At 39.1% G+C, this 144,179-nt stretch overlaps 2 protein-coding genes across 4 annotated transcripts; both read left to right on the forward strand.

The window, feature by feature from the left end:
- The first annotated feature begins 12,939 nt into the window (after positions 1-12,939).
- On the forward strand, positions 12,940-93,350 carry RAB28 (RAB28, member RAS oncogene family). 3 transcript variants are annotated; one of them, XM_081051059.1, is made up of 8 exons: positions 12,942-13,218; positions 17,713-17,809; positions 22,979-23,067; positions 34,694-34,823; positions 77,739-77,842; positions 83,023-83,100; positions 91,047-91,141; positions 92,400-93,350. In XM_081051059.1, exons 1-7 carry the CDS (start codon positions 13,144-13,146, stop codon positions 91,134-91,136), a joined length of 663 nt encoding a protein of 220 aa, XP_080907185.1. In that variant the 5' UTR covers positions 12,942-13,143; the 3' UTR covers positions 91,137-91,141; positions 92,400-93,350. The 3 variants fall into 3 exon arrangements, with proteins under 3 accessions (XP_080907186.1, XP_080907185.1, XP_080907184.1); XM_081051058.1 differs by lacking the exon at positions 91,047-91,141; XM_081051060.1 differs by lacking the exons at positions 17,713-17,809; positions 91,047-91,141 and having other exon boundaries at positions 12,940-13,218.
- On the forward strand, positions 68,175-70,126 carry LOC308496142 (keratin, type I cytoskeletal 18-like). The gene has a single exon (XM_081044889.1). The coding sequence runs from the start codon at positions 68,785-68,787 to the stop codon at positions 70,072-70,074; it is 1,290 nt and encodes a 429-aa protein (XP_080901015.1). The 5' UTR covers positions 68,175-68,784; the 3' UTR covers positions 70,075-70,126.
- Positions 93,351-144,179: the final 50,829 nt, after the last annotated feature.

A 144,179-nucleotide genomic window follows, 5' to 3' on the forward strand; every position in this document is an offset into this window, starting at 1 on the left:
GTTACCTCCACATGAGACTTCTTTCAGTGTGTCTCTGTGTCTTCACACGGCATTTCCCTCTCTGTGTGTCTCCTTAGAAGAGCACCAGTTATTAGATTGAAGTCCCACCCCAATGACCTCATCTTAACTCATTTACATCTGCAAAAACCCCGTTTACAAATAAGATCACGTTCACAGGTGCTGGGGGTTAGAACTTTAACATACTTTTTAAGGGGGTTCAATTCAACCCAAATCAGCTTGCGTGTAAATACATGTTTCTTTATTTAGTCAACAAATGATTTTCAAGCTGTGGATGTGATAGATCCTATCTTCCCAAAAGGGCAGCAACACAGTCTCCCATCCCAGGTTCTCTTTTGCAGTGTGTTCTTGTCCCTTTTCCTCTGATAGATGGAGTATGGTTCCCCTCCCCTGGAATCCAGTGCAGCCTTAGTGACTTGCTGTAGCCAATAGAATGCAGCAGAAGTGACACCACGTGACTTCTGAGGCCCCATTCAGAAGAAGCTCTGCAGCTCTGCCTAGGTCTGGTCACATCTTCTCAGTATGCTCCCTCAGGGAACACCGCCACTATACTGTGAGAAGCCCAAGACATGTTGGGAGGCTACCTATAGATACTCCTGTGGACAGCCACAGCTGAGCCAAGTCTTCAAGTCGTCCTAGCACAGGAGTCAGACACTGAGTGACGATTACTCCAGACTCAGGGCACTTGTGTCATTTCGTCATTTGAGTCTCTCCAGCTGTAGCCCAGACATTGCAAAACAGAGACAAGCCACCCCTGCTGTGCTCTGCCTAACTTCCTGACCTACAGAATCCCTGAACATAATAAAATGGTTGTTGTTTTATGCCACCAGTTTGTAGTGATTTGTGATGCACTAGCAGTAATTGGAATAGTGGGTCACAACTCAATGGGTTGTAAAATGAATTTAGTGGGGCACTAAAAATTAAACTGAGCATTAAAGATTTTGAGATTTTGCATAAAAGTATAAATACGATAAAATTTGCTGTTAAAAGTGAACACACTCTGTCACTGCAGTTTGGAAGGGTTTGTTCAAAAGATATAATTATTCTAATGAAACAGCCAGTAGGAAAGATGTGCAGGGAAGTCCACAAACTCAAAAACAAATGTGTGAAAGAACTTTTGACAACAGAAAAAAGAGAAAGGAAAATAAGTGTTTGTTATGGGAACAGACTCCGGTTTGCATGGCTAGCTTGAGGATATAAGAGGAATGCTTTCTCGATAGACTATAAATCTGAACACCAGCAAAAGAAGACACTCTAGCATAGTGGTTAAGGACTCTGAAGGTAGATTGGGCTTGGTTTGAATCTCTGCTCCATTCTTTATATCTGTGTAACCCTAGAAAAATTGTGTCATGAATCTATAATTCAATATTTTCATCTGTAACTTGGGGATAATAATAGTACTTCATAGTGTTGTTAAGAAACTAAATAAGCTAATGTGCATTGGCTAATAAATGGTGGTCTAGTCCAATATGAACTCAAGTAAAGAAAAACAAAAAGGTGAAAAGTCAATACGTAGCTCATTTCTAAACAATTGCGTAAAATTAGTTGGTGTGGTAGGCAGAATTCACAGATGACCCCCCAGATCTCTACCCCCGGTGTATGCACCCTTTATGTGACGCTGATGGGATGGTCACTGCCATGACTTGGTGACATTATGTGGCACAACTGACTTTAAAAAAAAAAGAATAGGAGATTATCCTGGGTAGGCCTGACCTAGTCACGTGAACCCTTAAAATGGACTGGACTCTTCCTAATGACAAAGGTTCAAAGTACAAGAGGGATTCAATGTAAAGGCGATGATTGGTTCTTGGCTTTGAAGATGGAGGGAGGCACATGATATAAAATGCAGATAGTCTCCAGAAGTTAATTTGTCAATGGTTCTTTTGGATTTTTCAATTGATGCAATTATATCACTGTCAGATAATGACAGTTTTGTTTCATTTCTGATCATTATAATTACTTCATTTTCTTAAGTTATGGTGTTAGCTAGAATTGCCAGTGCATTGTTGATGAATTCTCTTCCCAACCACGAACGAGAAGCTTCCATCATTTTAACACGATGCATAATATTTGCTGTAGGCTTTTTGTAAATGCCTTTATCAGATTAGGGGAGCTCCCTTCTATTTTTAATTTGCTGAAAGGATTTCTTTTAAATCAGGAAAACAATGTTGAAGCCTGTTGAATTATAATCTTTTCGTCCATCGATTGAGATGGTCATAATATTTTTTTTTTAATTAAATTTATTGGGGTGACAATTGTTAGTAAATTTACATAGATTTCAGGTGTACAATTCTGTATTACATCATCTATAAATCCCATTGTGTGTTCACCACCCAGAGTCAGTTCTCCTTCCATCACCATATATTTGATCCCCCTTACCCTCATCCCCCATCCCCCACCCCCTTACCCTCTGGTAACCACTAAACTATTGTCTGTGTCTATGAGTTTTTGTTTCTCATTTGTTTGTCTTGCTCTTTTGTTCTTTTTGGTTTATATACCACATATCAGTGAAATCATAGGGTTCTCTGCTTTTTCTGTCTGACTTATTTCACTTAGCATTATTCTCTCGAGATCCATCCATGTTGTCACAAATGCTCCTATATCTTCTTTCCTTAACGCCGAATAGTATTCCATTGTGTATATGTACCACAACTTCTTTATCCATTCATCTATCGAAGGACATTTAGGTTGTCTCCATGTCTTGGCCACCGTAAACAAAGCTGCAATGAACATTGGAGCACATATATCTTTATGGATAAATGTTTTCAGAGTTTTGGGGTAGATACCCAGGAGAGCGATTGCTGGGTCGTATGGTAATTCTATTCGTAATTTCTTGAGGAACCTCCACACTGCCTTCCATAGCGGCTGCAGAGATGGTCATAATTTTTATTCTTTAATCTTTAAATTTAGTCTACTACATTATTTAGTTTTGTAGTGTCATCCACTTTACAGTCCTGGGAAAAGCACTACTTCTTCATGATTTTAAACTACTTTACTCCATGTCTACTTTCCTTTCCCTGACTTATATGTTTTCATTGTCATCTATTTTAATTTTACCCTTTTAAACACCACAGGATGTCATTATTACTGTTATTGTCATCATCGCCATCTTATGTATTCGATGTTCCTTTGTTTATCTACATATTTATCACTTTCTTTGCTCGTCTTGCATGTCAATACATATGGGATCATTTTTCCTGCCTCAATTGTGTTCTTCAAAATTGCCTTTGAGTGGGTCTAATGGTGCTAAGTCAGTTTGGTTACCCTGAAAATATGTTTTATTTTATCTCCTATCTTGTACAATATTTTCCCTGTACATAGAAATCTTTTTTCCTGAAATTCAGGTATAGATGGAGTCATAGTTGTCTCATGGAAAAGTATGTTTCTTATTAGAGGCGTTCATCACAGCGACGTTAACATTGTCTCTTGGCAAAAACACAAGTCAGCTTCATAGGTGATGGAGCAGTGTTGACAGTTCCAAATGACAAAGGACTGCTCTTTCACATGGGACATACAGACAAAGGTTTTGTTATCCTGGAAGAATCACAGAGGGAAATATATCTAAAAGAATTGTGGAAAAGTCACTGAAATCTACACATTCAGCATGTGCCCAGGTGAAAAATTCTGTGTGCATGTGTGTGTGTGTGTGTGTGTGTGTGTGTGTGTGTCTGTGTTAAAGTGCCATTGTTTATAGTAGTTAAGATGTAGCGTTTTCTAATTTCCTATGTATTATTTTTCTTAGTCTAAGATATAACTTCATATTTATAAATAGTTCTCTTCAGAATAGTTTTACTTGCAAAACCTGAAACAAACAAGATGGTACCACTAACTATTAATAGATGACTATTCAGTAGCTCAGAACTTAAAAGCATTATCTAAATCGAAAATTATTTTCAAGATTTCTAGCATGGCTATTACATTGCCGTTATGCTCTGAGAGCATGGATCTTCCCCTCCTTGGGTCACCACTAGAGACCCTCACATGCATTTACATCAGGAAGTATGTTTTTTCATTGACGAGCAAGAAAATTGATATTAAGGGGTGAGGGCTTTGGAGAGGAGAAGCAGGCGTCGTAACTTGGCACATCTGAGGAGCTCAGAGACGGGTGTTCTCCTCTCCAGTACTTCAGCTCTGACCTGCCCTACTGGAGTTCAGCTTCAACATAATTGCAGCTCAGCAAGGAGTCCCTTCTGGAAGCCAGCTGCTTGATCAAGGATTCATTTATCAGGAGGATTATGACTACAAACATTTTCCTAGACTGTTGTGGCCATTTAAAGAGGGAAAAAAAGAGAGGAGTCTGGGGAACTAATTAAGAAGGAGTGGCTCCCTCCGAGTCTTGACCTTAACCCCACTGAGAAAGTATGGGATTTACTTTACCTAAGTAAGTAAAGAACATAAATAGTTGGCAAAACGCTTTGTGGTAGGAGTTCCAGCAAGTAATGAATTGGCCTGATACAGAGAGAGAGAAAAAAACAAAATACAAGAAAACACTAAATGCTTTAAAAATAACAATTAAGTGTATCATTGTGATATGTTATTATTTTGCACTTTCCTAATTACAAGACAATAAATTAATTTGAGTCTGTGATTAGCATATACAGTACATAACATGGAAGTCGTATTTTTTGGTCTTTGGCAGGTTATGAAGTGTTATCACAATGATTCTAGGAGTTGTTTTCTATTAGTTTATTTAGGATATTGTGTTTCATTTATGTGCTTTTTAACATTTTCATTCGTTTTGGAAAATCCTCCAGCTTTACTTCGTCGAATATCACTTCTCATACATCTTCTCTCACCTCTTGTTCTCCAGCTCGAGTTACATGCTGTACCTTCAAATCTTATTCTCCATGTTTCTTCATCACTCTCATTAAAAAAAAAATCTGGTACATTTGTTACATTCTGGGGAATTTTATTATACCTATCTTGCAGTTACTGAGCTTTTTCAAATCTACTATTTAATCCATTCAGAGATTTTGATTTTGATGATTGTAATTTTCATCTGTAAAAGTTCCATTAAACAGAAAAGCCCAGCGTGTTTGTTTTTTAAAGTCTTTTGTTGGAAGGACTTTATAGAGTATAGTTTGCAAAAATGCTAGTAGCAGAAATTTAGCCTCTGGTGACGTCTATCTCTGCTGTAATAAGTAAACTTAGGACAAAAGAAAATATAATATCTAGGAAGCTCAAATTAATGAGTACTTGCACATCCTTGGATAGTTTACAGACTTCTTTAAAATAATGGTATTTAATTTGGTACTCTTCTGAGGTGCTTACTCTTATTTCCATTTTATAGATAACAGAACCAAGGCTAAGAGGCTTACCAAAGGCCTCCAAGCAACAAGTAGAGCTGAAATTAAACCCATGACATTATGACTCTTGTCATAATGTATGTATGGAAACGTTCCATACCTTTCCCAGTATATATATACTTAAATAATTTTCAGGTACATGGTATGGTGTAGTGGAAGGTTGAGCAATCAGGGAAAGATGTGCTTTATTTCACTATCTTAAAATTAAACTTTCTAAAAACAATAAATTAAACTTTATTTGGAAAAAGCTGATTCAGCTCAGCCCACGATAACTCAAAATGCTTCCTGAGTAAATGACACGAGATTTTCAGAGTACTTTCTTTTTTTCTATTTATGTATTTTTATTTCCACATTTTGTTACTTCCTGCTTCTTTAAAAACTATCTTTTTACCCCCTTTATAGGGTCTTATGTTTTGTAAAGCAATTTATAAATTGGAATTTATAATAATTTAAAATCTACTACTTTTTAATTTGTTGGGTCATTGCAAGGAGGAAATTAGATAATGTATGTCCTCACAAAATATCTGGGTCACTCAAAAAGAATAGGTACTCAAAAAAAGAATTGATAAATTTTTTTATTTGCAAAGGTAGTGTAAGTACTAATCCAGTGACGTCATGATTCATCTTTGTATCCTTCACAGCATATATCACTCAGGATTCTTCAGAGAAATGGAACCACTAGCTTGTGTGTGTGTGTGTGTGTGTGTGTGTGTGTGTGTGTGTGTGTAGAGTGAAAGAGAGAGACAGAGAGGGATTAATTTTATTGAATCGGCTCATGTGATTATGGGAGACTGGCAAGTGAAATTTGTAGGGTAGACCAGCAGGCTGGAAACTTAGGCACAATTTCTACATTGCAGTCTTGAGGTAGAATTTCTTCTTCTCCAGGAAAGCTCAGTTTTTAAAAATTAACTATCACACAGGATGTAGTATTAATCCAGGGCTTTGCATATACAGGGCCTATATGAAATGTTTTATTGAATTCAGTTATTTTTTTAGGAAAACGGTTCTCACGTATTACACCAAACTTTATTTTATCCATGTTTAGTCAGAAAGCTTAGTGTCTCTCCCTTCACTCACATTCCAAAAAAACAAACAAACAAATAAAAACCCCCAAAAACAAAGAAAAATATTATTAGTACTACTGGCTTAACTGTATAGCTTGCCATAGTGATTGCTTTATAGGCAAAATTCTTTTGAATGTGTATATTTTTATGTGCTGACTTGATATCAAAATGAGACACTTTGAAAATAGACAACATAGATTTGTCTTATGTTGTACTAAGCATTGTATCTATATTACTGATAAGATTCATAACAACTCTATGAAGTAAATACATTAGTATAATCTCTGTTTTGTAGATGAGGAAACTGAAACTCACAGAATTTAAATTACTTGTTTAAGGTCATAAACATGACTAAAATGAAGATCGCAACTAATTGAATCTTGGCCACTGCTCTAACCACTGTGCTTGAGCAGCAGCTCTTCATGTTCTTACAGTAAATAATTTATTTTGGTAATAATGACACAGCACTGAGAAAACTTTAAATACATTCTGAATCAAAATGCTTGTGTATTATAAGATTGAACTCTCCATACACGTAAGGAGAAATTGAGACCTTTTGAATATGAATCTTTCCATGATGAGGACTTAAGTATTGAAAATCAGCTACTTCACAACTTTTAACAATCCTTTTGCTCCTGAAATGTTTTAGTGTTAAAACAAGGTTTCTGAAATAATGTTTTAGGCAACATTTGCTCTATGTGGTATCAGTAAATATTACTTTGGTCAAATAAGTTTGGGAAATTTAGGGTTAAAAAAATCCAAAGAGATTGTTTACTGGAGTATTTCTCAGAGTGTGAAATGCTCAAGTGCATTGTCTCTTTCTGAAAGTGCGGTAGCTATAGCTGTTTCCAAACTTTATTTGACAGCAATTCATGGGACTAATGTCCCAAAGAACTCACTTCTGCGAAGTGGTGTCCCAAAGTTAATACTTTAATAATAGCACCTCCCTTATCCAAATGTCTTAAACCTAATTTTACCAACATAGGTAAACTGGAAACCCAGATGACACAGCCAAGGGCCATCACAGGTAAAACAGTTATGCTCTGGAGGAGAGTTGTATAAAGCAAGGTTTCAGAAGGGATCAAAATAAAAGTATATCTTAGAGAACATTTGCACCACTGTTGGGCCATGGAATCTGGAAATGCAGAGTTTCCTTAAAATCACAGTTCCCTATGCTGCTTCTTGATGGTCAGGGAAATTCACATCCCCAAAGCTCCCATAATCAAGTTTCAAAAAAATTTTGCATTTATACCATAACTTACATTTTTTTCAAAAACATTTCCACACATATTACCTTATTTAACCATGCCAGACTCACTGGTAAGTTGTGATAGGTCTGGTTTTCACAGCTGTAGAGGTGATTTGAGAACTCTCCTGCTTTACAAATTTTTGGTTTTGTCTGGAGCTATGCTTTAGGAATCAATGAAGCACATCCCCAGGCAATGAGGCAGAACTGTGGCAGCTGGGAAATTGCAGCTCACACACCACCCTGGGGTTCTGTTAAAAACAAGATTTTTTATTCTTTTCAGTCAAAGACACTTAGATCATTATGAAACTACCAGGTTTTCTATATTAGCGGAATCTACTTATCTAGCGACAAAGTTCTCATCTGCCCATTAGGACTGTAGGTAACTATTTAGGCTTTTCTTGTTAGTGATGTATTTTTAAATGTTTTTTCCTGATTACAATACACATTCATACTCACTGTAAACATTTTATACAATACAGAAATATATAACACAGAATGTGATAGTTTTCTAGAGTCTCTCTACTACTAATGGCTATTAATAACTTGGTTTACATTTTTCTAGATTTCATTTTGCTATATATTTACTATCAACCATGTATGTATATATTTATAATTTTAATTTAAGAATAACACACATATATTTACTATCAACCATGTATGTATATATATTGATAATTTTAATTTCAGAATAACATGATAGTAACATAATCTTAAGACTATACCTTAGTGAATTATAAGACAGTGAACACACCCATGTGATCACCACCCAAGTAAGATATAGAACAATACCAGTACTCTGAAAGCTTCCCTGTGCCCGACTCTTCATCAATACCCTCTTCGTCCTCCCTAGAGGTACTTCCTCCTCCTTAGAGGTACCATTACTTTGACTTCTAATACCAGAGTTTTTTTCTTTTTTACTTTATATAAATGGAATCATGGAGGATGTACTCATTTGTGTCTAGCTTCTTTCATTCCACATCACATTGGTGAGAGTCTTCCATATTGTAACATGTAGCAATCCATTCATTTTCATTGCTGTATAATATCCCAGTGCATGAATATATTGCAGTTCAAATGTTGATGGACATTTGGATTGGTCTCAGTTTGGCAGTGTTATGAATAATGCTGCTATAAACATTCTTGTGCATGTCTTTGGATGTATGTATAAAATTGTTGGACTATATGGTACATGTCCAGTTTCAGTAGACAATGCCAAACAGGTCACTGAGGTGATTACAGACATTTATACTTCTACCAGCAGTGCATGGAAAGTTTAATGGCTCCACATGTCCAACACTTGCCGATGCCAGTCTTTGAAAAATTTCATACAACCTTCCACCAAAGATACTTTCCCAAATAAGGTAACATTAACAGATTCCAGGGGTTGGGACCTAATATCTTTGGGGTGGTCATTATTTAGTCTACTACACTTCTCTACCAGATTGCAAGTTTTATGGGAGCAGAGCGCTTGTATGTTTTGCTCACTTGTATGTGTGATCCTCATTGCTTAGAAGAGTTGTAAACAAGAATGCTTGGCATACAGTAGGCATTCACTTAATATTTGCCAAATAAATCATTAATATAATGAATTAATTTGAAGACCTTCTTTTAGTATGGGGAAGTTGCGTTTTACTCCAGAAGACACACCCAATACCATTAGTTGGAATTTATAGTGGGAGACTTCAGCTCATCTCAGAAGAATGTTCTAGTAATCAGGCCATAGTCTAAGTTGCTTCATGAGGGAATAAACTTTAATCTGAATCTATTCCAACAAAGTTTGGATTATCATCTGTTAGGGAGGTCAGAAAAGATATTTTAAAATTAAGTGAGAAGGTGGTTTTACAGAGAGCAGTCAGGTTTATCCTGTGTAACTACTTTTACTTCTTCTTATCTAAAGAACCCTAATTTCTTGAAGTTTCTAGAATCTTCTCTAAGCATTTTGTTAATTTATTTGTTTTAAGATCAGTGGAGAAGATTCCCCTACTTTATAGCCCTGTCATGGGCATTTTACAGAGGCGCCACAGAGACATCTTTCTTTCCTGTGGTTCAGCTGTACTTCCCTTTTGCATGGTAAAGCATCATGCTGGAAGTTTTCAATGCTAGCTAGCCAGCATGGTCCTCCACACAAGAGGAATATTTATTTCTTTTTAAATTATAAATATGGCTCCAAGTCTTCAAATCTAATTTTCAACCTGGAATCGAGCCATAGGTGTGTAAAATATGGTCACTAAAATAATGCAGTTGGCTTTTTGTTTCATGTAGCAACCCATATCCAAAAAAATGATGTCTCTTTATCAAGGCAGTTGTTTAGGAAATTGGTGATTGGAAAGTGCAAAGTTTTCCTCTAGATTCCCTTTCATATGAAATCACACATGAAAATCAGTCCTATGATCTTAGCAAAATCTAGTTTTTTGGCCAAAGTAGTTGTGCCAGTGGGATGTTTTTGTCTGTAAGTAATGGAATACATCAGTAAAGTACCATAGTATTATTCTCCATAACAAGAAGCCTGGAAAGTGGGCTGCAGAAGACTGAGCAGTTCCAAATAGTATGTCTTCACACAAGTAATGACAACAAAGAAAGGGAAGGGAGATCTTTCCTTCTGTATTTCTCCTTGTTTTCTCCCCCCCACCTTTTTTTTTTTTTTTTTAATTGGAGAGGAAAATTTTTCCCAGATGTCTCCCAAAGGACATCTTCGTCTGCCTCATTGGTCAGAGCTGGGTCATATAACCATCTCCAATAAGGAAGAGTGGAAGAGCAAGTTTCTGCCACATTAACTCCTCTCATGGACAAAAAAGGGTTGAATCTGTCCCTATTAGAAAGAGATTCTGGAAACTAACATTTTCAAAGAACTTTGCAAAGCCCTTTCACATGACTTTTTCTTCTAATTCTCATTAACACACCCAGTGATGAAGGAAGTTGTTGTTGGAGGGGCTTAGGGAGAGACTGGAAACTAATACTAACTGGATAGCTACTATTGTGGACCAGCCCTATCTACAGATGAAGAAACTGAGGCTCTACATAAGAAATTTGTCTAAGGTAACATAGCTAGAAAGCATGGTGTTCCAACATGGAACAGATAGATGATGAAGGTGATAGTTAACACAGATTATTTTATTTTTTAAATCTCAAGAAGGCAGAATTCAAGGCCTGCTGTACAAGTAGGAGGCTGCCTAAAAGGCTCCTCTCAAATAAATATAGCACCTGCAACAGTGTTATTCCTTCTAGAAAAAGCATTGTTCCTTCAAATGTCTTCTTTTACAATGCAAATATCTCTGCATAGGAAACACATGAGTAGATTATTAACCATTAGACAGATCTGCAGTATCAATTGATTGAGCTTGAGTTAGAGGAGCGTCTTAGGGACAGGGTCAGATTCTAAGGTCAAAGAGTAATATTTAATGTCAAAATTACCATCAAATTGCCCATAAAATCTACTATGTATGGTTTGTGTGTATGTAATTAAGTAACATTTTTTCCTCGGCATTGGACTAGATCACTGTTTTAAGGTGAGTACCAGGTGAAATAGTTGGCTTGTGTTTAGTGTCCAGGTTATATGAAAAAATATTTATGTTTGTTCTTGAGGGTACACAGTCGAATTTACTCAACTTAAATGTGTGTTTGATGTCACTCACTACTTCACTGAGTGGAGCTTGCTGACTACATGTAGTCCCCTCATAGAATGGGGCACCAAACAGGTATGTTTTGAAAGGGAAACAAGACAGAGAGGTAGGTCTGCATCCTGGACTCCCGTGTAGAGAGGGTGGGTCAAGGAAGAGCATCAGTGATGAGACGCTCTGGGGAGCCAGAGGGCAGCAAGAGAACACTGGGAAAAAGGAGGGTGAACAAAAAGCAAGGTGTTTTTATTTTTTTTCCAGTTTTAACAGTATACTTTTTTTAACCCAATAGTCTAAAATAATAGTATCATGTGACCATGTAATCAATATAAAAGTCATTAGTGAGATAGTTCATATTTTATTTTTTATCTTTCAATTGCAGTTGACATCAAATCTTGTTTTCTATTAGTTTCAGGTGTACCGCATAGTGGTTAGACATTTACATATGTACGAAGTGATCCCCTCAGTAAGGGTAATACCCACTTGGTACATTGGTTAATACTGAATGCTCACTGTATGACCGGCATTGAGCTATGTTACTTTACATGGATTATTGCATTTAATTCTTCACCCTATGAATACCTCTATTTTATAGGTCAGGAAACTGGGTCAAGGTCACACATTTAGTAAGTGCAGGTTTGTGATGAGAACTCCAGGGCTGTCTCCAGGCGAGGCACTTCCCAATTGGAATTCCCACTTACGCTTCCTCATCTGTAAAACGGGGCACATCTACCGATTTTATAGGGTTCTCATGAGGAGTATACGTGATAGTCCATGTCAAGTAATTAACGAGACAAACATCGTAGATTGGCATTATTATTATGGATTTTATCTCACCATATTGAAGTTTTCAGCCACGTCTTTTACTTACAATACTGGATAGCAGTTCTCAAACTTTTTGGTCTCAGGGCCCCTTCACACTCTTTAAGAACTATTGTGAACCCCAAAGAGCTTTTGTGTATGTAAATTATAGCTACCATTACTGCATTGATATTAATACTCAGAAATGTTTGACACAGAGTTACAAGCACATGCTCCCTTAGCTGCCAGAGTGATGTCATGGACATCACGCATCCTTTGGAAACTTCTGTATACTTGTGAGAGAATGAACACGACACAGGCAAAAAAAGGTGTATTATGAAAATAGTTTTGACTTTGTCGCCCCACCCAGGGTTCCCCAGACCGCACTTTGAGAAGTGCTGCTCTAGTGTACGTGCTTGATGAATGAACCGTCGGATTCCGCCGTTGCAGCTCCAGGGCCCCGCCCCTCAGCTCCACCCCAAGCAACCGGCTACTAGGGCGCCCAGAGACAGGCCCCGCCCCACGGCCTCTCTTCCGACGCCTGGCTTCCATGGTAACCACAGCGCGCAGCCCTGGCGTCACTCCTCCCTCCGGTTAAACCATTAGCGACAGGGATCTTCTTAGGGGGAGATGGAAAGAAAAGAATTTGACAGAACGTCTGAGAGCTACTCGGCTTCCGTTTTCCTACCTAGTTTGATACACTTCCTTTTTTTCTTCTCGCCTACTGCCCTTGCGAGGATAAGTCTCGCGTCTCGCCCGCGAGGCTCGGAGGTCTCCCCCATCCCAGGCTCGTTAATGGGCCGGCTCGCCAGGGAGGCTCTCAGTCGGCGCGGGTTGGTGCAGAAGTGGGGGTGCGCGTCCGACGTAGCGCGCGGGGGCGGGGCCTCGCGCCGGGGGAGGGAAGGTGGGCAAAGATGGCGCCCAGCGACTGATTTCGTCCTGGATTTCGCCAGCAGTGGCTGAGGCACCAGGGCGGGGGGTTCTGCCCGGACGGCCGTCCTTCCTCCTCTCCCGCGCCCCGGAGACCCCGCCTTCCCTTCCTCCCTCTACCCCAGGGGGTGGGGGGAGGCGGGCCTGGGTCTCGGGACACCATGTCGGACAGTGAGGAGGAGAGCCAGGACCGCCAACTGAAAATCGTCGTGCTGGGGGACGGCGCCTCCGGGAAGGTCAGTCCTCGAGCGAGCTCGTCGTCCCGAGCCTGCAGGAACCCCGGCGCGGCCCCGGCGCCCCCCAGCCTCCTCCCCGCCGCCGGGCGTCGCCTCTACCCTGAGCTTCGGGGCGTCAGGGCCCGGGCCCGCCTGCTGGTGGCCTGGGGCTGGACCCGCGGCAGGCTCTTGGTGAAGGCTGATGACAACTGTCCAGCGCCCTTACATTAAAAAGAAAAGAAAAGAAAAAGTCACTTCCCGCTCCCTGGCTAGCTAGAACTCGTGCTCCTGGAAGACTCGGGCGGCATCTTCTCCCGGGAAAGGCTCCGCCGAGGGGTCGCCGGCCTTTTTACGCGAGTCCCGGCCACACGTGGCTGCCCCTCCCCCGCCGCCCGCCGCCCGCCCGCCGTTTCTGACGCCTCCACGTCACTGGGGGCTCCGCCGAGCTAATCAGTCTCCCTGCGTGCGAGTTGGGGCTCCATCACTTCGCGGTCGGGGCACAGAGCCAGCCCGTCGGTGCTGCCTCGGAAACGGGGTGTGGACAGGGGTCGCCTCAAAGGGCGACGTGTGCAAATACACACTCGGGTGAAACTCCACAGAACGCGTTCAGAACGTGGTGTGCACGCAGTGCACGGAGGTGGTCGCCCTTCGTAGCGTCACCATACCTGTTCGGCCCTGCTCCCGGCGCGGCACGTGTCCGCACGAGCGTCCCTTCCCCCAGCGGCTAGTGCGATTCTGCGGCGCGCTGGGTGCGGGGGGCGGCGGCTGGCTGGGCGGAGCGGCTGCGCGCCTGCGGGGCTGTGTAACCCCCCCCACCCCCCACCGTGACCTCTGGTTAAATGAATGAAAGTGCCCGCGTGAGAACATCCCCCAGCCAGCCCCCGAGCTCGTAGGCAGCGGTCTGTAACCCACGGCTGAGGGATAAGCATCGCCGGGTACCTGCTCTCTGGAGAGGCGTCGTAGGCTCCCCAAGGGGTCTGCCCCCCCTCCCCCCCCGAGTTAGAGGGAAGGGCCTCTGCCTGGTGCCCGCACACCTGTCGCTTCTGTCAAAGGCGCCAACACTGTTCCTGGGAACATTGCTGAAGTTTATCCCTTTCTTCTCCATCTCTCTTTTCCCAGCCAGAGTCTTCAGGTTATTACTGCCAGGTTCTCAGTTTTGGCCTCACGTTTCCGCGTGACGGATGTAGTTTTGGACCCTGGTTCTGCGGTGACGATTGCTCTGCATCTTCCCTGGCACTTGGCACTGCACAGCTGCGCCTGTCTTTGGCGCGGACCTTTGAGTTCATTGGGTCCTGGGGAAAGGTGTCACTCACATGCAGAATTTGGAGGGTTCTGTGAATTTCTTTCTTGCCTTCCCCTGTATTTTGTTGCTGATTTTTATTGCCGAGGAAAAACAATGTGCTCTGATTACTTTTAAACATTTTGCAGAAGAGAAGAATAGGGGATCACTTTTCTTTATAAAGTATTATATGAATTTTTGTACACTTAAAACAACTCTTGAATGAATGAATGGTTTTTAATCAGCATAGTTTCTAGCACCCTTATTCAATAAACATTTTGTTACATTTCTAGTTTTCTCATCATTCATATTTTGAATTTTTCGTTTCCTAAATTGTTTTATAATCAACTCATAACTGAATTTGTTTCCGGTTTAAAGTTATGACAATCTATGATACTAATACACTTGTAAAGAGAAACAAAAATTGCCCGTTATCTTACATTCTTTCGTAATTCTTTAAATTTTTGTTCATTTTTCTCCCAGTATTTATGTCATCATACGTGTGTTTTACTCAGCTGAGATTTGTTCATAATTTTGTATCTAGGTTTTTCATTTAGCCTGTTATACGTGTTTTCCTCTTGTTGCTAATTTAATGTGAATAATTATGTTTTTTTCATCTCTGTCTAAAATTCTCTCTAGGACAAAACATAATTTTTTCCCTTCTCTATTGTTGAAGGACTATTATTTCTGCTTGAAAGGATAACAGTGACATTCTTTATGGTGTTTTGATTTAGTCTTCATCATCTTGACTCATCTATTTTAAATATTTCTGCCAGAAATTTTCAGATACATGCATTAGAAACCTAACCTCTTTTCATTATTCATATATCAGACTTTTTTTTTCTCTGTACTCTATTCAGCTGTCAAATTATTGGCTGTTGCCAACATTCCCATTCTATGTACTGTCCTTTTCTTTCATGAATTCAGCCTCTCTTTCATTTTTATTTGTCCTGATTTAACTCCTGGCCATTTTTTATAGCATTAATTTTCCCTGCTAGTTCTGATTTAGGGCATTTTTATATATACTGAGAGAAGCAACAGATTATTGAGATGACCACTAATAGTTTCTCCAAGAGAAATTTAGCTCCTCCCTCTAGTAACACGTTTCTACTTTCCTGTTTTGATGTATACTTTTGATGTTATATATTTTTAAAGATTTTTTTTAAAGCAAAATGTTCTTTACGATGTCTTTTCAGTGTTTGTGAACATAGTATGGTTAAAAATTGTTAGCAAAAGTTCACCTAACAAAAAAAATATAAAGAATGAGATCAACGTGTTTCAGATATGGTAGATGGTTGTTCATAATTGTTTAAGAAGGGTATTTGTACATTGACTTGTAAGAAATTATTGGAATTGAAAAATGGCACAAAGACTCGATAATTGGAGAGCACGTGCCTCCCAGTGATTGGGTAAATCCTCTGTTTAATTTTTATAGTAAGGTGTCCGGAGGTGACATAATATTTATTTAATATTTTGTGTTCCCTGTGATCAATACTTTTGACAGATTATGCTCCATTTTATTTGAAAACCTAGCTTTATGGTTTGCCTCAAAATTGTGAAGCCATGGCTTTCAAAATCTAGAAGCTCTATTTCCAGGAAAAGAACCTTAGAATTTTTCTGATTATTCATTAATAATCAGAACTTTGATAAGCTCAAAAGAAAGTAGATTACCTTAAATGACATTATGCTGATGTTACGTATGCCCTGAGTTTCTCTTTGACTTACAGTCATCCATATATTAAACATTTTGAAATATCTATAATAGTTTATGTGATGATACTTATTTTTCTCTAGAACTCTGTGCGTCTTCACAGATGATTTTGTGCTCTAAGTTAAACAAGCTCAATGGCATAAATAAGGCTAAATGAGAAAAGGGTTTTAAAAAGGAGTGCTTACCTTTTAAACTTTTCTCAGTTTTTTTAGTATTGTATGCTTCAAGAAAGCCAAATAAATTTTCATTTTGGTGTAGTGACTTTATTTCTCGTTGTCTAGCAGAACACCTTTCTTGTAGTGCTCAATAAATGTTTGACCAAGTTTCTTAGAAATTTGTTATAGATGCTCAGTATTTAACTATTAAAAGATTGGAGTTAGGGTGTGCAAATTGCCATTTGTGTGAAAAATACAGTTCTTGTGTCAAAAGGAATTTCAAGTCTTTTTGTGTAAAGCAATTGAAATTTGGCCAAGTTTTCTTTTGCACTGCTGTACTTACATCATAATTAATTATAATAAGTGATCTAGGAAATTTTATCTTAATTTTAAGTATTTTAGGAGTTGACATCTAATTTTTAACTTAAAATAAAAACGTGTTATTTTTCCGTAACTTTGGGAGTCTGTCTTAACAAGAATAAAAGCTTCATGAAGCTGCCTTTTTCTTCTTTTGGGGGAAGTTTACAAATAAATAAATAGTACATTTAAAATGTTTAAGAAACTTGTGAGTTATTTCAGTTGTTACCAGAATGATTAATTATTCTTTGGCTTTCATAAAAAATGATACTCTTAATGAAAGCCCCAGAATTTTGAATACAACTTTGTTTTTTTTAAAATTTAGATTATGTATCTGTTCTGGTTATAATATTCTTGTGACCTTTAAGCTTTATGGTTTTTGCATGGAAAATATTTATTTTTGCTTGCTTAGTATTAATATTAAAAATATCAACTTTTTAATTTAAAAGATATATATTTTCAGTCATTCTATAGACTCATTTTCATTTAACAGCTTTAATATTGAAAAAAAAATTAGACCCTTAAAGATACTCTTCTTATGAGGCAGAGGGGAAAGAAAAGAAGTTCTGTAAATAGGCTTTCTCCTCCTTAATCAATACCTCTTGTCATTGGCTGAAGGCACAAAGTACTCAGAAATGAAACCTAGAGTTCGCTGAAATTTGTATTGAACTGATACATATATTAACATATAAAACTCAGATTGTTAATCATAATTTTTTAATTTTCTCTGTTGGTAAATCTCAAATTTTAATTTTCAGAAAGGACAAGGAGCTTGACAATTTGGATTTAAAGAGATCTATACTGATTAGTCTGTTGTCCCCACTGATAGCTGTTGGCAAGTGAAATTTACCTGGTAGAGTATTAAGTGGCTCCTCCCCTTGTAACTGATTAGAACTGCTTAACAGTTGTTTGTTGGATTAATGGGAGTATGAATAAGATTTAGTAGTGAGTTTATGTTTACATTTATAAAAAAAAGACATTAATTTTTATATTATGTGCATCAATTTTTTTAGACTTCCTTAGCTACGTGTTTTGCTCAAGAAACTTTTGGGAAACAGTACAAACAAACTATAGGACTGGATTTCTTTTTGAGAAGGATAACATTGCCAGGTAAGAGACTAAAAGTCTTGACATAGAAAATTGTGCAAATCTTACAATAAGAGACATAGGCAGAAATGTGTAAAATAAGTTTTGGGGCTCCTTCTACATGAAAATATATGTAATTAGTGAATTTATCTTCGGGAGGTTAACTTTCATCAACATCTAATATGAAGACATATTGTCCGTGGGAGTGAGAAAGAATATAGAACACACACACACACACACACACACACACACACACACACTCATATTCCTATATTCCTCTACTCTCTAGTTTTTGACCACTACGAATTTTTCAAGTATAAACAATAGTTGCTTATAAAATTCTGAAACGTTTTAAGAAAAATCAAACGCTATACAATTATCAACAGATATTGTATAAACTAAATGGAAAAGACTGGAAAGGATTATTTTTTTAAAATATTATTTTGATTAGCCTCTGCTTCAGTTTTTTGTTTGAGAGAAAGTTGGACCAGAAGTATAATGTAGCTATGGAACTTCTGTGCTCTAATATGTGAATGCTGTTTTATGCAAGGCAGCATGAAATTGCTGGCATTTAATAGACCACTAAAATTTAGGGTCCCTAGGCACTCATAAAAATACAGTTTGAGCATTCAAGATGTTTCAGTTCACCATGCAAAGAAACTATTTAGATGCCAGTTGCAGCACATTTTGTGGGAAATACAGGGAAATAATAACAAAAAAAAGAGTGGTTTCTGTTTTAAGTTAGTTTCTGAACAATTGGGGCTTTGAAATGCTCTGTCCATTCACTTGTGATGGTTAAATTATGTTTAAAGTATTTTATTAAAAGCAGTTTATCTTGATTGACCTTATAAACTAGTCCATCCCTCTCCTCTCTGAGGAAACCCATTTGAATAAAAACGGTTGCAAGTGTAGTGTCAGATTCATATACTAGAATGTGAGTGATATAGTGGAAAGGGGTTTAATAAATTCCAGTATTATTGAAATATTTTAATCTCTCAAATACCCCATCTCTCAGACAACTCTCCATGAAAGTTATAGAGCAGCTAATGAAAACTCTTGGTCATTGAAGGTATTCTGCCTATTTCACTAGTAATATACTCATATTTTGTGATGGTCTGTTTTTGGCTAACAGTGAAAAATAAATTAGAAGATATAACATGGGAAAAGAATTCTAATTTTCCATTACTGAGTTATTGTTCAGAAAGAGGTTTAAATAAGAAACGTGTGTATTTAGTTTAATTTGTATTTTAATGTATTCAAAACTGAAAATCTCATTTTTATTACTCTCTTATGGGTAGATTAATGCTACATTCATAATATTTACAGCAGCCACTCGCAGAATACATGCACAAGTCACATAACACACATGCTGAAAACTTGGTTTTTACAAGTTTTTTCTGAGATGCCAGTTGTACACATAAAACCTCAGTATGTATTTAGTTATTGACTAGTTTCTTTTGATGCTAATTAGCAAAAGCACCAGCTTTCTGCATAATTCATATTGTTTAATTTTTGACTTTCTTTTGCAGTTTAAAGGCTCACATAAAGGAGCAAGCGCCTACTCAAACATTAAAAACATTTTAAGACTCGTTTTGGACATTTTATATATTTGATATATGATGATTTCTGATCTGTTGCACAATACTACCAATTTTTGAATTTTGATTACTTTGTAAAAAATATTTGGTATTTTTGAAAATCAAGTTTACAGTAAATATTGTAGAGTTAGAAAGTATTTAGGTTAAAAAACAACATTAGGAAATGTATATTCAATGAATGTATATTTTAGCTTTCCTGATTAATTTTTTATTTTGATGGGCAGAGTTCCAGAAAAAAATTTCGTTTTTTGAAAAGGCAATTGGTTTTATGCTACTTAATGGACTCAAAATTATGGTAGAAATTTCAGTAGAAAAAAATTGTTTTAATGTATCTTGATTTTATATAATTAATAGGTACGTTAAGAAATAAGGTGAATAAATTACCAGGTTCATAGTATTTCCTTTATATACTTTAACCTTAATTTTAATTCATTGTAAATGTTAAATGTAGGTTGATTAATATTTGTATCATTTGCTAAAGCATTGCAAGTAGCATTATTGAATTTATAGTAAAGCAGCGTAGTAGTCGAGTCTGATAGTTAGTATTCTAGTAAATCTTATGTCCATTCAGATTGTTAGCTGAATAATACCTCCTGTCCATCTAGTCACTTCCTCTTCATGCAAGTTTTCAAGGTCATTACTTAGCAAATTCTCATCCGTTTTCGTGTATTTCATGAGCCGGTATGCTGGATAGTCTGGATACAACCTCTGCAGATTTTCCTGCTTAACATAGTGTATCTGTTAGTCAGAGATTCTGCTGATAGAGCTTCTTAAGAGCCTGAGTCAAAATACTTTCAGGAAGCTTGTGGGTACAGTCCAGTAAACAGCGTTCTACTGTGAAAAGGATTTCTAAGTCTTTAGTACAAGAAGTGGGCAGACTTGTGTTTTTAGTTCCATCTTGACTATGCAGCACTTTAAGTAAGGTTAACCAAGGCACCAAGTGTACTTTTACCAGGTCACTGTTGAATCCTCTTTGTGGCTTTGATTCATACCAAAAGCAACTTACCTGTATTTTGTCACCTCATTTATTTTATTTTTTTTCCCTAGTTACATGTCGTTTCTTACAGAGGAGCAGGAATTTTGTAGCATTTTGCATTTGGGATTAGATTGCTGACAATTTCCTTAACGTTCTTTATTAGTTAGAAATTTATATTCGATGGATTCTTGATTTTTAAAAGTTTTGCAATATTGATTATTTAGATACTCATATAGCTTTATAAGAATGTCGTTTTGAAAATATACTAGACTTCATATTTATACCTGCAAATCTAAAATGAATATTGATTTGAACTTCATCTTTATGTGATTTATTTTTTTTATTTTTATGTGTGAATAAGCCTCAAATTCAAATGTGAAAATTAAAAATAGATTTCTAAATATGTGAAATGACTGTAAAGTTAATCTTATGTGTTGAGGGAATAATAATAGTAAATTTTTTTTTGGCTAGCATTGTATATTAATGGGTTATCAATAATGCATAGCTATTTTTTGTTATGAGGTGCTAGAATATGAGAAAACAAGCCAGCAACAACTGTTTATTTAGAAAGGTATACATTTAAAAAATACCCTCGATACATAAACTTCTTAGAAGGGAGACAGTTGAATAAACGATTTAGAGTCTTAAAATGATTGTGGTTAGAATTTGAAAACATTAATGAAGATCATGTCCATGAGTTAATAGATGAGGTGTTCACAACACCTAATTCAGATAAGATCTGAATATCAGAACTTAAAGGAAAAAGCTTCATATTGGTTGATATGAAGTTTGTGATAGGGTTTATTGACCTTGAAGAAAATGGGATTAGGTGCCTTTTATTAAGTGTTGCCTAAAATTTTATTTTAAAAAGTTAGTATTGTTAAACAGTTTTTTTGGAAGTAAACAAGTGATTGTAAAGGGATTTGCAAGTAAAATGAATAGAGTTCTGCCTGTGTATCTAGGGAGCTTCTGAAAGTATTTGACAGAATTTTAGTGACGGCTAGCCCTATCTCACCTGCTTAATTTGAGACAGCATTACAGGAGAATGATTTCAGCTTTGAATCTTGAAAAATTTAGATTTTTAAGAAGTTAGGTTTAATCAAGCTAAGCTGTGGGACAGGTCTCAGACTGACATCGTGGTTTTCGTATTCATGGAGCTTTAAGAATGTTTCTGTCATTGCTCTGAGCGTTGGAAGTGTGTGTATGTAGGTATGAAGACGGGTGATGAAATTCAGTAGCTCTCATTAATGCTAATGGAAGTTCCTCATGTAAATCTTCTGCATGTTGGCAGATGGAACAGACCTACATCCAAATAATGGAAAAATTGTAATGCAAACCCAACAAAACTTAGAGTTAAGGGTAAAACTTGGCTGGTTAGTCCAGTGTTGTACATGCTTTTCAGTTGCAAAGTTGAATGTTGTGACTAATATTCTCTGATTTTAGAGTTTCACATTGTTATAAAAATTCATATGTTTATAATCCTTTTCTTTTGGTTTTTGAAATGAGACCTTTTTTTAGTGTCTAAGTTTTTATTTCGAATTTTTCTGATTTGTAAATCATTCAGAGAGATTCATTTTTAGTGGGGGGAGCTCATTTTGAAGGTACTAATTGAGACTGTCTACTTTTGGAGAAAATTGCATAATTTTATTAGGAGAAATAATTTGAAATGTCAAACTAAAAAGCATATTGGACATGCTCTTTTCTTAAGTCACTATCTGTACTGATGATTATAGAGAGTAGTTTAGCTCATAAATTTTTGTATCAACCAAATATTTTGCAAAATGGACAAAAGAATTGAAAGATTGATTTGTATTTTAGAATGCTTTTATAATGCTTGCAAAGATTTGTTATACTTTTATGAAGTCTTTGAAACACATTTTATAATTTGTTTCAATGGAAATGCTTTGAACAGGTATAAATGCATCATAATATTTAATGATGTATGGTGTATGTATCCTACCTCATTTCTGAAGAGGGCTATCAAATGCGTTCATATTTTATAGGTTAAACTTGAAAACATGTAATTTTAAAATTGTTTACTATTACATGTAATTTTTAAATGATGTTTACTATTACATGTAATAGCTGACATTCAAATTAAAAAAATTCATTTAAGTTGAAACTATGGGTCCATTTTTGTAGTCTATTATTATTCTGAGGGTTTTAGAACCTTTAGAGTATAGAACTTATAGCAAAATACATTATGTATAATAGGGTACGTGAGTATATACAATTCAGTTTTTGTTTTTAAAGTATATTTCTTACCCCATGTGCAAGTGCTTTATTTTTCTATTTTCTGTTTAAGGAAGAGTTTTTTTAAAGTTTAAGAAGTTTATGAATTATAGCTTTCTTCATTTTCTTTGTTTTGAAGGTGATTATAAATGTGGGTCCATGGAAATGGGATAAAAGTATAAACCTAAATTCCCCACTATGATTTCTTTTGACAACATTATTTTACAGTTCCAGATATCTAGCTAGATGAGCCTGCAGAATGAAAGGCAAATTAGGTTCAGAATTTATCATTGTGACTTGATGTTCTGTGAAACTGTATTCAATTGTTACATTGTTACTTGACATTTTTTGTATTCTTTTTTTTCATATTCTTTTCTTACATTGTAGGAAACCTGAATGTTACTCTTCAAGTTTGGGATATAGGAGGGCAGACAATAGGAGGCAAGATGTTGGATAAATATATCTATGGAGCACAGGTACGACATGAATTCTCTGATTATGCCAATACTGAAAATACAAATACACACAAGAGGGACACACGCATACTCTTTCTAACAGGATTTTCTTTTGATATGTAGAGGGAGTAAATTTATATTTGTGCTAATCCTTTGGCTTCATCCTCCTCAAAATACGTTTGGAATGATTTGGGTTAAGGAACCAGTGTGACTCTAACAGCTTTAATATGCTACGTACATTATTCGATATTATTGTAAGCAGTTGAATAAATGTATCGATAAATGATATCTGATATTATTAGCTGACCTACTGATAGTGACCACTTTCAGAATATATAAGCTGAATCAAAAACATAGAAAGGAAAAATTTATTCCATTTCCAGTTGTAAGGAAAAAAGCATATTTATATGTCTATATATTTTTGTGCTATTAATTAGTCTATTAAATCTTTATAGTTTTCCAGATTTAATAGATATATCATATTTTGTATTGGAAAACTTAGTATGACTAAGTATATGTGTGATGCACATACAATATTTTAACGTGATAGGCTGTCTTTTCAGAAGAAAATATATGTAGAATAAGAAAACCTCTTGAATATTCAATAAAAATCATTTGGCAACATGAGTTTATATACACATAATTTATAAGTTTTTAAATTAAACAAATAGGAAATATGTATGGTAGTAACATACTTTAAAAAGTTAATTATGGATGTTACTAATTTTTGCTTTTTCTTCCTCTTTTAATTAGTGTGTGCCTTTCACATCATCATGAGGCATTGGGGGGAGTTTGATGTTTTAAGTGGGAGAATCATAACTTGGTTATGTGGAACTCTGTTGCTTATAAGAAATGAATCTAGAAGACGAAGACAGAGAATGTTAAGTACGCTTCTTTACGAAGAAGTTTGATGCTTGTTAAATACCATTGCCTTAATTTTGGATGGAAAATAGATGCTAGATTATTTTCTAAAATAAATGAGACTCACATATAAAGTTCTGAGTCATATATAAAGTTCTGAGAGTTATATATAAAATCATATATAAGGTTCTGAGCCACATATAAAGACCTGAGAGTTTTGTTTTTTATATTATTGATATATAGATTGAGCTCTTAGAACTGTTTCTTCTTTGCCTTTTTCTTCTACATTGCTCTCCTGAATTCTTTCTGCTCATTTAACATTTTTCACTAGTGACCATATGACTTGATATTTTATGCAGGTTTATTTTTCTCTTAAAAGGTACGTCTCGGATTTTTTCTGGCTTTATTGTTGTTTAATTTTTTTGTTTTAAACTGATTATGTTTAAAATGGATATTAAACTAAAGACAAATTGCTGGACAGAGGTTTGTTGGAATCAACAGTCCTTGTTTCACTCATCTAGTTGATAAAATAGGATTTGAAAATAACGATCTCTTTTCTCTTTGCTCTGTTAAAATCAAACTTCAAAAACACATGTTGGATTTAAAAAAAAAACGAAAGTTAGATCAGTCAAGCTTCTAATGATATTTGATTATGAGTATCAAATAGAGTATCTTTTTATGGTTTATGGATATAGCTAGAGTTAGTGGAGAACAGGGAGATTTTATTTACTTCCAGGTAAATATTATAATAATATAAAATTCAATTAATAAATTCACTTAAAATTTAGGGGACTATAACACTCATGCATTGGATTTTTTAAATTTTATCATACTTCAGATCATTTAAAAAATTTATTATTTGATATATTTAAATTGATTTAAAGTTTATTATAAAATTATGGTATTATATATAATTAACATTGATGTAAAATTCACATAATATAAAATTAACCATTTTAAAGTATATAATCAGTGGCATTTAGTACATTCACAATGTTGTGTGACCATCCCTTCAAATAATTTTTTTACAGTGTATGTTTTATGCTGTTACATATCGGCTTAAAATCAGCAGGCATTAATAGGCAAATTTGTAGAAATTTCAGAAATTTCCATCTTTTTGAGAGTACTTGAGTATAGTCAAATGTTTCTGTTCTTTTTCAATGTATTTCATGCTTCATATTCTTTCTTAGAATTTGTCACATTAGATTTCTATTTTGAAGGTACATGTTGACTTTTTTCTCTTTGATGGTGACTTATATTATTTATACTCTACAATTTCTGTGAATGTTATATACCCTGTTTTATTAACCGACAAGATAGTACAGTACCTTTGAGAAGTTCATGAATATTTTCATGAAATTGCCCCAGGAAACTAGGAATTCTGAGGTAATAAAATGAATTGTCATAAATTAATGATAATTAAATTAATTTCCTTTGTTTTGCAGAGATTCTAAATTAAATGCTATGCAAAATATGTAAAGTACATTTACCAGTAGTTTCTTTTGTTAAAATATATGTAAATTTTTATCCAGGCCAGAGAAGCTCTGACTACAATTTGCTACTACCATAAATCGTGAGAAATGTTACTTTTCAAAAATAGTGCTTGTAAAAACATTCTAATAGCATTCTAATGTATGTAATAACTTTATATTACAGAATCATAATTTTTTTCAGAGTGAGCTATGCTGTTTCTAGAGTCGATATAGATGCTGTATGTTGCCTAGCTCATGAATACTTTGGATTTTGATGCGCATGGTACAGGATAGAACTCTTTCCCAAACAATGTTTGACAAGTTGTTTTGAGGACACCAGTTTAACGTATTATTTCTCTAACTTACGTATTGTGTATAGAAAGAATTGTCTTATACACATCTGGGCTGTTAAGCTAGTGAATCTATCCTTTTTTAAGCTTTTCTTAACTCCAGGAAGAAGCTTATTTGTAGTCTGGGAATTAACTTAGGTTCAAGTAAAACTGATTATTTTACCCTCTTCACTTTTTTCCCCCTAACCTTTAGCAATAGTCTGTTGAATAATGTTGGTTAAAACAAAATTGAGTTGACACACAAGAAAGAATTAGTGAGATATTTCGACAAGAAGTAGTTCTAAGAATTGTAGTATATCGCAGTTACAAATTCCCAGATTTTGAATTCCCTTAACATTTTCTAGGAGTCTTCAGAAAGATGTTATAGGCTATTTTTCCTAGTGGTTACGAGCAAACACACAGTACATAGTGTTTAGTGCCCTGTAACCTGTGGCTAACAGAGGCTAATAACAAACCTCAGAGAAGGACTGGATGTTTCATTTTTGTAGCTCTTTCCATCCTGGAATCTAAGTGGTTTGCAAACACTGCGCTACTGAGCATAAACTCAATGAAGTATAGTCATTTGTGAGGTGGAACATAACTGCTGTTGTGTGCCAGTGCCCCACACAGATGAACCAGCCTGTTAATCACCAGCATAAGGACTGGGTATCTGTATGACAACTGGGGAGAGAGCACATGTCAAAGCTGGACTCCTGAGACCCTCTGCTATCTTTTACTATGAATTTTTTAGTTGGATAGTTGCTAACTTATAACATATTTACAGACCTCTCTTGCATTACTTTTTCTTCTTACAGATTGTACTTATAGAGCAAAGTATATGTTGTTATGACTATTGTATTTGATTTAATTTATTTCTATATATAATTAAAAACTCAAGTAGATTATTTGTCATACAAATCAGGAAGAAAAATTACCTGTGTTTTTGGGAGTAGGGAACTTTCCATTTTTGGGAAAGTTAAATTGTGTGTGTACTGTGCTTATTAAATTTTAGAAGTAAATCTGTGAGATCTCTTTTAAGACTGTTGAGTATTGCTAACAGTGTTTGTTTCTTCAAGATTGTTACCAGTTATACCTTTGAAAGTGGTTTCCATTTGATTTACTGACTCATTATGTTTATTAGCTATGGTGATAAGTAAACTAGATAAAAGCACAGCATTATATAAAATAACTTTAGGTAATATTTACTAAAAGTCTTGAGGTTTACAAAGAGAAGGGTGTTGGAAGGGGTGTTAGTGTCTTCTGGGATTGGAAGGGAAGAAAGTCGTTAATGTATAGAAAATGGAAATTATTGTTGAGGAATTTGAAGATATAAAAGGATTTATTAAATTGAAATCTGATTTCCAAAAGTCATGGCAAAAAGATTTAGGAAGAAGAGGAGCACTTAGAGGGTAATTGGGAAGAGGAAACGCAGGGCAGTACCGGGATGAAGATATAGGAAAAGGAAGAATGGCAGATTGATGGGTGATAAAAGAGGGACATGCTGATGCGTTTATATATCCACAAGATTACCAAGAAAATTATTTCCAGCAGTCTCCAAGTAGATTCTTCTCAGACTTCAGTTGTTGCCAAGATGTGTTGGATTTCTGAGGGAGTTGTATTTTCTAGTGGCTGAGAAGATTCTGATAGATTTCTGGAAGGAATCAGAAGAGCTCTGGATTGATTGATGAGAGAGAGACTCAGGGCTTTGAGGGAGGGGAGTACTTTAGTGACTGGCTTTGCTGTGCTGAAGCTGGTGAGTACAGACCCTGGGAGGCGGTGGCTGCTTATGTGAGTTTTGGTAATTTGTGTCTTGCAAATAAGTGGTCTATTTCATTTAAGTTGTCAAATTTTAGCCATAGAGTTGTTTATACTATTTCTTTATTATCCTTTTAAAGGCTATAGGATCAGTGGTGATGAGCTCTTATTAATTTGTCTCTTCTCTCTCTTCTTCCCCTGCCCGTCTTTTGGTTAACCTGGCTAGAGATTTACCAGCTTTTGTTTTTGTTAATTTTATTTATTGTTTTCCTCTTTGCAATTTCATTGATCTCTACTCTAATTTTTATTTATTTTTTCCTTCCGTTCACATTAGGTTTAAACTCCTCAGTTTCCTAAAGTGGAAGTTTAGGTTATTGATACTTCTTCCTTTTCCCATACATACATTCAATGCTATACACTTCTCTCTAAGCACTGATTTTGCTGTGTCCCAAAATTTTTGATAGGTTGTATTTTTATTAGTTTAAGATATTTTTAAAGTTCTTAGGAGATTTCTTTTTTCAGCCATGTGTTATTTTGAAGTATGTTGTTGAATCTTCAGATATTTTGAGTTTTTCTAGGTATGTATTATTGATTTGTTTATTTTCATTGCAATCGACTAACATGCTTTGTATAGTTTCTATTCTTATAAACCTGTGAAGGTATGTTTTATGGCCCAGATTGTAGTCTATCTTGGTGAATGTCTCATGTGAGCATGGGAAGAGTGCAAAATCTAATGTTGGACGGGCTAGTCCATAATTGTCAATTGGATGCATCTGATTGTTAGTGCTGTTCAGGTCAGCTTACTGATTTTCTGCTTGATGTGTCAATCAATGAAAACGGGGTGTTGAAGTCTCCAATTATATTAGTGGATCTGTGGATTTGGAATTCCTTATACTTCTGTCAGTTGTTGCCTCACGTTTTTTGATACTCTGTTCTTAGTTATATGTACACAAAATATTGTTATGTCTTCTTGGAGAATTGACCCCTTTATTATTATGCCAATCTTTATACTTTAAATTTTCTTTATTTTGAAGTCTGCTTTGTCTGAAATTAATATAGTAACTCTAGCTTTCTTTTTATTAGTGTTAGCATAGCATTTCAGTATCCCCTTACTTTTAATCTGTGTCTTTATATTTAAAGTGAGTTTCCTATAGGCCACATATAGTTGAGTTTTAGTTTTCATGTGCTCTGACAATCTCTGTCTTTTAATTGGTATATTAGACCATTCACATTTAAAGTGATTATTAATATAGTTGGGTTAACATCTATTATGTTCTGTTTCTGTTCCTTGTGCTTGTTCTTTTTCTTTTTCGATCTTTTCTGGTTTTATTTGAGGACTTTATTGCCTCTCTTAGCTGATCAATTATACTTAAAACTTTTTTTTTTTTTAGCAATTTCTCTAGAGTTTGTAATATACAGTTTCAACTAATTTAAGTCTTGTTCATATAGCAATGAACTACATTGCTTCACATGTAGTTCAGATACTTCATGAAAGAATATTCTTTATTCATCCCTCCCATCTCTTATGGCATTGCTGTCATCATTTTGCTTGTCCATATGTTAAAAATCACTTCAATACATTATTACTATTATTAATTTAAACAATAAACTTGTTCCTTCTCTGATACTTTTTCTTTCTTTAGAAATCAGTAGAACTGAATTTCTGACCCATAATGTCATTTTCCTCTCCCTCTTTAACATTTCTTCCAGGGTAGGTCTGCTGGCTATGAATTTCTTCAGGTTTTTTGTTTTTTTTCCCCCTGAGAAAGTATTTCTCCCTCACTATGAAGGATAATTTTATGAATAGAAGGCTGGATTTTTTTTTCTTTCTTTCAACACTTTAAACATTTCACTCCATTGTTTTCTTACTTATGTGGTTTCTGATGAGAAATTCTCTGTAATTCTTATCCTTGTTTCTCTCTAAAATATTCCTCTACCCACCTTCTATCAAGATTTTTCTCCTCTTTGTGTTTTGTTTTATGCAGTGTGAATATATGATGTGCCTACGTGTAGATTTTTTTCTTTCCCCCTTTATTTATTTTATTTTTTTGTTTTTAACATTTTTTTTATTAGTCAGGTGCACAGAACAATGTAATAGTTAGACATTTATCATTTATATCCCTCACACAGTGATAACCCCGTCCCCCATCCACTATCCCTCTGACATCACACACAGCCATTACATTTCCACTGTCTCTATTCCTAATGCTGTACTCCGCTTCTTGTAACCATATATATACACACACATATGTATGTATGTATATGTATATGTATATATATGTATATATATGTATGTGTATATATATGTATATGTATACATATACATATACATACATACATACATATGTGTGTGTGTATGTATACATATATATATATATATATATATATATATATATATATATAAAAGTGTAGATTTTTTTTTGGCACTTATCTTGCTTGGTGTTTTCTGAGGTTCCTGAATCTGTGGTTTGGTGTCTTTAATTAATTTTGGCAATTTTTTGGCCATTATTACTTCAAATACTTCTTAAGCTTCATTCTCTCTTCTTTTTGATATTCCACTTACATGTAGGATGCACCATTCAGAATTGTCTCAGTTTTTTGATATTCTGTTTTCTTCTTTCTTTTTTCTCTTTGCATTGTAGTTTTAGAAGTTTCTGTGACCTTATCTTCAGGCTCACTGATTCTTTCCTAGGTTGTGTCCAATCTACTGATGAGCCCATCAGTGGCATTCTTTATTTCTGTTACAGTGTTTTTGATATCTAGCATTTTCCAGTGTCCTTTTTGTTATTTTTTAGAGTTTCCATCTCTTTGCTTGCATTACACATTTATTCTTGCATGGTGTCTAACTTTTCCATTAGAACCTTTAATATACTAGTCATAGTTATTTTAAATCCTTGGTGTGATAATTCCAAAATCTGTATCATATCTGAGTTTAATCCTAATGCTTGCCTTTTCTTTTCAAACTGCCTTTTAGCATTCTTATTTTTTTGTTGAAAGCTAGACATGATGTATTAAGTAATAAGAACTCAGGTAAATAGGTCTTTATTGTTACCTGGGCCAGGAGTTGGTCTGTGTTTAATGTTTGCTAAAGCTGTAGCTGCCAGAGATAACAAATTCCTCTATCTTCTTGTTTTTATTTCCCTCTCCTTTTTTGGGGCATCTCAAAAAATTCTTCCTTAGTTGAAGTTTGTGTCTTTTTTTAAAATTAAATTTATTTATTTACTTATTTATTTTTGAAGTTTGTGTCTTACAGCTCTTTCAGCTGTAACCCACTACTATTATACTGGGCCCTGTTAGTGTTGTGGTAAAGTATAGGGGAGGGGAAGCATTCTGTCCTCTTATGATGAAGTCAAGGCCTTTCAGTGGCCTGTGTCCCTGGGCTATAACCTTCACAGGTGTTTCTTAGCTCTTCCCACTTAAGTGAGACAGGAGAGCTAGAGGGGGCTGCAGTTGGGAACTGCCCTTCCTCCGTGTCATATAAGACTCTGATTAAGTTTTTTCTCCTGGAGAGTTTGCCTTTTTTATAGATAATGCTCTGGGCATAGTTTACGGTGGTTACTGTCGTCCTTCACATGCCAGAGCCATGAGGGTGCCTTTCTTGACTCTTCACCATGATGCTCTCGTGGGGTTCCTGGAGGTAAAGCCCACTACCTCTAAGACTGGTTGCCCAGGAATTTCTCCTTCTCAAGCCAGACCGCACTCAGCCTCCAGCAGTTCATCAAAATTATCATTTAAATGTTTGTATCATTTACTGGCTCAAATAGCTTTTGCACTAGGTAAGCAGGTTTTGTATCTGACTTTCTGAATTCACCTGTCTCTCCAGATTTCAGAGTGGTGATTTGCCTGGTAAACTCAGCTCTCTGTTATGTCCAGGAAAAGTCATTGATTTTGTTTGTTCAGCTTTTTTCTTATTGTAAGGACAGCCATGACAACTTCCAAGCTCTTTACGTGTTGGATTTGAAACCGAAAGCCCTAGATCTTTCTTGTTTTTTAAATTTTATTTTCAATTATAGTCTATATAAAATATTACATTAGTTTCAGGTGTACAACTTAGTGATGAGACATTTATATACCTTACAAAATCATCACCCTGGTAAGTCTAGTACCCATGTAGCCTAGAATTTTTTTTGTATGTTAGTGTTTTTGGTTTTCTTATTTTCCCTTCTCAAACTTTCACTGTAGCAGGGAAGGCCAAAACTAGTATACAATTGTCACGTTGGGAGCAAAGGTGGTTTTTATACTAACTGGTCCTGAGAATGGGGCATATGAACAGACAGATAGATGTTTGGGTTGGTGGATAGATAGATTAATAAAAAGGTGTTTATCCTTCTATCTTTCTTAGGAGTGCTGGAAGATTTATAGATTTATAGGTATCACTGACAGAAAATATATATCAGCACACATTGGTGTAGGTCAGGAATTGGCAAATTTTCCCTTAAAGAGCCAGATGGACAATATCTTAGGTTTTGCAGGCCATACTGTCTCTGCTGCAGTTACTCAACTCTGCAGGTGTGGTGCAAGAGGGGTTAGTGATAATACTGAGACTAATAGTATGACTATGTTTCAATAGAAGCTGATTTAAAACATGGGCTGTGAGCTGGATTTGACCTGTGGGCCATAGAACCCTGGTCTAGGTCAGTGGTATTTATTTTTATTCCATAGCTCTGTCTAGTACTGATTATTAAGAGATGGTGGCCATGTTTTATTTGTGTATTTTCTATCACATTCAGCGATTGACTCATACTGAAATGAAGATTTTCATATATTAATCATATATATTCCAAAAATCTTAAGGTTAAGAGACATGATCAGTCAAGGCTCATTTTATGAGTGTAAAAACTACCTTAACATTGCCTTGACAATGTGATTTTTATTCACTCAGAATAATAAAACAAAATTCCCAACGATTGTGTAGTGAGTTAGTTTTTAAGTAAGTCTGTTTTCATTACTTGATCACTTAGGCATGGCCAGTGCTGTAAAGGTAGAGGACAGCAGCATTGCCCAAGATCAGTAGGTGGTAGGGCCGGGGCCGCACTCCTACAGCCGTCTGACTGCCAGGGCAGAGCTCTTTCCACAAAGTATGTTGTATCACTTATGTCATGTCACCTGGAGGTGGAATGATTAGGTTGAAGATTAGCTTCCTTGAGAGTTCAGTCCTGGGACATCATTCTTAATAAGAAAAGTGGGATTTTGCTCATTATTTCAAATAATTCTGTGTTGGGCATTATTTCAATGCATTTGGGAAGACAGACAGAAATAGATGTCCGAGTTACCAAAATGAATCGGACAAGTGATTCTTGCATAAAAATTATAGGATATTGAAACTGGCAGGGATCTTAGAGACTCAATGATCTAATTTTAGAGGCAGACAATCTGAGACCCAGAGACTAAGTGACTTGGGGGCCAGTGTAGTTTAACAAAAGAGAATGGCAGGTGTTAGCAGTAGTATGCTAGAGCCTGCTTGCAGATCAGTGGGTAAGTTTTCAGGAGTTTTTTCTTTTTTTTTTTTTTTGGAGCCAGTTCTTGAATACGTTTATGATTAAAAATTATACATAGACTCATAAACTGTATTAAAGACAAAAATATGCTTAAAACGTATCACTTAAGTAATTATTTTTCGATATATTTCTGTTATCTATGCTCTTGAGGTTATTTACATTTAGTGTATCTGTATGGTGGAAATGCTATATAGTGGGGTCCAAGCCAACTTTGTGTTCAGTGAATGAATTGACTTTAATAGCTTGAAAATGCCGCAGAGCAGTATTTACACCATAGAAATTGGCAAACTCTACGAGTAACACATTCCCCACCCCCACCCCTGCCATGCCCTGAGCCAGTTGATTAATATTTACCAGTATATCACTGGCCATGACTTCTGTATTATGTACTTGTCTGTTTATGTGCTTGGCTTTGCTGCAGAGCCAACTGTGAGTTCCTTGAGGTTTAGAATTGATATCCCTAGCACCCAGCATAGTGCTTGGCATGTAGTTGGCAGACAAATGTTTGTTGAATGAATGAGTGAAATTTAAACTCATTCAATCCTTGGTTCAAATTGTAGCTCAGTTACTTAACTCACTGTGTGACCTTGGTTATTTTAACCTCTGTTTATTAGTAAAATGAGGATAGTAACACCAACTTTGCATGATTGCTGTGAGGATTAATGAAACGATCTAGATATCTGTCTGGTACATTGTAGGTACAAAAAGTAGTCAACATTTATACTTATAACCTAAGAAGAAGGAGATATAAATGCTATCAGGGTCCAGACTTATATTGTATGCAGAGCTTTGTATTAAGTGTTTGACCACAAACTGGATGAGAGTCAAGAATGTGGCACTGTTATTTTTGTGTGTGTACATACTTCTCCTTCCCACACAAAATAATGGGATATATTAAAAGGAATACGATATATAAGAGGCAGGAAGCAATCCTTCTATTATATTTGGCTTTGTTCGTGCTCTTATTACAGTATCATGTCTAGTTTTACATTGGTTATTTTAAATAGGATGTCAAAAAACTGTATGTAGAGTGTCCTGGGAAGAACCAACAAGTATGATTAAAGGGATAGAAAATAGGTCCTTTGAGGCAAGTTTAAGGAATTGAGTTTGTTTATTCTGGAAAGGAGACGGTAAAGGAGTTTCTTAAACTCTCTTCAAGTACGTAAAGGGTTATTATAAGGAGGATACTCTCACGTTTTTCTCCAAATGCACAGAGGACCAAAAGAGGAAATCGGCTTATTTCATTTAAAGAAAATTGTGTTAAACGCTGAAATTGACTATCAAGGGATGTCATGGAATCTCCATTTTTGAAAATATTTAAAAAGAGCAGCAGCAGATGGTTATTTATTGAAAGGTTTAAATGTTTGACCTCGTGAAAGTAAAAGACAGGATTATAGACTTTGCAGCTTTTTCCACCTCTGTGATATAATTTTCTTAGATTTACTGTAACTTACCAAGCATATCCCAGATATCTTATTGGGAAAACCACTTATAATTAGATAAAATTGTTATTTAGCTTGCATTGCATCTTAATTGCTAGATTTATCTTGAATGAAAACATTTGGTATTATTTGTCTGCTAGTAACTAACGAAGGCAGTTTGTGTGTAAAACAGTCCACATTTGCACGTGTAACACTACTAGGCATATCTGAAGCATTACTTAAGAGTATTCAGTAATAGTACACTTTTTGAAGTAGTGTGTTACAAATATCCTGTAACTCTTTTGTGACAGGGCATCCTCTTGGTATATGACATTACAAATTTTCAAAGCTTTGAGAATTTGGAAGACTGGTACACTGTGGTGAAGAAAGTGAGCGAGGAATCAGAAACTCAGCCACTGGTTGCCTTGGTGGGCAATAAAAGTAAGTTATCAATGCTTATTTATGTATGGTAAAGTTTGTTTGCCTATCCTATTGTTTTTATTCCTAAAACACATTGATATTTGGAAACATAAGTAGATACAGGTTTCCTGGAATGTGCAAGTTGCTTGAGAAGAAAATTCCCAAAGATGTGCACAGTCTTTTCAATAACAGTTTTAATGCTTGATCTACATTAATTGCTCTCCTGCTTTGGCTAATTACTAGTAAGGTGAGTTCTGTCCTGACAGTGTGTTTGGCTTCCTGAGTGTAAGGAGGAGCGTGCACTAGTAAGAAGAGCAATGCAGCTGCAGAGCATATGGGACGGCGCTGCAGCTTCAGCCATGCCCCAGAGACTCGGGGAGATACATTTCATTAAATGATCCCTGTTCTAGTGAGGGAAGCAGTGTCTGCGTGGAATTTTGTGTGTGCTGTTCCTTGCTCTCATGTCTCATCAAGTTCCTTTTCTGAATTTTTGAGGTTTGTTCTGAAATATAGATAATTTTTTTTGAGAAAGATTATATTATTATAGGGGAGAGTAGTGCTTGATAAACATGACAGATGGGTAATTTTTGACATCCTGTCTTTTGAGCTATGATATACAGCATATAAAAATTATAAGACCGAATGCTATCCAAAACCATTACTTGGTACATAATCCTGCAATGCAGTTACTTGGAAAAGGAGTCCTTAATAAGGGTTTTCAGATATAGAAAATATTATGATATGACTTAATGTTTTACAACTTATTTGCAGACAGAAAAAGAGAAAATGAATTCAAATTATACCATGGAGGATTTAGGTCAGGAACTGTTTCCTGACTACAAGCATTGTTAAATCAATACCCAAGTACACTATCAAGAGAATTGTCTCCTCCAAAGGTCTTTAAAAGTATAGTGCATTTTTTTTTGGTCTGTAATTGTTTAGGAAATAGTACTTCCTGAAGGACTAAACCAAGATTTCCTCATTATGTGGTTTTGCACACTTAGATGAACATTGAATAAATCCAAGCCATACTTTAAAATCATTACAAAACAAGTATGCATATCACTTCTCTAAAGAGTTAAAAATACAGACTTTATAATGCTTTTAGGAAACATTATTGCATATCACAAAATGGATGGCTTGGGTAGAAGATAAGTTTTTTTAAGCGTCAGTGAAATTTTGTTCATCTAGTTTGTAAATAATTCTAATTGAGTGAATCAGATGCTTTTCAATTCACTGAAACCCCCCTTTACGAATCATAAGTTTTGATGAGCTTGGGCTCTATTTCTAAGTGGAACTTTTCATTTTAGGAGATCATTTCTTGGTCGTTCTGTTACCAAAGCATTGGCTTATTTTATGGTTAAATTTGTGCTTAATTTGAGGTTTCCCATCACCTTTTGGCCAATTATAGAGTAGAGAAGGCATGGGGGTTGGGATTTGTTTTCATTTCTTTCAGGATATAATCTAACGACCATCTGGAGTAGTAGCGTAGAGGCGCATAATTCTATACATTATGTGTTTATGCTGTCCTGTGAGGCATCCAGCATTGTCACTGTCAAAGACAGGGCAGCAGACTAGACGGGCTGTTGGACTGTGCTGCTTGTGCCATTCCTAGGTTAAAAAACACATTTATGTAAGTTACATGAATTTATGCAAACAATTATTGCAGTGTTATTATGTTTGAGATTTAATAGCATAAGAGTCAAAAGAGTTTTTTCATTTTTGGCTTAGCTCTGACGCCTTTCTTTTATTTATAATACTCTCAAGAGTGAGATCATATAATAGAGCATGTAGTCACACAGAATGTTATATATGTAAAATGAAGAAGTTATACATGAACATTTTCCTGACTCTTTGTTGTATGATCTGTCACTGGCCCGATTGCACATGATCATGTAAAGAAAGATCTTACGATTTGTGTTTCCACGTTGATGTTATATTAGTATAGTTGTATGTATGTATTTTCTTTTCTGGGGATATAATTATATTAAAAAGGACAGACTTTACATACCGGTTAAAGACAAAGCAAAAGAAACATCATGGGTAGACGTCTGAAACTGGATTACTATGCTCGTTATCTCAACATACTCATCTTTTGCCTAAATGTGCTTTTAAAAATCCATCATTGTGTCCTATTCTTTGCCACTTGAATAGTAAGCGTATGTTAAAAAGAAATATGTGGAGGCTGTGAATATATTGGTAGCATTAGCCAGCTTTTAGCCAAAGTAAAACCTTACTTTGTACTAAAACAAGGCTAGAGAGAAAATTTCTATACAAAGTGTGTGTGTGTGTGTGTGTGTGTGTGTGTATGTGTGTGTTTGTGTGAATTTATTCTATAGTAAGAGCTTATCATTAGTAAGTTATAAAATTGTTTACTTTATATTAAAATATAGTAAACTGTTAGGAATTTGGGCCAAGGATCGAGGATAGTCGTAGGTAAGGGTGAATGATGGGTTTACTTTTGTAAAAAAATTGAGTATTTTTTTTTTTTTAAATAAGAGGAGTAACTACAGTAGGTTAATGAAGTAGCCAGAAGAGGAAAGGACTTGCTTTAATGACATAGACAAAATTGGTGATTAGTAAATCAGTTATTTCAGTATATGATACTTAAAACAAATGTATTAATTTATTTTATTCTATATTCTATTCGGAAGGTTTTAAGAGACTAGTTAGTATTCTTTATACTAATTACACTTTAAATGAAGCATTGAGTTGTGTGGTTAAGATCTTAGAACTTTGACTTTTGGCAGACTTTGCTTATAAAGCCAATTTTTTCACTTAACACCATTGTGATGTCAGACAAGCTCAGCTACGTTAAGCTTCAATTTCCTCATCTGGAAGTAAGGGTAATAGTTCCTGTCTGATAAAGTTGGTTTAAAGATTAAATGAGATATTACATGAAAAGCACTTAGCATGTAGTCTTATACAATGTAAGTGCTCAATAACTATTATTAATCATAGCTTTTTAAAAGCACTGACTATAGCTTCAATTAGAATAATCTCAAGTTATGAATTAGTAGAGCTGAAATAGATGTTTTATAAAAGTGGCCTGAAGGAATGGTTTTTAGTGAATTCCATTGTCACCATCTTATTCCTTGCTTTGTTCCAGATGGTTCTCATACCATGTGTTGGGTTGGGCAATTCGTTGAGTATTCTTGAGTGCCAGCCCTGTGTATTCAGTGGCCATTATTAATTTGTACAAAGGTAGAGCCAGAGATACTGCTTAAGGAGTGATGATTGGACCTGCTAACCTAGGTCTTAATTTTTATCTTTTCTCTACTCAAGTTCTCTAAAATTTGACCACCCTTTTTTTTTTTTTTTTTTGCTGTGTTTGGTTGTTGAGATTAATAAATATCATTATGTCCTAATCTTCATAGAAGGCCTTACTTTTCCCTAGTGAGGCAAAAATAAATCCTGCTAGGTAAGTTTCAAAATGAGAAAGAGCTTAAGTCATTTACTTATTCCATGTATTTTATGGGAAGTTCTGTTGAAGTTTGATGATGTTTACAGCCCTATGTAGAATAAGATGTCTGACAGGCTACAGTTTCAGCCACGTAAGCGCGAGGAAACACTTATATTACCATCTAGGGCAACTTCTGCAATTCAGGGAGCCACATCCAGCAGCCCTGATCCTTGGTTTCCTGGTCTTGCAGGTAAATTATTGGGACTTAGGCAGAGCCTCGGGATTTTCAATTTTCAATTTATGTCCACTTCTGAGATTAGTACATACAGGTGGACCTGGCCATGGCCTAACACACCACCATCACCTCCCATCTGAACTGTTGCAGTGGCCTCATTACTGTTGTTCCTGCTCCTACCTTTGCTCTTCTGCAATCCAGTTCCCGGATGGGAACTCTTAATATATGACTGTCCTGCTTAAGACCCTCTAATGCTTTCTCATCCTACTTAGAATGAAACCCAAACTCCTTACCCAGGTCTACCAAGTACTGTGTGATCTCACACGTCATCTTCTGTGTGCACCCTGGCCCACTATATGCATGACGCCCAGTTGTCTGTTTTCCGTTCCTAAAACATTCCACGTTAATTTGTATCTTAGGGTTTGCTCTGCTTGAAAGACTTTTGCTGCTGGTCTTTTCTTGGGTGGTTCGATTTTGTCATTTGGATGTCATCTTAAATATCATCTCCTCAGAGTTGCTTTGCTCCACCACTCCGTCTAAGAAGCCAACTAGTTCCTCTCTGCCAGGACATTCTGTTTCTGTTACCTGCATAGTCTCCGTGCCATCTGATACTGGTTCTTGTCTGTCTCCCCTTACTAAAATGTAAGCTCTGTGAAAGCTAAGGACCTCATCACTCAGAACAGTGCCTGAATGAATGAATACAAGCCTTTTCATGAAGACTGTTGAAATTAGAAGTGTTTATAGTCTGGGATATGTTATTCAGGGAAAATGGTTTTCTTAATAAGGAAAAATACATATGTAGATACAAGGAATCTGTTAGATGGCCTTCATGCCCAGTTGGCATACTGAATTCCATCCTGGTGGATAACATCAGAGAGAGTTTTTAGGAAATACATTGAAGTTATATTTTATTGGATCATGTTTGAGATAAAATATAGATTTGATGTCATGATTTTAGGGTAAGTAAATATGAAAAAATTAAGACTTTTGCTCCCCCCCCACCACAACCAGTGGCTTCTATGTAATGGTAGAACCCTATACTTTTGACATTTTATTTACACATTTAAAAAAAAACATTGTATTTAATTTGAAAACTCATAATCTGCATTGAAGTACAGTTTTAATTTTTTCCCCAGTGTTTCAGGGAAAGTTCAACTTGAACATTCAGGAATATTAGTTTTTTAAAGAGTAATTTAAAATTCAATCTATGTTTTATAATCTCATGGCATTTTAATTTGTCATTTTGTTATTTTCTATCTTTAAGCTGTTATGTTTTCCTACTATCCGACCCATCAGCCAGTTTCTCCCCTCACTGGCTAACATTCTCAGTTGGATAGATTGTAAACAGAAATTAACAGAGGTTGCATAGGAGCTGCCCTCTTCCTGATTTATAGGTTCTTAGCTAGTGGAGGGACGGCGGTTATCCGTAACTTGTATTGGGGGTAGGAATTACCGCGCTCCAGGATAGAGTGAATGGATGAATGATTTCTGCTCTTAACGATATTAACCAGATCCTTTCCCAAATAAAGACTAATAACTCAGATTTTTAAACAATCTTCATGACAGATGAGGGCATAGAGAAGAGTGCATCAACACTAATTAACCATGTTGAGTGTATATTCTTCTTAACAGTGATGGATTCTTCTTGGAGTACTATCTCGGCCCAGGAAGTGATGTTTTACACTGCCAGGTTCAAAGGTTACATTTTAATGTACCTTGTAAGTTGTGTTCTCTGAACTCAGTGGAAATGTATTAGTAAAACAAGTAAATTTCAAGTTGAAAATTTTACTGATGCTCTCAATAAAATTACACAAGGCTTTTAAAAGACTATTCTTTATTTTCCATAATAGAGTAGTATGAGAGATGGTTATACGTCCAGCTTGAAAAACTTCATGGGAATTTACATGAAATGTAAATTGCCTATACTATGACTGTTGAGACCTCAAAAATTCTTACTTTATTTGGAGAGTAGAAATGTGAAACTCAAGTAGGTAATATTTACTTGGATTCCTATTTTGAAGGATTCATATTAACTTCTATAAAATTTATCATCTACAATATTATAACAAAGTGAACGAGTGACTCATTATTATTAGTTTACATAAGAGAGTTTATAATTTATAAGGCATAAAAACTTTTGAGGATTTGAAAAGTTCGTTTTGTTTATATATTTAAATTAAAACATTCTGCCCCAGTGCCCATTTTATACTTCAGTTCTTTTTGTTCTGGGAATAGTAATCCAAAGTATCAGCTCCAAGTGTCTTTTTCAGATGGACCTAATACTTGTTTCGATTGCTTCATAGTTTTGCTTTTTCCTCTCTTTAACATGTAAATCTGTCAAATAGAGCTATGATTATTTACTTACTGGAAGATGCTGATAGCATCTCATTGCGATGCTGATAGCGTCAGTATTCTCTACACTAAATGAAGGAGTATTTTAATATATACACTTAACGCTGTTCTCTTGTGTGATCCTTCACATTCCTACTACACTTTCAGAACAGTTTAATAGTATTCTAAGTTTAATTGGTTAAGTACTTTCCTCAAATTAAATGCTTAAGCTTGCATTCAGACTGGTGTTGTGACTGATAATTATTGGGGAAGAAAATGTCAAATGAGTGCTTTTTCTTAATACTAATCAAAACTGATTTTTCTATTGACAGTTGCCACAGCGATGTTATTATGTAATTTCATAGTTACTTTTGTTAGATAGTTTACTTCAAACCATTTTAACAGTATTGCACTTCGCTTAGCCTGAGAAATATTAAGGTTTTTGTGTGTTTTTTTTTTTTGGGGGGGGGAATTGTGTGTTTTGGTCATTATAATCTCTTTATATGATTTCTATCCATCCTCTCATTGTCATGATAGAGAAAGTTTATTAAAGGTTAAAGAAAATGTAATCTACTTTTGTTTCTTTTATGATGAATCTGATTTTATAAGTACCGCATGCTAACCGATTGCGCCACTGGAGCTCCAATGAAGCTGATTTTAAATTGTAGAAGAAATTAATTTTTAAATATTAAATTAATATTAAATAAAATAGTAAAAGAACAGCTAGATTTGAAATTTTCATTAATGTAATTTAAGCCCCTTTAATAATTATATTTGCTGTGATTGTGGAACAAATCCAATATAGATTAAAGGAACACTAGAGTGGGGATCAGAAAACTTCAGCTTTTGTCCTGGTGCTGTCATTTTATCTATCTTTGTGACCTTGGGCAATTCACTTAATCACTTAGGATCATCCTCATGTATAAAATGAGGGGCTTGTCCTGGGTAGTCATAAGTACCTTCTATTCCTAAAATATGATGGCTCAGACTATGTTCAGTTGTAAGTCTGCTTCATCAGAGATATTTATTGCAATACAATTTAAAGAGAGTTTAATTTGAACTTTATGTGTAGTTTTATCCCTGTCTTATGTTTGCAGAGATGATTTCTTAGGCTCATTTTATCATTCAATTGTTACATTATTTAAAATCCATTTTCAATATACATGGATAGGTGCGTATACATAACAGCAGCAACAATAGTAAGCCTAGCTAAGATTTATTGAATTACTATTTGCCAGGCGCACCCTGGAAATACGGCTAACTTTGGAATGTTTTGGGGGGCTCTAAAAATAGCACTTTTTTAACTTAAAATTGTTTTTGTGCTTAGAGTTTAATTTTTATTTTCTGTGATATTTTCTAAAATTTCACATGATGAATGTCTACTTTTTGCAGTATAAACAAACTGATTCAGCAGGTATTTTCTTGATTTGCTATTGTATATTTTCATTCATTCATTCATTCATTCCACAAACAGTCCTTGAGTACACCCCTTGAGTCTAGATGTTAGGGACAGAAATGAATGGACAGACAAAAATCCCCGTTCTCATCTTGCTGTGTTTCAGTAGAGGAAGACAGACAATAAATAAGTAAACTATATAATTTTTAAAATGATGATAAGTGTTATGTAAATAGGTAAAGTAGGGAAGAGAGATGGAAAAGCCACAGTGGGACTCAATCAGAGTGAAGTGATTTAACTTGGAAGCATCACTATAGTTCTTGTTTTGAGAATATACTATGGTGGTAAGAGTGGATGCAAGGCAAGCAGATAAGAGGCATGGAGCAGGGTGATAGCAGTGGAAATAGGGAGAAGTGCTTGGCTTCTGGATATATTTTGAAAATAGTGGTGATGGATTTTCTCATAGAATGGTGGTACTAGAGGATTGAAGAGGCGAGATAATGCCAAGATGTTTTGCCTGAATTTCAATTTACTGACATGAGAAAGAATGCAAGAACAGACTTATGTGAGGATCAAAAGTTTGATTTTGGAGATGTTAAATTTGAGGTACTCATTGAGCATCTTTATAGAGATGTTTAGTAGGCAGTTGGATATTTGAGTCTAGAGTTCAGGGGCAAGATGAGGTCTAGAGATTAAAGTATGGGAGTCCACAGCATACTGATGAGAAATCCTTGAGAGTGGATGAACTTGACATAGCAGCGAGTATAAAAAGATCAGCGTTCCAAAGATTAATCCTTCGGTTACATGTTTTAAAATTTGGGGAAGTGAAGAGAGATCAGCAATGGAATTGAAATGTGGTCAGTGGAGGTAGGAGAAAAATCATTAGAGTTATTATGTCCTGGAAGCCAAATGTAAAGGTGTTTCAAGGGGAAGGGAGTGATCAACAGAGGAGTACTGAGAATAGTTATTAAAGAATTGGTGGTGACCTTGTCAAGCTGGTTCATGGAGTGATGGGGGTCCAAGATGAGGAGAGTGAGAGAAGGGAAGGAAATGAATTATAGACAGTGAAAAGAGGCAACATCTCTCTGTAATATGACTGGGCAAGAGAGTCAGCCAGTGGGGAAGCAGCCGGAGGGAATGTGGGTCAGAACGCTTCTGGTGGTGTTTGTAGGGATGGGCGGTTTTACAACATGTTTTATGTTCACGGGAAAAGGCAGACAGATGTGTGTCTGTGTGTGTGTGTGTGTGTGCATGCGCGCGCAAACACCTGGTGTTATAAAATGCATGTCTTTAAATTCTTTCAACTTGTTTTATTTTCGATGTAGTTTTGAATAGTCATCTCCATTCCTTACTCTTCATTCCTTACTCTGCATTGATTCTGATTAATTGAAAAGGTAGAATATGAGTAGTTTGTGAGGACTTTCCCAATTCCTAAACTCTTTAGAGAGGGTTGAGGGAAGTGAGCAAATAGAAGAGGACTAGGACAGAATACTAGATAGTGTCTCATTTGATTTTCATAGTTATTAGCTATTTTCTGTTTTTCTTTTCCCCTTCTCCCCCCCCTCGCCCCGCCCCCTTCAAACCGTTGTTTCTCAATCTAGTTGTGTAGGACACAGCTCTCTGGCCCATGCTGGTATTATGAGCCTTGCGCTCCTCCGGGCTGAGGTTGTCGGTCGCTGTTCGTTGGTGGTCCACTCACAGCAGCTCAGGGACAGCTGCCGGCCACCATGCTGGCCACCGTCGGGCTCATGGCAGCAAGCACATGGTAGCACACAGCAGCCCACGGCAGCCCGTCACGCCTGCTGCCAGCCACTCGCGGCAGCACATGGTAGCCATCGGCAGCCCTTGGCAGCCCAGCTCCAGGGAGAGCTGCTGTTCACAATCTTTGCTGTAGAGGGCGCAGCTCACTGGCCCATGTGGGAATCGAACTGGCCACCTTGGCATTAGGCGCATGGCGCTCCCAACCATCTGAGCCACCTGACCGGCCCTATTTTCTGTTTTTTTAAACTGTGTGATTCTTCTGAAAAAGTCACAATTTTTAGAGCAAATTTTTTTTTTTCCTTTTGGAATTATGCAAATATTCTGTAATGAAAGCTTCACGACGGTGGGGCCTGTCTGCCTTGTCCACAGCTCTCTCTCCACTGTCTACTTCTCTGGCACACAGACGGTGCTCAATAAATATTTGTTATCAATGACTAGACAATTGTCAGTTCTTTCCCTCAGTAAAAGATGGAACTACAGATCTTTTCAAATGATAAAGTGCAAACGATGCTGGTTTTTATTCCCCCTAGCTTTCATAAAACTCTGAGCCCCGGTTTCTTTTTTTACCTGGAAGAGGAGTTTAATAATTGCCTTACTTAGTACTTGTGAATTAGTACCATGTAAGATCACGTAAAAGCCTTTTACATTATGCCCGTAGTTCTTTTGAAAACTAAACTCTTAGCCGTAGTTAATCTCTTAATTTTCATAAAATTTTAATTTTAAAAAGATGACATGTTGAATTTTTCCTTATGGATATTTTATAGTATGTTCGTGCACTTTAATATCTTTAATATAGAGAGGCAGCAGCAACAGACTTCTAAGTAAGACTTCTAAGTTAGGTTCAGATATGGGCTCTCTTATTAATTGTGTGACCATGATAAGGTACGAGTACTTGCCCTCTTTTAACTCATCTATAAAGTGGGAATAATAATAGCATCTACCTTATAGGGAGGTTGTTGTAAGAATTAAATATGTATAAACTACTTTTGCCATGCCTTGTATGTTATAGGTGCTATATGTATTAGTGACTGTGTTTCCCATTCTCTCTTAAAATCCTGTCTTCTAGTTATGGGTAATGGGAAGAGGTATTGCTAAGTCTCTATATATTTTAAGGATTTAAAAATAAAAAAAATAAAATTTTGAAATGTCTTTGAAATACATAAATATTAAATAAAATTTTGGTTAAAATTAATGTTTGGAAGCCAACCTTAACTTATAGTTTAGAAGTATATTTTTTTGAAAAATTTTTAAATTCAGTTGATGGAGGTGATATGATTTTGATGTCCAATCTGAATGGTGAAAGCTGGTGTACAGTTGCCATGAATTTTTATCTCAAGTTTATTTTGCTCTGCAGACATGTGTCTAATAAAAAAAAAGAGATGCTGCATAAACCATCGTTTGAGTTTGAATGTGCTTCTGTTTTTGGTTGAGGTATAAATGTTATTTCTGGCTGTGTCCTTCATACTTAGCTCTTCTTACAACAAATGGAAAGGCCTTAATTGTACCTAAGGGAATAGTTAATCCACAGTGGACATATGGTGGACAAAAGCCGAGTCTAGTAAATGAAATAATATTATAAATGGTAAACGTGAATGCTTACAAAGTCTGGCAGCTATGAAAGATAGAGGATTGTTTGAGATTAGTAAATTTTGTGTGTAGCATAATAATAATAATTCTTTTCTTGGCATGTTTGTGTTGTATATGTATATATAAATTTGATTAAAAGACATACTCTCAGCTTATGTGTAAAGCGTGTTTTTTTTATTGTTCATTAAGCTTTGTGATGTGACTTTGATGTCAACAATAGAGGCTGATGATCTCACATTTCTGGAAAGTTACTGCTCTTTTGCTTGGGGGCAGTTAATTAGCATTAACCCAGAACAGCTCTTGGGCTTTATGGATTCGGTCGTTATATGTGGTTGCACTGCACCAGCAAAAGGTTAAGTATTAATGGAAAATGGTCACAGCCCTTTTACTTAAAGAAAACATGTTGCTTGTAAGTTTTCTTTTGATTTTACTTTTACAGTTACATTGAATGTCTTCATTCATTTAGCCATCCATAAAGCAAATATTGTTGCATATGCGGTGGATAATAAGTCTTTTTAGGACTACTTGTGTGGTATGTCACAGATCATTAACTGCAAGTAACCACCTGACTTGAGGGAAGCCTGGAAGCATCATTATAGTGAAATAAGCTTTTATTTAGGTATCACTGTGGCACATTGATTTATTGAAATGTCACCAATTGCTACTATGAAAATATATTCTCATTATCATTCAGGGAATGGGAGAGATTAACAACTGTATACTGCAAGAGGGATATTGCTGACAATGGTAAAAATAAAAATAAATGTTATTGTGGTCTGTATTTTATCTAACAAGCAGTTTTAAAGAATTAATTAAGTGATTAATTAGACTAAATTAGGTGATTCTTTAGGATGCTTTCAAATCAGTGTGTGATTCTATGTATGTGTTAAATTAAAGGCATGTTGTGAGTTCTCCCTAATTTGAAGTACCTTACAATTAAGCAGCATAGAAAGGCAACAGCAAACTTAATACAACTAGTTAACATAGTCAATCCATCCAGCAGTAAGTTCTTTCTGTGAGCGCATGGCTCCTTCCTTGGCACGTGTATCATGAATCCAGCCTTCAGGAAACTTCTTGTTGTGGAACTAAGAGTAACATAATGGACAAAAAGTACAAAAGTAAGACAACATATAATTTAGTACTATTGTATCCATGGGAGGGAAAAATTGTCAGGTAGGGAAGGATTAAGTGGAATGTGGAACTCAAGCTTAGTCTTTGAAAGTTAGTAAAGCTTGGATACATAAATGGAAGAAATGAATTTCAGGCAAAATGTAACATGTTAAGACAAAGTGTATTTAGAGAGAAGTTGACAAACTGTTGAATCCTTAAGTATTTGATTCATTAAATAGAGTCTATGCCAGGTATTTACTATTTTTTAAAACAATATAAACTATTGTGTTAATTTTGATTTTATTTGGGTTTTATTTAAATTATAGTAAAAATTAGATAATAGCACTTGGGCACATTGGTGCTACTTCCCCCTCCCCCCCTAAGTAGTGCCTAAGTAGATAGCTTGCTGTTCCTTTTGGGCCAATGCTGAGTTGTTTTAAATATGATGATTAAATGGTGGCCCCTTTTATAAAGCATCTCCTATGTGCCAGGCATCATGCTGTTATCTCCCTTGGCAAGACTGAGGAAACCGAGTCTCAGAGAGTGACTTGTCTATTGTGAAAGAGCTAGTAGGAGATGGAGCCAAGATTTGAACCCAGCTGTTTATTATAAGTAAGTCTCAAGCCAATTCAGGGATATGGAATTTAATGTCTCTTTTGCTATTAAAAAAACATACAATTGTGTATATACATATACCATAACATAGAAAGCTAGTAGGAAGTTAACTTTTGCTTTACGAATGTGGAATTGACCATTCCTAAAGTCCCACTGCACCCAAAATAATTCAGCTTATTGGACAGGAGGTCCAGAGCCCTTTTGCACATTTTTTTTTTTTATCTCATATGAACTCATCTTAGAGTTTCTTGAAATGTGAGTTCCACTTATGTATTTTGGTGTTTGTGTCTGTGCTGAGAGGATCTAAATACCTGAACGATATTGTAGCCTGTATTAGTTTGCCAGGGCTGCCATGACAGAGTACTTCAGACTGGGTGGTTTAAACAAGAAAGATTTATTTCCTCACGGTTCTGGGGGCTAACAGCTTGAGATCAAGGATTCTGCAGAGTTGGTTTGTAGTAGTAGATAGCTGTCTTCTCTCTGTGTCTTCACATGGTCTTTTCTTTGTGCGTGTCTGTGTCCTAATTTCCTCTTATAAAGACACCAATCATATTGGATTAAGATCTTGATTTTACCTTCGTTGCTTCTTTAAAGGCCCTATCTGCAAATACAGTCACATATTGAGGGACTGGGGGGTTAGAATTTCAACATACTTTTTTTGGAGGGGGCACAGGGATAATGCAATTCAGCACATAATAAAGCCATTATGATTTCATATGTTAGAAGTAAATCTCAATCATAGAAGTTGAAATGAGAAGAATCTAGGACTCTAATTTTGATATTTTATTTACTAATGAGGAAACCAAAATTAGAGCGCTTTTGAAAACATTATGAAAATCAGTGGGAATTAAATTTATAGACTACCTTTAAATATTTAGTATAGAAAAATGTGGAGTATTGTGTGTGATTAATCAGATTTTTGAATAACTTTCCTTTTTGGTATTAGGAGACTCAAATGCGCATACTATGCAAATTTAAGAAGAATGATTCTAAAAGTAAATGGTGCCCTTCCTTTTTTTTTTCTTCTGTTCCAGTACTTCTAAAATTATAATAGAAGCCAAAGGAAGGGTGAAAAGGAGTTGATTTACAGAATTAACATAGGCATTTTAGAAGCATATCTAGTATCAAGAGAACTCTTTTTTTCTTCTGAGTATGGTAGGTTTAATTCCAAAAGCTTGGTTATTTTTCTTCTTTTTGAACTAATTTTTTATTGCTTTTTCTTAAACTTAATAAATATGCATATGGAGCTATCTACTTTTAATCTTTTTAAGATGAGTTACAAATGAACTATCTGCGAATCCATTCAGAACATATAAAAAGTAACTGCTTTTAATGAGGAGCTCTACTTAGTATTGTTATAATCCATCAGTCTCTATATCATCAGAGATTTTTTTTATTAGTTTCCGGTGCACAAAACAATGTAATAGTTAGACATTTATCATTTATATCCCTCACCCTGTGTGAACCCTCCTCCCCCTGTTCAGCTTCAGATGTACAGTGCAGTGATCAGGCATCTACATCATCCCTGAGGTGGTCTCCCTAACGAGATAAGTGTCCATCGCATACCCTACAAAATCTTTACAACATTATTGATTACGTTCCCCAAATTAACCTTCGTGATCCTGTGGCAATCTTGTGTTTACTGACTGTTTTCTAATCCCCTCACCTTCCCCCTTATCCCTACTTCCCCTCCCATCTAGCAACCCTCAGTTTTTCCTGTCTCTGAAACTGTTTCTAATTAGTTCATTCATTTATTCTTTTAAATCCCACATATAAGAGGGATCATATGGTATTTGTCTTTCTCTGTCTGACTTATTTCACTTAACATAATGTTGTCTAGGTCCATCCATGTTGTTGCAAATGGTAAGATTTCTTTCTTCTTTATGCCTGCGTAATACTCCATTGTATAAATGTACCACAGTTTCTTAATCCAGTTGTCTACTGATGGGCATTGTTTCCATGTCTTGGCTATTGTGTATAGTACTGCAATAAACATAGGAGTGCATACACTTTTTTGAATTAGAGTTTTGGGTTTCTCTGGATGATTCCTAGGAGTGGAATTGCTGGATCATAACGTAGTTCCATTTTCAGATTTTTGAGATACCTCCATACTGTTTTCCATAGTGGCTGCACCAATCTGCAACCCCACCAACAGTGCACAAGGGTTCCCTTTTCTCCACATCTTCGCAAGCACTTGTTGTTTGCTGATTTATTGATGATAGCCATTTTGACTGGGGTGAGGTGGTATCTCATTGTGGTTTTTATTTGCATTTCTCTGATGGTTAGTGAGGTTGAGCATTTTTTCACAGACACATGCAAAAAAATGAAGCTGGACCACCTCCTTACACCATATACAAAAATAAATTCAAAATGGCTTAGACTTAAATGTAAGTCTAAGTTTTATGAAACCATAAAATTCCTAGAAAAAAATATAGGAAGAAGCTTTACAGACATTACCTGGAGTAAGATTTTTTTACTGATATATCTCCTCCGGCAAGGGAAGTAAGAGAAAAAATAAACATGTGGGATTACATCAAACTGAAAAGTTTTTTCACGGCAAAGGAAACCATCAATAAAACAAAAAGGAATCCTACTGAATGGGAAAAGATATTTGCCAATGATATATCCGATAAGGGGTTAATATCACAAATTTATAAAAAACTCACTCAACTCAACTCCAAAAAAACAAGCAACCCAATTAAAAAGTGGGCAGAGGACATGAAGAGACATTTTTCTAAAAAGGACATACAGATGGCAAACAGACATATCAGAGATTTTGATGTTGATTGTTCCCCTTTTTTTTTTCCCAAGTGGAATGTCACAGAGAAAACCTTTAGGTTCAACAAGGCAGTCATATCACACTTGATGTGATCAGTTGTGCTCTGTATTACAAATAATTTAATAATAATAAAGTAGATATTATGTGATATTATGTGTAAGTTGCCTTTTCATTTTCTTGTTAGTAATGTCATTTGATACACAAAGGTTTTTAACTTTGATGAAATCCAATTTGTCTGTTTTTTTCTTTGGTTACTCATGCTTTAGGTGTTTATATCTAAGAAATTGTTGCCTTATCCAGGGTCATAAAGATTTATACCTGTGTTTTAAGAATTTTATGGTTTTAGCTCTTATGTTTAGGTTTTCAATTCATTTTGAGTAAATTTTTTGTATGGCATAAAAGTCTAAATTCATTCTTTTGCATGTGGATATCCTATCCCCTCCCACCCCCAAACACACACACAATTTTTTTGAAAAGACTGTTCTTTTTCCATTGCATGGTCTTGGCATTCTTGTTAAAAATCAATTGACTTTAGATGTATGGGTTTATTTCTAGACTCTTACTTATATTTCATTGACTGTATGTCTGTCCTTATGCCAGTACCATACTTTCTTATTACGGTAGCGTTGTAGTAAGCTTTGAAATCAGGAGGTATGATTCCTGCTTAGTTCTTTTTCCAGATTGTTTTGAGTATACTGTATCCCTTGCATTTCCTTATGCATTTTAGGATCAGTTTGTCATTTTTAGAACGAAGTCAGCTGGGAATTTGATAAGTATTGTGTTGAATCTGTAAATCAATTTGGTGAGTTTTGCCATCTTAACAATATTATATTTTCTAATCCCTAAACATGGGGAGCCTTTCCATTTAATTAGTTTTACTTTAATTTCTTTTACCAATGTTTGTACCTTTCAGAGAATAAAATTTGTATTTCTTTTGTTAAATTTATTCCTAAGTATTTTATCCTTTTTGATATTGTTATAATATTATAAATGGAAATATTTACTTTTTGAAATTTTTATTAAATTTATTGGGGTGACATTGGTTAGTAAAATTACATAGGTTTCAAGTATACAATTCTATAATACATCATCTATATATAATTGTATGTGTGTTCACCACCCAGTCAATTATCCTTCTGTCACTGCATATTTGACGTGCTTTACCCTCTTCTACAAACCTCCCTCCCCGCTAACCCTCAGGTAACCACTAAACTGTTGTCTGTGTATATGAGTTTCTGTTTGTCTTGTTCATTTGTTGTTTTCAGTTTTATATGCCATACACACACACACACCCACACACACACACACACACACACACATATATATTTGAGTGAAGTCATATGGTTCTCTACTTTTTCTTTCTTATTTCACTTAGCATAATCTCAAGATCTATCCATGTTGTCGCAAATGGCAGTATTTCATCTTTTCTTATGGCCGAGTAATATTCCATTGTATATATGTACCATATCTTCTTTATTCAGTCATCTATTATAGGAGACATAGGTTGTTTCCATGTCTTGAATAATGTTGCAATGAACATAAGGGTACATATATCTTTATGGATAAATGTTGTCAGATTTTTATGGTTATATTCCCAGAAAATGGATTGCTGGATAGTATGTTAATTCTAATTCTTAAATTTTTGAGGAACCTCTATACTGTTTTCCATAGTGGTTGTACCAATTTAGATTCCTGCCAGCAGTGTATGAGGGTTCCTTTTTCTCTATAACCTCTCTAACATTTGTTATTACTAGTTTTATGGACAATAGCCATTCTAACAGGCATGAAGTGGTATCTCATTGTGGTTTTGATTTGCATTTCCCTAATAGCTCGTGAAGTTGAGCATTTTTTCATATATATGTTGGCTGTATGTACATCTTCTTGGGAGAAGCTTCTGTTCAGGTCCTCTGCCCATTTTGTAATTGGTTAATTTTTTTTATTGTTGAATTGTATGAGTTCTTTATATATTAGATTATACATCACGATCAAGTGGAGTTCATTTCAGGGATACAAGGATGGTTCAACATATGCAAATCAATCAATATGATACACCACATAAACAAAATAAAGATAAAAAAATCATATATTAATAGATGCAGAAAAAACATTTAACAGGATATAACATCTATTTATGATTAAAACATTCAATGAAATGGGTATAGAAGGGAAGTACGTCAAATAATAAAGCCCATATATGGCAAACCCTCAACTAATATCATACTTAATGGTGAAAAACTGAAAGCTTCTTTTCTAAGATCAGGAACATGACAAAGATGTCCCCTCTCATCATTGTTATTCAACATAGTGTTGGAAGCCCTGACCAAAGCAATCTGGCACGAGAGAAAAGGCATCCAAATCAGGAATGAATAAGTCATTCTTTACTCCTAAAGAAGTGATTCTTTATATTAAAAAACTCTAAAGACTCCACCAAAAAAAAAAAAAACTATTAAAAACGATAAATACAGTAAAGTTGCCAGATACAAAATCAATGTACAAAAATTCATTGCATTTCATTGCATTTCTACTAACTATGAAATTTCAGAAAAAGAAATGAAACAAAAATAGTTCCTTTTGTAATTGCAACAAAAAGAATAAAATACCTAGGAATAAACAAAGGATGCGAAGGGCCTATACATTGAGAACTATAAGACATTATTAAAATAAATTGAAGAAGACGCAAAGAAATGGAAAGATATTCCATGTTTTCAAGGCAATATACAGATTTAATGCAATCCCCATCAAAATCTCAAATGGCATTTTTAAGGAAATAGAACAAAAAATCATCAGATTTGTATTGCAATCATGAAAGACCCCAAATAGCCAAAGCAATGCTGAAGAGCGATAACAATGCTGGAGGTATCACACTCCCTGACTTCTATAATACAAAGCGACAATAATCAAAACAGTATGGCCCGGTGGCTCAGGCGTTTGGAGCTCCGTGCTCCTAACTCCGAAGGCTGCCGGTTCAATTCCCACATGGGCCAGTGGGCTCTCAACCACAAGGTTGCCGGTTCAACTCCTCGAGTCCCATAAGGGATGGTGGGCAGCGCCCTCTGCAACTAAGATTGAACACGGGCACCTTGAGCTGAGCTCCCTGATGGCTTAGCCGGATGGCTCAGTTGGTTGGAGCGCGTCCTCTCAATCACAAGGTTGCCGGTTTGACTCCCGCAAGGGATGGTGGGCTGCGCCCCCTGCAACTAGCAACGGCAACTGGACCTGGAGCTGAGCTAAGTCCACAACTAAGACTCAAAGGACAACAACTTGAAGTTGAACGGCATCCTCCACAACTAAGACTGAAAGGACAACAACTTGACTTGGAAAAAAGTCCTGGAAGTACACACTGTTCCCCAATAAAGTCCTGTTCCCCTTCCCCAATAAAATCTTTTAAAAAAACCCACAAAAGACAAACAAACAGACAAATAAAACAGTATGGTATTGGCAGAAAAACAGACACCAATTGGGATCCCAGAAATAAACCCACATATATATGAGCAGATAAGTTTTGACAAAGGAGCCAAAAACATACAATGGAGGAAGAAAGTCTCTTCAATAAATGGTGCTGGGACAATTGGAAAGCCACATGCAAAAGAATGAAGCTAGACTGCTATTTGTCGCCATGTACCAAAATTAACTGAAAATGGATCAAAGACCTAAATATAAGACCTGAAACAAGTTGCATAGAAGAAAGCATAGGAACAAAACGTATGGACCTTGGGTTTATGAATTTGACCTCAAATGCAAGGGAAGTAAGAGTAGAAATAAATGAATGAGACTATATCAAACTAATAAACTTCTGCACAGGAAAAGAAACCATCAGCAAAACTAAGAGGCATTCAACTGGATGGGAGAAGATATTTGTAAACAACACCTCCAATAAGGGACTAATGGAAATGTTTTCCTCATTTTTGGATTGTTCATTGCTAGTGTATAGAAATGCAAATGATTTTTGTATATTCTGCAACTTTGCTGAACTAGTTTATTAGCTCTAATAGTTTTTTGGTGGATAATTTAAGATTTTCAACATAAGATCATGTCATCTGGAGGTAGAGATAATTTTACTCTTCCTTTCCATACTGATGCCTTTTAATTCATTTTTTTGTATAATTGCCTCAGCCAGAACTTCCATTGAACAGAATTGATGAGAGCAGATATTCATGTCATATTTTTATCACGAAAAAGTGTTGGATTTTGTCAAATGTGTTTTCTATATCTGTTGAGTCAGTCATTTGGTTTTTTCCTCTATTCCAGTTGGATTGTGAATATTCCCAATTGACCTATCTTCAAGTCAACAAGCTGATTATGCTCTGCTTGTGTTCTTCCTCTCCTTTCTGTGGTCTAGAAAGTACCTCCAGGTAGAAAGTCAGAGTAATAATACCACTCATTTTATTTGGTTTTCTTTTCTCAGGGATCATCCTGCCTGATGTTCAATGTCTACTTTATATATTTTATCCAGTTTTCTAGTTGTTTATGGTGAGAGGAAAATCTTGTCCCAGTTATTCTGTAATAGCTAGAAGCAGTAGTATTTTATGAAGGCTTTTAAGTCTTTAAGTATTTTATATCATCAAATTTACATATCAGATTAAGTAAAGATTATACTTACCAATGTTTTGGGTTAGCTGTTTTTATGAAGAAATTTTTAAAAATTAGAAATAATTAGAAAAACTCAATAATAGATCAGGTCATTTCAGAGTATCAGATCTATGGACAATTCTGATCATTGGGATTGTGAGGCTGAGCCAGTTTCTTACACCACACATAACTTGATAATCATGGAAAGAAAGAAGGAGAAGGATGCTTTTATGAAGATTAAAAAGCACGCAAATTAAAAATTTTTTAGAAGAGTAGACTTGAAAATCCAAGTCTGTAAAGTACGTGTTGTATCCCCATACAGTGAAAATATTCTCAGTAGTCATAACCTTGAGAGTAAAAGTTACCTTGACTACAACTAATACTAAAATATTTTAAAGGTCAGCCAAATATGTTGACTAACATTATTGAGTAACATGAGTATAATCTCATTAGTGCAAACAAGGTAATATGTTTGTTTATCGAACATCTATTAAGGGCCTGTTTCGTCTATGAATCATGCTAAGTACTGGGAATACAAAAAGAATATGACATGGTCCCTACCCTTAAAGACCTGAGAAATTTCAAGATACAGTCATACAATTATGAGGAAAGTTTGATTTACAAGACAAAAAAGGACAGTAGCCAGTTTATGAACAGGGGAAGATGGGATATTAAATAGGGATCATGGTGAAGGATCAGTACTGTGTGAAGATGATGGAATAGAAGTCAAAGTTCCAGATGTGGATGAGGCATTGTTTGGGGTCTTATGAAAGGATTTAATTTCTTCCTCATGGTTTCTTATTATATCAGGGTCTCACTTCATGTTCCCCTCCTCAGAGATTCTTTTCCCAGGTTTCATCCTCATTTGTGCACAGATCTGATCAGATTCGATGAGACCAGGTGGTAACCTGAGGCGAAGAAGATGAGTTCTGCTCTGCCTTCTCTTCCCTAGTAAGGCTTTTGCACTGAATCTTTACGAAAGTCTCACAGGAATTTTTTCAAATGTTAGAGGTTCTCTGGGTTGAAACTAAACAATCAGGCAAATTTTGCCCTCTTCAAATGGAACATTATCTCATGTTTAAATCTCCAGAGGTAACAAATTTGAAAGGAATGAGATAGATAGTCATGAAACTCAAAGTTATCAGTGTGACATTTTAAATCAGATCTTGCCTTGAACCTAGGTTTTAATTTCTTTTTCTTTTCTATTTCACTGATGTAATATAAGCAGGTGTTGAGAGGAAATGGAAGGGAGAGTAGTGCCTCCAAGCGATACCCCTATGAGGATAATCACTCGTATATTGTTCCGAATTAATGCAGCTCCAAAGTGTGACTCCTGTGCTGTCAGATTTCCCTTGCAATAGAATTCTGGATACATGTGTTAAATTAAACAACAAAACCCAAAGCACTGCCAGGACCTATCAGCCTTTGTCAGAGGTGAAGTTTCTAGTCGTCCTCCTGTAATGCCAAATTCGTCAAGATATTGAAAAAATGTATGTGGACCAAAATTGGCTTTCTCTAAGAATTCCTCCTACTCAGTTGTATACAGACAGCACTTTAATGTAGGATCCTGAGTGCTTTTCATGAACTAGAGAGTGAATTTGCTAATGTTGGAGTTTCTGAAATAGAAAGATTTGCATTAAATTACTGTGAAGGATTTCAGGAAAACAGCATTTGTTGACATAGTTTATATGGCATTCGTTCCTTATTTTTAGTAATATCCAGGGAAGCTTAATTCCTGAATCAATTGCCTGCTTGCTGATATTCTTCTTTTTTTCCTTAAAGTATATTTTGGTTTAAAACTGAACACCAAAGATGGTGGTATGATTAGGTTTCCATCTTTATCCCAACTTTCCCCCCAAACTCTGCCCTTTGTATCCATAGAGTTATAATTTGATAGGCTAACATATTGAGATACGAATTGAATTCTTTGTCAGTGGAGATGAATGTTTTCTAGGTTTTCAATTAAGTTCCCTCTTTCTTTAGGATCTTTTCTGTTTTCAACATTACAGATTATTGATCACTATTCTATACTTTAATAAGAATTGGTGAAAGTTGATTAAATTTTACTTTTAGTCTTGGGTTCAGGAATGAAGTTTTCCTTTCTCAAAAGAAGTTTGCTGTTAGGAATTATCTGTACTTGTGCCTTTTCTTTAAGTAGATGCATTTTTTTTTAAGAAAGCATTTTTTGACAGTTGTCTTACTATTTATTCTTGGCTTATTGACATATAGGCTATCACCATCTTGTGAGTTTGTTACATTACAGTGTAATATTAAAGTTTAAGGAGGCATTTTATAATTAAGCAAATGTGTTCTGTTTCTATGAGAATTTTTTTATTTTTCTAAAATCAGTTTGGTTAAAATATATTTTGATGACCATAAAAACATGACCATGTGTTAATTTGACTTCGTTCTTATTATTACAAACATTTGCACACATTCCGTTTTCTCTTATATTGTAAAGTATTCATTCATTTATTCACGTATTCATTCATTTGTGCCTTGGATGTACTAAGCACGATGGTACGGAAGACAGTATGATGGTGCAGTGGTCTGATGCAGAGGGGAACTTCATAGCAAAAGTACGTACCTAAACAGGACCTTAAGGGACATGGAGACATGTGCCTTCCAGAGAAGGGCCAGAAAGAGCAGTTCAGGAAGAAGTAAGAGAATGAATTAAGCCATAGAAGCTAGGAAACAGTGTGAACCATGAAGGGAATTTACAGTGTTTTGTCACAGCTGGAGCATAGGGTGCAAGGCAGCAAGTGTTGAGAAACAGAGACAATGCTTTAAGGAGTCGGCTGTTTTCCACTAAGACCTATAGAAAAGCTGTTGTTAAGTAGAAGAGTGATTTGAGCAGTAGTACAGAGGAAGGGTCAGCAAACTATGGCTCATGGCCTCTTTTTGTATGGCCTGCTAAGAATTTTTACTTTATTTTTTTCAGTTTTTATTGGGGGATATGGAGGATCAGTTGTTTTTTCAGGGCCCATCAGCTCCAAGTCGTTGTCCTTCAATCTAGTTGTGGAGGGCGCAGCTCAGCTCCAAGTACAGTCGCCGTTTTCAATCTTTAGTTGCAGGGGGCGCAGCCCACCATCCCATGTGGGAATTGAACCAGCAACCTGTTGAGAGCTTGAGCTCTAACCAACTGAGCCGTCTGGCCACCCTAGTTTTTACATTTTTAAACGGTGGGAAGAAAATCAAAAGAAGGATAATAATTCATGATACCTGAAAATTATATGAAAATCAAATTTTAGTGTCTGTAAATAGTTTTATTGGAACCAGATCCACACACATCTGTTTACATCTTGTCTGTGGCTGCTTTTTCACTGCAGTGGCAGAGTTGAGTAGTTGCCATGAAGAACATATCACCCAGAAAGCCTAAACTATTTACTATCTGGCCTTTTACAGAAAAGGTTTGCCAACACCTGGTCTAAATATACCAATTAAAATACAGAGATAGAATTGATAGACAAGCAAGACCCAGCTCTGTGTTGTCTATATCGCTTTAAATATCAATATACAGACAGGTTAAAAGTAAAAAGGATGGAAAAATATATATTCTACAAATACTAGTAAAGAAAAGGTATATTCTGCAAATAATGATGAAAAAGTAAATTCACAAAAGAAGGTGTCACAATTCTAAATGTATGTAAACTCATCAACAGAACTTCAAAATACTTCAAGTAAAAACTGATAGAATAGAAAAGAGAAATAGACAAATGTACCATTGAAGCTGAGACTTCAACACTCCTCTCAATACTGTGAGGACACGTACATAGAGACAAAAACTCAGTAAGCATGTGGAACACATGAACAGTACCAACCGGCTGCACCTCATTGACACTTCTAGAACATTCCAAGTGACAACAGCAGAATACAGCTTGCTTTCAAGCGTATTCTTGAAAGGGAAGAATACGCAGGGAAGAAGACCATATTCTGACCTATAAAAATAACCCTAACAAATTTAAAAGAATCAAATATATCCTCTGACAACAGTGGAATTAAACTAGAAGTCAATAACAAAGATATTTGTAATACTTCCAAATATTTAAAAAGTAAACAACTCCTAAATAACCTATGGGTCACAGGAAGTCACAAAAAATTAAATATTTTGAATTGAACAAAAATGAAAAGAATGCATATCAGAATTCATGGGATGCAGCTAAAGCAGTGTTTAGAGAGAAATGTTTACCATTAGTTAATGCCTGTATTTGAAAAAAAATTCTCAAAATCAGTGATCTAAGCTTCTACCTTAAAAAAATAGACAATGAAGGACAAATTAAACCTAAAGGAAAAATCCTACAGGATTTACTACAAATCCTGCAGGTATTACAAGGAGAATAAGGGAATATAATGAAAAATTGTGTGAGTCATGTTTTGACAAGGTAGATTAAATGAAAAAATTCCTTTGACGACATATACTACCAGCGTTAACTCAAAAAGAAATAGATAACTCGAATACCGCTTTATTTATGAAAAATTATATCCATAATTTAAAATGTTTCCACAAAGGAAACTACAGACCCAGATGGTTTTACTGGCGAATTCTAGCAAGCATGTATGGAAGAAATAGTATATAAACCCTTGTATATAAACCCTTGTTGTATATAAACCCTTCCAGAAAACTGAAGAGGATACGATACTTCCCACCTCATTTTATAACAGCAGCATTGATTTGATACTAAAACCAGATAAAGACACTGTAAGAAAACTTTAAGCCAGTATCCTTCATGAACGTAGTCACAAAAAATATCCTTACAAATTGAATTCAACGGTATATAAAAAGGATACAGCATCATGACTAAGTGGAATTTATGCTAGAAATGCAAGGCTGTTGATATTCAAAATCAATTAATAGAATTTACTATTGATATATAGGCTAAAGAAGAAAAGCCATATAATGATCTCAATAGATGCAGAAAAAGCATTTGATATACTTCAACATCCATTCATGGTAAAAAAAAAAAAAAAAAAAAAAAAAAAAAAACCCACAAAAACCAAAACAAAATTCTCAGCAAACTAGGAATGTGAAGAAACTTTTTGTACCTGACAAATGGCATCTATGAGAGACCTATAGTTAATATATTTAATAGTGAGAGAGTGGCTACTACTAAGATCAGGTACAAGGCAAGGATGTCCACTCTCACCACTCATATTCAACGTCATTCTTGAGGTCCTAGCTATTGTAAAACAGTAAGAAAAAGATAAGACATACAGATGAAAAAGGAAGACATAAAAGTACCAAATTTTCAGATGATATGATTAGCTACATTGAAAATCCCTGTGTTGAGAGGATTACACAATTATCATATGAGGCCTAAATAGAAAACCCAAATAAAAGACAAATATACCATGCTCAAGGATACAAAGACTTAATATCATAAACATGTCAGTTCTTCTCAAATTGACTTACTGAGTCAGCATAATTTCAATAAAAAACCAGTGATTTTTGTATGTGTGTTTAAGCAAACTGAATCTAAAATGTGTACGGAAGGGTAAAGGGCCAAGAATATTCAATATGCTCCTGAATGACAAGGTGAGAAGCATTTGACATGCCAGTGATCAAGACGTTTGATGAATTGCTTGCAATAAAAAAAATGTGGAATTCACTCAAGAAAACAGAAGAGAGGTGCTGGAAACAAACCCTCACATAAATGGAACTTTGATGTTATAATAGAAGTGGTATTGCAGATCTTTGAGAAAGGAGAGAATGTTTAATAAATAATCATGGGGCAGTTTATTTTCATGGTGAAAAAGAAATTGGATCCCTGTTGTTATCCCCATACACAAAACTCAGTTTCAAATGGATTAAAGGCCACAATGTTAATCACACACTTTTTAGAAGAAAAATATAAAAGAATATCTTCCCTGCCTTGTGTGTGTGGAAGTATTTCTTAAACAAGATGCAATTGCTAAATGTAAATATTGAGTATATCAGCCACCTAAGATACACATGTTTGTTTCTATCAAGTGACACATTAAAGAATTCAAAAATAAAGCCACAAGCTGAGAGAAGGTATGTGTAACACAAATAACTGACAAAAGATTGGTATGCTTTTACAGATCTGTAAGAAAAAGACAATGCACTCAAAAAATGGATGTAAAACTTAAATAGGAATTTCACAGGAGGACAAAAATGCCCCAAAGACATGAAAGTAATGATATCTCATCACTAATAAAGGAAATGCAAAATAAGTCCACAAGTAAAAAGGTGCAAATCAAGAAGCCTGAGAATAATGAGGGCGAGACATAATGTGAATCTACAGGAATTGATAGTCACCACTGGATGGATCATAAATTGGGACAAATACTTGAAAAATAATTTGGTATTATTCTGTAAAGTTGAACATTCATAAACTATGATTCAGCAGCTTTACTCTGCTAACTATCTTACACAGACTGCCACCCACGTATGTATCAGGTGCTGTGTCCTAAGAATAGCCATGGTGCTTCATTGTTGTTGTTTTTTTCTTTGTTTAGATTTTTATTTCCTGTTTTTTATTTATTTATTTATTTATTTATTTATTTATTAGTTTCAGGTGTACAAGACAAGGTAATACTTAGACGTTCATCATTTATATCCCTCACACTGTGAACCCCCCTCCCCCCATCCACTATCCCTCCGACCTCACACTGAACCATCACATTATATATATAAAATTATAGTTGGCATTCATTAATGTTTAGCTTTCATTGTTGGTAATGGCTAACAGTTGGAAATAATTGGAGTGCCCATCAGTTGGAGAAAACATGTATAAATTGTGGTATGTTCACTCAAAGGTATGTTATATGTCAGTGAAAGTGAATGAACTATTCTACTTGCTTTGACATGGATGAGAAACAATGTCGTGTTAAGACAATCCCAGAAGACTACAAGTATGAAGAGAAAGCTGTGTGAAAGTTAAAAATGCAGACTCTGGAGCTAGATTGCTTGGGGTTGGAGTTCTGACTCCACTCTTTACTAGAGGTTTGTCCTTACATAAGTCTTTTATTTCTCTATTCCTCAGTTTTTTCATCAGTCACATGATAGTGGTTATAAGGATTAAGTGATTTAGTATATATTAATTACCTATAAAACAGTGTGGTGCTATATAAACGTTAGCTGTTCCTATCACTTTGAATTCTATTGCTATCGGACAGTTTTCACTTTTTGTTATTTTAGATCATGTTCTGTCATTCCCCCTCTCCCAATAGAGCTAATATATGGTCATTGTAGGCAGCTGGAAAATAGAGGAAAATGTAAAGAAGAATGAAATAACTATAATTGCTAATTAGGTGATTCTTACTATGGCTCCTGTTTTTTGGCAAAAACCCAGATATGCTTATGTCTAGGCAAGACAAATACACTTTCTTTTTTCATGCAAGTTGGTGTCTGAAAGTGAACTGTGACCTTGTTATATCCATCAAGCAGAACGCTGTGAACAAACCTATATGGTACCATGCCAGTATGCAATTCTCTAGTAAGAATTTCTATTGAGAGAGCCCAAAACATGAATTAAAGTAAGGAAAGGCAGTTTTTTAATTTTCCAGTTTCTTTGTGCTTTTGACATGTGGGAAATGCTAACCTTCATGATTTATGCACAAATGTTATAGAAAGCAATGAAAGTTGTAGACAGCCATAAATGTAGAGAGATTTACTTACTCTGTAGTCTTCATTTAAACTAATTATTTCATTTCAGCCTGTAGTTAGAGAAGTAGTTATCCATTATCCATGACCAGAGGGAATTTACATAATCTAATTAATGATATTAAACAAGTTGAGGAAATAATATGAATTATTCCATGTTATAATACTCCCTCCCTGTCCTCTTGATGCAGCTACTGTGGGTGGTGTTCTAGTGACTCTGCAGAGTTAACAATATCTATCACTGTTTCAGAATCCCGGTAGGTCAGTTTTGTATCTATATGTGACCATACAATAGAAATACAACGCAAAATGATGAGGCAAAGCTTGTAGCATTAAGGAGAATCTATGTATATGTTGGAAAATTGCTGAAAGCAGTCCTCATTAGCAAATGAGGATGTCAGAGTCAGATGATAAATAATTGAAGAGAAAATCTACAGGGTTCATGACACTTATAGGTGGTCAAAAGAGTATGATTTGGTAATTAAAGGATTAAGAGAGATCCTTGGGAAAAATTATGAAAACCATGAATATTTTTGCAACAGTGACTTATTTATGATCATATGAAAAAAAACATTAGGTTTGAAGAGAAGACTTTATTATAAGAAGAAATTATTATAAGAAGAAATTATTATAATAATTATTATAAGAAGAAATTATTATAATTTTAATAGGACTTTTTTAATATACTGAGCTATAAATACGGAGATTATGTAAAATAAAAAATATATATAAATAATAGCTGTTCGCGAATGAGAAAATAGAACACTGCCAAGTGCCCCCAAGGCTACCAGCTGCCTTTATCGGTTCTCTCTCTACCTTCAGAGGTAACTTATCTTTTGTCTTCATCTTTTCCTTGCTGTTCTTTTTAGTTTCATCATCTGCGTATATTTCACTAATACTTAATTTGTGATTTTAAAATTTATGTGTGTTTCTTTGTGTCTTGTGTCTTATGTTCCACACTTGTTTGTGATATTCTTATTGTGGTGTGAGACTCTGGTTCATTAATATTTAGTCCTGTATTGTTTTCCTATATAATGAAGGAATATATATTATTTCAGACACAATTTATATTTTTTATTTTTTCTAAGAGCCTAAAAAATTTTTTTCTTTATTCAGCAAATACTTTGTGAATGGCTTTTGCATTATATGCTTTTTTATCTGTTTTTGTTGTTAGCTACATGTGACAAAAGAACCAAATAAGCAAAGCTTAAACAATGAGCTTAGTATTGCAGTGCATTTGATATCATAAATCGTAATTTCTGTGTCTCTAAGCATCATGAAATAATTTAAAAGGAAAATTCTAACTTGAGGAGAATGTTGAGAACAAATAGGGCAAATATCCTTATCATAAAAAGCACTACACATTGATAAGATAAACACTTAAAACAGTAGAAAATGGGAAAAGGAAGGAAGAGACATTTCACAGAGAAATGTAAAAACCTGTATGCAGGAAAAATGTTAAACTGCATAGATATTTTAAAATTTGCACTAGAATTAAAGTAGTTTCTTTGATGATACCTTTTTTTCTTTATCTGTGGAACCCAGTGATTTTCAGCCAGTTATATTTTTTAAGATTGGTTTAAGAATCTACACAAAGTCAAGTCTGGTAATTTTTTATTTTCTTACATTAGCAATTCTTCTAATACAGTATGATTTACTATGTCATCATAGAAAGACAGCATTAGAGTGTACATGGCAGGGTAAAATTAAACACATGCTCACAATCAAATTAATGTATTTCATCTGTCTTCAACTAATAACAATCTGTCATGTTATCTATCTGAGTAGGGGCATAAACAGTTTATTTTGTGTTTGGAGTAACTTCCTGGAGGTAGTTAATGTGACAAGTAGTTTGTTTGAATTGAGTATAACCAGATCAACACTCTAGATGTTTCCTTGATAACCTAAAAATTACTGTGAAAATATGTACAAGTGCTATATTTGTATTTTGCTTTTACTTTAAGTTAGACAGTGACATATTTTACAGTCATTTCACTGAGCATATTGCATTCTGACATCACATATGGACTGAGCAAAAATAGTTTATACTTTAATTTTTTTTCCATTGACAGGGAATAGACAGTAATATAGTTAATTAGCATCATATAATACTTGCCCTTTTAAAAAATATGAATACATTCTGGTATAAATGAAAAAAGTCATACTCATTATAAAATATATTCTTATTGCATGTTGTAAAATGAATATTTAAAAAGATAGGAATATTGTAAAGTCTTAGGCCAATCTAAAAAATAATATAGATAAAATGTTTTTCAGAATTTTAAAATTTTATGTAAAATTTTACATCAGTCTCATCAGTAGCCCTGATTATTACACATTCTAGTTTTTAAGCTGTTTATTATAGTTGGTACTATATCTTTGAAGACTATACTGTTCATTCTATGACAGAGGCAGTGGAGATCCTGGATAAGGATGCCTGCATGTCAGTACACAAATACAAATAGCACTTAAAAAGAGAAGTTGTCATAGACTTGCCTTATTAGCATAGCATGAGTGTGTGTGTTTTAGAAGTCAAAATATATACATAATTTTAAGCACATGTAAATCAAATTTAATAAATTATTAAGGTTATTTTACTTGTCATGTTTGGGTTAATCATGATGGATCATTTTAAAATATGGAATTTCACAATTTGTATGTACAGCTGCAAGTACTTTGTTAAAGACTCTATAGAATCAAGTGCTAAGGCAAAGGGTGTCTTTTTTTATACTGCTGATGGGCTCAGTTTTATGATTTATTGTTATTAATGAATACTTTAAAAATATTAATAAGTAGTAACCAGGTGTATAATTCCCTTTTTTATAAATTCCCCATTTAAAATTTGTATGACTTTATTCTTTTCATTAAAATTCCTAGGTCTTTCATAGCTACCCTATAAAATTGTCATAATTGCTGTCCTGATTCATATCACTCTGTTACTATGTGCTCACCTTCTCCTTCCCATTTTCAGATTATGATAATTGTTACATTGCCTTGTTTATTTATGCATTTACTTGTCTGCCATTCTTTCTTCCTCGTTAATGTGAGAACAAGGATAGTGTCTATTTTCTGTAATTTATTACTTGTGTTTAGCGCAGTATTTGACACATAAGAGGTGCTTATATTAAGAAATGAATTTTAAGGTGTTATTTTTTTTACCTCATTTAAAGAAGTGATGAACTACCTTTTTTTGTAACCTATGATTTTTTTACAACTACAGTAGTCCCCACTTATCTGCAGTTTTCCTTTCTGCGGTCTGTTATCGTGGTCAACCATGGTCTGAAAATATTAAATGGAAAATTCCAGAATTAAACAGTTCATAAATTTTAAATTACGCACTGTTCTGAGGAGTATGATGAAATCTCGCGCCGCCCTGCCGTGGACATGTACCATCCCTTTGTACAGCGTCTCCGCGCTGTATATGCTCCCTGCCCCTTAGTCACTTAATAGCTGTCTGAGTTACCACATCAACTGTTGTGGTATCACAGTTCTTGTTTTCAAATAACCTTTATTTTTTTTAATAATGGCCCCAAAGTATAAGAGTGATGATGCTGGCAATTCGGATACGCCAAGAGAAGCCATTACGTGCTTCTTTGAAGTGAAAAGGTGAGTACAGTACAATAAGGCATATCATTTGAGAAAGAGAGAGCAGCACACATTCATGTAACTTTTTAAATAGTATATTGTTACAATTGTTATAAAATGGTTTTATTTTATTGTTAATCTCTTACTGTAACTAATTTATAAATTAAACTTTATTACAGGTGTGTATCTAGAGGAAAAAACATAGTATATATAGGGTTCTGTATTCTCTGCTGTTTCAAGTAGCTACAGGGGGTCTTGGAACATATCCCCCATGGATAAGGAACCTGCTGTGCACAGTTCATTTGAATCCTCTTTAAACTGACGAATGTGTAGGACTGTAATGACTTTTGGGATTAATAATTAGCTGCATGTGTATAAGTATAAAACTTGCCATCTTCTATTTTTAAAGTTGTGATATAGATAATGGTCACTATGTCTATAAGATGGCTGAACAGAAAACAATGTCATATTCATGAAATCTCTAGGAGTGATTTTTTTTTAATCACTTGTAATTTTCTTTTGAATATTCTGAATTTAGAAACAAAGAGTTGTCACTGTGTACTGAATGAAAGTGCTTTAAATCCAACAGGGGAAAGTTGAAAGTTTTCTAATATGTGTCCCCCCTGGGATTTCCTTTCTGTGCTTATATCTTTGCTTAGGTGGACTGTGTGAAGTAAGATGAGTGGAAGTGTAGCTGGGTATGTGTTTGCTGCGCGTGTATGAGCTCCTTAGCAGCCCATGCAAGACGTTCAAGCCCCAGCCCGGCTGATTTCACCAGCTCTTGGAAGCGTTTCTTTCAGATGCTTTTGCAGATATTCCTTTAGTAAGGAATGTGCATCCCCTCTACCTCTAAGGTGGTCTGCCTAATTTGTCCTTATCCATTAGGAGTTATCCTCACCTTGTCTGTGAGATCCTTCCTGTCTCCCTAAGTAGTTTTAGAAATTTCTTTTCTCTACATTCCTGTTGTACCTTGTCCTATGTAGAGCACTCTTTGTCTCTTGGTCTCAGAATTTCATTGTATAGTGTCTTTCTACATGTGTTTCTCTTAGCCTTCCCAGCACTTAGAAGATGCTGGATAAATAGTTCATGAGTGAATGAATAGGTAAACCACAATAACACTAGCTAAGAATTGAGTATGTGCTAGTCATTGCTCTATGATTTATATGTATTTACTTATTAATATTTTATCGAATATAATAACATTTAGAGGTAGGTGCTAGTATTGTCCCCATTTTATAGAGGAGGAAACCGGGGTAAGAGAATCACGTAATTTGCTTAAGGTCCCGCAAATAGTAACAGAACAGGGAATCAAAGCCGGGCACTTTGGCTCTTTACTGTTATGTCCTAATTCCTCTCTAACTGAATCAGTGAATAATTGAAGAACCATAGTTTCTTCTACCTTTGCCTTAATGCAAACAATTGAGTTCAGAAGAGTTATTTCTTATATGAGACTGGTTCTTGTATATAATCCATCACTCTAGATCAATAAAGTAGAAACAAAGATCACCTGTTAGGGGATGAAAAAATTTTGCTGTTTTAATACTTTCTTTATGATTATATTATGTGACATAATGTGATTTTTATTGGAATTGTTTGTTTATTAGACACCATGTACTTCCTGAAGTTATCAAAAGCTGTCTCTGTATCCCAATAGACAGGCCACTTTATCCTAGAAGTTATCTAAGTGGATAAATTTTGAATCATCACATAAATTTAGGGAGTTTGTGCTCCACTGGAATCAGTACAGCCAAATGAAGGATGAAAGTGACAGCTTTAGATTCAAAATTCTGATTTGTTGCTTCTAAATGAAAGCTGTGAGCCTTGATAAAATAAAACATTTTAAAAATACATGATACTAAATTATTGATGAATGACATCATATATAATGTGTTAAATTTGCTTTAAAATTGTGAGTGGGGATACGGATGAAACAAGATTGGTCATAACTTGATAATTGTTAACGCATCTTTCCTTGTATTTTCTAACAAAACGTATTGACAAGGGAAAATGCATTTTTGTTTTCATACCGTTTTCCATGTGTTCGTTGAGCCTTTTAATGGCAGGAAAAAGGACTTTTCTACAATGGTACATTAAAAACAATTTTTTCCTGGTAAGTAAAAATGCAAAGAGTCTTCTCAATTTATAATTAAGTTTAGTTGTAATTTTTGTGACTATTTGATTGAGTATAATATAACCCAAATCAGAGACAAGTATAATGCTTAGATTTTTATTATCCTGCTACTTGCAGCTTCAAGTTACCGTTAGTTAATAACTCAATACCCGGTATATACAAAGGAAGAGGTTCATTGTTAACAAGAGTGAATGTAGATCTGTAGTTTAAATAGTTTTCCCATTAGTTACCGTAATGCTAGATGCTAAACAGTCCTGAAAGTGTCAATATCTTAGCACAATAGAAATTTCTTTCTTGTTTACGTAAAGACCAAAACCAGATGATGCTTATCAGTAGTGGCTCATCTGCCTTTTAGGGACCCAAACTTTCTCCGTTTTCTGGAGCTGCCATTTTCAACAGATGACTTAACAGAATGACTTCCATGAAGAAGGAAAGAGCAAGGACTACTTCTATACATGGAAAGATTGTAAGGGCCAAGCCTAGTAGCCATGAACGTTAGTCCTTTCTTCATTGCATTGGTCAGAAGTTTGTCTCATGGGCACGCCTAACTGCAAGCCAGTCTGGGAAATATAGTGTAGACAGCCAGTCTGCCCATCTCACGCTCATCATTATGTGTCTATTTTAAGAACAGTGACCTTGCTTGAAAATAACAGGTTAGCCTGCTGCCACTGTGGGTGCTGGTAGAAGGTCTGATCCTCCTGGATCAGAGATAAAGGACTTTATTACTCATAGCAAGCAGGGTGTGTGCATTGGTTCTCCTTGTCCCCCAAGTTTCGCCAAGGCAGTGTAAGAGGACCTACATACTCTCTGCGTCCAGAACCTGAGTTTTGGCCTCTCGCTTTCTTCCCCGAACAACATGAGCTTCAGCACCCGCTCCAGCTTCTCCACCAGCTACCGGATCCCGGGCTCCGTGCACTCTCCCAGCCACCGGGTCCGGCCGGCCAGCAGTGCGGCCAGCGTGTATGCAGGTGCAGGGGGCTCAGGCTCCCGGATCTCCGTGTCCCACTCCACCAACGTCCGGAGTGGCTGGGGATCCGGGGGCCTGGCCGCGGGGATGGCCGGGGGTCTGGCGGGCCTGGGGGGCATCCAGACCGAGAAGGAGACTATGCAATGCCTGAATGATCGCCTGGCCACCTACCTGGAGAGAGTGAGGAGCCTAGAGGCTGATAATCGGGAACTGGAGAGCAAAATCCGGGAACACCTGGAGAAGAAGGGGCCCCAGGTCAGAGAGTGGGGGCATTACCACAAGACCATCGAGGACCTGAAGGCTCAGATCTTTGCAAGTTCTGTGGACAATGCCCGCATCGTTCTGCAGATTGACAATGCCCGTCTTGCTGCTGATGATTTCAGAGTCAAGTATGAGACGGAGCTGGCCATGCGTCAGTCTGTGGAGAGTGATATCATTGGGCTCCGAAAGGTCATTGATGACACCAATATCACTCGGCTGCAGCTGGAGACAGAAATTGAGGCTCTCAAGGAGGAGCTGCTCTTCATGAAGAAGAACCATGAAGAGGAAGTAAATGGTCTACAAAACCAGATTGCCAATTCTGGGTTGACCGTGGAGTTGGATGCTCCCAAATCTCAGGACCTCAGCAAGGTCATGGCTGACATCCGAGCCCAGTATGACGAGCTGGCTCGGAAGAACCAAGAGGAGCTAGACAACTTCTGGTCTCAGCAGATTGAGGAGAGCACCACAGTGGTCACCTCACAGAACGCTGAGAAAGGAGCTGCTGAGGCGACACTCACAGAGCTGAGACGTACAGTCCAGTCCTTGGAGATCGACCTGGACTCATTGAGAAATGTGAGGGCTAGCTTGGAGAACAGCCTGAGGGAGGTAGAGACACGCCATGCCATCAGGATGGAACAGCTCAATGGGATCCTGCTGCACCTGGAGTCAGAGCTGGCCCAGACCCGAACCGAGGGGCAACGCCAGACCCAGGAGTATGAGTCTCTGTTGAACATCAAGGTCAAGCTGGAGGCTGAAATCGCCACTTACCGCCGCCTGCTAGAAGAAGGGGAAGACTTTGATCTTGGCGATGCCCTGGACAGCAACTCCATGCATTCCATCCAGAAGACCACCACACGCAGGATTGTGGATGGCAAAGTGGTGTCTGAGGTCAATGACACCAAAGTTCTGAGGCGTTAAAGAAGCAGAAGCAGCACACCTCTTGGGGGGCAATAGGTCAATAAAAAGCTCAGAGGTCAAAAAAAAAAAAAAAAAAAAAAAAAAAAGAGGACCTACATAGATGATGTGCATGCAGTGATTTGTATCACAGCTGAGGAACCCTGAACTTAGGGAACCTAAGTCTTTTATAATGGGCTGCAAGTTAGCTGCTGACCTTGCTCTGGAGGGAGATATTATCTTTATTATACCAGACAATAAAGAAATTTACAGTTTGGTTCTGAGGGAGACACCAGCTCTATGTAGGCTGCTTGCTATACAAACATCTTTGAAAGGATTAGTTCAAGATAAAAGCTCTCATTTAAAAATTTTACTTTTCCCAATTTTAATTTTTGAAATTTATTTTAAAAATTCTAGTATATTTTTCCTGTCATTTATGCACATGTTTACAAAATAGGGATTTTACTGTATGCATAATTTTATACTCTACTTTTTAACATCCTGTACTATTGTGTATTTCACCTAATGGTCTTTTTTAGCTTTATTGAGATATAATTGACATATATCATTGTATAAGTTTAAGGTACACAATGTGATGATTCGATACACTTGTGTATTGCAAAATGATCACCCCACAGTGTAGGCTAACATCTGCATCCTGTCACAGAATTAGTATTTCTTTCTTGTGGTGAGAAAATTTAAGATTTACTCCCTTAGCAAGTTTTCAAGTATATAGTACAGTATTATTAACTATGATCTCTATGTTGTATGTTAGATCCCTAGAACTTATTTGTCTTATAGCTGGAAGTTTGTACCCCTTGAGCAACGTCTGCTTCCAACCCCCCACCCCCGTGACACTGTTTTAGTCTTTGTTTCTATCAGTTCAACTTTTTCAGATTTCACATATAGGTGAGATCACATAGTATTTGTCTTCTCTGATTTATTTAACTTAGCAGAATGCTCTCAAGTTCTACCCATGTCGTTGCAAACAGCAGGATGTCCTTTTTCATAACTGAATAGTATTCGTGTGTGTGTGTGTGTGTGTGTGTGTGTGTGTGTGTGTAATCTTTATCCATTCATCCATCCTGTTTTCATTTCCTTTGGATATATATTTCCATGGGATTGCTGGGTCATAAGGTAGTCCTGCTTTTAATTTTTTGAGGAACCTCCATACTGTTTTCCGTAGTGGCTGCACCAGTTTACATTCCCACCAGGAGTGTATGAGGGTTCCTTTTCTCCACACCTCCTCGCCAACAGTTGTTATTTCTTGTCTTTTTGATAATAGACATTCTAACAGGTGTGAGGTGATATCTTATTGTGGTTTTGATTTGCTTTTTCCTGATGATCAGTGATGTGAGAACATTTTCCGGTACCTGTTGGCTATTTGTATGTCTTCTTTGGAAGGATGTCTGTTCAGTTCCTCTGCCCATTTTAAAATCAGATTCTATGTTTTTTTTGCTATTTAGTTATATGAATTTTTTGTATATTTTGGAAGTTAATCTCTTATCAGATATGTGGTTTGCAAATATCTTTTTCCCATTCCATAGGTTGCCTTTTCATTTTGTTAATTTTTTCCTTTGCTGTGCAGAAGCTTTTTTGTTTGATATAATCCCACTTGTTTGTTTTTGTTTTTGTTGGCTTTGCTTTTAGTGTCAAATCCAAAAAAATCAGTGCCAAGACCTCACTTAATAGTCTTTACGTCCATGATTTTTAATGGCCTGAAAGTGTTGTATTATGTGGTTGCATCATAATTTAACTGTATCTGTATTTTGGGACATTTATGTTACTTCCAATATTGTTTTTGTTGTTATTATAAATACTCTGTGGTGAAGATCTTAATTTATAATTCTTATTATATATCGCTGATGTTTTCCTCAAGATAAACTCTTCCAAGTTGTGTTACTTGGTTATAGAATATAAATGTTTGTAAGGCTCAACACACATTTTCAGATTGTTTTTCCAAAAGCCAGTAGTACCAACTCTTATCAACACTGGGTGTTCTTATGTGTTTTTTTGTTTCTGCTTTTAGGTTTTTTGTGTTTCTTTTTTCATTTTTGCTAATTTGAAATGTAAACATCAGTACTTCACTTTTTTTTTAGTTGCGTTTCTTTGTATACTAGTGAGATTAAACAATGTTTTCACAGGATTATGTGAAACGTTTAAAAAGGCCTTTAAGGCGGCTTAACATTCTATAAAAAATAATGATTAGTTACATTTGTGAGAAAATGTCACTTACTGGATTTTTAGTATTCGTGGATTCCTGAAATGTGCTTTTGTTGGTGTGTCTTTCTTGTTGTAAACCTAAAGTATAAAATATGAAATAATGCAATTTTTATTATTAAAATTAAACTAAAAATTGTACATATTAATCCTTCAAACAGTTTTCTAAGTTGTATCAATATTATTCTTGTTAGCCAAATTTGGATTCTATTAAGACTTCTGTTTCAGGTAACATATGATTTTAAGAACACAGCAGATATACTTCGCATCTTGACTTTTTTTTTCTTTCATTTTAATGTCCAAGACAGATAACAGTATGAGTGAGCCACATGCTTTTTTTACACAGTTGGTTTTGACAGTTAAAAAAAAAAAAATTGGATTTTCTTTCTCTTTCTAATGCAGTCTTAGAATTGTTTTTATCTTCATGTTTTTCATCCCTGTTTATGTTAGCTACATAAGAAATCCCAGGACACCGATAATCATTGGTTTACCTCCTGCATTCTTATCCAATAGAGCTCTGTCCTCCCCTTTTCAGGCCCCAGTTTCTGTTACTTCTTAATTTCTGAGACCCTTCCACTGGGCCATCAGGAGCTTACAAATAAGACATTCTCAGAATTCCTATATTCTCAACATGTTCCTCGAACAAAAGTTTTTTAACTTCTTGTTCTGTCTCTTGGTTTTCCCATAAGGACAGTGCTGCCTTCTTCTGAAGCCCTTTGAAGTGTTGATTTTCCCTACTCTATATACCTTATCACTACGACTGGAGGTGGGATAGGTGACCTTCTTGTTCTGTATTGGTCTTTCCAGATCATTCTCCTTTATCTTTTTTAAAGACCCTTAGATTTGACTCTCAAGCCATATGATTATACCTCCCTGCCACGCCACTTAACATTTCTTGGAGTTATCAGCCAACACCTATATCATTGCCTTGAATTTCTTAAAGATTTTGCCTCCTTGGTCACAGTCACTCAATTACTGTGCTTTCATGATTCTTAGCAATTTCAGTATTCATACAGATTATCCTTCTAATACCTTGGTCTCTTAGTTTCTTGAATTCTTCACTCCAGTCACCTTTCCCCCGCCCACAACTACACTAACAGCTATTCTGAAGACCTAGCCAGTATCAGTTTCTGTACCCTATTCATAATATCAGTTTCATGCATCTCAAGCTCTGTGTATTACTTCCTGTCTTTTCAGCTCACTTTCTTTAGTAACCCAACATCAATAATTTTTAAACCCACACAAGACCTTAAAATAAGTTGATTTACCAATTTTGTATTTTCCTCAACCCTCTTCTTAACTTAGATTCCATGCTCCATAAATATAACCATTGCATTGTATTTACTCTCTTCAACTTACCTGCCCTTCTTTTCAGTTATTGGGCGTGGTTGGGAAAACCCAGGTCTACTTAAATGCAAATCTCTATTTATCCATGGAGTTAAATGAATGTGGCTGGAACAAAAGCTACAAATGCACTGTGTCTCATTTTACATCCAGATTAACTATCTTTAAGTGACTTTTCTGTATCTTTCACATCCCATGTGAAATTCATTACCATATCCTATTCACTTTTTAGTCCTAACATATATTGAGAATCTGTCCCACTTTTTACTGAATCTGTTGCTGCCTCTTTTGTTCAAACGACCATACTCTCTCTCCTAGATTAGAGCTCCCTCAATGGCTTCTCTGCTTTACATTTGACCCTATGCAGTTTATTCTCAATAAAGCAGCCCAAGTGAACCTTTTAAAATGCGAGTCAAATTATATCTTTTTTTTTAATTAAAATTTATTGGGGTGACAATGGTCAACAACGTTACATAGGTTTCAAGTACACTGTTCAATCATACATCATCTATATACCATGTTTCCCCCAAAATAAGACTTCGCCGGACAATCAGCTCTAATGCATCTTTTCAAGCAAAGATTAATATAAGACCCGGTCTTATTTTACCATAATATAAGACCGGGTCTTATCTAACATAATATAAGACCCGGTCTTACATTAATTGTTGCTCTAAAAGATGCATTAGAGCTGATTGTCCAGCTAGGTCTTATTTTCGGGGAAACACGTTATTGCACTATATGTTTACCACCCAGAGTCAGTTTTCCTTCCATTACCATATATTTGAACCCCTTTGCCCTCTTCTATCTGCCCTGCCCTCTTACCCTCTGGTAACCACTAAACAAAAGCTACAAATCTATGTAGCTACAAATCTATGTATCTATGAGTTTTTTCTTTATTTGTTTGTTTTTTTCCTTTGTTGTCTTCAGATTTATATCCCACATATCAGTGAAGTCATATGGTTCTCAACTTTTTCTGTCTGACTTATTTCACTTAGCATGATAATCTCAAGATCCATACATGTTGTTGCAAATGGCACTATTTCATCTTTTCTCATGGCAGAGTAGTATTCCATTGTGTCAAAACCCTCCAGTAACTTCCCATCTCTATTAGAGTGGCCTACACATTCTCGGTGATCTGGTCCCTGGCTTTTTACACCTCATTTCCAACTGTTTCTCTCTCTTGACAACTTGTTTTAGCTACTTTGGCCTCCTGGCTTTTCTTTGAATATGCTAAGAATAATCTTTTTTTTAGAGATTTTGCACTTGCAGTTAGTTCCTTCTGCTGGGAAGGTTTTTCCCCAGATAACCTTGCTCCATAGCCTTCTTAGGGTTTTTTACCCTAAGCAGTACTATTGTTTAAAATAGTACTGCTTCTCATGTACCCTTCATTTTTCTCCATAAGATCTATCAGCACTTGCCATACTACATATTTTACTTATTAGTCCTTTTCCCGACATTAAAATACTAGCTTGTTGAATCTGCAGCATCCATGACAGTGCCTGGTATTCAAATATTTGTTGAATGAATGAGAATGATCAATAAAGTGGTTATCCAGGAGGCAGCCAGATGGCTTAGTTGGTTAGAGCGCGAGCTCTCAGCAGCAGGGTTGCCGATTCAATTCCCGCATGGGATGGTGGGCCGCGCCTCCTGCAACAAAAGATTGAAAACGGCAACTGGACTTGTTGCTGAGCTGTGCCCTCCACAACTAGATTGAAGGACAACGACTTGGTGCTGATGGGCCCTGGAGAATCACACTGTTCCCCAATATTCCCCAAAAAATCTATATAAAAAAAAAAGTGGTTATCCATTGAAATTGTTAAGCACATGGGTAAGCAGGATGTGTATGGTTGAGAACAAAGAAATTGCATGTATATAATATTGATGCCTTTGTCCTTCAGTTGCTTAGATAATGGAAGGCTGTACACCAAAATGTTAACAGTAGTTGTCTTTAGTTAATGGTGTTTTAAAATTTCATTTTCTTGGTTGTTTTTTTGAATATTTGGGAAATGAGCATGTATTACTGTTATTAGGAAATTTTAATTACATTAAAAAAATAAAATATAGGACCTAAGGAAAATGATGTGGTTCACTGAAGGACATAAAGGAAGCTAAATCATTATAGCAGTAAGAGTGTTATCATATGTATGATAGGTGGGTATTGGATAATAATTTTAAGTGTGCTCTTGAAAATAAAAGAAAAGAATGATTTTACTAGTGTCTTACTTTAACTTTACCTACACAGTTTACATTTCTGGATTATTTAGAATGACGTACTGTAGTGACTGAGCCTTCTTCAGCATTGCCCACTAAATTCTAATACAACAGAAGGAAACCGTGTAGGGAAGTTCTGTGAGGGCCTTTTCTTTATCTGCTGTCTCATTTGTCAGAATCTCAGTTATTTAAAATAACTTGTATCCGTAATGGTCTTCTATGTTTATACTACTGGTGGTGGCTTTTTTGAGGACCTAGATGTATCTTTTTCATCTTTGGGTTCTCACTACCTTCCACAGTACTTAGTATATAATAGGTACTCAATAAATGTTTGTTGAATAGATGCTTTTCTTTTTCAATTGATCAGTGATACACTAGTCTCTCATTGCTATCTTTATTAGGAAAATACTTTTGCTTGGATAGTAAATCCCCCAGTGCTGTAGATACACTTAAGTGGTAGTTAGGAAATTGTGGGGAGGAGGGAGGAAAAGAGGAAAAAAGAGAAAGGAAAAAAAACACAACTGAACAATGATAGACTGTTCCATTAGAAAAGACAAATATACACACAATAAATGGCAAACTTCATTAAAAAAAATTGGATAGTGATTTCATTGGGGATTTTTCCTAGTGACATTTGTTCTTACTCTTGTTGAATTAGGAAAATATTTTAGCTTCAATATTATGATAAACTAGATGTATAAATGTCAGTGCTAATAGCTTAGTATTTTAGTCTTCTACAAATTGATGCCTGTGGTATCTGGACATTTTTTGGCCTGTTCTTGTAAATAAGGTCTCAGTAGTATTTAAGGAACAGCAACTTGTGGCCAGAAAAGAAAAAAGCTCCATATTATCCAAGCTGAGCAATATAAATGAGACTCAGGAATCCCCCACTAAATCAAAAATCTAGAGAAAGATCTCTTGAGACTACAAACTAAAGACCTTCAATATAATTTTAAATAGTAAGAGAACATTTTTTAGTTGATAATCAATTGACACCATTATGTAGGCTTACTAGATTTGCAAATTTACAAGTTTTTACAAGTCAGTTGGGTCCCTTCCTCAGGAAATCAGTTTAACTTTTTTTTCCCTATATTGACTCAAAGAGCCCAGTTGTCCTTAAATCCTGTGAATATATTTGCCTTATAATTTGACGGCATTGAGTCAACACGCTAATAGGGTCTCTAGTGTTATAAAAAGAAAAACTGTTCAATAAAGGATCCCATTTGAGAAAATAGACTGTGCCGGATAAAACCAGTATTGGATAAGAGTACTGTGCTTTATTTTAAAGCACCTACAACTATTCAAGGAAATAAGTGCTTGCCCATGGCTTTCAAAATGCATACTGTAGGTTTGGAAAGCAGCTGAGCCTGTGTCTTTGTGAAATTAAACCATGGCTGTAAATAAAGTAAGTAAACTATGAAATATTGGTATCTTTTAGCAGAAAATGAATTATGTATTTGTGTTAATATTAATATTTATAAAGTTTGCAGACCTATGCTAATTATTAAAGTAATTATGCTATTTCAATCAAATATGCTTGCGTAAGTGTATCTTTCAATTAATCACTATGTTTAAACACATTATACTAAGTAAACCTTTTTTTAGTATCATCAGTGTGCCTGAAGGTATACAGATAATAAGAATGATACCTTCATTTTCTGAACACTTATCACGGCTGGTCATTGTGCATTGTACGTGGCTTAAGTCGCAAAGACTCTATATAAGGTAGGTATATTTGTTAGTCTCAGTTTTAGAGACGGAGGCTTAAAGAGGTTACGGAAATTGCCCAAGATTACACAGCTAGGGACTAAGCTGGCATATAATATTGGAAAATAAGTCACACTTAAACATGTTTAAAATATATTGACTAACTCTAATATTAAATTTTTTTCTGTTTTTGTTCACCTTTCTAGTTGATTTGGAGCATATGCGAACGGTAAAATCTGAAAAACACTTACGGTTTTGCCAGGAAAATGGTTTTAGTAGCCACTTTGTCTCAGCAAAGACAGGAGACTCTGTAAGTAAAATGAATATTGAATTTTGTAAGTGAGATTTTACTTTTATTTACTAATAGTCATAGGAAATATACTGTCATACTTAACTTTTGGAACAAATTGAAGACATAAAATAGATTAGATATAATGTTTATTCTGTTTATTATTATTATTAATTACTTATTAATTGTTATTAATTACTTTAATAATTCGTTAAATATAATTTTATGGTTATTTTAAAATATTAGTTTAAAAAGAATATAAATCACCCATAATCTCAGCAACTAGAAATGACCATTCATAACTTCATATTATTCCTTCTAGTCTTCTTTTCTGATGCTCATGAATACTAGAGCTACTGCCAGCAGATTGCATTACTGAGTGCTTCCTTTGTGACTGGCGCCACACGACTCTGATGATCTGTCTTTCATAGATGAGTCTTAGGGAGATTACGTAGTGTAGCTAGTAAGTGGGGGACATAGTATTTGTGCGCCTAAGCAGTGACACTTCAAGGCTCACTGGATTAACCACACTAAATATTTATTTAAAACAATGAAGATCATAATATAGAAATAATTTTGTGTTTTAGTTATTTATTTAATATATATATATCTGTAGAAAATTTTGTCATGTCTTTTAATATTACTAAATAGATTTAATAACCCACTAGATTTAATAATCCATGAACTATTCAAAAATTCATTCGGCCAAGTTCGTATTGTTGGACATATAGATTGTTTCCCACTTTTGACATACGTTAATATAAAACGTTGTCCACAAGCTTTCATGTTTTGATTATTTCTTTGGAAAAAGAATTTAAAAATTTTTCAGTTACAGTTGACATTCAATATGATACTAGTTTCAGGTGTATAGCATAGGGCAGGGGTGTCCAAACTTTTTTCAACGTTTTTCACCAAGGGCCATATGCGGTAAAATACACAAACAGCCGGGCCACTCACTCGAGGTGAAGTATGTATTGCCTCACCTGGTTTATTTAAGTAAACTAAATATATTTTTGGAATTTGCTGCGGGCCAATAAAAAATGGATTGCGGGTTGCAGTTGGCCCGCGGGCCGCTGTTTGACACCCCTGGCATAGAGGTTAGACATTTATGTAAGTATAACTTATGAAGTGATCACCGTGATTACTTCCTTTACATAGATTCCTTGAAAAAGAATTGAAACATATTGACAGATTACCACCAGAAAAGCTAAATTAATGTATACCACCACCAGCATTGTATAAGTGCCATACCACTATATTATTTTTTTTGACATTTAGGATTTATTTATTTTTAAATCTTTGTCAATTTGGCAAAAAAAAAAAAAAGAAGCATTTTGCTATTTAAATTTGAAATTTTCTGATTGCTATTGAGGTTGAAAATTTAAAAATTTCATTACCAATTTATTTTTTGCCTATTATCTGTTTGTAATATTATATTGCTTTAAAAATTTATGGCCATTTTTACATCAGGAATAAAAGCCATTTGTCATAATTTTTGCAAATATTCTCCACTGCCCAGATTTTTGTTTGTTAATCTTCTTGATATTTTCAACCAAAGAAAGTTTGATTTTTTTTCCTGTGGTTTAATCTTTTTGATATTATTCCTGTATGATTTCCTTCATGTTTTTTATGCTCAAGATAAATATTAAATAATATAAAGGATGTTTATTCTTTGGGGAGGTGTAACTCATTTAAATATTTGACTCCTGGGAACCCTTTCTCCCAGGATTACACAAACATGGGAACTTACCCATACAGCTCATTAAAAAAATATAGTATCAATACTACCTGATAAGTCTATCCATGGATTTGGGCTTCTACCCTCACTAATCTTACTAGAGGTCTTTGCCATTTTAGAATTATTTTAACTTTCAGTATTTTAGCTTGTGTTTAACTACTTAGCGTTTTTTGTGTACTTATGTTGAACCACCGTTAAAAATCTTCCTTGTTTTCTTTTTAAATGAAACTTTGAAATGGTTTGTTCTTGTGGGATCACTTTAAGATTGTAGTCATCTCCAAATTCAGGTTACTTCCCCTCATTGCTTGAGCTCCTGGCTTACTGTACTTTCTCTAATATTACCTTTGTCATTGTACTTAGTGATTTCAGTATCTTTGTCCTCCACCCCACCTCAGCCACTCACTCCCACGCATTGCCATTATAAATCACTGCAGTCCTTCTTCTACCTCCTACCTTTATATCAGGCATCCTACTCACCCACCACCATCTGTCTTTCCAGCTGACACCCTTGGATGCCCTAACCCAGTCAATCTGCAACCCCAGCAGGACCTACAAGACGTGAATTCAATGCCCCTTACCTCCTTGCATGTTCTCATTTTCCTCTCTTTCTAACTTAACTCTCATAACCAATCAAAATCATTGCCATGCATATACCCTTCATTCTCTTTCCCCTCTTTCATTTTATTGAACTCACTTGACTAAACTTTAACTCTGGTTTAAATCAAGCCCCCACTTTTTTATGGCGGCACCCATATATTTGAACATGATCAGAGAAAAATACAGAGGCATGCTGGGGATTTCACTTAAAATTCACCATCACTAACCTGCAGTGGGTCTTTAATACTGCTGAGTAATTATACTCCATGTCCCTAGGCCATTCTCTCCCTCCTCAACTAATGGCTGTTCATAGCTTCTCTCTTCAGATCTGCAAAACTTCCTCATCCATCACCTCTTTTCCTATTTTATAATAAATTTAAAATAAACAGGGAGCAACTTCCACATACTCCGGCTACCACATTTAACCCCTTTCTTTCCATCCTGCTTGGATTCCTATGTATTCTGTCTCTGCGGTTACTGTGGGATGAACTATCTGTGCTCCTAGCGATAACGGACATTGCATACTGTGTTTCCCTGAAAACATGACCTAGCCAGACATCAGCTCTAATGCGTCTTTTGGAGAAAAATTAATATGAGACCCATCTTATTTTACTATAATATAAGACTGGGTATAGTATAATATAATATAATATAATATAATATATAATATAATATAATATAATATATAATACCGGGTCTTATATTAATTTTTGCTCCAAAAGACTCATTAGAGCTGATTGTCCAGCTAGGTCTTATTTTTGGGGAAACACGGTAGTATCGCTCTCATTCCTGCATCATCATTTTAAAAAATCTCTGCTGGATTTTTCTATCAGCATACAAAATATTATTGCTTATCTTAAAAACAAGAAAACTCTTGATCCTACATCTTTCTTTAGCTATTGCCTTCTTTCCCCCACTTTCCAGTGGAATGTATTGAAAGAGTTAGCTCTAGTTCTCTCCTTTGAATTTCTTTTGAACAGTTCTAGTCAGACTTTTGCCCCTAATATTTCACCCAAACTGCTGTTATCAAGGTCATCAGTGACCTTTTTGATAAATCCATTGGTCAGTTCTTAGTCCTCATCTTACCTGATCTCGTTTCCCTGTGCAAAATAGTTGTTCTCTCTCTCTGTTTTGAAATTCTTTTGTCATTTAGTTCCAGGATACTATACCTCCTGTTTCTACTCCTGAGTATTCTCCATCAGTACTCTCCCTTTGCTGATTCCTTTTTATCTGTCCAACTTCTAAATATTGGAGTACCCTTGAGACCAATCTTTGGATATTTCTTTTTCTAAACTTTCTCACTTAGTGACTTCATCTAGTCTCATGGCTTTGACCAGACCTAGTCCCTGAGCCCCAAGGTATTCAACTGCCCATCCATGCTTAGATGCCTAATAGGCATCCCCAGTTTAATTCAGGTCCAGAACTGAGCTCTTGATTATCCCCCTCAAATCTCTCAGTCTTCAGCTGCCATTATTCTCACTTCAATAAATGGCAGCTCTTCTGCCAGTTGTGAAGGCTGAGATTATATTGGAGTCACCCTTAACTTCTCTCTTTTCCTCCCCCTCCCCCTCTCCCTCCCTCCCCCTCCCATTCTCTCTTCTTCCCTCCCTCCCTCCCTCCCTTCCTCCCTCCCTCTCTCCCTACTCCCAAGTCCTGTTAGTTTTACTTTCAAAATATGTCCAAACTCTGGTGACTGTTTCTTACCATCTCCACAACTACCACTTTATTTCAAGCTCCGTTATCTTTTACATCAGTATCTTTACTGATTTCTCTTTTTGTACTCTTGATCTTCTCTAGTGAATAGTCAATAAAACAGCTAGACTGAATCTGTTAGAAGTCACATCCCTCCCATGGCTTCCATTGCACTCAGAGTAAAAGCCAAAGTCCTTCCAGTAGCCTACCAGATCTTACATGATTTGTACCCCTTCATCTCTTGTCTCATTTCCTTTCATAGGCCCCCTCTTTCCGTTCTACCATACTAGCTTTTCCTGCTTTTCCTTAAACATTGAACATCAGTGAACTATAATATATAATGCTTTTTGGGGTACAAATGACACAAGCCTTTTGGAGAATATGTCCCTTTGATTAGAAATAAAAATTAAATTAATAAAACTGAGATAAATATTCAGTAAGTAATCATGAAATAAGTAGGGATAAGAAAATAATAGTATACTTAATGAAACAAAATCAAGTTATATATTGCAGATAATGTCTGGATTGGAGCTCTAGGAATCATAGACGACTCAGCATAAGCTAACTATGTATAAAAAGGCTGTTTATAGAAAAGTTTGTAGATTTTTAAAATGATAATGTATATTGCTTCTTTACTCTGAACTGATCAAATACAATAAATATTACTAAGTTGTTTTGCTCAAGATATGTGGAGAATTTTTTGAATTGATGAGAGCCACAAAATTATTAAAGGGTTGGAAAGTAAGAGCTTTTTAAGATAGGCTAAAGCTAGATCAAAAGACCAATATAGAGTTGGCAGTGAAAAACCCAAGTAGTAATGTATTCTTGTTTTCTGCAGGACTTATAGGAGTTTGTTCGGCTAGTATTTTTTTTTTTTTTGATGTGGTAGTTGTAATTAATCATCTTACGTTAAATCTCTAAAACTATAAGTTTTTAGGGATAAATGTGTATGTTTAGACCAATTCACTGAATTACACAAAATTTCAAAATATGGGTTTAATCATTTAAAAAAATTTTACACTTAATACTTTGTTGTATTTGAGAAATAAAGCTATTTTTGGAGTAACATATTTTTGCAGTTCTTGCTGTTTATCATTGTTTAGAAAGTTCAATTTATTTGAAGGTAACTTAAGCTTGCCTGTTTTAAATCATTTAAACCTATTTTTGTTATTAGGTCTTCCTGTGTTTTCAGAAAGTTGCTGCTGAAATCCTTGGAATCAAGTTAAACAAAGCAGAAATAGAACAGTCACAGGTGATTATATTGAACTTTGTATTTTAAAAAATAATTTATTCCTTAAAAGACATTAATTTTCACCACTGAATCCTTTCACATTTATGCAGTCTATGCACATATCCCTGAAAACCTTAGAAATAGATTATATGTATGAATCAGTGTTTATTGTAGAAGATGGAGGATGTTAACTTTTTGCCAAATTATGATATCCTTGAAACTTCAATTTGTCCTCTTTGTTGGGAAAATGAGATTATATAATATAAATTTTATCAGTGGTTACATAATGAGTTAAAGGGCTGACCATGTTGTTTTGTAGTACTTTAAGTTCTTCCAGGATGACTATACAATATTTTAAAAATAATTTATACAAAAATCCCAACTATTTATCAAAGTTTAGTCTTAGAATTCACTCCTTTTGGTATCTTCCATATTTGCATTAGTAAAACATTATTTTTTCAATTTTTGTTAAGTCTGTACTCTCTGTTCTTCTCTAAAACATCCTCCACTATAACAATATTAATTATTGATGTTCTTTTATTGTTAATTTAATGGTGTTAATTATTGAGAGTTTCTGAATTTTTTCACTAGTCCTAGACAATTCTCTGAGACTAAGAAATAAACAAGAATACCAACAGTCAAGCATTTAAAAATAACACTATAGTAGCACACCAGTTCACATGTTTGACGGAATGAAAAATCAGAGCAAGAGCCTGTAGCTTCAAGTTAAGCTTCAGAAGTGATTTGCTTAGAAGCAATAGATGAAGAACATTTTTCCTAAATCCCCTCCACTCCACCCTCACCCCATGTAGCTAAAAAGGTACAATTATCTTTTCCCATCCTTAAATATTTTTTTAATTCTTTTCGAGTTCACTGTGTTATTTTCATGGTCACTGTGGGTATGTGTGCATGTGCGTGTGCATGTGTCTTTTAAAACAATTAGGGCAAATATTTATTGAAAATTATTATGCTGATGTGGCTGTTTCTAGGACTTGATTAAAATATTTGGAACTATGTAAATCTGCTACTTTTGTTTCTCATTATTCAAAAGACATTCATTTTAGCACTTACTATGGCCAGGTACAGTGTTAAGATATTTTGTACTCCCAGGCACATAAAAATAGTCACTTGTTTTTGGCCTAGGAAGAGGGTTACAAGAAGGAAATCACCATGATTTGCTTGATCCTACAGAACTTGGCAAACCCTAGAAGTCAAGTGCATCCTCTGCTCTTTAGCTTTTCTAAGTGATGTTTGGGAAATGATGTCTAGTTAATTAGAAAGTCCATGAATGATTATCAAATAATCATAAGTGACTTATTGATCATATATAATGTGGTATAGTGGTGGGACTAATGATTATTTAAAGGAGTATAAGATGTCGTTCCTGCCTTCAGTGATAAAATTAATATTGTGTCGGGCACTGTGTTACAATCTCATTTAATCCTCATATTAGCTCTGTAGGGCAGGTGGCATTTCATTATTTTATGGGCAGGAAACTGAGACTTTGGAAAGGTTAAATAACTTGATCCACTAACCTGTGCTTAGGCAGTGGTAGAGCCAGAATTTGAACTCAGGCCTGACAGCAGTGCCCCTGGAGTTTCTACTCTGCGGTATTGGAGGAAGGTGTGTTTACTGGGCAATTTGGAGCGGGGGTGGATGGGATGGAGAGGAGTGGGGTGGTGGGTGATGGTGGTGGCAAGAAAATGGCTGAAAGAGAAGCTGGCATGAACAAGTTGAAAAGCTTAGGTTGTCTTTTGGAAAAAGAGGAATAGTTTGGCTAAAAATAAATGACCATTGGTGTTGGAATGTGAGGGGATTTGAGAAGAGATTATGGAGATTTATGAATGCCAAGGTGATAAGTTTTATCCAGCATATTGACAGTGGGGAAAAGTTTTTTAAGCAGAGGAATAAATGAAAGCCGTTTTCAGGTAGGATTAATCTAATTGGATGTTTTTGTATGTGGTCGAATGGGAACGAGATGGAAGCGAGGAGAGTAGGTTACTACCCTCAACATGATAAGGACCAGAATCAGGGTGGAAGGGAAGGAATGGATGTAAGAGGCATTTCAAAGAAGAATCAGTGGGGCTTATGGACTGACTGGGTAAAAGAGAGAAGAAGTCCAAGATCACTTTGGGATTTCCCATCTAAAGGAATGGAGAAAGGGGAACCCCGCTGACTGATGGGCCCGCCCTCCTCACAGGAGAAAGTGTGCTGGTGCCCGAGCTCTGTGGTGGCGCTCAGGTAGTGACAACTCAGAATAAATAGGTAAGTTGGATACTTTTGAAAGGCAAAAATTTAGGCAAGCTTTATTAATGTTCTTAGTGCATTCTTAGTCAGACTTAACGTCGTGGCGTATTTTAACTAAAGAGGATCAGATGTGTTAAGTGCGTAACTCTCTAACCTCCCTGTGCACCCCAACTTGTTTATTGGTGCACCCAGTCTTGTTTATTATACAATGAGGTTTAATTCAAGCTTTAGTTTGTTGATGGCATTTACTTTGAACCCATTCATTTGAAGATGAATTCAAGCTACTAGAATCTTTCTCTACTATGTTTATCAGAATCTTTTGTGTAGGAAGCATCAAACCACTTTCCTGAACCCTATGAATTTGGTCCCTTTTCCAATTAAATTATTGATTTCACAGTGGAAACATTTTTGAAAGTTCATTTCTTTAAAAAATGTTTCTAAAATGTACTTGCAAGCTGCATTGAGCACAGTGTTCATTTTTTTAATTGAAATGTATTTGACGTATAGCATATAAGTTTAAGGTGTACAACGTGTTAATACATTTATGTATTATAATATGATTGCCATGGTAATGATAATTAGCACCCCTGTAACATTACATAATTATCCTCTCTTTTTAGCAGTTGGGATAATTAAGTTCTAGCCTCTTAGCAGGTTTGATGATTATAATGAAATATTGTTGTCTATATTCACTGTGCTGCACATTAGATCTCTAGGCCTCACTTACTACTTCTGGGAAGTCTGTACACCTAAATACCATCTGTCCTGCCCCCTAACCCTCATTCCCTGGGAACTACCATTTTACTCTCTAGTTTTACAAGTTTGGCTTTTCAAAATTCCAAGTAAACGTGATATCATACAGCATTTGTATTTCTCTTGTGTGACTTATCTCAGCATAATGTGCTCAAGGTCCATCCATGTTTTTGCAAATGGCAGGATGTCCTCCTCTCTCATGGCTGAATAATATTCCAGTGTGCGTGTGTGCGTATAGATGTATAATTTTATTTATCCATTCATCTGTGTTGGACACCTAGGTCATTTTCATATCTTGGCTAGTCTAGTAAATGACAGTGCAGTGAACATGGTACATGGTGGTGTATATATCTTTTCTTTTTGAAATAGTGTTTCCATTTTCTTTGGATAAATATCCAGAAGTGGAATTGCTAGATCATATGGTAGTTCTATACTCTTTAGTTTTTTGAGGACCCTCCATACTGTTCTCCATAGTGGCTGCACCATTTTACATTCCCACCAACAGCGCACAGGGGTTCCGTTTTTTTTTCACATCTTCATTAACGTATCCCTTGCATTTTTGGTGGTAACCATTCTAACAGGTGTGAAGTTGCACAGGTGTGTTGTTAATTTGCATTTCCCTGATGATTTGTGATGCTGAGCGTCTTTTTCATGTACCTTTTGGCCATTTGGATGTCTAGGACCAGGAAAAAAAAAAGACAAAGAAGTTCAGATTTTATATATTTGTGTGTATATATATATATGATATATATATATATATGATATATATGTATGTATGTCATATATATGATATATATTAAAACATATATGTGGAGGAAGGAAGGAAGGGAGAGGGAGGGAGCGTTTATGCCTGGTTTCTGTGGGTTTTATGCCATTTGAAAGATTCCTGAGGAAATTTGGTATAATGTTTGAAATTGTTTTATTTTGATTTATTTTACAGAGAAGGAGCTAGATGGTAGACTCACCAGTCACATGGAAATTGATGCTACATAAATATTTATAATAAGGCTTTAATTTTAGTTCCATTCACTGATTACTTAAAGAGAGTCTGTTATTTTAGTTCTAACCTAGATCGTTCCTGTTTGGGAGTCATATAAAATGAGTTATCAGCACATTTTGCAAATTTTGTAAGGAAGAGAAAGGGAAAGAGGGAGAAAAGAAAGGGAACACAGTTTATGAATACAGCAAACATTTTTTGAGGGTTTACTTTGTGCCAGGGACCACACTAGAATCTAGGGACACAGAGATGAGTAAGTTAAAGTCCATATCCTCGAGGAGCCCCCAGAATAAACAGGGCACATATTTAAACACTTAAGTATACTCTCGTTGCATTTCTCACAATTCCCAATTTAGTTAATAGTTTCATTTTCATTGTTTATCTGTTCTCCTCTTTTCTTCCCTTTCCCCCAAGCATTCTCCTCTAAGATAGTGTAAAAGTTGGGAACAGTTGTTAAAAAATGTCCTAGTTTCCCAGATTGTTCAGATGTTTTTGTTTACAAAGTAGTCAAACCTTTAGGAGAAAATATAAATTTACAACTGCTATTCTCTAGGAAGGCCAGCATTTAGTTTTTTAATAATGCAGTAGGTAATTTAAAAAGAAAATGCATAGTCCTGTATCTTTTCTCTTTCAGTGTGAATTGCAAGGAGGTTTTGCCATATATATTTGGTGTTAAGAGTTCTTAATACGTTCTTAATACATGTTTAAGCCTTGATATTTTCAGTTGCCAGTTAATAAACTATGAATTTCTATTTGGTTTGAACAAAGTATGCATTAGTTTCTTCAAAACAAAAATTTCTCTCATGTCTGAGGTACTAAACTTACTAAAAATATATGTTCCTTATGTGACCTCTGAATGTTTTCATGCTCTATATGAAAGTACGTAGCATAGGGCATGGAGTGGGCATGCTCAAGATTTTAATTGTGTCTCATTTAGCACATAACTAGACAACACAAGTGCCTATTTAACCCCTGGTCCTAGGGGCCTTCTCTTCTTTTCTGCTTTATCTGAATACTGACCTTCCTTAGGAGCCATAAGGAACTGAGATTCTGCTTACCTAGGTGTTCATCTTTTTATCATTTTCACCAGTATGTTTACAAAGACTGCGCTGGGATTCCTTTTTTGTCCAAAACACCACTTGTCTTCCTTGCAGAACATAGTTATCTACTTCGTACACACTATTCTAATCCTGGGATATTGAATATTGCTTAATGGATTTTCATATCAGACCTTTTTCTATTTACTTTTTAAGTTTGTTTTTCCATATAGTTTCAAAACTCGATGGGAGCTTAAAGGCCATGTAGACAAACCTTGTTTTTTTTACAGATTAGGAGATTGTGAAGACCAAAGAAGTGGAATAACTTGCCTAAAGTTACGGATGTTATTGGCAGCATATAATGGCACATTATATGGAGAAAGAGTAGCTTTCTTTAAGCTCCTACTATGTGCAAAGTACCATAGTTTTAAAGATGCTATGTCCATGTTTTAAATAGTAATCTGTAATCTTGTTATATTTTGAACGTATGTCAATCATGATATTCTTTAATAGGTTGCACACCTGTTTTCTTTGCTGGATTCTTACGCATCTCTAAAACAGAGATCATCTATTTATTTGACCGTATTCAATACCTAGACTAGTGATTGGCTTTGAATGAATGATAGTGACAAGTGTTTTAGCCTTCAGGGTATGTTTATTCCATATTCTGAGCATGACAAACTATGACTTTTGCAATGATAAATGTGTTACTATCTGGATTAAGGCACAACTGCAGAATAGCAATTGCAAATTTATCTTCAGTGTCTTCCCAGGCTGTATCTTTATTCCTTGTACCTTACTACCCCAGCTCCTAGGTTGCTTCCTTGCTTACCCTCTGGTTAGCTACCATTCCTTTCCAGCATCAACTAGCAATTACTCTCTGACATAATAAGGAATAAGTTGCTTTCAACTACAAAGCTTCTTTCCTCTGAGGGCCACTTTATTATTTTCACTCCATTGACTAAAAGCAGAGAATAACTGAATGTACTTTGTGGCTCCAAAAATAAAAGTTGGTGTTTTGTAGGTAACGTTTTCTCTGAAAATGTCAATTTACAGCTTGTAAACAGCCAACCCCTGTGAAATCACCTACCATGAAACTTATGGCATGGAAGTTCTGTTTTTCAACTTATGGAATGCAAAGTTTTGAATCTGCAGAGCCTTGATTATGGCTTTCAGTTCAGAAACTTTATACAAAGCTTATGCCCAACAGCCAAGGTCCCCAGGAAAGATGTTGCCTTTTTAGTTCACCATTAATTTGATGAAAATTAACGGTGACTATCCAAGTCATTTGTGTTAGTCAATCCTTTGACTGAAATGTCTTGACCAGAGGTCAGTAACCTGGCTGTGTTTATAAGATAGAGTTTAAACCAACATATTGGAGGATTAATGAGTTACTGATTATGAAAATCCCTTCTCCTTATTGTAACCCACAGTTTGTCACGAAACAATTAGGTTTGGGGAGAGCAGATAATGGTGGTCAACGTTTCACTGACGTCCTCCCCGCAGACCTCCCATGGCAGCTGGTAATGCTTCTGATGATAGCATCAGTTGAGTGCGTAGTAAATCACGAGTCTTGTCCAGAAGTCAATACTGCTTGCGGAGAGCTGGAGTGGAGCCCACCCAAGGCTAATATACCAGAGTATCCTGTTCACTTACTCTCAGTTGTTTATTCAGTCTTTATAAGTGTTATCACAAACAACAGCCCGTATTAATGTATTTTTCTATATGTGCTATTTAATAGATGCTGTTAGGAAGGAAGAGTTTCCTGAAATAAGATATTGGAAATTGTAAGAAAAAGAAAGAGAGGATAGTTTCTTTTTTTTTTTTTTTGAGGATAGTTTCAAATTTAAAAAACTTGGAAAGCTGTGTTATCTCTGTCATACTTATTTATTATATGTAGTCTTTTCATCCTAAGGGTTATAGCAAAGAAAAACCTACCATGTTTCCCCCAAAATAAGACCGGGTCTTATATTAATTTTTGCTACAAAAGACACACGAGGGTTTATGTTCAAGGGATGTCATCCTGAAAAATCATGCTAGGGTTTATTTTCCGGTTAGGTCTTGTTTTCGGGGAAACAGTAGTTTTGATTCTTTATTTAGTAAAACTTAGATATTTGAAAACAGCACCTGTTGTGTTTCAATACTGTATGTCAGTATTTTTCTTGACAGAAAAGTGCATTTTGCCCTTATTTTTATATGAAATTTGGAAGCCTGGACGTTAAGGTTGTGAGGAATGGGGCAGTGAGCATCAAAAAGAAGTCTTCCATAAGTAATCAATGTTATTAAACGTAAAACTAGTAAACGGCTATGGCTTCCTCTGATAAACGCATCCTCTCCCTACCTTCAAAGAAAATTAATTACTCCTGTCTCTATGTTACTATAACATAAGCCCCTAGTAAAGCCCTTAAGATAAGTGTAGCTGTGTACGTTTTTCCCCTCCCATTAGGTCCACAGCAACTTCTGGACAGACCCTGTGTAATTTACCTGTACATTCCCACTAGAGAATGACTGGCACGTAGTACATCCTCAGTCGTGTTTATTGGAGGAAACGGAATTAACACTTTTACTCCACTTTATTTATGGAAAAGCCCCATAATTCTTGGTTGTCCCCTGAAATATTGGGCATTATACATATTATATGTAATTGTGATATCAAAACTTGAACGCAACAGTTTGCCTGGGAGGTTCAGTAGACATGTCTATTTCAGTAAGTAAATAGAATTATAAAGAATAATGTTTCTCAGATCTTTGTTTATTTTTCTTCCTTTTATGTTCATATATTCTGCTGTTTCTTTTGTGACATGTTTAAATTTATGTGTGTATTTTTCTACTTTGATGTTCTCTTTCATTTTCAATCACTGAACATACTTTCTGTTTTCTTTCTTTTTTTTTTCTTTCTTCTTCGTCTTGTTTGTGTTGAATGTAATTGACAGCATGTTGTCAGGGCAGAAATAATGAAGTACCCGGAAGAAGATTATCAACATACTAACTCGCCTCAGAGTAGAATCTGTTCAGTACAGTAGTGCAGGTATTAATGGATATTATTGCAGTTTTGGGGAGGAGGGTGGTGAGAACTAGTGAATGTTATCCTGTTCTTTTTTCTTTATGAATAGAGAAGTTCAGATGATTGTTGTATATTATTGGAATTAATATTGCATACGTCCTGTTTTAGAACTTTGAAAAATTGATCCTTTGCCAGGAGACTTATGAATTAAATAAGGACTTGGGAACAAATTAAAACAACATTTCAGTTACTTTCACACGTATTTGTCTTTATGGTTGTATTTATTACATGTGCAGTGAAGTGGAGAATTGAGGCAGTTATTTCATTATTCATTCCTCACCCTTTTTCCTGAAATAGCCTGGTAATTGAAAGAGTATTTTTAAAATTTGCCTTGAATTACCCTTCTTTGTCTGCTTGTGTGTGCAGACTTGGTAATAGAGTTGAAAACAGTAAAGGATTTGTTTTAATTTAAATTATTACTTCGAGATAAATATTAGGGCATCTTGCTAAATGTATCATTTAAGATAATCCTTGAATGTGGGTTAGAGGGAAAAAAGGGTTAAAAGTATCTTTTGGTTTAAATTATTTTAAAAACATGAGTATGAGGTAATTTTCTAAATTTCTCATTATTCTATATTTTGTTAGAGTCATTATTCATAACCCATTAGTGAGCTATTTGGAAGTAAGTTAGGGATTTGGGAGGAAAGTTTTAAAAATTGGCAAAGTCTTAAATATCGGATTGCTCAAAACATTTCTTTTTTATATGTGACTCCTTTCACATTTACACCTCTTCTCACTAACTCAGCAGTTGCTGTAAACATTCTAAAAACAGTTGTGGCTGGGTATAGTGGTTTATGGAAATATTAATAAATAATGACATTTTTTACTTTCAAATAATGAGGTCATGTCTATCAATTAAAATTTGTGAATGATTGATTTTAATTCCTTTTCTTTAAATTATAACCAGGGTTTAATATTTGGAATTAATTTGTCAGTTTTTTATTAGACTTGTGATAACCTCAAGTTTCTGTCATTGAGCCAGGGAAGACTCAGTACAGGAATTGCTATTGCATACTTTAAAAAACCAACAACAGCTCCTCCCCCCAATCCCAATCCCTCTGCTTTAGTTGGTTCAGGGTGATTCTTCTGATATCAGCTACTGCTTCATTTATGATGTCTATCACCAGGAGTTCACGCAGTTCAGAAAATAAAAATATACTTTAAGGAGCTCTTTCAAAATGTTCTGATGTCCTGATAATAACTGTGTTTTCTTTTGTGACAGAGAGTGGTGAAGGCAGATATTGTAAACTACAACCAGGAACAACCTGTGTCAAGAACTGTTAACCCTCCTAGAAGCTCTCTGTGCGCGGTTCAGTGAGCGCCTTTCCTTTGGTCTTGCCAGTCCCAGCTGCCTGGGCTTGTGTGGGCCTGTGGGCCGGAGGATCGCCAGGAACCTGTTTATCCGTGAGCATCTCTGTAGCTCGGTTAAGGCTTTCCCCCCAGCTCTCCCCCGCTGCGTGTTGCCTCACAGCCGCAGGCAGCTCCTTGGACGAAACGAACTCAGCTTCGGGACCACACACTTTGAATTCAAAATGGAAAGCCCATTCTCTGGAGTTAGACTGCTTCACTGAAAAAGAATAATGTTGGTCCTCTTTATGTCCTCACTTCTTTTTCCCCAGATGTCGTTTTTTTAAAAATAAATATGAAAACTATCTGAGTCTTGACCATCAGCCAGCGTATTGCCGCGGCCCAGCTTCCTTCGCTTATCCGAACTCACACATGACAAAGTCCACTTCAGGGTGCAAGCATTTAAACGAGTAATATGTTTTCTCTGCAGATACTTAAGGAGGCAATCTTCTGCTGTCTATCATGAGCGAAAATATATAAAGCTGTATCTAACTGAAAATGCTTCAAATAAAGCTGTAATAGAAATATTTGTTTTTCATTTTATAAAAAAGGACCTACATTGTTTGTATTGTAGCTGTAGCTCACAAAGCAGTGAGTATTTGATATTGTATTTTTATTACTGCATCACGGTCATTGTATATTGTGTAAAAGTTCGATGGCTTTGTGAGTTTTGATAGCTGTCCAGCTGCTGCTCCGCGCGGACTTTCCTGCAAACAGCGTAGGAGTCCTCCCGGAACAGGTGGTGACTGTTGTTGGATTATTGTGGGTCAGACTGGACCTGATGTTCAGAGTTTTTCTCCTGCAAATAAATTTATTTAAATTACTATTTTGGGGGAATTTTCTTCCAGCCATCTTCCTTTTAGTTATAGGAAAACAGCGTGTTTTGAAATCAGTGATCGTGTGACGTTTCAAAAGCATTCCGTTTCCGTTATTTTGTGGGACCGATAAAAGAGCAGACTCCGTCGCCCGGCCTGTCAGGGGCTCTGTGTTGGCTGCATCCTCCCTCCCGCCCTTCTCATGTCACCCTGGGCACTGCCCACCTCTGCGCAGAGAAGAGAGCGCTGGGCTCACTCCTGCGTTCTGATGGTGCTTGATGATGCCCGGCCTTCCTGTCTGTGCCTCCAGGAATCCCTCCCCCTCTCCACCTGTCTGCCTCCTGCTAGCGCGCCCTCAGGCATCCTGAAGGCAAGGCTCTGTCTTGGTCACAGCTCTGCTGTGTTTTTGCGCTCCGGCCCAGCGCCTGGCATGGGGGTTGCTTTGTATTGGCCACATCAAAGCAGACATAAATGCCGCCCCTCACAACGCCAGTCCTCGTCTCCACCATTGCAAGGTCCACGTGAGCACCTCAGGTGGCCATTACCCTCCCTGCGCTGACTCACCGTGACTCCTGTCCTTGTGTTTATTGTTTAACAGGCCATGAGGTGATTGGGGGGGCTTCCTGAGCGGTGCCAGCACAGGGTGCCCCTCCCTCATGGGAGACTTGCCCCAAGTGTGTGCAGAAATTTTGGGCACCTAATTTTACAGGTGTAAGGGATTTTAGAAAACTAGTTTTTTCACATCCTGTGTGGCTGAGGAAACTGAAGTTTGGAGAGAGAAAAGAACTTGCCAGAGGTCATAGAATCACAGAGCCAGACCGCATAGGAAAGGCTCTGTCTCCAGGCCAAGGTGACACTTGTCAAGAGTGATTTGAAATTTAAAAAAGTTTAAAAATTGTGACTGCTACCGTGTTTTCCCCAAAATAAGACCTAGCCAGACCATCAGCTCTAATATGTCTTTTGGAGCAAAAATTAATATACCCGGTCTTATTGTACTATAAGACCGGGTCTTTATAATACTATAATATATAATATAATTAATATAATACTGGGTCTTATATTAATTTTTGCTCCAAAAGACGCATTAGAGCTGATGTCTCTGGCTAGGTCTTATTTTTGGGGAAACACGGTATGCTCATTAGACAGCGAGTCCAATCTTTGTCTACTTTGGTTTTTATATATTTTTGTTTTGTTGCAATTAAGCATCCTTTTAATAAGTCTTCCCAAGGTGATAAGCCCTTCAAGGTAGTTCAGTTTATCCTTTTTTTAAACATCTTCCTAACATATGCTGGTCAGTCTGCTAGGGAGATCTTATTTTCTCTGTATTCTTTAGGAGACTATAAAGTGGAATAAAAGAGATCTCAACCCTCAAGGTTACCTTACAGTCTAGTAGGAGAGATGTTTGTTGTTGGTGCTGTTCTTTTAAAAGCTGTGATTAGTTGAAGTCTTCTATTAAGCTAAACTTGCCCAGGGTTTTATGTTCAGTAAGAGGTGAGGCTGTGTGCTCTTTTGGTCATTTTGTGTTGTTTTCACATGTATGTGAAAACGTGATCATTTTCGTCTTTTTTCAGTCCAGTTATTGCGGTAGCTCAAAGGTATGACAACATGCATATATGATTGTACAGGCTAAATGCTACAGGCGTTCTAGAGGAGGCAGAAAGAACTTACAAAAGGTCTCCAATCAGACCCAAGTACGTCGTGTGTTTCAGGTTAGAGCACTGAATAGGGCTGAACGGGGAGGGAGAGAATGGCTTCCGTAAGATGCTCTGTCCTGGACATTCCCAGGCACGTGTCACCTGAGCTATGTTTTTTCTGAGACCAATCTACGATGGGGGTATCATTGTCCTTGTTTCACACATAAGGACGCCCAAGGTGAGAGAGAGTGAGTACACCAGGTCCCTCCTGGAGTCAGTGGGAGAGCCAGGGTCCACATGAACCATTGCTGAGAGGACGGATGAGGCTGGATACCCATTCAGGCTGCCTTCCGTTCGTGAAAATCACACAACTGACCTCCTTCCTGGGAGTTGACCAGGCCTGGGTGTTACGTTATTCTTTTGAGCAGTGGTGATGGCTAATGCTGGTCCATCCACCTTGTTCCACTGACCTCCTAGCCCAGCCGTGTGTATCTAAAGAGACTACTGGAGGTGGTAAGTTGGTCCTCTGATCGCCACGGTGAGGACAGAAAATTGCCCCCCGCGCCCACCCGCCTTTGGCCTCGTTGCTTTCATGTTTCTCCCAGCTGAACCTGACCCATCACTGAGAGCCTTTGGCCCGAGGGCAGCATGCACAGTGAACATGCAATATGGCACATGGCCGAAGCAGAGTTCTGAATTCCATATTACAATTTTGCCCATACCTCGGGTTTTATTTTTGAAACAAAAACGTAGGATTCATGCTTATTTTATTTCGTTACCTCTCATGTCTACAGTTTTTAATTTAAAAAATTATAAGTCATTCCATCTAGTTTTAGGCACTTTGTCTCCTGAAGACGCATGCTATAAAGTTTCAAACTCATTGTGGTCACTTCTGCTGCTTATTGAACTTTGGAAAAACACAAAAGTTTTCAGCCAGAACTGGTCATTGGACGTTGCCTTTCCAGTGCACCCTCTATTATGTGTGGCGAACCGCTGTGGAGTGGTTTTTGGAGTGGCCCGAAGAACTCCTATGACTGCTTTATTATTCCAGGAGGAGGTAAGCCAGGGCCTTTTAAAGTCGATCACTGAAACAATGTGATGGAGCATAATAATTTGTGTGTCATTTAAAAATAGAAAAGTTTTTTGGCCATAACCCATGCGAGTGATTGCTGTGATGTTGGACATCCTGAAAAACAGTTGCAAGATTCAAAGGAAATGGAAATGCAGACCATGGAGCACTGTGGTAGACATTTGTCCATTGCCTGCCCAGCATCCAGGTCACCACTTCTCCTAACAACAGTTTCCTGGCTTCCTGATGGAGTCCTCCTCCATTTTCAACCACTCACAACCCTAGGAGTGGATCCTCATTGGCTTAAACCCATTAAGATATTAATCCCTCCCAGTCTCACTGATGGGCTCAGAAATGAGCGAGTAACTCCATTACAGCTAATGAAACTGAAGGGGACATTGGCTGAGGTTTCTGAAAAAGAAAAGAAGAAAAAAAAGCTACGCCTGAAGTTTCCAGATGACTCTTTGCCCGCTGGACTTGAAAGACAAAGACGTAGGTCTGAACAAAACCAGCAACCTTCGTGAGGACGCATGGGGGGAGCCTGCCCGAATCCAGAGCCCAGTGGGGGGAGCAGAGGTGAGAAGTGGAGACCGTGGCCGTCCCTGACACTGAGCCCCAGATCCAGCCATGCCACGAATTGTTTAACAGCACGACTCAACTACTTTTTATCATTTCGGCTAGTGTCATGTTCCTTTGTTGTTACTTCTTACATAAGACTTTTCTGTACCAGGGCTTTGCTTGGCACCAACGGCAGAGATGAACACGATCTGTGTTTTGGCCTCAAGAACTTAGTCTAGGCACACGTATAACTCATTAAAATGCAATCAGACTGTTAAATGCTTCAATAAAATGAATATAGGAAGATGTGGCTTAGCAGGGAGTGTGAAAAAACAGGGATTTCAAGTGACAGGAACGAGGGTCAACAGTGTAACAGAATTGCCTTCAAAAGCTAATGTAATCGTAGGCTACATTCATGCAAAAAGAGTCTGTTCTCTGAGTTGTTTGTGCATATAAATCACCTGGAGAATCTTGATTCAGTTCCGGGTGGGTTTTAAAGTTCTGCATTTATAACAAGCTCCCAAGGGATACAAGCGCTGCTGGCTTTTGGATTGCACTTTCGAGTTGCAAGTGATTAGACCATGCCTGCAGTACTTTTCCCCATACGGGTGCCCTCTTTAAGGGGGTAACAGAGCACGTTCTGATTATGCTGAGGGGATCCAGTGTCACGTGAAACAGTAGAAGGAAGACTGTGTGCTTAACACGGACAAGTTCTAGAAGGCGTCAGAGAGGCTCTGATGGTGGCCTCCACATACGTGAAAGACCATGCTTTAGAAAAAGATTAAACTTCTACCAGAACCTCTAGGACCCCCAGAAATAGATGGGTGGGTAGAAGCTATAGAAAGACGATTCCAGTCCAGCCCTAGAAAGAACCTTACAAACGTCTGCTTCCAAAAGGAGGAAGAGATTGCTTTCTGCAGTGTTGTGTCACGTTGCAGGGTTGCAGATTCACAGGGCATCGGGGCTAGGTAGGTGAATAAAAGGCAGTTCAGAGTAGAAGACGGTATGAGTGGGTGGTAAGCTGGAGAGCATGTGTCCTGTCTGAAGCCATTCCAATCCAGTTTTTAAAGTTATATTGGCCAAATAAAACCTATGTGTGGATAGGGCCACTGCCAGCCCATATAGAACCGTTGTGCCAATTAGAAAAATATGTTACTTTCTTAAGGCACTTTGCTTCCCTGTTTTAGAAAACTGTCGCACTGTTTTGTTAGAACAGGCACTTCACTCTCCTAGAAAATGGGTGATAAATCCATGATCCCTGTGATGTGAATGGCAGCCCTATCGATGCGCTGAATTCTGCCCTGTGGTCGCCAGATTACAACCCTTGTGACTGTGAACCTTAGCATCTGGATGTAAAGTGGATGAAATTAGCAGAGAAAATTATTTGGCAAACTTTTTCCAAGAGCAAAATCAGAGTGTTCATAGGCCCTGGGGACACGTGAAGCCTGGGGACGCTGTATCTGCCCTCAGCTTGGCAGGACATAATGGCGTCGTAGGTGTCAGGAGAAAATGCATCCAGGGAAAAGGTGCGGGCCTCTGACAGCAGGTCAGTTCCACCCAGACGGGGCCGAAGGAGCTCAGAACAGATTTGACGGGCCAGGAGGCTTGGACCGACAGCCTTGAGTGAGACAATCCTCCCGCTCCCAGCACCTCCTCCTGGGAAGGGAAGCTTTCCGTAGAGCAGAACCTTTGGGCCAAGCTCCGAACCGCATATCACTACTCTTGGTCTGGCCTTTCAACAGTTTTCCACACTGGAGAGCTGGAAACAGGGAAAGGCAGACGATTTGTTAAGCATTCCGCTTCCAAGTTAGACTGAGTGTTCAGAGGCAGCCCACACCAGCGTGATGTAGACTCAGGGCTGGGGGTCAGGCGCAGGGAGGCTGATCCCATGGGTGCTTCTCAGATACCAGCTCCGTCACCACTCCTCCCTAAGCCTGGCGCCTGGGCCTCCTCGCTCCTTAACGAACCCGAGTCCAGTTGCCCATAGAAAGGATTCCTAGCCATTGTGTGTCGGGCCCCTTTGGCCTGCTTTCTTCCTCCACAATCTGCTGCACACACAGCTATGAGAATGAACTTGACCCATGGGTTTGAATTAAGTCACCCTTGTTTCAAACCCTTCAGTGATGGCTCTTGGCCTTTTTCATGAAAGGAAAATGACTTCCTCAGCCTGACATTTAGAAGCCTCTAATTGCTTCTCCATCCTTTCTTCTGAGACATCTGCTCATCTTCAACTCTGGTGACTACTTGGTTCTACCGTGTTTCCCCGGAAATAACACCTAGCCAGGCAATCAGCTCTAATGCGTCTTTTGGAGCAAAAATTAATGTAAGACCCAGTCTTCTGTAAGACCTGGTCTTATATTATAGTAAAGTAAGACCGGGTCTTACATTAATTTTTGCTCCAAAAGACGCATTAGAGCTGATTGTCCGGCTATGTCTTCTTTTCGGGGAAACAGGGTAGCAAGTGGTACCTTGCCTGTGTCTCTACTGGGATTTTCCCTAGGGAAGGAGGGACGCTGAAGAGGCAAGTTAGAAAACACGCTTCTCTTGGCTCAAAAACCAGTTGGCTGGGTGACTAGTCACGCCACTCAGTGTTCCTGGGCTGTTTCCTGCAGTCGTGGAGTGCGAGTGTACGTGCCTTTATCATCACTCTGGCTTGTTACGGATGCAGGGCAGGACACTGAGCTCTGTGGCGTCTCCACGCTTGATGTGTACTGTAGTCAGCCTTCAGGATGGCCCTGTGGTCCCTGCCTCCTGGTAGTCACACCCGGTGCTGTTCTCTCTCCCACTGACCCGTGGCTAACCCGTGGGGTCCACGGAAGACTGCAGACAAGATGGGGTGTGATTTCCAAGATGAGGTCATAAGAGGCATTGCCGCTCCCACGCTGGCCCCTCAGACTCCTCCTGCGGGAAGCCAGACACCGTGCCATGCGGACGCTCAAACAGCAGTGTGGACAGAGACAGCTAAAGAACATTTACCAACAGTCAGCATCAACCTGCCAGCCCTTTGGTGCCGCCAGCTTGGAAGTGAATCCCTGGCTTTCCATGGGATTGCAACCTTACCAGAGACTTTGAGCTAGAAACACCCAGGTGAAGTGTCCCCGAATTCCTGATCCATAGAAACTATGAGAGATGAGAAGTCGTTGTTTGAGCCATAAGTCTTGGGGTAATTTGCTTCATAGCAATAGGTGACTAATACAGTAGGTATTTATGTTGTCTCTGACAGATGGGGAAACTGAGGCTCAGGGCAGTTTAATAAACTGTCCCAGGTTGTACAATTGGGGAATGATAGGACAGGGGTCCGAATCCAGATCTGTTGACTCAGAAGCAGGGTCACTGACCTGTGTAGTCCCCTACACAGAATTGGTTGGACTGATTTTCATCAACAACCATGGGCAAAGGCAGATATCTCTGTACGATAGCAAAGCCTTCCGCTACAGGGATGTTTTCCTGGTGTGTCTATTTTGGTCTTAACGTACTTTGGTAACATCAGATTGTTTCTTATACACCCAGTAAATAGCCTTAGAAGCGTTTCATTCAAAATCGTTTATCCTAACTTGTGTTGTATAAAGTCACAGCACACAAGTGGCTTATTAAAACAAAAGTAACCACCTTCCATATAAGGAGCCTTTGTTTCTCTTAATTTTCTCCCTTCCTCTGAAGGCCGGTGTCTTCTCTTTCCCCACCCTCAAAACCCCTCCCTTTTGTGTAGAAGTTACTAAGCCCTCTCGTGCCCTTTGCTTGCACATGAAAGTGAATCCTCCTGCTTTTCATCTGACCACAGCCTCACTGGAGACCCCTGGCTAGAAGCACTCGGCCAAGCTCAGAGCGTCACCATGCCACCCTGCAGCCATGAGGCCACTTGTTCCACTCCCCTCAGACTAGGAACTCTCTAAGGCCAAGAACCCTGCTGTTTGTATCTGTCTCTCTGGCGCCGGGCACCAAAGAGGCACCCAATAAAAGTTTATTGAATGAATGAAACCTATCTGTGTTGTAGGTTGTCGTGAATGAACCGTAAACAGCCTGTGGGTTGAGCCAGGAAGACTTCTGCTCTGGAGACTGTCAACCCAGGCACTGACTCTGCCTTAGCCCCTAACAAGCTACGTGACCTTGGGCACGTTCCCTCACCCCTGCCGGGCTCTGCTGCTTGGCCTGCAGCGAGTTTGTTAGGTGCTGTCAGTGGTTCCCAAACCTGGTCCGTCATCACAGTCACCTGGGGAGCTTGAAAAAAATGCCGATTCTGGGACAGTGCCCCGCATGCAGGGTCCTGGATTCTGTTTGGGCACCGCTGGACAAACTCATCTACCTCTCCCTGTGTGAGCAAGAATGAACTGCCAGCTCTGAAGCTTCAGCTTGCAAATCTGTAAAATGCAGATGATAACGTGATAACCATGGAAACTTCACGGGGCTAAGATGAGGCTCTAGTCATGGGTGGGGAGAAGGACCTCAAAAACTACCAACAATTCCAAAGAAGTATGTGAACTATTGATCTTTATTGTCTGCTTTTCTGAGTGTGACCTGGAGTTGGATTTTGGCTAACCAGCCGTAATAGAGCAGTAATGGAGCCCCGCTTTGTTGTTATGGGTAGGTAATCCCCTGCTGAGGCCCTGCCTTTTGCTTCTCCCACTAGCAGTCCAGGCCCCTTGAAACCCCTCATTTGTTTCTAACTCTGGGATGGGACATTGTCTCTTTCCAGCTTCCCAAAAACCCTTGGCTCTTATGCCAATTTAACCATTTCCTCTCACCGCACTTCCACCCTCTGTTCTGTCCCTTTTCCCAATCCTCTGACACTTTCTCAAATTTGTCTTCCAAATTGGCAGGTGGCCCACTAACAGATTGGCTCGCTGCCCTGTGTTTGGGTCAGGGTGTGGGGATGATGCTGTAAAAAGCTGACAGAAAGCTGAGTGAACCAAGATGTGAGGTGCTGTCTCACTACTCCTACAACCCAGTACAGAGGGGACCTAGTCTAGTTTGGTTTTGGTGCTCTCGTTGGAGGCCCACCCCTGACAATTATCGATAAGGAACAGAAGAGGGAGCTAGGTGGAAGGCAGCAAGGATTTACTGAATAGCTACTTTGTACCAGGTACCGTCCTAGGCACTTTGTAAATATTTTTCATAACAGCCAAGCTTTAAAGCACATTTGCCATGCAGTAGGCTGTCTAATCTCATCCTCATTGCAGGCCTCAGTAGGAGCTGTGCTTCTCACTTTCCAGACCAGCAAGCGGAGACCTGGAGGACGAAAAGGTCCAATATCACACAGTCAGCAGAATGCAGAACCGGGATGGAACCCTGCTCTTACTGACTCCGGAGTCTGTCCTGCCTGGCGGAAACGGTGTTTACTCCCTGTCCATATTTAGCATTTACATTTCCAGGGCAATGCTTGAACATAGAATGGGATTTCTTTTTAAGTTTCTGGAGCCAAAGTTATTTAAATTTTATGGCTAGGAAAAATGTAAACTTACATTTTCAGCCGACCAGAGATGATAAAGTATGCATTTGTCAAATAAAATTCTTTGCTGTGATAAAGTAAATTATTCCTTGGCCTTGTAAAAAATTAGGCCTCACTTGAACTGTTTTCACTTCAGCCTTTGCTAATATTTCTGTTATCTCCATTAGGGATTACAATGATGAATGCCCTCTATTCGTATCGTTAAGCACTTCAGTGAATGTGTGAACATGTAGAGATCGTAAGTCACAGGGAAATGAAACAACATGGTCTCCTGGAAAGAAGAAACATCTTGAGAGTGTCTGGCAGATTGGGGATAGCGTCCTGTCTCTTCCACTCTCTGGCTATGCACGCTTGGTCCAATTCTTTAGCCTCTCTGGGTCTCAGTTTCCCAATGTGTAAAACATAGATGATAATACTTATCTCACTGGGTAATTTTAAGGATGGGATGAGATGCCAGACTTGTAGCACTTTGCACTATTCCTGGCATGAAGCAGTACATAATACATGGCATGGTTATTGCTGAAATAGCTGCCATGGTAACTGGTTATTTTATGGCATGCCCAAGGCTCACTTTAGTTATTAGTTCTCTGGGCAGCACAGCGGAGTGTAGGTCTGGAGGGCCCCACCTGACCGTACTTCTGTCCTTGTTAGAAACAGATCAGGCAGTGGGCAGATGAAGCGCATTCGTGGGTGTATCTGATGAGATCCTCTTGGCTACAAGTAACAGAACAGTGTCTTAAAAAGTTAAGAATATCGATCACCTCTTACAACCAGTATTCTCAGGGGAAGGTGATTCCAGGTCTGTTTAACTAAGTTGTTCAAAGATACCACCAAGTTCTCAGATTCTTTCTTTTTCCTTTTGCCATCTTTAGCCTATATCAGCTGTTAGGCTGTCTCCCTCATCGTCCCAAGATGGCTGCAGTAACTCCAGGTATCACATTTTTACATCACAAAATTCAAAGGTCAGGAAGAGGAAAGAGGGCCTATTCCATCCTCATGCTTCCTTTAAAGAAAGATGAAAAATTTCCCCAGAGCTCCACTTCCCAGGAGACTTCTCAGCCCTTTTATTAGCCAGAATTTTATCAAGTGCTCATCCCAGACCAGTGGTAAGGGAACTGGTTAGGGCCAGTGATTCTCAACTCTGGCTGAGAATGAATTGGGGAGTCTTTACATACATACCTAGGTTCTACCCTTAGACCTTGATTTAATTGGGTTTAATGCGACCTTGCACATGCTCGTATGTGTGTATACACGCCAAGGAGCTCTGAGGAATGTCTAGGGTTGAGAACCATTGGTTTAGACTCTCCAAGTTTCAACCCCTGAGAAGGAGAGCGTCTTAGTCTTCACTGAGCATAAGGCCATAGGCACGAGGTATGGGAGCCAGTGAAGTTCTGGAAAGGGGAGTGTGGCTTCTGGACAGGCATCCAAAGGAGTTGCCAACACAGGTACAGAGAGGATACTTGGATGAGGCCACACAGCATGGTGCCAAGAACATACGTTAACATTTGAAAGAACTCCAGGTTTACACCTGTAAATTGCATCAGTTTGGTTACATTAATCTTCCCGAGCCTCAGTTTCCTTATACAAGCAATGAAGAGTACCACGTACTTCTTGGAGCAGTTCTGAGGTAAATTGAGACCAAGGAAGTGAGAACAGCTGACACAGGTTATGGCTCAGTACATGTTAGTTAACATCCGGGAGGTCAGATTTTCCTCTTCCAGATTAGAAAATGTAATCGGACCCGCCCTGGGGTCCCTTTGGCCTGTCCCATGCTTGTGACCTGAATACTTGAGCAAAGCAACAACAGCAACGTCCCTCTGTGTTGTTTGGACAGGAGCCTCGGCACAGAGTGGGTCAGAAAGAGGCCCTGGGCACGACTGGGGGGAAGGTTTTCCATGACCACGTAGGAAAGAGTGAGGTGTGAGTTCTGGCTGCGTTCTAGGGTGTATCAGAGCCTGCAGAGTCCATGCTTAACTGCTTAATGGAGGCTCTGGGCATTGCCGGCCTCCTCCCTGTCAACCCGATGGCCTCTTTATCTGCCTACTGTCCAGAAAGAGAGTTAAGTGTAAACTAACAGTGCATGGAAATGGGTTGTCAGGTCACTGAACCAATATGTTACAGTTAATCTGTGAAAAACAGCAAGGCTCCCCATTTGTAAATGTCTCCCTGATAAGCTCTTGATAGTGTATCCAACGTAGGAAAATGAATGGCATCTCACTAGTTGCCCTGGAATCGCTGTGCCCCTGTGCTCGTCCAGGTGACCTCCCAATGCAGCTCAGTCCAGCCCGACCCAGCTCTGCCCAACCCAGCCCTACTCGGACCCACCTGAGCAGAGCTCGGTGCTGCTTCTGGGCTGGGACCCAGGGATTCCAAGGAGAAGCAGGTGGGGACCTCCATCTTGAAAGGGCTCGAGGCCTGAGGAATGAAGTAACTCCGGAAGACAAGCTGGCACAGGGGTGTTCTCATGGACTGAAAAGCCAGGCAACCCTGGGTTTCATTGGATTCTTCTGGTTCTCAAGCTCAACACTGTGTGACTTTGAAAGCTAATGAATCACATCCTATATGTGTTTAACTTCTATAGATTTAACTCCACAAACATGGTAAAAGTGCATGAGAAGAAGTGAGACTATGAATGGTGGTTTTGCCTGCCAGTCTGTTAGTGAGCACATCCCCCACAGTGATGGGTGGGAGACGTCAATTGGTTGCCTAAGTCCGTTTGGGTTCTGCTCGTCTGTATGCCATGAGCATCTTGCCGTGTTGAGTGTGATTAAAGCACTTAGGCTCATTGTAGACCTTTTCTGCCCTGCTTCTTGACTTCGGAATCCAACCCTGTGTAAAGTGTGATTCCATTCCAGCTACCCAACATGATGGTGGCACCATCGGGTCGTATTAGACCATTTTCTTTTCCAGGGTGGGAGGCAACTTGAGGGAGGAATCTGGTTCTTCTCCAACTGCTCTTCTCTTCTAGAACCTAGTATAGAGTCCTATGGGGACAGAGTCCCAGAGAGCAGTTTCCAGGCTCTCAGCCCCTCGTGGAAAGGTGCTGGCTCGGTTATTAGATGGCCATCAGCTGTGACTAGTTGGCCGTCAGCTGTTACCACTCAGCCATTAGTCACTGATATAACTGCCGTGGCTGAGCTGGCAAGGGCGGATTGCAGTTAGCAAGGGGTTGGTTGGTGGGTTGGTTGGCAGAGAAGCGGGCGGCAGGTTGCACATTGTGTGGAGCCTGCTTCCTGTGCCTCCAACCCAGCCGCCAGCAGGAATATAGTGGTCTGACTCCCCTATCCGTGGCTCTGTGGGTGTTCCTTCTTGGCCTCACCATATCCTGCGTTCTGGTGTGGGGAGCTGGAGCTGAGACCCCGCATGACACCCTGCATGACAAGCCCTATATTTAGTAAATAGTAAAATTAACACTTGGTGCCTGTCTGTTTCCATCTCCTCCTCAAAAGGACGCAGAGCCAGCAGCATTCCATTGTGGCTCATCCTCTCTAACCAAGTTAGTCAGCTCAGCGCTGAGTTCCTTGTCCAGGATTGCTGAATTTCGGAATGCAACAATGGCTTAGAAATAAAAGATGGAGACAGAGTTTTTGATGACATTCAAACCCCTGATAATGACATATCCTGGAGTCCAAATACATGTCTGTCCTTATAAGAAATTCAGTGTCCTTTTCCAAACCCAGCATCCTTATAAGAAACTCACATGCTTACCTAAGCTAGTTCAAGGTAGATTTCAGTCACTTGCAGCCAAAGTAGTCCTGAGCAACCCAATAATTTACATTAGAAAATGACTCCATGTCATGTGGATCAAAGATTCAAGATAGGCTCATTGGCAGAGATTCTCACAGGCAATCCTGCCTTAAGAATGAGCCTTGTCGAAAGGTAGTGGATTGGCCACAGAGCTGAAGCAGGTAGTTGGCAGTCAGCCTGGGGCCATCACGGCTTGAGCCAGGCCTGATACAAGTGTACTCTATACAGGTGAATGTCTCTCAGGCCAACCCATTGGGATGCACTGCTGAGTCCTCAGACAAAACAGGAATCAGATAAAATGAAGAGTCTGTTGGCTCTGCCTTCCCCATGATGACACATTCCTCAAGCAATCACACTTTGGAGAACTGGCTCAGCTTCAGTGCATTGATTCATTCTAACCTAGGGCGTAGTGCTCCCGTCCTACTGCTTTTGGTACAATCCTAACAAACTATTTTGGGAGGCAGTGTGGGCCTGAGAATTAGAAGACCTGAATTATAGTTTGCTATCTGATTATGCACAATTTGTTTCATCTCTCTGGGCCTCCACTGACTGGTTTGTAAAATGACCGTAGTAAATCAGGAATGGAACAGAAGGTTTGTCTTGCCGTCTACCTCCACTCTTGTCAACTATCTCTACTACATTCCCACCCAAATCACTATGGAAATCAGGAGTGCAAGAAATATACCTTTACTTTTCCACAATGAACTTAATTTTTGTCTCAAGTCCCATTTCCACTTCAGTGGTCCGTCCCATCTTTCCCCAGGATCATGCAACAAGTTCAGGGAGCGTTTTAGAGGCTGATCCATTTGGCCTTTACAATCATCTCCTCACCTGCAGAGAATTAGCCGTTGTTATCCTTTCTTGTGCTCAGGCATTGGTAGTTGAGTAAATTGCTCAAGGTCTCACACAGTTTGTAAATGACCACATCAAAATGCAAACCCAAGCTGTGAAATTCTGAAGTCATTATAGATGTAAATATGGATATATAGATGTAGATATTGTCATACAGATATAATAAGACATAGACGTATACATACACATATGTGATGCCTTTTTTAATTCTCAAAAGTCAGTAAAGTGTTATTGCCCCCATTTCACAAATGTAGAGACTAAAACTCCATTTCCATAATTGCCATGCGCTGATAAGAAGGAGGCTTGGAGATTCTAACCCAGCTGTGTCTCCTTCCAACCCATGCTCTCCCCCTTAGATTCCTGTCTCAATTACATTTTCAGAAGTAGGAGAGACCTTAGGCAGAGTGTCCAGTGCAACATACGCTACTTCAGGGCTGGCTGGCACCTCGGCCACCTACCCAACGGTGAGGACAGGAGCTGTCCGGGGGGTTGGAAGCCATTCTTTGAACATTCCAAGCCTGTATTCATGCCACTGGAGGCCTTCAGGTTCTTCAGGGAAAGGTCCGTGAAGGAAAAGGTAAGGAGTAAATTATGAGGCAGATGGGCTGGTCCCATCATGTGTAACTTGAAGGATGGTGTGGAGACAGAGCCCCAGAAAGCAGTTTCCAGGCTCTCGGCCTCATGTGGAGAGGTGCTGGCTCAGATAGTGGATGGCCGTCAGCTGTGGCTGGTTGGCCATCAGCTGTAGCCATTGAGCCATTGGTCACTGATATAACTGCCGCGGCTACGGAGGGGAGCTGAGGAGAGTGAAGGAGGAGACTGAAGGAGAGTAAGGAGAGTCGGGGAGAGTTGGTCGGTTGGCAGCAAAGCAGACAGCAGGTCGCACGTTGTGTAAACCCAGCCTCCAGTGAGACCATAGTGGTATGACTTCCCTACCTATGGCTCCGTGGGTGTTCCTTTTTGGCCTCACCATGTCCTGCGTTCTTATGTGGGGAGCGGGAGCAGACACCCCGCACGACAGATGGAGAGACGATTTCTAGCAGAGGGAAATGTTATCTGGAGCTTTGAATCATGGACACATTAAGGTAGAAAAATGAGAATTATTGCCTATGGAAAAAATTGGCTATCATCAAATAAGTCCTACTTTAACTTTATTTTTTTCTTTGATTTTCAAAATAAATGTAAGAAACTTATAGAAAATCAAAGACGAAGTACTAAGAAGAATCACCCACAGAATCTCCATATACCTTAACACAAGGCAGTTGGTGTTAATATTCTAAAACTTCTTCTCAAGTTTCTCTTTAAAAAAATGTAACTCTTGAATTGGTAATGACCCATCTTTTTCATTTAGCATCATTTTATGACTGCTTTTTTCATATGGTCACATAGTTTTATAACTTTTTTTTATGAGTGCAAAATATTTCATTGGGTAGATATATCATAATTATACACCCATTTACCTATTTTGGGACATAGAGTGTTTCCCCAACCTTTTATCTATAGTAAATGATACACTATCTCATCTCTGCACTTGCAAAGGAATCTCCATGCCGAGCCTACGTCTTCTCATAGTCTCAGATTGAAGCCACGTCACACATGCTCTCCACTTTGGTTGCCAGCCTCCTGCCGGAACACCTCCTGTGGGGTCTTATAGAGTAGATGATCCCATCTCTATTCTATATTTTTAACTCTTTAATAAACACTTTAAGCCACATGTAAGGCTCTCTTGTCCTAAAACATGACCCTCTTTGACTGGAGTCCCCCTATCACCTGATCTAGTATTCCTCTCCTCACCCCCATGGTACATCTTGGGGTATCCTGGCTTCTGTCTCCTCCATTCCACTGGAATTGCTCTTGCAAACATCCCCAGCTAGCTCCTGTGGCCCTTCCTCAGGGGGTATCTTTAGGACATGTTTCTCTAAGTGACCTTCCTGGCCTCCGTCCGGTTGCTGACTTAGTCTCCCTCCAGCATCTCTGTGCTCTTGGCCTCCATCTTCTTGCAGTGGTTCATCTCACCCATTCCTTGCAGGTTACTGCTGCCAAGGATCTTGTCTTGGCTCTCTTCTCACTCTAGAGACTATCTTTCTCTGGAGTTTCACTCATTCTTAGTTTTAACAACTCTTAGTAAGTTGCTAACCTCCCCCCATTAAACTTATATTTCTACCTCGAACCCTTCTCCTCAGCTTTACTCAGGCTTCCATCCTTCCAATTCACAAATACTTGTCAGGAGCTTTATGCATGCTGGGAATAGCTCTAGATTGGATTCAAAGGTGAATAAAACATGGTCTTCTCTGAAGAGTCGTATGCCCATTTTCTGTTGGGCATCTCCATGTGGAGGACACACATACCGCTTATATTGCACTAATTTCGTAACTCCTCTCCCACCCAGACCTGCCGCTGCACCTGTGCTTAGGTAACGGCTTCACCAGCCAGCTAGCTGCCCAAGCTGATCCTACATCAGCTCTACCCTCAACACCTTATATCCTATGACTCTTTCAATGAATATTTCTGAATCTGTCTGCTGACCCTCTCCCTTCCCACCATCGCTTCATCCTTGCCCGCATGTCCTACCTATTCTTTTGTAATAACCTTTTCATGGATCTCAGGGCCTTTAGGATGGTTTCTATGACATGGTGATGTCATCCTCCGGTTTGAACTTCTGTTCCCGTTGCATATGGGATAAACTCCAGGTAGTCTGCTCCTATGTGGCCTGGCTCTTATTACCCCTCTAGCTAGTTTTCTGCCATTCTGTGTCTTCCACTCTGCTTCATAGCACTGAACTGCTTGTAGTTTAACTATCATAGTTGCTTAGGAGGTTCACTATTCCCTCTGCCTGCATCTCCTACTCTAATTTCTCACTTATTCAGTTCCATTTTTTTCCCTTTAAACCTAAAAAGCCTTGCCTGATCGCTCCCTCCCCACCCCGCAGGGCTTAGTCACCCTGGGTTCTGTGCAATCCTAGCAGCCTGCACATGTCTTTTTCAGCATGTAGTAAAACATCACATAGTTTATCTCTTCATACGAGGTCTGACAATTAAGTTTGCGAACTTGTTGCAAAAATGTTACTAACCTTTTTTGATATCAGAGGGGTTATTCGGTATGAATTTGTACCAACTGGACAGTTAACCAAGTTTACTATTTGGAAGTACTGAAAAGGCTGCATGAAAAAATTAGATGACCTAAACTTTTCGCCAACAATTCATGGCTCTTGCATCAGACAATGCACCAGGGCACTGTCTGTGAGGGAGTTTTTAGCCAGTAAACAAATAACTGTATTAGAATACCCTCCCTACTCACCTAATCTGCCCCCCAATGACTTCTTTCTTTACCCCAAAATAAAGGAAATATTGAAAGGAAGATATTTTGATGACATTCAGGACATCAAGGGTAATATGACAACAGCTCTGATGGCCATTCCAGAAAAAGAGTTCCAAAGTTGCTTTGAAGGGTGGACTAGGTGCTGGCATTGGTGCATAGAATCCCAAGGGGAGTACTTTGAAGGTGACTGTAGTGATATTCAGCAATGAGGTAGGGAGCACTTTTTCTAGGATGAGTTCTCGAACTTATTGTCAGACCTCATATGTCTACCTTAGGAATTCAACTAAATGTTGAATAAATAAATTTTAAAACTTCTGAGTAAATGCCTAGCAGTTCTATGTGAGTTATCGAAGTTTAGAATAATATGTGGGGGTTTCTCATAAAAGTAGGGGAGAAATGTGTCCATGGGATTATCCTAAGTTCTCCAACTGGGTCAAGAATTGGGATTTCACCTTTGACATCCTAACTTCCCATCCCAGGCATGGACTTTGAGACCACAGCAAAGCTCCCAGAATTTCAAGGCACTGGACAAACTCTCTGCCCCACAGATTAATTTTAGAGTCATTGAAATTCTGCCAACTCTGGGGGAAGTGATTGGGAGCCAGGCTGACAACCAGCAAAGGAGGAAATTACTCTGTGTCTATTTCAAGATGAGAGAGTTGTAACCACGGTCCCTCCCCCAGTGATGCTATTCAGAAAAACATAAATTTAATACTTTCATGAAACTAAATCTCCTAACCATAAATGTTTCAGAGCTCTCTTTGATGTTCAGGAAAAATAGCCTGTTGCCAATGTCTTCTGCACATATGGTGTGAAAGCTGCCTTGCACATGAGCCCAGCATCTTGGGTCCCCAACTATCTAGAAGGAAGAGTTAATATCTGTTTTAATAACTCAGCAAGTATTTATTCAGTGCCCGCTATGTTCAAAACGCATTGTGTTGTTGGAGAATGAGCACAGGTTTCTGGGTGAGGCGGAAGGGTGTTCAGAGCCTATGTTAAACCCTAACGGGTCACAGATCATTGGCAAACCTCTTCTTTCCCTGAGCTTTGGTTAGCTCATGTGTGAAATGCGGTTATCGTATTTACCTTTCAGGGATACAGGAGGAATTCTGTGTGGCAGAATAAGAAAGAGTTGGCCTAGCACAGTGCCTGGTACCTAAATTTATTTAAAAAAGAAAGCAGAAGAATCCAGTTCCCGAGAAGTATATTGAGTTGATGATTGTGGCTCTTACTTCGTTACAAGTAGCATTAAAAACCATTAGGGATGCATTAATTACAAACGTGTTTGGCTGCAGAAACACAAACCAGTGGCAGGTCAGTAAATGATTAGCAGTTGACTCTTTGGGGAAAAATAAAAACCTGATTTGTAGTGTTTGCTGATTTCCATGGCAGAAATACATCCCCCATGGCTGATTTGAAGCTATCAGTGTGATGGGACTGAATGTGGGGTTGGGACCATATATCATGTTCACATAACACAGACTACGGTCCACAGTGTGGACCTGGGAGGTACGTGGCTTCCTCAACATTCAGATGGATGTGTATTGCCTGGAGAGCCTAGATAGTAGTAATAGTTGTAAAATATTTAGGAATTATGAGTTTTCAGTATTTATTATTTTTATTTTTAACATAATTTGTTCAATTGTGAGATTGTATAACTTAATTTTTAACAATGTTCGTGTTTAACAGCTGGCCCATAAAGTTTCTAAAAATTTAACAGTTTGCTCTCAGGGGCTAGGTGGGTCAGCTCTGTACAGCATCCTACTAGGGGGACTTAAGCATAGTGCATTTTATTTGTCTCATGGGACAAGAAGTTCAAGGATGGCACAGGGGCTGGTGACTTGGTGAAGCCATTAGGGACCCAGTGCTGCCCTGAGTAAGAGTCCTTTGTTGTCATGGCTACTGCTGCACAGTTACAAGATGGCTGCTTATCCACATTTCCCTCCCGACTCCTTATCCACATTCAATGCAGCAAGAAGGGGGAAGGAGAAAAAGGATGAGTGTGCTTATTTGGGAAGAGGTACTGTGTTAGTTTCCAATTGCTGCTGTAACAAATGACCACAAATTTAACACGAAACCCACAGAGGCTAAAACCCACACAGGTTTATTATCTTACAGTTCTGGAGTTCAGAAGCCTGAAATGATTTTCACTGGGCTAAGGGCGGGGTGTCAGCAAGGCCGTGTTCCTTTGTGCAGGCTCGAGAGGGGAGTCCAGTCCATTGCCTTTCCCAGCTTCTAAGGGCCCACCCACCTTTCTGGGTTTGTGCAGCCCTTCTGGCCTCGTTGTCAGGAACGGCTGGTTGGGTCTTCCTCTCATCACATTACTCTGACTTCGATTTTGCCATGTCACCTTCTCTGACTCTCTGGCCTCCCTCTTTCACTTATAAGAACCCCTGTGGTAATGTTGGGCTTACCTGGATTATCCAGAATAGTTTCCTCATCTTAATCTCCCTTTACCTGAACCCCATCTGCAGAGTCCCTTTTGCCAGAGAAGGAAACACCTTCACAATTTTCAGTGACAAGGACAGAACTTTGGGGGCCATCATTCTGTCTACCACGGACTCCTTCCCCAGGTACTATTTCCTACTTCCCATGGGCCACAGCTGGACTGTCACAAACCATCCCCAGTTCAGGGCAGGCCAGGAGGTCACATTTTAGCTTTTAGAGCAATGTAGAAAATATGGATAAGGTAACAGGGGCTGGGAATGTCAACCTAGCATCTGCCATACTGGGAAATAACTAATCAATAGCCAAGGAGACCTATCCAGATGGTAACACACCCCACAGTCTGCTAATTAACTCAGTGGAATTATTTTTTAAAAATAGACTACTATCCTAAATCAGTAATTGGTGGAGTTACTATGTTAAAGTTCATTGTTCAAGCTTGCTTCCTTGTTCTCTCCTCTCCTCCCCACCCTTCCCCTCCCCTCCCCTCCCCTCCCCTCCCCTCCCCTCTCCTCTCGTTCTCCCTCCGCTCCCCTCCCTTCCTTTCCCTTCCCTTATTTTCTTCTGTAGGCTTATCTCAGGTTTCTCAGCCCTTCTTCTGGCATGCAGTAGACAAAGGAGTTGAGTTCCTGTGCTCACTTTTGTGTCTTACGCAGGGTAGGTGAGAGTTTAACCCCTGTTCCCTTCAAATCAAGGAGGAGGGTCTGGGATGCAGCATTGTGGCCAGTTGCCCTCACCGATTTCACCATTAATCATGTTGGAAAATGTATCCAACTTGGCTCTTCTGTCCATTTTTCAATTGTTTAGACATTGTAATGGGTGGGAGAGCTGAGTAAGGGGATGGTCAGATAGTTGGCCTAGAGGGTTACCTGTGAGGGGGAAGGACTTCAAGGTGCAGGCCGATACAGTAGCTTCCCACTGCCTTCGCCGTGGTGCCGGTGTTTTCCACAGCACAGGAAATATGGCATAGAAAAGCTTATAGTGGGAAGACTGTTTGATCCCCAATTTCGCCACTTCAAAGAGAATAGAACCCAAGAGAAAATGGTCCTGTCGTGTGACTCAGATCAATCTCTACTAGGTAAACAGTGAAAATTGGAACATGATAAAGCCGCATGACATTTTTCATATTCCATAAAAATGTTGACAGTATCCCACTATGTCACTCCATATCCCTTTTAGAAGGTGAAAAACTTCAGAATTTCAGAAGCTTTGTTTCCCTCAGAAACTTCCAGGCTTCTTCGTTTTGACAAGGCCTGCTGGTGCAACAATGCATCTCTCTTTTCTGAAGCTCAGCAACAACAGCTGTGTTGACTTTTACAGTTTAAGTGTTTTCTTCCTCAGTGCCGGTTATTTCTATTTTGCTAACCTTTCCGTGTATATGTGCCTCACCAATCTTTTGGGCAAATTAGAAGTGGAAGTAAATGAAAACTAAAAGAATGGGCACGCAAGAGGGCAGCTAGAAAGCTAGCTGTGGCTGTGGGAGTCCAAGGGGAGCCAGGACAGCAGAGGGTCAGGGAACTGGGAGGCCACACACAGAAAGAGGCTGAGCCGCAGAAAGCAGGAGGCCATTTGGGTAAACACTTGACGTCTCTATATAGTGCTGAGGTTGGAGGAGGCCCGGAAGGAATTTTCAGGGAAGAGATATTATAGACTAAGAACTTCCTTTTTGAGCCTCTCTAAACAAGGGCTTCATACGCAGATGGAGTGGTGTGGTTTTTTGTTGTTGCTTCTCCTTTTTGTAACCGCATGTGCTGCATAAATGAAGCCAGCATCTCTAACAGAACTTCGCAGGCTAGGAAGTCGGTTGACAAAACATGGCCCCCCCTGCAGTAGGCTCCCTGCCTCTAATGGCTCTTGCAGCCGCTTGAGACGGCAGGGGCTTAACATTTTGACACAGATGTTCAATTTTTCTTTATCCCTTCCTGTTCTCAGCCACATGGTGGTAGCCTGGGTTGTACAGAATCTTGTGAATCCACTTAGTCATGACTGCAAATGGGAGTCTTTGGAGTGTAAACTTTATTCATTGGGGTGATTTAAGCCACATCTTGGTGACAGGGCATCCATCTTAACAAATGGTGTGGGGCCAGCAGAAACCAAAGTCTCTCAACCTGGATACATGATCATTGTCCAAAGACATGTGAAAGCTATGGAAAGCACAGATTTTTTTTTTTTAAATGTGGTAAAATATATATGAACATACAATTAATTGACCGTTTTAATGTTCTTAGGCATACAGTTCAGTGGCTTTGAGTATATTCCTATTGTTGTTCAACCATTGCCACCATCCATCTCTAGAACTTTCCCAGCTTCCCAAATGGAAACTCTGTTCCCATTCAACAATAGTTCTCCATTCCCCACTCCCCTGACCCCGACCCCAGCCTCTGGCAGCCACCATTCTACACCCTCCTATTTACTGTCCCTAGAAATTGAACTAGTCTTAGTACCTCAGATAAGTGAAATTACACCATATTTGTCCTTTTGTGTTTGGTTTATTTCTCTTAACGTAATGTCTATAAGGTTCATCCATGTTGTGGTAAGTGTTAGAATTTTATTCTTTTTTATGGCCAAACAATATTCCATTGTATGTATATAATCTCTTCTGTTTGTCCATTTATCTATCATGAAGTGATATCTTACTGTATTTTTTTCTCTCTCTCCAGTAATTTTTAAAAAAGATTTTTATTAAAAATATAGCTAACATACAATATTATAATGGTTTCTGGGGTACACCATAGTTATTGAACATTTATGTACCTAAAGTAGTGATCACCATGATAAATTCAGCAACCATCTGACACCGTACCATGCTATCACAATATTATTGACTATATTCCCCCATGCTGTAATTTACATCCCCATGACTTATTTGTTTTATACCGGGAAATTTGGACCTCTTATTCCCCTTCACCTGCCTCTCCCTTTTAAATTTTCAATTACAGTTGACATTCAGTATTATTTTATATTAATTTCAGATGTACAGCATAGTGGTTAGACATTTATATAATTTAAGAAGTGATCCCTCAGACTAATCTAGTACCCACCTGGCACTATGCAGAGTTATTACCACATTATTGACTATTTTCCTTATGCTTTGCTTTACATCTCCATGACTATTTTATACTACAAATTTGTACTCCTTAATCCCTTCACCTTTTTCACCCTGCCCCCAACCCTCTCCCGTTTATCACCCCAACAAATCTAGTACCCATCTAACACCATACAGTTATTACAATATTACTGACTATATTCGTTATGCTATACCCTACATCCCCATAATTACTTTGTAACAACCAATCTGTATTTCTTAATCCCTTCCCTCTTTTCACCAGCATTCCCAAACCCCACTACCATCTGGCAACTATCAAAATATTTTCCATATCTATGAGTTTGTTTCTGTTTTGTTTGTTAATTTTGTTCTTTAGATTTCACATATAAGCAAAATGTAACTACCAGTTGGTACTTTATTTGTTTATTATTTATTTATTTTTATTAACATTTATTGGGGGTGATAATGGTTAACAAAACTACATAGGTTTCAAGTGCACAATTCTATAATACATCCTCTCTATATTGAATTATGTGTTCACCACCGAGAGTCAGTTCTCCTTCCATCATTATATATTTGACCCTCTTTATCCTCTTCTACCACCCCCTCTCCCCTTACCCTCTAGTAACCACTGAACTGTTGTCTTTGTCTATGAGTTTTTGTTTCTTTGTTTGTTTGTCTTGTTCCTTTGTTGCCTTCGGTTTTATATCCCACATATGAGTGAGGTCATATGGTTCTCGACTCTTTCTGTCTGATTTATTTCACTTACCATAATAATCTCAAGGTCCATCCATGTTGTTGCAAATGGCAGTATTTCATCTTTTCTTATGGCAGAGTAATATTCCATTGTGTATACTAGTATATACCATATCTTCTTTATCCAATCATCTATTGAAGGACACTTTGGTTGTTTCCATGCCTTGGCCACCATGAATAACGCTGCAATGAACATTGGAGTACACCAGTTGGTATTAATACTTCTTAATCCCTTCAGTTTTTTCACCGTCACCCAACCCCCCTCCCATCTATCACCTCGATAAATCTAGCACCCGTCTGATACCATCCATAGTTATTACAATATTATTGATTATATTCCTTATGCTATACCCTACATCCCATAACTACTTTGTAACAACCAATTTGTTCTTAATCCTTTCCCATTTTTCACCTACCCCTTCAATCCCCCTCCCATCTGGTAACCATCAAAACGTTCTCTGTATTCAAGAGTGTGTTTCTGTTTTGTTTGTTTGTTTTATTTTCTTCTTTACATTCCACATATAAGTGAAATCACATTGCATCTATCTTTCTCTGTCTGACATACTCCACTCAATAAAATACCCTTCACACTGCCTCAGATAGCAAGAACCCATTCCCTTCGATGGCCAAGCAATATTCCATTAAATAATATGTATGACTTCTTCTTCATCCATTCATCCATCAGTGGACACCAGGCTGCCTCCACATCTTGGCCATTATAAATAATACTGCAGTGAACATATGGAGGCACATGCCCCCTTGAAGTAGCGTTTTGGGTTTCTTTGGATAAATACCCTGAAGTGAGATTACTGGGTCCTTCTTTGTCTCTTGTCTATAGCCTTCATTTTAAAGTCTATTTTGTCTGGTATAATTATTGCTACCCCAGCTTGTTTTGTTTTCCATTTCCATGAAATAACTGTTTCCAACCTTTTACTTTCAGTCTGTGTGTGTCTTTCAATCTGAAGTGAGTCTCTTGTAGGCAGCATATGTAAGAGTTTTGTTTTCTTATCCATTCAGCCCTCCTATGTTTTTCATTGGAGCATTTAATCCATTTACATAGAAAGTTATGGTTGATGGTTATGTAGTTATTGCCATTTTATTTATTCATATATATATATATATATATATATATATATATATATATGTTTCCATCTTTAAAAAGTCACTATAAAAAAAAAAGTCACTATAACATTCCTGGTAATACTGGTTTGGTGGTGATAAACTCCTTTAGCTTTTTCTTGTCTGGGAAGCTCTTTATCTGTCCTTTGATTTTAAATGAAGTTTTGTTGTGTAGAGTAGTCTTGTAGGTTCTTGCTTCTCATCCCGTTTAATATTTCTTGCCACTCCTTTCTGGCCTGCAAAGTTTCTGTTGAGAAGTCAGCTGACAGTCTTATGAGAGTTCCCTGTAATTTACTAGTTGCCTTTCTCTTGCTGCTCTTATGATTCTCTCTTTGTCTTTAACCTTTGCCATTTTAATTATAATGTGTCTTGGTGTGGGCCTGTTTGGGTTCATCATTTTTTGGACTCTCTGTTCTTCCTGGGCTTGTATGTACATTTCCTTAGCCAGGTTAGAGAAGTTTTCAGTGATTATGTCTTCAAATAGATTCTCAATCCCTTGTCTTCTCTCTTCTCCTGCTGGTACCCCTATGATGCAAATGTTGTTACACTTGATGTTGTCCCAGAGGTCTCTTAAACTGTCTTCATTTCTTTTTTCTTTTTTCCTTTTGCTGTTCTGATTGGATGTTTTCTGCTACATTGTCTTTCAAATCACTGATTCAATGCTCTGCTTCATCTAGGCTGCTGGTGATTCCTTCTAGTGCATTCTTCATTTCAGTTATTATATTCTTCACTTCTGACTGGTTCTTTTTTTATGGTTTCTATGTCCCTTTTTTATGCTTGTTATCTTTTTGTTGAAGTTCTCACTAAGTTCCTTGAGCATCCTTACAACCAGTGTTTTGAACTCTGTCTCTGGTAGGTTGCTTGCCTCCATTTCATTTAGTTCTTTTTCTGGAGTTTTCTCCTGTTCTTTCATTTGGGATGTGTTTCTTTGTTTCCTCATTTTGGCTGCCTCTCTGTGTTTGTTTCTGTGTATTAGGTAGATCTGCAATATTTCCCAGTCTTGCCAGGTGTCCTTATGTAGTAGGTGTTCTGTGGGGCTAAGTGGCACAGTCTCCCTGGTTCTGTGCTCTGGGTGCTCCAGGAGTGTCCCTTGCGTGGGTTGTATGTGCCCTCCTGTTATAATTGAAACTTGATTGTTATTGGGACACCAGTGTGTGGGATTGACCCTCAGGCTGATTGGCTGTGGAATTTGGCCACATCCACAGCTATAGGCTGCTGTGTGGGAGGCTTACCCCACTGAGTGGGATTCACCCCAGTGGGCTTTGGTGCCTGTTGAGACTGCCCTTTGAGCATGCCACTTGTGGGGCTAATTGGGTGGTGCTCTGCTGTCGTCTGAAGCCAACCTCCAAGTATGTTGGTTTTGGGGCCTCTTGGGAGGGGCTCTGGTGCAGGCCCAGGTCACTCACTGCCTTTGAGAAGTCGAGGACTAGCTGGTGGGAGCTACAAAGTGATCTGTAGTTGGTCACTGCCTGTGCTGTACCTGGAGTCGCATGGGAAAGGCTGTGCTGTGAACCAAGGACAGCTGCCAAGGACCAGGCCTGGGGTAGCTCCACAAAAAGCCAGGACACTCTGAAGCCTGCTGCCACCTGCTGTCTCCCTTAAAATTTAGGCGCTGATAAAGCCTTATGCAGTTCAGAGTCTCAGTGAGTCAGCGGGGTTGAGCAAGCAGAGTTCACCAGACCAATCAGATTCAGATATGGCCGTAAACATAGAGGGAAAGCTCAACACAGGAAAGATGGTGCTTGCTTGCCGGCTGCAGGAGGATTTCACACAGGGAAAATGGCGACTATCTTTCAGTCCTCACCTTGAAACCACATACCTCAGTCTGTCCCCTGTATGTCTCTGTTGCCTTTCGAGTCACTGTCTCTCCACCAGAGCCCAGGTGAGTGCCTGTGAATGAATCTGTGTGGCCCTTTAACAGGACATCTGTGTTTTCTGTTGCCTTCTGTCCCAGACTGTTGGAATCCCCACTGTTTTCCATAGTCAGATGTTGTGGGAGTTCCTCTTCCCAGGCTGGGAAGCCTGGTGTGAAACTGGGGTCCCTTGCTCCTCCGTGGGGGACCTCTGTGGCTGATAAGATATATCCCTCCCGATTTACATCTGCCACAGGAGGTTTGGGGCCGGCCCGTTTTGCGTCTCTGCCCCTCCTACCATCTAGATGTGGCTTCCTCTTTATATCCTTAGTTAGAAAACTTCTGTTCAGCTGGACTGCAGATGGTTCAACTGGTTGATTGTTCTATAGTTTAGTTGTGATTTTGATGTGTTCATGGAATGAGGCAAGCATGTTTACCTAGTCTGCCATCTTCCTTACTGTGGTTTTTATTTGTATTTCTCTAATGATTAGTGATGTTGAGCATCTTTTTGTGTGTTTCTTGGCCGTTTGTACATCTTCTTGGGAGAAATGTCAATTCATGTCCTTTGCCCCCCCTTTTAACCAGGTTTTTTATTTTTGTTTTTGTGTTGTATATAGGACAGATTCTTGCATAACAGAGCAGGTAACCGTGATAGCAGTGATGACTTCTAGAGCATTCAATCACCAGCAAATAGATTGCCCGCCTTTCTTCATTTCAGGCCTAAGATTTTTAAAGTATCATTTACATCAATTTGTTTCTAGGATATTCTAGTGTCATATTTCATCACCTTTCAGTTAAAAGGTTCCCATGCAAATAGTATAGCGTTGTTATAGAAATAGGCAATCCAGAGAGAGGAGAGTTGGAAATCTGGCCGCTGGTCTCAGTTTGAATCTATAATGTCAACTTGGGCAGAAGGAATGAAATGGTAGAAGCCAACCCAAGATTTCCATGTTCTAATTATCTTCTGGCCACTGTTGGGCAACGCTTCATTTGGCCTATCTTATTGGCACTTCTGCCCAGGCTGTACCATCTTGGGGGAGAAAATATGGTGACTCTATGCGTAAAATGCCATGAAATATAAAAGAATAAAGCACCTCTGCCTTACTGCAGGTGGGTGGTGTGGGGAGAAATTCCAGCTTCTAAGCACCCCCTCAAAATCTTCCAAATGGTTCTGTGAATCCCAAGAAGTGCGTACATGTTGTGTCTTCTAGGAACCTGCCATTTGGAGGTGTGTGGCTTCAGCTTTGTTCCTCTACCGCTCGCCGTATGTCTTCTGGACATTGCCTGTCAAAGCTTTCCCAGGGCTTCTCATACTCACCAGTGCCCGGCTCAAGGTCCTGCCCTCAAGCGCAGCATGTCCAACTGGTATCTTGGCTGTTGGCTGCAAGGTTGTGGGGCTGCACCTTGTGCTTGTCCCATTCATCTAATTTATGTTTATTCTTTTATGGCAGCCCCCTTACAACAAGTCAGGTCATCTGACTGACAGCGTGGGCTGTACCCAGACGCACCCCACTGATGCAAACATGTTGCTCTCCGTTCAAACGTGTATAAAGGATCTCACTCTCTTTAGGGTGAGCTTTCCCCTACCACGATACTCCTCTCTCTCCCTTATTAAAATACTTCCCATTGGGTCACCTTTGTGGCTCCATCCTTGCCAGATGTGAATAAATTTCAGGGTGGGCAGAGATGAGGTTCAGAGGAGGAGCTCATTACACTATTTTGAATAGAAAAAACTATATTTCAGCTACAGTTTTTCATCTACTCATTTTTCTCTTGAGATAAATCTAGCAGAAAGGTACTTCCTTGACTCAAATTGCAAGATCTAAATTTGATTCCTCCATTGTGAATATTCCCACATATTTTGGCATTTTTTCATATATCTATATATGAAAATCTCCTCCCAGCGAGATTTAATTGAGTTTGGAATCTTCCTGGAATTAAAGGATAATGTGTTGCATTTATATTTTGCTAGGCTCCTCTGCATAGTATCCTAATAAACAGCTCTGTGAAGAAGAAACCAAAGCTAGTCTGCATAACACTGGGACTCACAGATGGGGGAAGGCCAAGTGCTGTGCTCTTTGAAGAAGTATTTCCTTTTTTGACTTGGCTTTAAATGGTATTATAATCGAAGATGGAGGAAGCATTTGTGGTTCATTTAACAGATCTGTTAGTGAAAGGACCTCTGGACACATGTTCAAACTTTTCATTATATAAATAGAGAAACTGCTCAGATGGGGAAAATGACTTGCTTGAACTCAAATCCTAAGAGCCAAATGTCACTTGTCCATCACCTGTGGCCAAATAATTCTATGCAAGTAGTTCTGAATCATAGTTATTAGCCTTGGACTGTTTGCTAATGGTTGTTACTGACTAGTAATGGCTCATGGTATTTACCTTTCCAGGGTGTAACATTTTAATGTGTAGCAGAAACTTGATGTACAGGAAGATGAAGGTTTTGACGGTAAAATCAGCTTTGTGCTAAGACCATTTGGAAAACTGGATGGGCAAGGGCTCTATCCTTCAGGTCTTTGGAAGGACTCCAGCCTCTAATATTATATGCAGAAAATCCTTGAAGTTATATGAATTATTTTATGCATGGGTAGGTATGTATGTTTTCTTTAGGGAGCGGATCTGTTTATCCTGGACTGTGTTGGTTGGATAAGACAGAAACCTTGAGCAGAAAGGTAATTTATTGGCTTATTTTCCATGGGCTCCTACCCAGGACGCTAATAGCTTCCAGAATGGCTGAGTAGGGTTGCTCTGTTTCTCTTTTCTCCATCTCTCAGCTCAGCTTGTCTCTCTGCTCATTTTGATTTGGGATTCTTTCTACTCGTTAGATGAAAAGGCCACCAGTGACTCCACACTCACACTTCCCAGCTTAGGACTACCAAGTGGTGACAGAATGACTCAATCCCCTGTGTGAGTCACACAGAAACGCCTTCACCATTCACTGAGGCTAGAGTTTTGAGCCCTGATTAGCAGCCTGGGTCACAGCTGATATTGACAGTCTCACAGAACCACGTGGAGTCGGGGAGGAGACATGGTGGAGCCTGTGGCGCAGGTGAAGCGATGGCAAACACAGGCCACTGTTCCAGATTCTCAAAGGATCTGTGATCAAAGTGGTTCTGAACCTTAGGTGCTCTTAGGGGCATGGGCCATACTATGGACCTCCCACTAGATCACATCAAATATTCTCCTGACATAACTGAAGGAGATAGAACATTCAGTTTTTATACAGGAACACAGTTTTTGCTTCATCCACACAAGTGTGCTTTGAGCACTCACTCTGCAGTGTAAATGTGTTTGTGATTTTAGGGTGTTTTTAGGAGACATATTGTGTTTTGGTTCCTGTTGTCTGCACAGTCTACTGATAGGGTCCTTGGCAACGTACTTGGAGCAAATGAAAATAATCCTGTTCTTTGTAACGTGTAATTTGGGCACCACATGATTTTATCATGGCCTGCCCATCTGTGACGGTGCGGCCCTGAAGGACCGTCGTGATTTCCACCAATCAGAATGCAGGAGAGTCGTCATCCAGGGAGACCTCAAATGCACGGTTGTCACTTACCTTAATCTCAGTGCCTGGGAACCCTATTGTAGTGCATGCACCAGGGGCTCAAAACCTTTACAGAATTACATGAACACTCAACTTGTTTCATCTCCCTTTTTGGAATTAAAAAGAGTGATATTTTAGGTCATTCTAAAGGGGGGAGTAATCTTTCCTGCGATCGATAGAAAATACCTCCTTAGAAGAATGGAAATTGGTTTGGTGTAGACGGGACCATCAAGGAGAAAAAAATGAGCTGTCGTTGCTGTTATTTAGGGAATCTGTTTTAATGCTCCATTGAGGCCCTTTCTGATGGCATAACAGGGAGTGATATTAAACTCCAAGAGTATCTGTGTGGGAGGTCAAGTGATGGGATGGAGTGAGGAGGTGCAAGGATGAGCGGAAAAGGAAGGCGAGAACCTGAATGTCAGGTGTCCTCCTTCTAATTCTGGTCAACTCTCTTGTCTAAGGGAGAATAGTGCTGGATCAATAGCCCACCAGCTGACCACTCCCCCAGGGAGCTCAGTCCTGCCACTGGGAAAATTCTACCTGCTATTGTCCCTCAGGATAACTGCAAGACTCAGGAAACCCAGGAGTTGAAAGCTATAGTATTCTTCTTGGAATGCTACACTGAGCCTATGGTAGTGCTTACCCTGGGCTGGGATAGTGGGGAAAGGGATACCTCTATTCCGTACATAACATTTATCAATGGAAACATCATGGTGACGTGACTGTGCAGGGAAGTCTATCGTCAGCATCAGCACCATTCTCACTCATCTAGGATGAAGCATCCATGCTCCTCCCCAATCACAGGGACTGGAGCCTGGGGAGGACATTTCCCAGAATTCCTTGCAGCAAAGTTCCAGATTAGATTTTGTCGGTGGTTACAGGCACTAAGGTGTGAATTACAAGGTGAACAGAGGTAAAATCAATATTATTGCTCCTCTGGCAGTGGTGGGCAGATGTGCAGGCTTTGACACGTGTGAGGCTTTGCAGGGGCCTCCAGCTTAGACGAATTACTCGTCTCTTTGCCAGTCGGTCGTACTTCTGCGACTCCTTCAACTCTCTGATCCTCTAAAAGCTACTGGTGAATCTGAGAGCTGGTGGGAGCCCTCCCTAGCTCTCTCCTTCAGCTCTCCCAAGGGCTTTGTTAGAAACTATTTCCCTTCCGGTTTGAAATACATACAGTGTCTTTTTCTGCTTGATCCTTGACTGCTACTAATAAGCGTTTTGCATATGCAAAACTGTCTGTGAGTGAGAGAGAATGTGAAAAATCACATTTTTCAAAGAAGTCAAAAGCCCAGCGGAGGCTTTGGAAGAATACTACCTGCTCTAAGTATTGCTTTCCATAAGGCAGTTATCTGGGGACAGAGAGTCTGGACAGTGGCTGTTTCATTTGAAAAGGCATATTTCATATTATAACAATTTTATGTTTGGAATGCTAGAAAACCAAACCAAACCACCCAGGATATTGTTTTGTTAATGCAAATAACTGAAAGTAAAGCTTACCAAAATCTTGGTTGCTACTTGGTCCTTGGAAGCCTGAAGTTGAGTTTTAAGGATTTGAAGGAGAGAGGGCTGAGCCCCCAGAAGGAGGAATTTCAGAATCTCCACTGGGCTTGGGTTACACCCTTACCTTTTTGGGGTCAATGCTCAAATGTTATCTTTTCAGTGGGTCCTTTTCTGAATGAACTCTCTTTCCAACTGCACTCACCTCCACCTTCCAAGCCTTCTCTGTACCCACCTCCATTTTACTTTTCTTCATGGCACTCATCACCATCTGATCGACTGCATTTCTTACTTGCTCCACTGTCACTGAATTCCATAGAGGAAGTAGACATGTCTGACTGTTGTGGTCACTGCTCTGTCCTTTGTGCCTGAAATGTGTTTGGCACATTAGAAGGCACTCAGTAGATAGTTGTTGAACAAGTGAATCCCACTGCCCAGACAAAACCACAGGAAATGATTTGTTTTCTTTCCTACTTAACATAGTTCTATACAGAGGATCTTAGATTCTTGTTTGTTTTTTAATTTAAAATTTTTTCACTTGGTCTGAAGGAGGAGTACACCTCAACGGGAAAAGACTAATGCATAGTATCAAGCACTTGGCTAGTCTTCTGGCCATGCCTCCTGCTGGGGACTCATGCTGGCCCCTGAAGAGAGGAAAGTACAACAACCAAAATATAGTAAAGACTGCACATTGTTGAAATGTCTCAAAGATGCCATATAATGAGACAAGCCACATAGATGGTAGGTGTTTCTTCTACCTTAGTCTTCCCTGGGCTGGGGTGGCCACAGGAGTTTCCTGCTTCTGGTCCAGGAGGTGGAAGAGATGTCACCTGATAAGGCCTGGCAGGAGAGGATGAAATGGCCTGCTCTGTCCCCAGTCTGTTCTCAGGCATAGAGGGTCACTCTTGGACACCTTCTGAGTGGGTTGGGAGGAGTGAGGAGCCGGGCTCCGGCAGAGCCTGACAATGCCCTTTGCTCACTGTGACCGTGGAGTCTGCTTTGCTGTTGGCCTCAGAAGCCACAGATTATACGTCTGCTGCTTCAGCTCCTGTGCTGCCGATACTGTTAAAGCCACTCCTCCTGCTGTCACACACTGCTCTCCTCTTTGCTAATGTGGAAACTTTGAGTCCTGCTACTGCTGGGAATGGATCACGCTAATTAAGTTTGATTTTCTTTTAATGTTAGCCTTTGTCAAAGTGGTATTGTTTAGCTCTAATTCAGTGGTAAAGACAAATCACAATCGGAGGTCTTGATGAAGTGCCAATCTAGAGCAGTGCTGTCCGGTTGAACTTTCTACACTGTCCAGTGTGTAGCTATAAGCACTTGGGGGTGGCTGGTGTGACAGAAGACCTGAATTTTTAAATTTGTTTAAGTCTTATTAATTTGAATTTTAAAATTTAGTAGCCACATATGGCAGTATACATCTAGCATATGCCTGTATGCTTTCTTTGTAGACTGTCATCTAAAATAAAACACTAAATTTAAATGAAAATTTAATCCTAGGAGAACAGTGTCTAGGTGACATCTGGATTCAGCCTTTTTGTACCTGTGCTTTCATTTTGCCCATTATGTGATGATTTTGATGACTATTCTTTGATATTTAGAATTAGGATCCCAGGAAAGGGATAAACTTATATTCATCCAGCAGCAAGAGAATGACCCTCTGGGTGTGCTGAGCCAGTTCCTAAATCTCAAAGGCTGAGGAGTAGACCTGGGTAGTTAGACATTCTCAAAGGATAGGCCCCACTGAGGGACACCACCAGCTGGTCACCCTCTGATATCATCTCATCGGCATGATCCATAACCTTCCTTTCAAAGGTCAGTGGCAGTCACCATAACTAAGAAGGCACAGCATTTTGACTTGTCACTTTGGGCCAGACACCATGCTAGGTGTTTCACTGTGTGTCATTTCATTCAATTCAACTTTGCACAAGTGGTGTTTCATCCTTACTTTACAAATGAATAGGCTGAGCCACTCTCTTCTCCTCACGCAGCTGGAACGGGGCCCTTGGCCTTGAACCCAGGACTCCGGTTCCCACAGACAGTGCTCTGCCTCAGTGCGACCCTGCCACCATAGCTTGGCGAAGCTGCGTGAGGACACAGAATGCAGCTCGACCCACCTGGGCTGAAGTGGGAAGGCTCTTCTTCAGCAGCAGACATGAACTCAGGTAATTCTTCCAAAGCATGCATCCTCTTGGGCTTTTGGCTTCCGTTTTACAGAGCGTACATTTAATTAAATGAAATCCTTCTGAGTCCTCTTGTGGAGCACTATTGTCTTTCAGAGATTTGTCAGAAGGTGCTTGTTTATACTGGGGTCTTGTCTGCAAAGGAACCCTTTGTTCACACAGGCTCTTCAGGCTCAGCACCCACGTCTCATTCTGGGAGATCTAAGTGAGCAGAAGTGGTTCTGTCCACACGCAGGTCACAGTTGGTCTCAAGATTTGCTCAGCTGTTGGAATACCAGAGCAGTGATGGTGCTTTTGCAGCTGTCCAATAAAAGAGATACAAGCCAGATATTTGGTTTGACTAGAGATTAGGGAACCAGCGATGGCCATTTTCCCAGCAGTGCCGGCCCCAGGGGTTGTGGGTGGGTTTTTGACCATCAGCAGGGGTGCTGCTGCGAAGAGGCATTTCCAGAGCATCACCCATGTCATCACTTTGTTTTGAAGACATGCGCAGCCTGCCTGGGTCTTCAGCCTGGAGGGAAGCCCCGCTTTGATCCTCTGGGGGTGGCTGTGCTCCTTGGAGCGTCCTCGGAACAGACCGTGGGTTGTGCGCTTAGAAGTGGCGCCGACTCAGGTTTTCCTCAGCAGCCACTTGGCATCTGCGAGGAGTTTTCTTTATTTGCCGAGGAGCGCTGTGTAGCGGAGTGGGATATGGTGGGGAAGAGTGCGGGCTCTGGAGTCGGGCAGACCTGCTGTCCATCCTGTCAGTGCCTCTGCTGAGCCTCGTCACCCCGGGGCAGTCATTTCTGCATGGGCCTTTGTGGCAGAGATTTCCAGAGTCACCCATATCCGGTTTTTGGCTCATGGCAGTGCCACTGCTTGTCATTAGGTGGCCATGTGTCCTGGCCAATGGACTGTGAGCATGGGAGAGGTGTGTCACCTCCCGGCTAAAGCATTTAACCGCCGCTGCCTGCCGGGGCCCTGTGGAAGCACCGTGAGGAATGAGGGTTCCCTCCACAGGACGGAGGCAGGAGCCATCTCCCAGCCTCCACAGGAGCTGATCTGCCCTGGAGGCGTATGATTCCACAGTGGGCGTTATGGGAAGAAGGAAAAGCTAATGAGATGTGAGGCTGTTTGTTACCAAAGCATCATCTTCCTGTTTCAATGACTACAATGCCATTTTTTTCTCATCTGTACGACAAGAATACTGAAAAGGGAGCACGTGTTGTGTCCACCACAGGCCCAGGCCGGTGCTGTGTTCTGGATGGACATGCTCTGTTTCAGCCTCCACATTACTTTGCAAGTTGTACGTGTTTTCACGTGGAGGGCTATTTTGAAGATGAATTAGGTGATGGTGTGATAGAGATTCTTTACCTGGCATGGCCCACACGCTGGCCCCAGCTGGACGGGGTAGCTTCTTCAAACTCCTGGGGAAGGCCACTTTAGCAGGAAACAACATTCAGACCACATTTTGGGAGCCTCTCTTCAATATTTCAAATCTGTATCTATCATACCTCAGGGCCTTTGCACAGGGTGTTCCCTCTGCCTGCTGTTCTCTCACCCCAGATACCTTAACGACTCACTCCCTCAGTGCTTTCCAGTCTTTGCTGCGGTTCTTCATGAAGCCTGTCCTGGCTATCTCATTTAAATCACAATTATTGCCCCAGCCCCACAGACACTCACATTGTTCTTTACTGTGCTCGGTTTTTTTTCACAGCAGTTATCACTTTCTAATATTATATTGTTTACTTATTTTCTAATATTATATAATTTACTTATTTACTATCTGACTCTCCCATTAGAACACGAGTCTCATGAAGGGTTATTTTGTTCATAGATATATTTCCAGCACCTAGAACAATATCCAGCATGTAGTAGGTGCTCAACAAATATTTCAGGAAGGAATTAAAGGGAGATTAAAGGGAGAGAGAGAGCGCGCTCCATGGGACTTGCTGTTATCGCCGATGTCTAGAAACATTCTGTGAATATTTTGGTGAACGAAGTGGAACTTCAGGCTTTTTCAATTGCCAGCAGCCATGCATATAACCTCTAGATCTTAGCAGTGATTCAGGGAGTCCTTGCCGGTGACACCTCCTGCCTCACTGGTGGCAGGACACAATAGAAGGGTTTCTGTGTGTCTTATTTTATTTACTTATTGATTTATTAGCAAAGGGAGCATATGGTGAAAGAGGATGAAAAACTCCAGCAGATGCAAAGGGCCTGGCCAGTAGCCTGGAGCCCAGCCCCTGTCAGTTCTCCTTTTTCTCCTCCTTTCTCAGTGATGCCAGTGAGAAGAGGACCTGGAACCCAAAGGGGATCAGGCCCCTTTAGAAGCTACTGTGTTTCTCTGAAAATAAGACCTAGCTGGACAATCAGCTCTACTGCGTCTTTTGGAACAAAAATTAATATAAGACCCAAAAAAGACCGGGTCTTATCTAACATAATAAAATATAAGACCGGGTCTTATATTAATTTTTGCTCCAAAAGACGCATTAGAGCTGATTGTCCGTCTAGGTCTTATTTTCGGGGAAACACGGTATTGCCTCTGAAGGCTGGTTAGTGAGATGAGCCGAGTCCTGGGTATGAAGACCTGCTGCTAAATGCCCATCTCGGTGAAGGAATTGCATGAGAGGTGCAGCAGGCAGCTGCTGGGAGAAGTGGAGGGCCTGCACCTGCTTATCAGAGCCGGCTCCTCTGTGACCTCTCTCAGGCTTCATCTCCCTCCACCTCCTGCGGGCAGCTTTGTGCAGAAGCCATTATCTTCCATCGGGTGTCAGGTGCGCTTGTCAGTTGTTGGAAATTACCACGCAGCTGGAGGCGTTGACCTCCTAGCGCCTTGCCTTTCTCGTTAGGCGCTAGGAATAAGGACCCTTTGGAAAAAAGCTCGTTTAAATGCCAGTGTCTAAATTAGGTCCTAACTTTGATGATCCTTAGAGTCTTGACGTTTGTCTTGATTATTTCTGTATATTCTTCCTCTAGAGTCATTCTTTGATTTCCCTTCTAAATCCTCATCTTTGCATTAGTTTATTGATTTATTTCCGAAGTCATCTATTAAAAAACAGGCACATCTACCAGGGGGCAGAAATTATGCTGGGCACTGTGAGAGGTGCAATGATGAGTTAGACTGGCATCCATCACCCAGGGAAGCGAGAGGCCAGGAGGGAGACGGTGAGACTTGACCCGAAACAAAGATACCAGGTTGGCATTGCTGCCACTGCCACTAGCCCTGAATGGCAGCTTGGTGCAGGCTTTGGTGGCAAGCTCTGCACACGTTACTGTGGCACATTATTACATGATTAATAACTTGTTTAATGCTCACAATAATGCCACCAGGGAAATCCTGTTCTTATCTCTATTTTATAGAGGAAGAAACCGAGCACAGACAGGTTAAGTGAGTCTCTCAATGTCACCTAGCTAGTAAGCAGTGGAGAGATTTCTAGCCAGGATCCTGCGCCTGAATGCTTACCTCCTCTCTTAGTCTGTCTGGGCTGCTGTAACAGAACACCACAGACTGAGGCTTAAACCACAGACATTCATTTCTCACAGCTCTGGAGGCTGGGACGTCTAAGATCAAGGTGCTGGCAGGTTCGGTGTCTGGTGAAAACTCATTTCCTGACTTGCTGTTGGCGGTCTTCTCGCTGTGTCCTCACATGGTGCAAGGAATGGGGAGCTTTTTGGGTCTCTATAAGGGCACTGATCCAATTCACAAGGGCTCCACCCTCATGACTTAATCACCTCCGAAAACCCCACCTCAAATTTGGGATTAGGATTCCAACATATAAATTTTTTGTTTGTTTATTTTTTTGTTGGGGGAAGCACACAAACAGTCATTCTATAGCAACTACCAGGAGAAGAAGAAATGAAAGACTCTGGAAGTTCACCAAATGGCCATGTGGTTCACATAGAAGGTTGTGTCCTGAAAGGATGAGCGGGCTTGGACAAGTAGAAATGGGAGAGAGAAGCAGACTTCAGGCCAGTGTCATCCAGTAATACCTTCTGCAGTGTTGGAAATGTCCTGTATCTGTGCCATCCAACGTGGCACAACTGGCCACATGTGCCTCTCAAATACTTGGACTGTGGCTAGTGTGACTGAGGGAAGGAACTTCTCATTTGGTTTAATTTTAATGAGCAGAAATTTAAGTAGCTACATGTGACTAGTGGCAGCCATATTGGTCAGTGGAGTGCTGGAGACTTCCTGCATCGTGGTCACACTTATGAACCTCACAGGGATTGTGAGGCCTTCATTTTTTGGGGAAAGTGGACCAAGTGGAAGGGGCAAAAGATCTAAGAGAGGAAGGCTGATGGTTGTCAGACGATGGATGTCACAAGAGGAAATAAGCTTTTTTTTTTGAAGGCATTGAAGAAGTGATTAAAATTCTGGATCTGAGAAATAACTTGATAAGTGGGGAGAAGCAGAGGACAGTATGAGCTGGAGAATGGACAGGTGGGAGCCTGGGAGGTCAGTTATTAAGCTACTCCAATCAGAATTCCTTATGAGGAATTTTTGTACAAACCAGGGACTATTGTACAAACCAGGGAAAAAATAATTTGTAAATAAATTAATTAGTGTTCTATTTTTTATTATTTTGGGCAGCGTAGCTTTATCTGCTTAGCTATAATTATAACCTTTGATTCTCTTTTTTTTTTTTAAGATTTTTTTATTGGGGAAGGGAAACAACTTTATTGGGGAACAGTGTGTACTTCCAGGCCTTTTTTCCAAGTCAAGTTGTTGTCCTTTCAGTCTTAGTTGTGGAGGACGCAACTCAGCTACAGGTCCAGTTGCCGTTTCTAGTTTCAGGGGGCACAGTCCACTATCTCTTGCGGGAGTCGAACCGGCAACCTTGTGGTTAAGAGCCTGCGCTCCAACCAACTGAGCAATCTGGGAGCTCAGCGGCAGCTCAGCTCAAGGTGCCAGTGTTCAATCTTAGTTGCAGGGGTCGGAGCCCACCATCCCTTGCGGGAGTCGAGGAATTGAACTGGCAACCTTGTGGTTGAGAGCCCACTGGCCCATGTGGGAATCAAACCGGCAGCCTTCGGAGTTAGGAGCATGGAGCTCTAACCACCTGAGCCACCGGGCCAGCCCAATCTTTGATTCTTAGTTCAAACTCTTTTGGTTGCAAGTAACCAGCTTGAGCTGGCTTACGCAAAAATGAGTCATTGTAAGTAAGACACTTAGATGGCTCCTGGGGCTCAAGAGCAGAGAGGCTTCTGGGGGGAGTGCAACCAAGAACTGGGAAAAGAGCATGAACTTGGAAGTCCTCTCCCTGCTCTCATTTCTGCCTCTTTGTACATGTTTCGTTTCTCTCTCTCTGCAGACCGCTTGTTCTCATGATGGGAAATTGGTAACTGCCTTTCAGGTATTGTGTCAGTTGCAACCACATGCAAAGAGTCATTGACTATCCCAGAAGTCCAGCTCAGAAGCAAGGAGCTTGGGTCATGTATCCACTTTGATTCAAGTAGCCATGCCAGAGATATAGAATGAGAAGGGCAAACATGAGAGTCAGGGGCATCCGGGTCGGGAGGGAAATTCCCAGGGATGGACGGTCCTTGCGACTGCTACAGAAGGATCAAGGGTGGCTGTCACGGTTAACTCGTGCTGCTCTCCTGTGAAATGTTGACTGAGCTTGGGTCCCAGTTGAGAAATGCAGAATGGACAGGCATTAATGACGACAATAAACACAGACAGGAGTTCAAACCGTGATTAGAGCTGACAGAATGTAAACAGAACGCTGACTGGTCAACTTTGCTAATTGTTCTTTCCTGCTGAGCTCATTAGCTTCTCCTTAGGCCCACCTCCTGTAACATGTGCTCCAGACTTAGAGACTGGCCATTTCCCCCGGTTAGGGTAAAGACGGTTAGGGTAAAGACGGCTCTTTTTATTCTGCAAGGTGCAGGGGAAAGTTCAGGGCACTTGATGGTAAAATGCAGTAAGACCTGGGGTGATTGGTTCTTTTTTGCAACATAATTGAAGAAGTGTAAAAATGAATTCCACATGTTGGTAATCACGCCTCATATTCTGGACCACTTTTTTAAAAAGGTGCTGAAAATTAATGATATAGCAATAGTAGTAAATGCAAATACAACTTTTCAGACTGAAGTTTGGCAAGAGATGAGGCCACTCCTGTGTTAATACTCCATCTCACAGTATTTGGGGGGGGGGGGACAATCACTGTGCCGTTTCAGAGATGCCCTAAATATTTTAGGGTGCCATGTGGTCAGAGTGCCACATTTGCCACTCACAGAGTTAGCAATGCTTTTTTTTTTTTTTTTTTTTTTTTTTTTTTTTTAAATAGGAGAATGTAGATTTTGTCAGGATGTGGGCTCTGGAAGAGAGAGGTCAAGATGGGAAGGGAAAAGGAACAAGGAGTTGATGCAAAGATTAGGGAGCAGCATTTTTTCTCTGTCATATTCAAATCACGGTTATGTATACTTTGCTTCAATTCAATTGCCTTCACAACCTTTATTTTTTTATGTAGTTATTCAGCAAATATTTCCTGAGTATCTACCATGTGTCGTATACTATTCTAAGTAGTTGTGACATATCAGTGAGTAAAACAAAAAGATTCTTACTGCTTTCATATTCTTGTGATCGTGTGTTTGGGAAAGAGGGACAAGAAAGGCAATAAGCATGATATATCAGTAAATCGTACGGTGTGTCAAAGGTGATGCTCGGGAAAAAGAAAAGAATAGGGCAAGTTAAGGGGATCAGGAATCCTCTGGGTGGAGTGGGGTGAGTGGGTTGCAATTTTAAATACACTCATCAGGGTACGACTTATTGAGAAGATGATTGTTGAGCAAAGACTTAAAAGAGGTGATGACTGGAGTATCTGGGGGAAGAGCATTCCAGGCAGAGGGACAGCCAGTGCAAAGGCCCTGAGGTAGGAGAGTGACTGGAATCCTCAAGCAACGTCAAGGAGGCCAGTGTAGCTGGAGGGAGTGAAAAAGAGGCAGAGTAGAAGTCAGAGAAATAATAACACGGGGGTGGGGGTCGAAGTGTGTGTGGGGGTCATATAGGGATTCTGAGGTCATGAAAAGTCTTTGATTTCCACTCTGAGCGAAATGAAGAGCCATCGGAAGGCTGTAAACAGAAGAGTGATATGATCTGAGCTTCGTAATTTTTGGAGGCATATTTTACACACAGTACAATGCACAGATCTGAAGAGTACCATATGATAAGTTTTGAAAAATGTAAAATCTATGAAACCATCACCCAAATCAGAACATAGAACACTTCCCTCGCTCTTGAAATTTCTATCATGATCCTTTATTATTTATTGCATTTATCATTCCCTCCTATTTTATTTGAGTTTCGTGTACTCTTCTTTTTCTAATTTCTAGAGGTGGTCGCTTAGATCAGGGGTCAGCAAACATTTTCTGTAAAGGGCTAGAGAGTAAACATTGTAAGTTTTGGAGGACATACACTCTTTGTTGCAGTTACTCCACGCTGCCGTTGTAGCACAAAACAGCCACAGGCAGTATGTGATCGAATAAGCATGGCTGTGTTCCAATAAAGCCATTAACAAAAATCGACAGCAGACTGGATTTGTCCTGTGGGCCATAGTTTGCTGACCCCTGGATGAGATCATTAATTTTGAATCTCCCTTCTTTTTCATTTTTGCTGTTATATTTTTCAGTTATAAAATTTCTGTTTGATTCTTTATTTCTTTGAGGAGACTATTTTTTCATTTGTTTCAAGACTCTGTAATTGCTCATTGAAGCATTTTTATAATGACTGCTTTAAAATCTTGGGCAGATAATTCTATCATCTGTGTCACTGTCTGTGGTGTCTGCTGATTGAATGAGAAAAGACAAGTTGAAATTTTCCTGGTTCTTGGAATAATGAGTGATTTTTAATTGAAACCTGGGCAACTTGAGGAATTCTGTTATGAGCGTTTGGATCTTATTTCAGCCTTCTGCTGTCCTCAGCTTCCTCTGACAGTCCTCTCGTGGGAGAGGAGGGCACCCACAGGTGGAGGTGGCTGTGTAGGTTCTCCACTCGGAGCATACCATTAGTGGGTACCATCCTGCCTAAGAGAGGCAGGGGCCCCCCACTGACACGACAGGGAGCAACCCTGCTACCACCCTGCAGTGGTGGAGGTCCTGCGTCTCCACAAGGTAACCTCTGACACCAAGTGGCAGAGCTGGGGAAAGGTGGAAATTCAGACCCCTGCAGGTCATCATTGCCTAGCAGGGATGAATGTCCCACATCTCCAACTGACCTTCTCTGACACCACCCTGGTGGAGGCGGTGGGTGTGTTGTGACAGACTGGTGAGGGTGGAAATCTAAACATCCCATTTGGCTTCTGCTATGGTGGTAGGAGTAAGGCCACAGTATTTTTGTTTGGCTAGAGTAGTTAGCATCTAAAAGTTTCTGTCTTGTTAGACTGTACCTTACCTGGTCCTTGGCTAGTTGTTTGTCTGCACCTCTTGGAGTTCGCCGTTGGTGGCTTCTCCAGCCCCCACTCTGGTATATCTGAGGCAAATAGAAAACCCAGGGATCTCGCTGCCATATCGTTCCTTGGGGCCTGAAGTCTATCCAATCTGTCTTCTTCTCTCATTCTTTTAGAGTCTTCGTATGTTTGTTTTACAGATTATGTCCAGTGCCCAGGGTTTTTAGTTGTGCTTGGAGGAGGAATAGGGAAAAGTACATAGGCAGTCTTGTGAGAATACATTTCTCATGTGCATTTAATACCATAAAATTCCCTGTAGTGAGTGTTTTCGCTGAATCCTACAAATTATCACTCAAATGGAAACATTTCCTCCTTTTACTTTGATTTCTTGTTAAACCTGTGGATTATCTAGAAATAGCTGACAAATATTTGGAGGATTTTCTGGATTCATTTCATTATTTATTTCTAATTCAGTCCCCATCAGTACGTACTCTGATTTAATTATTTTATTTCGTTTGAATTTTTGAGACTTGTTTTATGATCCAGTATATGATCTGTTGTAGCTAACGTTCCCTTTGTACTTAAAAGGGAAGCATATGCTGAAGTTACTGGATGTAAAAATGCCAACTAGATCAAGTTAGTTAACAGTATTGTTCGACAAATTGAACCGTTAGATTGAAATTCCATCATGTGGATGATACAGTGTTGGTTCTTAGCCAGGACGACTGGGCTACACTGACTCTGAAGCAATTTGCAGGCTGCTTGCTTGAGGGGTTTCAGGTCTTTAGTTCACTTCCCCTGAGTTGCCCAAAGCTCTCTCTGAGAGGGCCCCACTGCGTCACTCTCTTCCTCACAGTCCTCACAGAGGACGTTCCGTCCCCTTACGTCACCTACATGCCTCCCATGTGGCCACCTTACCTGGGTGTCTACAGCCCTCATCACTGCCCTGCTCAGAGACCACGGTCCTGCTCTTTTGAATGACTGTCAGGTCTCCGTGCTCCTCCTGTGTCGCTCTCCTCCAGGCCTTTGCTTAGGCGATTGTGTCTGCCTCCAGGGACTTCCTCCTCAGAGGACACCTCATCCTCCCAAACAGCTTGAGAGGAATCTGCCTAGCAGAGACCTCTGTGATGGCCCCTGTGCAGAATGCATCTCTGTCTGTCTGATACCCCCGTACTTTGTAAATATCCCCGCTACAGAATGTCAGTAGACAAGCCGAGGACGTCTCCGCTGTGTACGGGCTCCTGTGCCAGGTGGTAGGGCTCCCAGGTGAATAACATTCTGTGTCCTCTGAGGGGTTTGCAGCCTGGTGTTCTGACCACAGTGTACCAAAGCTTGGAGTGCCCATGACTGTCTCCTGCCAGCCCTAATGAGGACACATCTATGTCTTCTCCGGTTTCTGTTCCACAAGTATCCAGCATCAGACATGACACATAATATGGGCTTAAACACTTGAAAAAAAATCAAGTTATGCTAAGAATAGGCCCTTCACTCTTGGGGCTTGTTACCGTCAGCAGTGGATTTGGGATTCCATGGATACCACGGATGTGATGAATCCCAGCCGCAGTGCTTGTCCGCTCAGGAATTAAAAGTGGTTCCTCTATGTTCTGCAGTTATACTTGGAATCACACACTGCAGGAACTTATCTCAGAGATCAGTTCATTAATCCAGCATTTCCCAATGTGCGTACATGATGAACTGTGGAACACAAGATGTCTTTTGGTGGTAGATGGGTGAATTTTTAAATAGCGATATGTTTCACATGTACATTAGAGAAATATACGTAGCATACCGATTTATTACTGTTTAACAAGTAGGTCAGTCTAAAGGCAAACATTATATAATCGTATTTTAAATCATAGAATACGTAATAGGAAGACATGGTGAAAATCACAAAGGTGGTACATGAATGAGAACAGTTTGCTTGTTTTCAAGATGACTAAACCAAGGCAAGGGAGAGTTTTGCTCAAGGTCCACCAGCTTGAGCGTGGCCAAGCAGGAATGAAGTCTCTGACCACCTTGGTCTCCAGTTGGAGAAATTTCTAGGTCGTGTTCCTAGCTCCAGGTGTCTGTAGAGAAGGACAGGCTGGAGAGTAGGAATGTGGGCATGGGCACCAGATGGCCCATTTGGAGCCATAGAAGAGTGTGGGAAAGAAGGAGGAAACCAAAGGGAACAGAGAGGGCTGGAGGGTGATAATAAGCCTTCAGTTTAGTCTGGGCTGCCGACGGGGTGGGTGGCCTCACCCTGGTTACTGCCCCTCTGTGGGGGGGAGGGGGGACAGAGTGGCAACTTCACTTCAAGAGAGGCTGCTGCTCTTCGCGGCATATTGATGCCAGCGGACCCTGGTACCAGAAAAGGGCCAAGTAAAGGAATTTTTAAAATTCATCTACAGACAGTGTCTCTTTTTATTTTGTTACACCATGAAGTACTCTTTGGTGCTTTTGGATTAGAGGTATGTTTTCATCCCACTGGGGGAACTTTTCTTTGGGAATTGGATGGACGGGATAGGAGAAAAGAATCCCACTCTCCCTCTATGTGCTGCTCTCCCACCCAACCCTTGCCAAAGAGTGCAAACAACATACTTACTCTACCCAGAGCAAGAGCTTGAGAGGAATCTGACATTGTCTGCAGAGGGACCTGTGAGCTCTCCGTGCGCTGAAGTTACTGCCTCTGCTTCACGCGAATATTGTTTTGGATTCCTTGATTTCCTTGAATAGATATCTTCCGGAATAGCTGGATCTCTTAAGGCAGGACTCAATGCAGGAAAGCCTGACCTCCTGGCTCTCGTTTATTAGAGAGCCTTCCTTATTTTCCCTTTTGTTCAACAGATATGTATCGGGCACCAACTACATGTCAGATGCTATCTCGGGCCCTAGGGATACGATGGAGGAAAATGAGGCAAGATCCTGCCCTCTTACATTTTAGTGGGGAGACACCAACACATGAATAGAGTTGAGAGTAAAGTCTGCACAGGTTGGGATCAGCACCATGGAGGAGAGATACTGGAAGTAAGCTAGAGAATGGTAGGACAGGCCTTGTTTAGAGAGGTGGGCAGAGAGAGGGCAGAACCCTGGGAATAAGGAACTGTAGGTTGAGACCCGAAGAATAAGAAAGCAGCCACTGCGTGAAAAGCTGGGTGTGGAGCCCTCTGGGCAGAATGAGCAAGCGGAAGGGGTTGGAGGGGGAGAAGGCAGCTGTGGCTGGAGTGTGGTGGTGCTGAGTGGGTGGGAAGGAGAAGCCTGGGCAGTGGGGAGGAGCCGCCTGCATGTGCGGCCATGGGAGGGAGGCTGGTAAGTCACGGAACAGCTCAGCAGCAGCCTGTGTTCACGGTGAGGGGGTGGCCAAGGCAGCCACTTGGCTGAGCCAAGCCCGAGCATCAGAAAGCTGTCCTGAGGCTGTGTCATCCTCCCTCTGCGTCCTCCCGGACTGGGAGCAATACTTCCATTTTTATAGAGGGACGCTCTAAGTAATAGCCTTGCTGACCTCATTCTACATAATGAATCTTGATCAGGATATAAAGCTTTGTTTGAAATAACTTCAGTGAGAAATTGCCTTTATACTCCAATTCGAGGGGGAAAATACTATCTTCTCAAGAACAGTATGTGTTTTTTCTTTTTCTCTGACAGAAGGAATTGCAGAATGGCCTCTAGTTTCCTTTCACTTTTGGTTGCCAGGACACTTAGGGTGAAAACCGTGGCTTTCAAATAGATTGATGTAGCCTTCATGACCTGACTATTTTGATCTTATTTCCCATTCTGGGTCTTGACTTTCCACTTGAAAAAGTATTGTCTATAAGATCCTGACTTTTCCCAAATCCTTTTTGTGTCGAAGCAGGCATCAATGAAAGAAGACTCACTTCTCGCAAGCATCTTCTTCCTCCACTGCCCTGCTGGGGCCCAGGCAGTGCCCGTCCCCTTTCTCTGACTCTTCAGATGCTTCCCGATTCTCATCCTTTGAGGCCCAGGGCGATGCCACATCCTCCAAGAGCTCCTCTGGGTTGTGACTTTTCTCCAAACCTCTGCAGCTCTTCTGGGGAGCACCGCACTGTTTAGTCTCAAGCTCTGACTCACATTGTTCTTGTGTGTTAGTCTTCTCTTTCTAGTTAGATTATACTTTTAAAGCCAGGGACCAGAATTTAATAAAACTACCGTTGACTGAGTGCTTATTAGGAGCTCGGCCTTTACAGAAAATTGCCTCCTAATGCTCCAAATGAACCTCTGGGGGAGGGTTGTTTCATGGTACAGACAAGGAAACAGGAGCTGAAAAGCGAGGTGTACATGTGACCAGAGGGCAAGTGCACAGAGCCAGAAGTCACACCCTGCCTGGCTCTGAAGCCTGTTTCCTTGGGGCCACATGACTCCTTAGGTTTCTCAGCTCACTGTGGGCTCCTAACCAGAGCTGCGTCTCACACAACGTGAGGCCATGTCCACCTGCCCTCTGCCGCTCAAAGTCCTTCTGGCAGAGCACCGGTTTCCATTTAGGGCAGGAAACCAGACTTGAATGCAAATAACTTGCCCTAAATCACATTCAGCACTTCAGAGTTGTCAGGGCCTTCTTGGGCTCTGGGCCACACCTCAGATGCTGGGGAGGCTACGGAGGTGTCGGAAGCACTGAGCCATGCCATCTGTCCCCAAAGTGCCCGCAGCTCAGAACGGATCCTTTCCGGGGCATCTGCTTTGCTGTAGGTGGCAGTGCTTTCCCCCTTGTGAAAGTGGCAGAGAGATGGGGAGGCACAGATTCTGTTCCAGACCTGGGCTAGTTGGTTCATTCATTCAAGGCAGGTTTGCTGAGTGCCTGCTGTTTGCCTGGCATTGTCCCTGGCACTGGGCAGTTGTGGGTCCCAGCAGCTGGGAACCAGGAGGGCCTCAGGTTGAAGACAGGAAGCGCCATTAGGATCTGAGTGCTAGCATTTTGGAGATTCACATCATTACTCTGGACTTTACTTTCGTCATCTGTATAATGGACACGAGAGTATCCTTCCTGGTCGAGGGGAACAGAGAGGTTAGAAAGGACAGATGCTGAAGTGCTTGAAAGGGGTTGAGCTCTGATAGATGCAAATGGTGTTGTATTTCCCCACTGGTCACTTACCAGAGAAGGCACGTGGGGCCAGGTTCAGGCTGTGGGATACGGTGCCTCCCAGCTTCTTCCTCCATTCCAATCACCTACCATAAGAAGTGCAGATTCTGGGATCAGTGTAGACCTATAGGATTACAGTTTCTAAAGCTAGGACTCAGCAGTTCACTTTCCTACTTCTCCCCAGTTAATTCTCATGCACTTAAGAGCTTGAGAATCACAGATAAAGGGAAACACACCTTCACCGAGATGGGTGCACCTTAGTAACCTTAGTAACGTTATCAAAAGTTTACATTATCTCAGAATCTGAATGGCTGTATTTCAGGCACGGGTGAACCTGAGCATACCAGGAGGGGGTGGAAGTGGTGGGAGGAACGCAGCATGACCGCGTCCAAGTCAAGAAATCCAAATTACATTGAAAAAGTGAGCACGAGGCGGGAAACTTCAGGGGCAGATATGGGGATGCTGTAAGAAAACAAAGTCGGGAGCGAAACGAGCGGGTCTAGACGAGCCCGAGAGTGGGGCTGGAGGGACGGCATCTCTGCTGCGGTGCTGGCGTCCACTAATAGGGCACATGCAGCCGGCAGGCTGCTTTAATGGCTAGAGCAGCCGTCTTCTGAAGGCCAAGGTCTGTCTGCAGGGATTATCCCAGGGCTACCAGGCCACAGGTACAAGTTTGACCCATCATTCCTGTCCAGCCCGAGGCATGGGAAGGAGGCCAGTGGCTGGGCACCCCCGCGCCCCCCCCCCAAGATCAGCCTTTCTTTGTTCCCACCGGTCCCTGCCCTGTTGCTTCTGATTCCTCAGCACCACGTAGGTGGCAAGTGATCCATAATGGACATGTTTTTATTAGAGTAATGGTACCACTTTCTGCAGAAAAGAGCAACGCAATTTTGTTAATGAAAGTCATGTGTCGAGACAAGGGTGGATGGGAACTTCTGGGTCTGGCTTGGCCCCGGCTCAAAACCTTCCGGGAAAACACAAACTTTCAGGGCCACACCCAGAAAGTCCCATTTACCTCTGTCAGGCCCATCTGCTTTGCATTAGAGAAATAATAACAGCCCTCTCCCCATGCCCTTTCATAAATATAAAATGTGTAATAAAATGGTTATTAGAAGGTAATCAATGGTGCTTATGTTTTCTTTTGTGAGGATATTGATGGTGAGTTTGCACATAATCCCATGACTGATGGGAAGGGATCCTTTCTGTGTGACTGTCAAAGCTCATTCTGCCCCTTAGCCCTTGGTAGGTCCCAGGGCAGGACCCCTGAGAATGCCTCCTCTGCCCAGGAAGCCCTTCAGTGCATCCTCACCATGGAGAGGAGAGAGCCACTGACTCCAGGACTGGCCCGGGGAATCTCACACCCGCTTAATAGCCTTAAGGCTGGGATTAAATGGCCTCACCCTGATACGGGGTGTAAACCCAGGGGCTTCGTGTATGCAGGGCTTTCGGCCCCTTCTCCCAGCTCCCTATCTTGTCTTGTTGGAATATTTCAGGGTAACTTGTAGACTAGTAAGAAAATGAAGGGCATTATTTAAGAAGGTCAAAACTCTTTCCCATCGAGGAGACCCACGTGCTTTTCCCTGTCTTTCTGAAAGCATTCGTTGGCAGCCACTCACAATTTAGAACTTGATCAAATAAGACAACCTCTGCAAGCTAGCAGGGCCTGACGTGTGTGCTACTTAATAAAGCTGTGTTAGATTTTGTTTTAAATTTATTAACTTAAAAAATAATGATATTTGTCTTTATCATCAGATTGCAAAGTGCTAGGAAATAAGAACCATCTACCTTTTCCATTTCTGTCTTTTTCAATACCCAGCATAGTACTGGGTGCTTATTACACATTAATATATTTTTTTGATTAGTCAGTGATTGCAACATCCATATTTAATTGTTAATTTACACTTTTTTTTTTTTTAAATTTAGCAAACCTTTATTGACAGGTACGGTGCTGGGCACAGAGGTACAGGACAAACTAATACAATAAAAGTAACTAACTTCTTTTGAGAACCTACTCTATGCTAGAACAATTCTAAGCACTTGATACTTTTTAACCCTTCAGTCCTCACCACTGTTCTATCAGCAGCTCAGGTTGATAAGCTAGGGAATGAAGGTGGTCTGCCTGTGGCACCTGTGCTCCTAACCATCGCAACACAGCTGCCTGATGAATAAATGAGACCTGGTCCCTACTCTCAGAGGGCTTCCCATCAAAGGCAGGTCAGGGCTGGGAGTGGAACAGATAAGTTAGTAAATATGTGACTCTAGAGTGAGGTTCAATGAGAGAGAGGGCTGCAGAAGCAGGCAGGGGCCAGATGCTGAGGGCCCAGAACGCCCAGGAAAAGGTTGGGTCAGCTGGCTTTCTGGACATTCCATAGAATGGGGCCCACACCTACAAAGATCTTATGTCCATTTGCTAAGGATGGACTCCATTCCTCCCTTCCTAAGTCCATCAGCACAGGTGAGGGAGTTGCCTGGGTGCCATGCTGGAATCATAGACTCTCAGAGCTGCGTGCCTTAGAGTTGTGGCTCGGCTCCCTCCCAATGCCCTAGTCCTGGGAGACTGTCATCCGTCTCTGCTTATATGCTCCCAGGGCCCAAGACCTTATTACTTCACCAGACATCGCATTCCATTACTGGGCAGTTCCAGTGTTGAACTGAACTAATTTTCCTCCAACACGGACATGATGATGGTGTTCCGCTTTTTTCCGTAAGTCAGTCCTTTGCGGGTTCCCTCAGTGGTCTTCTCCAAGACAACATTTTCAGATTCTTAAGTTGTTTCTCAAAGGACATGATTTCTAGATTTCCTTTATTCATTCATTCAGCAAACCATGGGCTAACACCTGGAGATGCAAAGATGGTTCAAACCTTGCCCTCAGAGAGTTTACAGTTTTGAGGAGAAGCAAAGATTTTCGAGGCAGTTTGATGACAGCTACAATGGCTGCCTGAACAAGGCTATAGAGGAGCACAGAGGAGCAAACCCTCTTTCCAGAGGTGTCGACTTCTGGGCCGCTGTCATGAGAGTGTTCCTGGTTCCCTCCCCACCACTGCTCCATTCTTCTCTCTACATCTTCCCTCTGGATATCATATACACCAATGGCTTCCAGAAACACACATGTGCAATTGAATTCCCAAATCCCTCTCCCTAGCTCACCCCCTCACCCAAAGACCTCCTGGATCCCTCTATTAGCAATCCCAAAGTCACTGCCAACTCAACACATCACCAAGCAAATTCATGGGCTTTCTCCCAAGACATTCTCAGAAGGGTTGGGGCCACTTGCCTGTCATCACACAGCAAACAAGTAACAGGGGCCAGATACAAACCCAGCACAGCCCAAGTCCGTCCTTGTCCTGCCACACGCTGCAGTCTGTGGGACAGGCAACTTGGGAAGGAATGCTCGGTGTCTTTCCTCTGTGGAGCCCTCTGCTACCATGCTCCATTTGGTTATCTAGTGCTTCTTTCTAGAAGGTCCTTGTCTCAGGGAAAAAACCCAATGCTGATGACTTCTTCTTCCCTGAGGCCTTCACGCTGCAAACCTCAGCTCTCATGCATGACGATGGCATGAGATTCATTCTCTGGGAGCACAGGCTGGCCCAACCCTCACTATAGGTACAGTTCTATAGTGTAATTTGGGTACCTCCCGCCAGAGACGAAATCCGTTTTCTCTCCAGGCCCTAGAGTTGTGACTGGCTTAGAGCTGATGCTCAGCATCTGTTCACTGATTGAATGGATACTGTCTGTGTCCCAGGCCAGAATATGTTTCTTCAAATTGCATACGTTTCAAGGTTAAGCGAGTTTGAAAGGAAGTCCAATTGCTTAGCATGCAATTCAATTCAGCATCCATTTATTCAGCATCTATACCATACCAGGCCCTGTGCTGGGCACTGGGATTTCAGTCTGGAATGAGACGGGCTTCAAGCCGCTCCGAGGAATGGAAAGCAGGAGGCAGGAGCGGTGTGAGTGCTGGGACGGGAGCAAAGCAATCACTGTATGGCGGTGTTATTGGTACAGGACCTGGGGTGCTGGCATGCGGCAGAAGAGGGAGCAACTACCTCTTGGGTTTAAGAGGGGGTGGGAGCAGGTGACGAGGTTCATCTCCCCAGACCCCGAGATCCTCAGCTAACTTTCCAAGGACTGAAGATGCCTTTCTTGATCTCTCTTGGGTGGAAGTGAAACTTCTTCCAGCACCTTAAAGAGAAGTAAAATCTAGGACTGCAGTATCTCAGAGCTGAAAGAGGTATTAGCAACATCTAGCCCAGTGGATTTCCAACTTTCTTTTAGTAGCAGAAACTTCAACTTAAATCTTACCGGGACACC

Source organism: Rhinolophus hipposideros, assembly GCF_964194185.1.
Source record: "Rhinolophus hipposideros genome assembly, chromosome: 1".
In the NCBI taxonomy this organism is placed as follows: domain Eukaryota; kingdom Metazoa; phylum Chordata; class Mammalia; order Chiroptera; family Rhinolophidae; genus Rhinolophus; species Rhinolophus hipposideros.

Bases quoted from the DNA above. Each gene is read 5' to 3' on its own strand.
- RAB28 (XM_081051058.1), top strand. From the start codon at position 13,144: ATGTCGGACAGTGAGGAGGAGAGCCAGGACCGCCAACTGAAAATCGTC. The intron at 13,219-17,712 runs GTCAGTCCTCGA...CAATTTTTTTAG, and splicing joins GGGACGGCGCCTCCGGGAAG to ACTTCCTTAGCTACGTGTTT. The intron at 83,101-92,399 runs GTGATTATATTG...CTTTTGTGACAG, and splicing joins CAGAAATAGAACAGTCACAG to AGAGTGGTGAAGGCAGATAT.
- LOC308496142 (XM_081044889.1), top strand. From the start codon at position 68,785: ATGAGCTTCAGCACCCGCTCCAGCTTCTCCACCAGCTACCGGATCCCG.